Source organism: Onychostoma macrolepis, chromosome 14, assembly GCF_012432095.1.
Source record: "Onychostoma macrolepis isolate SWU-2019 chromosome 14, ASM1243209v1, whole genome shotgun sequence".
NCBI lineage: Eukaryota > Metazoa > Chordata > Actinopteri > Cypriniformes > Cyprinidae > Onychostoma > Onychostoma macrolepis.
Genome location: NC_081168.1, coordinates 3,875,680 through 3,997,575, shown reverse-complemented (window position 1 = coordinate 3,997,575; position 121,896 = coordinate 3,875,680). Strand labels below are relative to the sequence as shown.

Below are 121,896 nucleotides of genomic sequence, written 5' to 3'. Positions count from 1 at the left end.
TTAGTGTTCTCATCACATTTATTTACTTACTGAAACCTGGCCAGAACGAGACTCTCTGAGAAAAATACAGAGATTGACAGAGGTATACAGAAACTTGACTGGATGTGTCCGGCCTCTTAGCTTGTGCAATGCTGAACAGATCGACTCTGAAGGATTCTGGTATGTACTAAAGCTGCTTTTGTTTATACTGCATGTCAATGTAGGGACAATTATTCTGTAACCAAAAGTGTAAATTGTACTCTGTAAAATAAACTGCAAGTCAAATGCATCTTCTGTGTCTCCTCTATAGGTATTCTCATGCAATATAAGGGCTTCGCTTTACATGTTATTTAAGCAGACATTCCTATGATTCTTCGAGGACATTTAGACTAATGGTATTGTATAGCGGAATTCTAAGCACCAATTATCCAGCATGTTCTCTCACGGAGCAAGTAAACGGGAAGAATCCGAGAACCCGCTGGCCATTGGCTAACCTGACTTAAAATCATTAAGTGCAATTACAAACACCACCCTTCTGCGGCAGCAATTTGCACAGACATGCCTGATCAAGAAAAAAGGAGCTGCTTTTATGTTTGTCGACGTGCTGTTTTACACGTTGTCGTGTTACGGTGCTTTCCTTTGAGCAACAGAGATTCGGTGCTCATATGCAGTGCATTGTATATGCTGTATAATATGCAACAAAGAAAATATTACTCAGCATGATAGACCCACAGACACGAACAAATACATAAAGGTTTTGTCTGAATGCATTAGTTAATGAAAGAACTACAATAAAGTAAAATGAGCCTGTGTGGGTGGAAAAATAAAACACAAAAACTTTTACAGTCATGCTATTGCATACAGTCAAAGGCCTTTATCTGGTTATAACACAAAGAGTTCTGAACTAGTTTTGCTTCAGAAACCAGATTGTACTGCAAATACTGTGATGGCCCAACACAGTACAAAAAGTAAAATGCACTTAAACTCAAAAATGTAAATGTATTAATAGGTTAATATTTGTTTACATTTCTTTTGGTCCGGACTGAAAAAAAAAATGATACATTTAGTCCTGATTCACTTAGCATTCACAATGTCATTTTTAACAACACATCAAAAGAGACCAAAACTGAAGGCTTAAGGATACAGTCACAACCTGATTGGGCCACTTTTATGATGTATATTTTGCCAACTTACGAACATCCAAAACTGCTGTGCGCTGGGCTAAATGCATTTGTTGTATGTGTGTAAATATGGCGGTATTTTTACAAGCTGATAACTGACAAAGACCTTATAAAATGTGTCAAGGAGTCAAAACAGTGCTAGGAATTCTTCCATTGCACACTGCTGTAAGGAGAACTTGGTTTTGACGCCTGTACTGAACTGTAATAGGCAACATAGCTTCTATGACTAGAAGAACCAGGTGTGCTTGAGCATTTTGTCCATTTCATCTTGTGTCATCACATCCTGTTTATGGTTCATTTAGATGTATTTGGCCCACATTGCATGCATATTTCAGTCATCAGAGTTCATTTGGAAGTGGATCGAGGCTCACCTTTTCAGGGGTCTAGATCTGCTTGTCTGCTTGTTGTTAAAACATGCACATATTTATCCTTGTTGCAAGTGAATCGTATTTAGTCTGGATATTTTTTCACCTTTTGTAAATGGATTTCCAGGACAAGAGCATGACACGCAACCTGGCCAGTCTGCCTGATTTGGCTTGCTTCTAAATACTGTAGAGTTTGACTTGATGCCAGCGAATGATATGGGAAGCCATTAACAGTTGTTAAGGCTGTTTGCTGTCATGGAAACATTAATATGTTTATGTTATTTTGCATTAGCAATTGCATTTTTTCCCTGCCGCCTGCGACTCTTTCAGAACAGATTTGCAATCCACAGAACCAGAGATCTATGCATCTCTCTTTTCTAAATAATTATACAACGACTGAGATGCTATTGCATTCATTATGAGCTGTGACAAATCTCAGCCTCAGAATCTCAGAATCCTCTTCTCTGGTCGCTGTTGCAAACAAACATTTTTCAAAGAGAAGGAGGAAGGACTGTATGCCAAAAATGGCCTTTGGTCTAGACAGGTTTTATAAACATACCAAAAGTAATTGCTCCAATATGCTTGCCTGGAATGAGTTACACATTGTGAAGGGTCAGTTGGGTCCTTTCACAGACCTGGAGGAAGATGACGCAGTGATCAATGGAGAGTGTTTTGCATTTATGCCAGCAGGTGGCTGGGACAGAGTTAAAGCAGCAGATTTGATTCATTAAAGCCGTCTTTAGAATTAGGTATGTTTATTTTGGATCACCCCCTGATTTAAAACACCATGTGCATTTTTCCTCCTTGTTTAGGTAACCTGCTTATTGCTTAGTCTACTGTATACAGAGGCATTAGCCAGTTAAAATGTTTTATTAATGACTGGTCATTGGTTAAATCACCTTCTGTTAAGTCCAGCTCCAAAAGTATTTGGACTCTTATGGCACACTAAAAACTGAATGTCACTGCTAAAATATCAAGTGGTTTGTATTTAAGCAAAATATTGCATACTTTTCAAACTAAATATTTCAGAAAGATTTTTAGGGTTTGAATAATAAAACAGTAGAAATAATGGTCAAAATGTAGACAAAATGTATTGTGACACTTTGTGGTTGTCAAAAATTAGTAGATCATGTTCATTGTTAATGTGATGAAATTGTAGAAATATTTTTCACTCAGACATTGCTAGTAAATTTCACAATTAATCACTAAGTAACAAATTGATTAAACATTTTAAATGCAGTATTTCCTTCCAAAACATACATGATAATCTTTATTTACAGCTTTGAAAATCTTTTTTTTTCCTTTGTACTGTTTTCTTCACAGTAGCTTGATTCAAAATGTTCCAGATGTCTTATTCTTTCGATCCCTGATGTAGCTGTCAGTGGACAATCTCAGCATTATGACGTAAACAATAAAGAATAGATATAGCTGCCTATGTTTTTGGTATGACTGACAACATAAATGGCCTTGACAGTGGTCGCTGATTCGGGTTAAAGAGGTGCATTGACATTGTCTGTTACCATTATATCCAGTCATGCAGAATGAAGGGCAGCTTCACATATGATTTTCATGCTTTTCAGTTCACCCAGACCTTTGGACGGGCCACAGACAGACATGAAATGGACTGAGGCATGGCTGATGACAGCTGGGATGAAGCTCTTGTCCGCAGACACAAATACTCAGATGGTTCGCTTCATGCCCTCCAATCATCCATGGATGAGGAGGAAACTAGAAACAGTCTTCTCAGGGCTATCATTTACAGAGCCAAACACTGTTTGGTGCCAGTGCAGACAACAATAGGTAGTTTTACTCATCACTGTGACATAGACATTTAAAAAAAAAAAGGTGACAAAAATACAAAAGCACAAAATTATATTATAACGTATTATGTATGAAAGTAAATAGCACAGATCAGTAACTATAGCTAGTACAAGCATTGAATGAACCTTTATGACATGCATAGAAACTCCGTTTGCATGTCTCTAAGGTGTAATATTCAAATAAAAATTTGCATTTTCAAAATGTGTTTGAGAATTGCTGACTATGTCTTTTAAGCCTTACAAATTTGGAAGTCTTCATGAATTCATAGTCACATATGAAATAAAATACACTCTTCAACGTGGAAAAGGTGTTGTGAATGAATGTGCCCTAGCAGCTGTTGTTTTGTTTTTGTTATGCTAGGCTAATTCAATTTAAAAAGAAAATGCTGATGATATATAAAGGTGGACAGCATCAGTTCCAAGCAGTTGCCACCATTATGCAACTGTGTGTAGTGTTTTTACACAAACTCTGCACAAAATAACACTTACGCAGCTTTATTGGTGAAACTAGCATACAACATTTTATGTGCATTACATAACACTATTATCACCAATTTAAAAAAAGCTTTTTTAACATTTAATTATGAAGAAGAAAAAACATGAAAAAGGGTTCATTCGCAGGTTTACTTAATTATAGCTCTAAACACTCTTCTACTACAGATGATGTCCAGATTGTATCGATTTACTTGGTTACAAAAAGAAAGAGTTTGCTAAACTGAGTCTTTATTCATGAGCAAGAATCAGAGAGAACAAATTAAGTGATGCAATGATCTCCCCTGACAAGATTACTCCTAATAAACTTTTTAACTCAATTTGATCGCTTTTTCTCTGGCGATATGTAGACCGTGTGTCAAAACCTAGGGCGCTGCCTACCTAGGCAGCCTCGACTGCATTCAAACGATTAAAAAATGCTTTCTAGGTAGGCAACTCGCTCGGTTTGGAGACACAGCCACAGTTAATTCGTCGGCGGGCTCTGCATATCAATGAGGCGCTGGAGCGTGTGTTTATAGAAGCTCAGAGCTCGAGAGCAACTCTTCAGATTGAGAAGAGCGTGGCGTGCAGCGGATCACATACGACCTGACATTACAGAGACGCAGACGGGGTTATCATCACACTCGCACTGTTTGAGCATCTCGATTATTGGATTTGAGTGGCACAAACAAACCGGAGGCTGCTGGAGCTTCTCAACAAACTATTGGGGATGAATCGCTGTACGGCCGCTTTACTTTTGCTGGTTATCGCCGTTTATTCACTCAACACAGAGGGTGAGTGTGTATTATTTATTTATTTTTCAACATTCTATTTTTTTATGCATTGTTAAAGTGTCAGTCAATACAGAATTGGGCGTTTTCGCTATTTCGGTCTTTTCCGGAGTGCATGATTTTAGTAGCCTATAACAAATTTATGCTTCTGTTTTATCTCTGTTTTTAACTTTTCCCGCAGAACGCAGCAGCGCCTTTTGCTGGTGCAACTTGTCTAATATCTCCACTTGTCTCAGACAATCTAGTTCATTCTGCAAAACTTGGCCAGTGGTAGTAAATAGTGGCTCTTTGTGTTGCTGGATGAGTCTTGTTGGCTTGTGTCCTGAGAGGCTGTTTAGAGATGATGCTGAATGGAGCAGAGAAGATTGATGAGGGATCAGATGTAGGTCACGCGCCTTTCAGCAGCAGCTCACCTGCTGGAAGAGATCGAGGGAAAACAGCAAATGGCACTTTAATGAATCTCCACCACGCCAGTCTGCTGCGCTGTTTGTTGATTTTTGTGCAGCCTCGTTGTCGGTTCAGTTTTGAATGCGTTTGAAAGTTAGAAAATGCTGCCTGGAACATGCCAGAAAGCATCTCTGGAAGATATGGCCGTGTTATATTTAACCAAAAAAAGAAAAGAAAAGAAAAAGTAATGCCTGATTAGAATTTTCATTACCTTAATGCAAAAAGTAAACAAATAAATTCTCATTAATACAGCAGTCAAAGTTATTGTTTAGACACAATGTTACAAAACTATCTTGCATATTTACAGTACTTGTCCTTTACTGTTTTTTGACATGCATAAAGAATTAACAAATTACATTAATGCATGTTTTATTAAAGGAATGCATTTGTAAAAATGTGTACACATTCACATCGTCTTTTCATGTTTAGGCTCTGTTTTCTTTATGCAGCTGTAACTTCTTTCTATTTCTATCTTCTCTATTCAAATATAACTTTCTTTTTGAGGTTGGGTGCAACGTGAATCCGATATCTCTTGACAGTTTTTGTGAGATCTACTGCATGATTTTTCTTGAGACTAAACCATGCGTTTTATTCATTTCTTAGCATACAAGTGCAGATGCACGAGAAAAGGTCCGAAGATCCGGTACAAAGATGTACAAAAGCTGGAGATCAAGCCTAAACATCCGTACTGCCAAGAAAAGATGATATTGTGAGTTGCAAAAAATTTCCATCATCTTTGTTTTGCTCGTTTGGGTCTGTAAGTGTGTTTGGTGTTTATGATTTGCAGTAGGTTCTTTAACTGGATAACAACTCAATAATTAGCTACTTTGTGTATAATATATATTTATTAAGCAGCTAATATTTCCAGTAGGCTGTAATAGACTTGTCTTAAAGTAACAACAAAATAATAAACCATTTTTTAGGAGATGTTTGTTGATTTCCTCATTGCTGTAACTGCAGCTCATAAGTGTCGGCTAGATAAAACAGGTCCTTTAATCTTGAGGTGGTCAAGCATGGTGATCCAGCTCAATCCAGTTCACACCAGTTCAATCAGCTCTAGCCAGACTGGCAGGTAATGGCCAACAAATGCCTCATGGACTACGTAATGACCATAAATGACCATCTTAGATCGGCTATAAACCTTGTATAACCAGTTGCCAGCAGAAGCTGTTTTAACTGGATTTTCAATTAGGATCCGGATGACAATTTAGTGGCGCACTTAGAAGATGCTACAGTCAAAATGAAATTGAAATTGTTTAGCATGGTTATGTTGTGACAATGCATGAAGCCTGAAGAGTGTTTATGAAGCCTGTAAGATACAAACGTGTTTTCTATGGTGTGAAGCAAACTTGTGTTTGTGACAAGCATGTCTTTTTGATAGACATTTATTATACATTCTGTTCCACCTGCTGGCCGTTTTAGGTATTGCAGCATATTTACAGAGCTGGAGATATTTAAAATCGGTCTATAGTAAAGTTATGTCTTAAATTCAAACGGAAATTATGATCTTCGTTAGATAATTATTTGAGTGTTCAAAAGAAGTTTTAGTATTATATGCTTTATATAGAAATCTCATTGCATATGGACAGAGAGAGAGAGATCCGTCTGCAGTTTAGATCCAGAAATTGTGAAATGTGATGTGAAACTTATTGCTTGATTGATTTACAGCAATATTTGAAGCGCACAGATATTCTCGATTCAAGTTCTGTACCGGTGCAATCGATTGAAGACTATATAATATCCATAATATTTCAGCTAGTCGTTATACTTGTATAATTAAGAGTTAATGCAGAAATATATTTTATATAAGAATAAAAATAAAAAAAACATTTGTGGCTGTTTATCCTCAGAATGTTTGGTAAATAGTCCCTGGACGTTTAGCTCATTTGTGTGGATTTGCATTGGTGAGCACTTACCTCAGTGAAAAACAAACCCAGTGGACTCTGCTGAAAGTGTTCCTTCTCTTCAGTTTATGGCACTGGATTCGGAGTGTGAGTTTAACATTCTAGAAGCTTCTCCAGTCCCACAAGAGCTCCTGCTCTGTTTTAAGAGGCCAATCAAGAGTTTAGAGTCAACAAACATGTTCTTTTGGCTGCACAGGTGAATAATAAAGTGAAAATCAAAATAAAAGGCTATGCACTCTTGGTCAGTTTGCTTCAATGATTCCAGCGATGTGGTAAATATCTTCTTAATAGGCAAAATAAGCTGCGGTATTGAATTCTGCTTTGAATTTGTATTTGTGTACCAGTCGAGTCAGCAGAGCATTCTGCGGTCGTGATGATTCACCTCAGAATCACTCAGAAATAAAGTCCAGTAACCATTTGTCAGGATTTGTCCAATTTCTACCTTCTGCATATAATTTAAATGATCGTTTCAATCGAATCTTTAGTGCAAATCAATTATTATTTTTATGATTAATGACATGCATGAAATGTATTACACTGCTTATTGTTTGTGTTGCTTGAATGTTCTCCCCTTGTCTCATTCTGTTTACCCATTTTCTCCTCCCATCCACTCGTCCGTAATTTCTCCCATGTGTTTATAGTGTCACCATGGAGAATGTGTCCCGTTTCAAAGGTCAGGAGTATTGCCTGCACCCCAGACTCCAGAGCACTAAGAACCTTGTCAAGTGGTTCAAAATCTGGAAGGACAAACACAGGTAGCGTCCAGTAAACTTTCCCTGATCTTCTTGAGATTTCAAACATCGCTTCTACGTTAATAGATATAAACGACTGCCTGCCAGCACTGCGAACATAAAACCCAGGTCAAAACCCAAATGACTCATGTACTTTGACATATTTCCCAAGATAAATATTCAAGCGAAATTCTGTGAGAAAAAAGGGACCTAATATTTGGACATTCCAAGTGCCGTTATAGTTTGATTAAAGATTACAGAGATAAGCGTTTTCTATTACTGTAGATTAAAATGCTTTAATTTTGTGTACAATAACAATAATAAGAGTTTCTGTGCCTTAAAAGGTCTTCAGTTGGAGCAGAAAGAAAGTTTTCTTCAGTATTTTTGTTCTGTTTTCCATTACAAATATCTAAACATCGTTAAATCAACATGCAAATTAAAGATATTAAGTCTTGAACAAAATGTAGTGAGTTTACGCTTGAAACAAGAGCCAAACATCTGTCAGTGGGTATGAAACTAAACCAGCTGGCAGACATTTGCTCTTGTTTCAAACAAGCTCAATTAATTTTGATCAGTTGCTCAGAAAACCAGACTTTTTTTCATCTGATGTTATTTTTTTGCTTGTCATGTAAATGGATCTTGATTTTAGAATCTTCAGACACTTTCACTGAAAACCATGAGAAAAGTACTGAAGAAGAACTTTTTTTTTTTTTTTCATGTAATGACAAAACAGTTAAAGTTATTTCCATATTCTTGTGGCTGAGAGCAAAGGTGCTCCATTCAATGCTTTCCTTAAGTTTTCTGTACTTGGTCTTAAAATAATTTATATTCAGAAAAGCCCAAACCCCAAATAAGATGGAGAACATTAAAGGTGCACTCAGTTTTGTTGTTCTTAAAGTGTTTATTAAAAAGGAATTTAACAATACTCTTGAAAATGTATGAAATGTCATCATGAAATCAAAAATTGTTTGGAATATTGCAGTGTTTATTATAAAAATTAACCCATGCACATGTTTTTAATCAAAAACATTTCCCTCATCTGATAGATAAAATCTAGTCCTGCCTACTTTTTCTTTTTTTTTTTTGAGAAGTCATTTCACTAAAGTTATGTCACTTTTTACGAATTCTGTTTCATGCTGACTTTAAAGTCATGTGCACTAGAAGACTCGACACCACTAGGTGTCAGTATAAGCCCAAGCACAACAGACAAAAAAAAAAAAAAAAGCTTTAAAAAGCCCAATATTAAACCTCTCAAATATTTGTTTTTTGTCCCTTTGTAGGGTGTATGAGGCCTAATCGTTCTCCACTATGCACGAGGCTGAAAACATTGCGGGATGCGCTGCACCTACAGTGAACTGTGGAAGACCAGAGGACCAATTTTTTAAAGCATGACAAAGCATATATACCCAGATGAGCTTATCAAGCACACCAGTTATATTAATGTGGAATAATTTATAGTCATACAAAAATGTTTCTTATAAAATGTAATTATGAGCCAAATGCGCGGTTACGGCAGAGAATCAGCCTGTGAATCAGCACCATCTGTAAGAAGTGATCATTACATTTTTGCAACGTGTAATGTTTTCTGAAGCATCAGTTCTCGGTCTGATTCATTGTGTCGTGGTATATAAAGGGGTCCTGACACTTCTATTTGGATACCGTCTGGTTTGAAACTGCTGTGATATACTATCCACGAGTGTCAAAGTAGATCTTAGAGTTCTCACAGTACAAAAGAACAGAAATATCGAAGATGTGTACATAATATCTACAAAGACTTTGTGTTCTATGCCAACATTCAGCCGGTAAAAGGAGGCAAAGTGCTATTCCTCAAAATCATTTTCAAAATATTGTTTCTCATTGATCTGCCCAAAAGTGCCGGAGGAACTTTTTATTTTTTACTTATTCACTTGTTACTTTGAAATTTGGTACTTCATGGTGAAGTGAAAGAGACAAAGCTGCATTCAATAATATCAACCATTTAAATCATATCATACTCTATATTTACACATATACTTTGGTGGAAATGTACCGCCACACGACAAGCACATGAACTTTGGGGCCTGCGGTGGGCCATGTGTTTAAAATGAAGCTTTTTATTTAATATCGGCCCTCCTATCAGCACATTATGAACTACACGAGCCTCCTCTTTGAGGTGTGCAGGTTTTGTAAGCTATTGTTTTCATTTGTTTGATATGACTGTGTTTTTCTTTTTGGTAAATGGAATGTTTCTCGTCTCTTGTACATCAGATTGTATGTAAAAGCACACAGAATAGGTTCTTGTGTAGAGACCACCTCACCTAGTCTAGCTTGTTCAGAATTTATTAGTGAAGCCTATGTATTGTATCACAGAATTGTTGTTTTACTATTTAAATAATAAATCATAGAAATTTTTGTGTGTTTGGACTGACCCATCAAACACAACTTAAGTCCAAGGAGTGTAATCTTCAAACACGGCAATAAACATTTAAATAAATCACTGGGTGTGTCTGCTTTATATTGATTAATTGTTTTATTTGCATGTCAATTGTGTGATAATATGGTTTTGCATATAATGTAGTCACATTTTGGCAGTTTAGAATAGATGGCATAGATAAAGTTATTGTCCTGTGAAAAAAGGTTAACTTGACGAGCTCATGCTGAGATTAGTCTATAGGACATCAGGGTTATTATAGTAACTAAAATAAATAAAATATACAATGACTGTAATAAAAATTTAAACTTATTTTATTTCAACATTTCTCATTTTTATTTAGTTTAACTCAATAACTAAAGCTAAAACTGATATAAAGTTTATAAAAACTATTGTATAAAAAAAATAAATTAATAAAGACTACAAAACCATACAAAATTTGTACATAACAAAACATTATATATCATTATTTTTTTTAATAAAATCAAATCTCCTAAATCAAAGACATCCACTGCATTCATCTAATAAAACTCTTATCATAGAGTTTTATTACCATTCGTTGTTTTCTATGATATAGAGCAATTAGAAAACAAAAACAGACATCCTTTAGATGAACACTGTAAAAAAGAAAAATGTAAGAACACCCAAATGAATATTCAGTCAATAGATATAGATATACATGACTTAATTATATTATTAAAATAACCTTTGAAATAAAGTAAAACAGCTAAAAATCAAGATTAGAAAATGGATTTTCAAGAAAGTCAAGAATATGAAAACAGTTTGTTGAAAAAAACAAAAAATGTATTTGTGAGTCATACAAATTTATTGGTCATAAAGTGTATATGGTGATAAACATACAGATACTGAATCTTCTGGAAATTGTGGAATTTAGTTGTTTTAATTAGTTACAGTTACTTTAAGTATTTTAATATATTGCCACTAGTTTGTATGGATAAAGTTTTTATCATTGTAGCAGAAGTACCATATCAATCAATTATACAGTTTCTTCATTACAATTTAAAACAAGGGTATGATATATTGTTACTTTAAAAAAAAAAATTCTGTTCCGTTTTCCTCCCAAAAAACGGATTTACTGTTTAATAAACTGCATTTTTGCAGTCAATAGAAGGTATGCGTTTATACAGAAAATGATTTTACAAAAATAAACTCGCTATGAAAAATAGGTTACTCGCTGGAGTATAAGGTGTGACAACTTGCCCCGGTCTTGTCTACAGTATGCGATGCATGAATGGAATCAAACACTGGGTGGCGCTGCAGTTCCATGTAAAATAATATTCTCTTTTGGACAGAACAGCTTTAGGCTGTTTTGAATTGCATTACTTGAGTTTACTTTTTCTTTCGTTTTAAACAACAGTCTATTCATATATGACCTTGCAGTTCAGTGATGAAACACTATTAGAACTACTACTAAAAACATAACTGTGTTGCCTTACGTTAAAACTATGAAATCGAGACCATGACAGTTTTACCATCATGTATTTCTAATGAAAGTTTTATGCGTTTGAAAGCTTGAATGTTAAAGCAATGAGCATCTACTATAACATTTCTGTCTTTGCTCATGTTTGATCTAGGATGGCACCATGTGAAATGTAAATTATTTTTATGGAATATTCTGGAAAACAGAGTGTGTTGAGAAGAATGCTGAGAGAGAGAGAGAGAGAGATAAAGAGAGCGAGAGAGAGAGGGGCGGGGTCAGTGTGTTTTTGGCATCGCTGTGGGTGTGTAACTAACACTGTCTCCATTCCAAAGAATCAACTACTTACATTAAAACGGGCCATGCCAGCCCGACACTGTAGCTAGTCATCATTATTATTCATATCGCCTCCTTTGAACCAAGGACTACTGGAATAATTCCGTTTGCTGGTCGTTTATCGTCTGGTTTGACCTGGTAAGTGCGGATGGTATTGATGAAGAAGTGACTTTAGCGGATGCTAGCAGTCGCGTTAGCCAGCTGAGGGATCGCCTCACAGCGACTCATCCTGTATTTGCATCGAGCTATTGAGTTCCACTCTATTTTATTGTTGTATGATGGTTGTATTTTACACTTTACATGTTTAATTAATTTCTGCCTTCATGTAATGAGGATACAATGCGCGTGAAGTGGATTTCACGCTGTTTTTGTGCGTTGACTGGTGTGTGGCAGCGGGAATAGATGTTGACAGTGCTAAGCTATGATGCTAACAGGGTAGCGTAACGTTAGAAAGACGTTCGTTATTTAATTGTGATAATTATACATTTGGAGTGTTTTTCAGTGTTTGATGTACTTTGGTCAGGCGTGATGCACAAACAAAGATGCAGCAGCTTTTTGGTAGATTTCCTTCATTTGCAATTGTGCTTTTATTTATTTATTTTTTTATTCGAAAGGGTAAGATGCTTCTGCAAGTTAAGTGGAATTGTTGACAGCTGAAGGTTCAGTCTGTAACTGACAAAATCACTCCCTGTCTGTAAAAATAAATATATTCTCGCCTTATTGGTTTTGAGATGTTAAAAGTCTTCTGAAATAAAAGAGATTGCCTAGGTTCCTAAAATAGCTTCAGTTTGGTTTAATTGGGATGTGAAACTTGAATCCTGTATAGAGCTGTTTCTGGAACAGCAGCTGAGGGGGATTGTGCTGTTTAATAATAGATTAATTATTTAAATTATTTGACCTTTTTTATTTTAATTGTATAAACAAATGTTTTTTTAACGCTTCATTATTAATTCAATTATTATATATTTAGTTTTTATCAAGTATTAATTTTTTTTACTCGTTTAATTTAACTTTTTTTTTTTTTAGTTAGTAATTTGTTTTCTTTTTAAATATTTTTTCTGTACATTTCTTTCTGTTAATGTATTTTGTTTATTATTTATCTGTTCATTAAATTTTCATTATTTTTTATTTAAGTTTTAGTTTTAATTATTTGTGACCCTGCACCACAAAACCAGTCTTAAGTCGCTGGGGTGTATTTGTAGCAATAGCCAAAAATACACTGTATGGGTCAAAATTATCGATTTTTCTTTTATGCCAAAAATCATTAGGATATTAAGTAAAGATCATGTTCCATGAAGATATTTTGTAAATTTACTACTGTAAATATATCAAAACGTCATTTTTGATTAGTAATATGCATTGCTAAGAATTCATTTGGACAACTTTAAAGGCGATTTTCTCAATTTTTTTTTTTTTTTTGCACCCTCAGATTCTAGATTTTAGTTGTTTCTTGGCCAAACATTGTCCGATCCTAACAAACCATACATCAATGGAAAGCTTATTTATTCAGCTTTCAGATGATGTATAAATCTCAATTTCGAAAAATTGACACTTAAGACTGGTTTTGTGGTCCAAGGTCGCAATTATTAATTTATAAAAAATGTGCTCTATTTTTCTCTGAATATTCATACAGACCGCCTAGCACACCTTTGCGGCCGCTGGACCCCAGTTCAAAAACCCCTGGAATTGACTATATAGTGTGTACATTGTGATAAATAGCTGTTATTTGCCTTTGCCTGACCTTCAGCACGAAGCACTTTTCAATTGTGGTGTCTTTTACAACATCAGAAAGTTCAAGGATATTCATCAAATCCTGAAAAAGCCATGGAAATTTCTAGCTTTTATAGCATGTCAAATATATTTAGCCAGCTAGAAATGGCTCTTGTGAGTTTGAACACTATCTTGGATTTGTAAAATCATTTTCTAGTAATAACAAAAAACTGGAAAAGGCATGATGATAATATAAAAGAGAAGTTATAGAAATTCACGTAGTCTTGTGCTTAAAGACAATGCTAGATGGTGACCTTGTAAGCCAAATACATTTGCATGCATGCGAAGTCATTGACTGTTGTCCGCTCCTGTTGCTGTAGATTGTTGTGATAGCCGCTTGTTTTGTAATGCAGCAGGGCCAAGCAAAACCAAATGCATCAGATCTCCCAACGAGCCACAGACGGGATGCCTATCAAACTAGACAAACCCTTGCTTTCACACCAGCATGAAACCAGGCTGCTCAAAACAAAAGCGGGTACTAGGATAACTTGTAGCTATCGTTGGGTTTTTAGCTGCTATACGCATGGATATGACGATAAGGCCTTTAAAACCTGCTGAACGTGTCTTGTTCAGATTACAGATAAACCCAGCTGTCCTTGAGGAGATTTCAGCGCTGCTACTTGGCTCTTTTCTGTGACAGACTCTCTTTAGATTCATCCAACCGCCTGTCATGAAAACAGTTGGAGCACCATATGGGTTGAGAGCTAGATTACGGATAACTGCTTTCATTTGTAACGCCGGTTCTCTGTTGTAATAAATGTGCTCTAACAGTTCACTGTGCAAAATAGCAGAATCAACATGCTTGAAATCAGATCTTGAACACTGAACGGAGCGATTATTGCTGTGGTGAGCACAGTCATATGATGAGCTGCTTTGAATTTTTTTTTTTCAGATAACGAAACTGAAAGCTTTGAATTGGCTTCCTGTTGGTTCTGTTAAACGCTTACTCCACCCCAAAATGAAAATTTTCTCATTAAACACTTACCCCCATGTCGTTCCAAGCCCGTAAAAGCTTCGTTCATCTTCGGAGCACAATTTAAGATATTTTAGATGAAATCCAGGAGGCTTGTGACTGCCAAGTAATTAACACTGTCAAGGCACAGAAAAGTATGAAAAGCATCGTCAGGATAGACGAGAATACTTTTTGTACGCAAAGAAAATTTAAATAATAATTTTAAATGATACTATTAATTCAGCTGGAAAAAATGATTTTTTTTTTTTTAAGGTAAGTGGTTGCAAACAATTTATTTTAGCTACATTTAAATTTAAAAAATGTTTTTTTTAAATGTATTTTTCAACAATTCAGTCTCTCCGCATCACCGTAGCGCCATTTAGAGATTATCCACTGAACGCAAACTGCGTACACTCTTCTGTATCAGAGAGGAGACGAAATGTTGAAAAAAAAGTTATTCTTTTTATTTTCTTTGCGTACAAAAAGTATTCTCGTCGCATCATAAAATTCAGATTGAACCACTGATGGCAGATGGACTATCCTGACGATGCTTTTCATACTTTTCTGTGCCTTGACAGTGTTAATTACTTGGCATGAGACAGTCACAAGCCTCCTGGTTTTCATCTAAAATATATTAATTTGTGTTCCGAAGACGAACAAAGCTTTTATGGGTTTGGAACGACATGGGGTAAGTGATTAATGACACAATTTTCATTTTGGGATGGAGTAACGCTTTAAGAAAATGACTTTATTTCAGGTGGGATTCGTGGCCATAGAATTAGCTCAAACTGAAATCTCATTGCAATTCTGTGAGTGAATAAACCACTGAAGCTACATCAGCTGTTAGTCATCCTGAAGAAGCATTTGCATTTTGTAAATTAGCCTGATACTTATGTCCTATTTTTGTCAGATGGACCCCAGCTTTTAGTGGATGTTGCATAATAGTCATCCGCAGTGGTGTGCCCACCTCATTTGTCTTCCGGCTCAGTGTTACTCAATATTTGCAAATTTAGACAACAGAAAGCTTATTCGAATGGAAATCCCAGCGACAAACATTTGCGTTAGGCAAATCCTACACAAAACCTTTTCTCTGTGTGTTTGTCAGCGCATGCTCATGAAGCTTTACAATAAAAATACCACAGACATGCATTGAAAAAGGAACCTGAGTCATATCCAGAGACTAGAATATAATACTTGAAGATAGACTCTTCTGAGTTTACTTGGGGAAACCACATAGTAAATCTCTAGGATCAACCACACAGAGCAATGGCAAACAACACTTGGTTCATTCCGGTGATTTTAGTTTTGTTTTGGTAACGCATGTCCAGTAGAGACTTTAACACGTACAGCTTTTTTTCTGGAAAATAACTGGTAAATTCCATTTAGAGATCATGTATGAACAGGACCGTTTTTTAGAAAAAATGCAAAATCAGTGCTGTTGAATTGTCAGGGATAAAAATTTAACAGCAAAAAAATAATGCCTGTCACTCAGAAATCAAAATATTTTGTCAAATTTGACATCTGGGCAAATGGGGAAAGCGGCACAGCGTTTAAAGGTCATTTCACATTATTGATGTCACAGAGTTGACTGTATTTTAGTGCTGATGTGTGCATGTCGTCTGTTAAAGATGAAAGCCGCTGTATGTGTGAACCGCAGATACGATTATTAAAAAAGCTGTAGTTGCTAATTTTATCCCTTAAAATTCATTTTTGATCATCAAAATGACATTTAAATGTCTTTTCCAGTGAAAATAATTTATTTACGTGTAGCCTTTCAAAGCATTTGAGGTCCCCCGAGTATGCGTAAAAACCGAAGTATACTTTGGCCTTTACTCTACATCCTTACCTCATTTACTACAAAATCATAAATATGCAAAGTAGTCCTGACCCCACTCTATTACACCAGCTTGGACTACCTGCCCCACTTTTACTCGGTTAACTGAAGTAGTTAACGTTACAAAATGGCAAGTACCAATATCGGATTAATTCAGCTGGAAACAAATGATACTTTAAAAAAAAATTTTTTAGCTACATAAAAAAAATAAATAAAAAACTGTTGAAAGTTAGTCAACTAATTTTTTATTTTTATTTAAATGTAGCTAAAATACATTTATTGCAACCACTTACCTTGAAACAAATTAGTAAATTCAATGAATAATTTTTTTCAGTGTATATATGTTTGAAATAGAAACTGATTCTAAAGAGGAAAAGCAAATTATTCAGGGTCATCTGCAAGTCTATGTGTCAGAATGGTAATTGCTTTCTACGTGTAACAGTAATTAATATCATTAGCCTTTGGCTTGACTAAGTTACTGAACAAGTTATAATGTTTCCAATGTTAAACAAACCCTGTTCCCATTCACCACCTCAGACACCTTCCTTCCAAAAATCAACATCTTTAAGTAGAAATGCTTTACTAATGATATGAAAAGCCCCAGTGAATTGATTGGTTACATGTTTGTAACGGTAGGAAATAGCCTCAATTTTCAGACTTTTTTTTTTTGGCATTTTTGCCTTTATTATGAGAGGACAGCCTTGTGGTACATAATGCAACACCGTCTTCACGGTCTAAAGGGGTCTATATAGGCTAAATAGAGTCAGCAGATTCAAATAAATGCAAAAAAAGAGGACTCGTTGCAATTCAGTATGCAAACGTTTCAGTAGATCATCACTGCTGGTTCAAAACAAAGTTTGAATAAAAACTGTTTGTTATGAGTTTATATATATGGAGTCAGTATATGTGTCAGTCATGTGATTCATATTTAAATTAATAATAGGAAAATAATATCCTGTTATTATTCTTTTCAGACTGTCTTTTTTAAGATATATTTTTGGCATTTATTATATTTATTATGATATGTCAGCTCTGTCCTAAAGTGAAGTGGGAGAGAGAGGGGGCCCACAAGGCTATTGGCGCAGACTAATTTTCAGACTGTCTTAAATATACATAGTAGTTTTGAGGAGAAAATTCTTAGCAGCGGTGACGACTGATGAATCTGCACATGGTTTATCTTTAAACATATTAAAACACCAGATAGACATGTAAACGGCATAAAACCTGATGTTCAGAAAAGTCCGTTTTGACTGTAATTTACAGAGTTTGATGTGTGAAAGTTGCCACTGACTTCATTTGTGTCCTATAAATACTGCTGAATTTATACTGTATCTCTATGTCGCTTTAAGTAGTCTTTTAGGTCACGAGCAGCAAAGACAGACGTAGACGTAATGAAGTTGTTGTCTTAAGCAGTTAATCTGCGCTCTGACCCCTGCTGCTCTTTCTCCGGGTCCCTTCAGAACGTTGTCAGCAGCTGATTAGCTAAATTTGCGGTTTCTCTTGTTTCCATCCTAATGATGAGAGCTGCGTTCAGTGTTGCCAGGGACCACCGCACTGCTAGACTGGCATTTTACTTCACGCTTGAGCATCCAGTGCTTTAGTATTTGGAAATTTCCATTCCCTGCAGAGCTGAGTAGGAGACTCTTAATCAATAATGTCAAAGACAAGCTCAGGTTGTTCTTTTAAGTGATAGGACTCATCACTTGTGTGGCCTGCTGGATATTTATTAATAATTCATACTTGTCCTGCTTAATTAATTGATTTATTTGTGGATCGGATCTTTTCTTTGATGGTCAGGCTTGATGGCTTTTTTTTAAATCACATGACTGCTCTCCATCCAGCTTCTGCACAACATGGGAAACTTACACCCTGCTTAATGCAGGATATGAATGCATTTAACCTGCAGTTACACTTTTAATTTTTTTAAATAATTTCAAATATCAGTATTCAATGTTTTATGTTTACAGTATTAAAACATGATATATGCATGTGTAACTGCAGGTTAAATGCATTCATGTCCTGCAAACAGTACAAACAGTAATACTAATAAAATGGGAATAATACTAAACCTCTATTCAGATAGTTATTGTTTCTCATGTGGACTTCTGTAAAAATAAATTGATGAGTGATAAACTCATGCTTTCCGATGGTGATTTTATTTACATTGGAAGAGTGAGTTCTGTAATCCTACGAACCCGCTGCTCATAAGGTCAGTCATGTGACTCTTATTTAAATTAATAATAGGAAAATAATTTATATGAATATTTTAACTGGAAAATTGGCATGCTATGGTCAAATGGTTTTCTGTCTTGCATTTGATGTCAAAATGATGGATGTCATGTTAAAAAGTGGAAATTAGTAGAAATAAAGTAATGCAAACTCCTATTTGCATAAGGTAAACATTTGACTAAACTACTTGTACAACTGGTAAATGATTATTTGTGCATTCCCTAATTTATATAAACACAGATGAAAATTAAAAAAAAGATTGAAAACCATAATAATGGCCGATTTCAAAAGTTTACATGATTTTTGTTCTTTTTTTTTTCCCTAACAGCTCACACTCCAGGCACGGCTCGTCTATATAGGCATATTCATCCAAAACATAGACCTCTATATAAACTGAATCAATAATAAATTGTAAATGTATTTGTCGGATTTTCTGTACTATTTTAAGTCGTAAAGTAAGTAGTATATATTAAAATCCCGCGCATGGCTTTAGCAGGCATGCATACATGATACTAAGAGGGGCAGATGGTGCCTGAGACCTCTCGAGCTCAACAGCGCCCCACAATTTTGCAACGTCAATCTGTGGTGAAAAGGGGAACTGCAGCGCTCTGTAATTGAGAGCCATTGGGGCAGATTTGAGACTGCCAAACTTATTTTCACTTTAACGTTACCTTACGTGAACCTCGCTCCACCAAGACGATATCAATCCGCTTCAGCTATGTGTCTGCATCAGATCAGTAACTAGTTGGCAGTAACTAGTACAGCATTTTATGCATGTGACATTACTTCGAGCCTGTCGATCAACATTAGCGCGCCACACACAGGATAACGCAAGGACATCTCTGCCAAAATTTTGTGTTCAGAGATTAGAATATAAAGTTTACAAAATAATCTGCCCCACCTAATATAATTCTAGTAAACAATTCCCCACATTTCAATTATAAAAGGGTCCATCTTTAAAGTGCATGCACATTAACTCAAAGCTTATGGATTTATCCCCTCTTGTAAACTCAGAGATGTGGATTTGAACAGCAGTTAAATTACCAATTTTACCAAAACAGCAGGTCATTTGGCCAGGAACTTTTACGCAAGTAGTGGGAGAAAAACACAGACATTCTGGATTTGAACGGCAGTAAAATCACTGTGTAGCCCCTGCAGATGTTTAATGAAATGAAAAACTCAATTACTGGTAAAATCTAACAATTTTTTAGCCGATGTCTAACAACAGACATTATTTAGACATTATTCACCTGGTGCAAAATTTAGTCACGTGAGTGATTTACTCGTAGTGTAAAGGTTTGCGGTGAATTAATTACATACAATTATGAGGGACAAAAATACAAAGTAGAGACATTTCAGTTCAGTGTTGCCTCGTGAGACTGTAAAATTTAATATCAAGGTTTTTTACTACTAGTGCCATAAAGTTATATCAGAATTGAAGTGTTGCATTCAGCCCAGTTCCCCTGATTGCCTGTTGTTACCTGATTACCAGATACCACCTACAATAGTGCTTTGCCTAAATTACAGGAAGAATGCTCAGATCTAGTTTTAACCTTGAGCTCCTCCTAATTGCATATCTTTTTAAAGATGTCCCTAAAGATAGCCGCAGTTATTAATTAATCATTGGCGTTTGAGATTTAGTTTGTGTGCTGTCAGTGGGCTGATAATCTCCTTGTTAGGTTGTCTTCAGGACACTGTTGTTCCAGGGAATGTTCTGGAATTTTTGCAGCCTCTCTTTGTGTATCTATCGCATGCTTTTCTGTGACTGCATCTACAAACTTACCAAGTAACCAGTAACCATAGCAAGACAACTTAGCTTTGCAAACATCATGTCACCAAGGAGATGCGGAGAGATTTGCCTGCAGAAAATTCCAGCATCGTCCCTTTATGTGTTCTCCAGAGCTCTGAGGAATGAGCCAAGGTCATACTGTGCTCCCTGCTAACTGTCTCAGCACTGAGCTGCTTTTAGCTTCTCAAACAATGGCGAACATTGTGAGTGAAAGGTCATCGTGCATGATATGTGGGCTTAGAAGCATATCTACTCTCAATTGTCTGCAGATTATAACATCTGCTGTTAGGGGTCAGTTCGCACATCGTTCCTATTTGTTTTCGGGACATTTTGTTCCTGTTCCTCATGGTGTCGGGTAGTTAGTCGTGCCTTAAAGAGGTCTGTAATTTGGCACAGTTCTCTTAACATCTTAAAAAGTCATTTGTGTAAATGATAGTATAGGTAATGGAGTAGATCTAATGAACTGTAACACTGTGTACACATTTCAGAGAAAAGGTCCATCCTGGAAGACTGATTTTTTTTTTAACCTAAAATAGAGGGGATTGAGGTACACTGCCATTCAGAAAGAAAGAGGGGGAAAAAAGAAAAAACATTTGTGATGTTTTCAGAAGATTTCTATTTGAGTTCTTTTGAACTTACTATTCATCAAAGAATCCTGGGGGAAAAAATGCATCAGTTTTCACAAAAATATTAAGCAGCTTAACAACGTTGATAATAATCAGAAATGTTTCTTGAGTAGCAAATGAGGATATTTGAATTATTTCTGAAGGATCATATAACACTAAAGACTGGAGTAATGGTGCTGAAAATTCAGCTTTGCATCACAGAAATAAATTACATTTTTACAAAATATTCTAATAGAAAACGGTTATTCTAAATTGTAATAATATTTCACAATATTGCTCTTTTTACTGAATTTTTTGATCAAATAAATGCAGCTTTGGTGAGCATAAGAGACGTCCTTAAAAAACATGAACTAATCTTACAACCCCAAACTTTTAAACAGTAGGTTTGTCATGTTTTTGGAATTCTAATTTCCTTGTTTAGAGTGTTGGAACACTTTTATTAACATTCCTTTTCCAAGAAAAATGAAAGTGAAGCATCAAGGCTTTCAGTTGCATGATTGGAAACCTTGTTTGGATTAAAATTCCACTTAGTATTAAATGTGGTTCATGTGATGCCATATGGAGCAGGGTGAGCAGATTGCCTGCCGTTTTTCTTCCTAATTGAGATTTAAACTTCGCCAGATATGGTTTTCAGACCACAGATGTTCATAAGTGGATAAGTGGTTTGTAAATTTGCCCCAGCTAATATTTAATCAGAAAGATTATTATCTGTTTTGATGCATTTGCTAATGCTGCTATTCTTTGTGTGTGTTTTATTTTCTCCAGCTTAACCACTAAAGTCCTGAACAGGATTTGCGGTCTGTCAATGAGGAACTACAGGCTCATCTTCTGCCATAACCTGAAGCAACCATAGATGAACAATTCGTTTGCTACTAGTGAGTGGAGCAGGAGATAAAGTGAACTTCTGGGTATTTGTACAACAAGGTAAGCTCTGCTGTGACGAAAAAATCAATTCATATTGCAATCATACTAGCTGAGATAAGATGCGTGAGACCAGCTGGTGTTGTCATGAAGACATCAAGTTCAGATTGTGTGTACATTTCTGATCATGCCGAACGCTAATCAGATGCAGTCGCAGAGTTTTTCCTTAACGTGAGCAGCTTGTTCGCTGTGTTTGTGTTGTTTGTGTTGGAATTTGCATGTTGAAGGAGAATCGCAGCCACCTGCTACCATCAACCAAATCGGCGTGCCGCATCTGATGGCTGTACGATCTTTGCACATGACAGTCGTTCCACTTATTTCAGCTCTCCTCATCTCCACGCTCGCACACGATAAGAACTGCTGCTTATCGTGGAGGTCCCACTCCAATTTTCAGCTTGTTTTGTTCTTGTTGTCCGAAGTTTGTTGTTTGAGCTCGCGCCCCACCCATGATAGCGTGTTTGTACTGGGAGGTGACGAGCCAGCCGGCCGATGTGACCTTGTTCTGGGCATCTCTGTGTGCAGACGGACTGAAGCAGCTAGGCTGTGGAGGCGATGAGGAAGAGCCTCAATACTTCCCTCAGCGACTCCCTTAGCACGGCCAGAGTGTTCGGGATCCCCCTGGAGGAGGTGCAGCACAGCGGACAGCCAGGACATGAGGTCCCCCTGCTGGTCAGGAGCATCGTCGAGTATATTGAAGAGCATGGTGAGTCGGGGGGGATACCTGGTGATTCATGGTACTTTCTTTCTAGCCTTTATTCGTCGTCAGTGATAGCAGCATCACAGTTACTGAAATAACTCCAGGGATAGAAATGAAGACCAGAAAGTGTATATTTATCACTTGCATCATGGTTTTATGAGTTTTCCAATCCATTCAGGCAAATGAAAATATTACATATACACATGCATACATATATCAAAATGTATTCAAGAATATATCAAAGTTAAAACATTGTCATCGAAGAATGTAAGCTTGCTCACTTTACTTTTTTTTTTTTATACGTACAGTAGTCAGATAGTTGGAGTTTGTTGTGGTTTTCAAATACCATGCTGTTGTGATTTATTGTGTTTATTTATTTTTAACAGTCACTTTAATTTAGTTGGTTTGTGTATCAAATATACATTCCCATCCAAAAGTTTGGGGTCAGTAAAATTGTTTTTACTATTCAGCAAGGATGCATTAAATTGATCAAGTGCCAGTAAAGACATTTAAAATGTTACAAAATATTTCAGACAAATGCTTTTCTATTCATCAAAGAATTCTGAAAATAAAATCATGTTTTCCGCAAAAAATATTAGCATAAAGTTCAGCATAAAACCAAATCAGCATATTAAAATTATTTCTAAAGGATCTTGTTACACTGAAGACTGGAGTAATGATGCTGAAAATATATTTAAAAATATGTAATATATTAAAATATATTAGAAATATATTTTAAATTGTAATAGTATTTCACAATATTACAGTTTTTACTTGATCAAATTAATTTATTGAGCAAAAGCGATTAATTTTTAAAAGATATTAGAAAAAAAAATCTTACTGACCCCAAACTTTGGAAGGTTGTGTAATTAGTATGATGTGATGTCATAATAATTGTGTTTATATGCCTTCAAAACCCCCCAAAGGCCCAATCCTATTTCTACCCCTTAGCCCTTCCCCTTTCCCCTACCCCTTCGTTTTGCGCGTTCACGTGAAGGGGTAGGGGTGTCTCGATTCTCTTTTGGTTGGAGGGGTAGGGGTAAGGGGAAGGGCCAGATAGCCCTTCAAACGAAGATTTTTCGGGACCACACTACAAACGAAGAGGTATGAATCATCTCAGCGTAAACCGGCTGCAGCTGCAACATGGCTGCCCAAGCGAACAAAAAGACACATAAATGTAAGCATTATTGGCATTAATAAAGATTTTAATGAAAAATAATCATTTGTTTTATGTTACATTCAATCGTGAGTTCATATTTACGGTCATGTTATTCAAAGAAATGTTTGCAAAAAAATCGCTAAAGTTTCCTAACGTCGTATCATTACTGACTGCACGATAGTGCCACAACATATTTTTAATATATGTCTGATCAGGGCGATAACCACCATAGACATTGAGGGGCTAGTTCCCCCAATAATTAGAAATCGCTAAACCTTTTTCTCAAATATTGAGAGAGAGAGGAGTGTACAGGCGTCTGTGCGTTTCTTTTTACAATGAGTGAGTTTAACATTACTGTTTTTGAAGTATTTAAACTGTTATGAATAAAAGTCGTGGGGCAGCGTTGACAAGTTTCTTTGCTCTTGGATGTGAGCTACGCGATCTCCGATGTCTGCGTGTCAGTAAGCAGCGCATTAATATAGAACTGTAATTAAAGTCTCTAATGCACACCAATAGGTATGTGTATTGTAGGAGCTAGACGATGTATGATCATGTGTGACGGTATAGTAGTGGTGTCCCAAATCTTAGGGGAATATTTTCACCCCTACCCCTTGACACTCTGTTTCAAGGGACAAGGGGAAGGGGTATAAAATAGAATTGGATTGGGCCAAAGTCTTTACTCTCAAATATGCAGCAAGGTTCTGTAACATGAGTATATAGCGGTTACATAAATAGTTAAAATATTTTTGTATTTCTCAAAGTAGCACAGCATGCAGAGCATGACATTTTCATCTGATAAAGCCAAAAATGTTGTTTGGTTTGATTGTACGATTGGAGTGGCTTCCCTGTACTCCCACATCAAAGATGTACTTCCTTTATTGTACAACATCACAGAGTTAAAAGCGAAAATAAGAAAGTTTTTCGGGCCAAGACTTGCTCAAATACCACTGTATCAAGTGCAGCAAGTTTTCTCACCTACTAATTAACTGCCGCATATAGAGATGTAAATGCAGAGTCCTTCACATTTGACTCTTTTTCAGTTACTAGTATCAGCAAATTGCTGAACTTTTCACTCTCACATCCAGCAGACTGTGAGAATATTTTTAATTTCTCTTTAAAGAGATGAGGACTGCAGCACAGGCAGGATGTTGAAACTAAGTTGGCAGGGCTGTTAAGTTCTTTAAAGGGCTTTAGCTGCCGCTGTTGTCTCCAAACACCAGCTCTTCCTCTCGGAGTTTAGCACACTGGCGTTTCTCCTCCACCGTTTCATACGGAAGGATGTTTTTGTACTGAAGCTAATTTAGACATAACAGCGAGCGATGCTGTGGCTTCCCCTCATGCAGTGCAGTCTTATATACACACACAGAGCACCAGGAATGGGAACCGAGACAGACCGGCTAATGCTGATTTGCCAACTGAGCTTTTAGGAAGCTTCTGATCTGATCTGGCAGAAATCTAGAGTTTATTTTAAAAGCGCTTCAGTCAAGAACCCAGACATAAAAATATCCATTATTGGTTTTATTCTCAACATTTGAGTTGAAGAATGTAAACTTGTTCCATCATGAAATTAAAATATGCCACAATAATTTTTTTAAAATCGGCAAGTCTGTTTCATTATCTCATAGATGTCAGACCGAGAGAACGTAGCTGATGTTATCACACTAACAGATCTGACTAAAGGGATTACGAGTTTAACAAGCAACTGCTCCGCTTAGTCAGCAGCTCTGTGCAATGATTCAGCGATTAGAGTCTCTTCGGTGAGATGTTTATACGTTATTCTGGATGTAGGTTTGTCTAAGTGAGCTGTGTGTTTGTGTTTTGTAGGAGGGCTGCACCTGGGTCTATTTCTAGTGAATGGGAACGCAGAACGCGTGGAATGGCTCAGGCAGCGCTACGACAGTGGCGTTGAAGTCAAACTGGAGAAGGAGGCCGACCTGGCATCCGCCGTCAGCCTGCTACGCCTCTTCCTGCAGGAGCTCCCCGAGCCAGTCATCCCTGCAGGCTTACAGGCGCAAATAATGCAGCTCTATCAAGGTGGGTGAAGCTTTCACGCTGCCCTCTTCTGTTATCCTACCAGCTGTCCGAATTAGCTTAAAGAGATAATTCACCCAAAATGAAAATGTCCCCATAATTTACTCACCCTCAAGCCATCCTAGGTGTATCCAGATGAATCCAATCAGAATTATATAAAAAAATGTCCTGACTCTTCCATGCTTTGTAATGGCAGTGAATGGGGGTCAAGATTTTTAAAGCCCAAAAAGTGCATCCATCCATCATAAAAAGTGCTCCACACGGGACCAGGGGGTTGTGAGAAGCGACGAACGTGGAAGCGAAGAGAAGAGAGCAAAACGAATTAAAGAAAAAAGAAAAATGTCAGAGGATTTTGATATAAGCCAAGAGGAGACTGGTTTTCCTTTGCTGTAAACAAAACTTGGTTCTGGTGAGACTAGCATATTCTCTCGGTTACGCTACGCCTACATCCTTCGTCATCCGCTGGAACGCCACTCTCTCGTGAACACTCGTAAGACAGTTAGCGGAAGCTAGAGATTACAGTTTATAAAGTTTTAAATATGGATATTATTCTTACACATTGATTCATCACAGAAGACCTTTATTAAGCCTCTGGAGCCGTGTGGAGCGCTTTTTATGATGGATGAACACACTTTTTTTGTGCTTCAAAATCTCAGCAACCCATTCACTGCCATTATAAAGCTTGGAATAGCCAAAACATTTTTTAATATAACTCGGATTGTATTTGTCTGAAAGAAGAAAGTTATATACACCTAGGATGGCTCGAGTAAATCATGAGTTAAATATCATTTTTGGGTGAACTATCCCTTTAAGTTGAATCTCTTTGCATTAAAATGCTTGTTTTACCTTCTGGAATGTTCTGGCAACTTGACAGACTTGTAATATGATTGCATCATCAAAGCACGGCCATAGTCTTTCACACCTTTACATCAGCCAGCTCACCTCATGTCATAATAACTGCACGTCCCTCTGAACTTCCTCCTTGTTCTGACCGCTGGTTTGTTTGCTCTCCTTTAGACTACAGCAGTGAGGAAGAGCTGGGCAGAAACATGAAGTACTTCCTTCAACAGCTGCCTCAGGTCAATTACAGCTTGCTCCGCTTCCTCTGCCGATTTCTGTCCGGTGTGGCGTCTCTTCAGGAGGAGAGCTGGAGCATAGGAGCTCTCGCTGCCGTCTTCGGGCCAGACATTTTCCAGTAAGATGCTTTTATAGTTTCTGATAATTCATATTAGCTATTTTGCTTGCAGAAGAAAATCATGTTGGAAGAGCGTACAGTCATTTTTTCCAGTGTAAGACCGTTTAGACTGGTATATGCCCACACAGAATCTTCAGTTTCGAATGTGTGGGAAAATCTTAAATATGGTCAAATGATAAACAGAGCTAAGATTAATTCAAAGGGCAGGGTAGATGATGTTGAAGTTGACTGTCAAATCAATTGTGTGGAGATCCGTGAAAAAAATGAATGCTAAAATGTAGGCCATAATTTCTGCAGCATTAGGTTCACACAAAATGCGTCTAAAAACCCGAGATGCAGTGCTCAGGAATGGTTTTTAAAAAAGCACAGTGCAGAATGCCTCCTCTGCCGTGTTGCCGTCAAATAAAACCGTTGCCATGCCAACTTGCTACTATAGCTCATACAGCTTGCCCCGCCTCCGGGGTCTTCTGATTGGTCCACTGTTTTGGAGCTGACGTTGATGAGTGACGCTGTGTGTTAAAGTTGAAATTCTTTGTCTTTAAAAATGTGGCGCTCACGTGTGAGATGCTGCAAAAGACGCGAATGCAATGGTTATACACATCCACCTAGCGTTTGCATAGAAAAACAATGGAAAAATAGCACATTGGAATGGAAAAACACGTTCTGTGTGAACAGACCCTTAAGGTCCTTGCACACTGATTCTGAAATTTTCGTATAGGGTTTTTTTTTTTTTTTTGTATTCGTCATCCTTTCCTATCAAAATGCTTGCTACGCATGCGAAAACACAGAAAATCGAACCTGGTCCGAATTTTTTTCTGATGGACGAAAGTTTCGGAGGCAGTGTGTAAATGTGATTGACACAACGTGAGGTTGTATTTATTTTTTAACGTGCGACAATTTCTGGACGAGAATTTCAGACTCTGTGTGCAAAGACCTTTAGTCTCACTGAACGGAATAGCAAAAACTGTTTTTAAAACTGATTCCCAAACACTTGTTTCCTGTTTGCCATTGTTAAATCGGACAGACAGTGTTGCCCCAAACTCACTCGAAGTCCAGATGGTTGGATTCTCAAACAAACAGAGCAATATTTTGATTATTTTGCACTAAAAAGTCAGCATTTACACAGTTGAGGAAATCCTGATTCCTGTCTATGTTCTGCAGTTTAGACACAGATGTGGAGGATCTGAGAGAGCAGGAGTCGGTCAGCCGTATTCTGGCAGAACTGCTGGAGAACCAGGAGGAGTTCTTTGACTCGGACGACGATGACATTTCCAACACCAATGACTACAGCTCCATTAATGACCAGGTGAACTTTCTTTCCTATGTGCTTCAGCAATGCTATTATTGACATTAGTTCTGCTCATCTGTATGCACACAAGATATTGTGAAACTGATGCTATTTATTCAAAGCCCAAAAAAGTTAATGACAAGGATTCACCATTCAATCAGCCACTGATCTCCACCAGATGATATTATAAATCGCTGCATGCACCACACAATACACGGACATTTATAATGAATGAGCTTTGTCTCAGTGCTCTGCATATGACAGCAGCCACGGAAGGATTCAGATGTTTACAGCCTGTTTATTATGAAAACAAATGACATGCATATAAATTGTAGCATGTCCATTTTCAAATGTAATTATAGTAATTCGGCTGAAGGGCTGTCCAATTAGAGATAAAAACAAAAATGCAAACAGATGCAGAAGTGAATTAAACAACAAATACATTAGTGATGGTAAATCTGAATATACTTACTAGAAATATGTTGTACATGCAGTATGTTTATCCTGGGGTAACATCACTGAGAAGTTTTGTAAATGCATTATTAAAAGTGGTTTGTGACAACTTAACCCAAGCCCTAAAGAGTAAACAAATCGCATATGCTAATAATTATTTATTAGTATTGGATAAAGTGTGATCATTGCTAATATCTCACAGAGTGAGAACAGAATATTACCATAAATGTTGACGTTTCACAAAATGACATTGTAAACTGATGATAAAAAAAAAGCTGTTTAGTTTCAATTAGTTTCAACTTGTAACACTTTTAAAATTCATATATATTCATATTCATCATATTTCCTGATCAGTGCACAGCTAATTCTTAGTGCAGCGTTTACAAATGCTTTAGGGGAAGTTGTACATTTGTTTTCTAGATCAATAGGCTTAGTGTAAGTCGGTATTAGCTTTGTTCCTCATGAAATACTTGCCCAAACCTTGCAAATGCGATATTGCGATTTGAGTTTTAAAAGGCGATTATATACTTACGCTCTGTGTTTGCTTTAAAGCTTTTAAAATGTGTGCCGTTTGCCTCAGTTCCAGGTGGAGGCAGCGCTTTTACACAAGCAGATGTGAAACACAGAAAAAGGAAAAGCAGTGTTAGAAGGTTATTATGTCTGCAGTGTTATGTAATAGACTGAAATCCATCCAAAGGCGTTGTCTCCTGCGTTCGGTGTGTCTGTGAGTGTTTGCAGACTGCAGGTTCTCTCACAGTCATTTGTCTTCTTTGAAAGTGCAGATTGTTTTAAATCTCATTTGTATGACACTCACATCCTTTTAAGGAGCTTGAGATTTCTTGCCTCACCAGACTTTACATATCTGCTTTCTTCATATGCACATGAAATGGTTAATAATGGGCTGTAAATTCTCTCCAAGAGACTTCTCCTTCTCACTCAAGTCGGACTGGCAAAAAAAGAGGAAACAGCCCTTTTGTACACAGACAATACTAAACCACAGTTATATAACCGAGTGATGTAAGTTTGGTTTGGTCTCCAGGGACATCTCGTTTTCATAACAGGCAGAATTTTACAGACCTGGGAAAGGTTAATCTAAAAGACATAACTTGGAGAGCTGCCTTGCTGTCTAATCTCTACATAGAAAGCTGCCTTTTCGGTTAACACCTTAGCCATCGTTAAACTGCTCAAATGACTGATTTGAAAAGCTTTACATAGACTTAACTCACAACTGATTCCAATAGAGAACAGACAGAAATGAGTTGGCAGTTCATCGTTTTGGGGGGTTTTGAATGTGTTTTTGGCTAAATGCCTGACGTAGGGTCTGTAGTTAACACAAGCTTAAGATATTTTTACATTTTATTCTATGACGTATGAAGATTTTAATGGTGGACAAAACTTGTAAGAATCATTAACGTTTGTTAAGGGAAATGACTTCTGTACTGTAACTTCCAGGTTGGCCTACGAAATAGATCATCACTGCAGCATTTAATAGTATTCACATGCATTATGTAAAATAGTACAGGTGCGGTCACATAGCAAAATTTCAGCTGAATTTCAGTAATTTTGTGGGGGAAAAAAGGTCCATTTGTCTGTTGTCAATAGAATAGCGATTATATAAACTACAGTTCACACAGACGTCACTTTCAAACCAAGCAGTTACTGGTCAGCGCTGGGAATTTGTGTGGCCAACTTGAAGCTGGTGCCAAATCTGAGTGTGGAAATCTTCCAGCCTCACATGAACCTCATTCCGGACCAGGCCTTCACATTGATGATGCCTTAAAATGCACACTATGTATGAAGTTCATTAGGTTTTGGACCAGAGCTGTAGTTGGGCCCGGTGAAATGTTTTAATATTTTTCCCAAATTCCATTCTGTCTGTCTATCTATCTATCTATCTATCCAAATTCCATTTTTTTTTTTTTTTTCCCCCATTTCAATTTTTCTGGACTCTTATTAAAGGGTTAAATTAAATTGTATTAATCAAAAAGCATATCTAATTCAATAAAATAACGACGCTTATCCAATTTAACATCAATTTATTAAAAGTTTTATTGTTACCAAATTCTGTGTTTAAGTATGTCTAATTATTTGAATGCATAAAAACAAAATTTATTAAAATTAATTTTTATAATAATAGGGCCCTATGAAATTTTTATTTATTTATTTTTCAGAAATTCTGTGTTGTGTATTTAAATCTTTTCTGGTTATCAAATGAAGCCATTAAAATATAAATTAAATTTAATGTTTTATCAAATGAAAATTAAACTCTTTAATTTTTTGACAAACAAAAAATTAAAATTAAAACATGGAAGAAATGTTGTGTGATTATTCCTTAAAAAAATAAAGTTGTTATAGATTTAATTGTGCTGACCTGCTTTTGGTTCATTCATCCAAAATTTGATGAATTTGCTCCGCATTATACAGAAAATTCCATTTTTATGATTGGATTCCGCCATTCCATCTGCATTTTTATAGGGCCATTCTCTAGTCTGCTTGTAGCAGATCCACAGCCTCCCTTAAAAGATAGGTCAGGTTGAAAGAGATATTGGCTTCAGTGGGTTCCACTGCAGACATACTTGGACATTACAGGGTCCTGTCTACTGAAGGTCCTCCGTACTGTAAGAGACAGCCTAAGAAACAGAAAGGACAGAAACAAATGTAAGCAGCGTGGGGAAGGTCCTGGGTGACCTATCTGGATCCAGGCCAGTGCTCAAGGAGCTGGCATATGCTGAAATGAATATGGGCATAAATCTCAGATTTATTTCTAAGCGTGTCCCGCTCGAGAGACTCTCCCAAACACTCATCATATGCCTCACCCAGGGCTCATTGAGATGAGATGGAGCTGACTTGTGTAATTGTTTGGCCCATGTCAAAGCTGGTGTGATTTAACATTGAATAAAGCATTCTGGCTTGGCAGGGTTTATTACATAAGTGCCTAAGATTAAGTCATTTTGATAATAGCATATTACTAAGAGACTGGACTTGGGACAGAGGTGGACGATGTTCTGTCCATATAAGGATGCACAGCTTGTTATGAGCAGCCCTGACTGGTGACCGTGCCCTGATCTCCCTAGCAACACTTGCTGTTGTGTATTTATCATTCAAACTCTGGTGACTGTAAAAAGGTTGTGTCCTTTTGTTCTTCAAATTCCTGTTTCTGCCCTGAAATGTTCAGACCTGTTGTGGCCAGACACAGAAATGAAACAGGTCACCGTGCAACGCTGCAGATCTTTGCACACACAGTTGCTGAGCCTGTTTTTCTGTTCCTCAGAGGCTGTGAGATGAGTTCTTCATTCGTGTGGGCTGTTTTTCCTTTTTGGTTTGTGTGTGTGGTTGACAGCGTTTTTACTAATTAATGAAGAGCGCCTTTAATTAGAGTCTCAGTCAGCTCTCTGCTGTTGGTTTTTGTATGCAGATGTTGTTGTATAATCTGGAGGCTGCACATTAACAAAGCCTCTGAGGCCAAACAAAGGCTGAGTTTCTGCGTGCTTCAGCTTCTTGGAGGTATTAAAACATCATGGATGAAGCTGTGAGGATGTTTTGCCCGCCCTGGCTGCAGTGTCTGTGCTTAAGACTATGTGGTCGTGTTTTGAAAGCAGTAGTAGTTCACAATAATGAAACCTGTGAGAGGCAGGGGTCATTTACTTCACATCTGCAAGTTTTACTTTGTTGATTTTATTATAACACCTCAGTCCATTGAGACATCGAAAAACAATTCTACATCAGTATTATTTTTAGTTATAATAAACACAATTAATAGTAATAATTGTATTAGTATTTTGTAGTTTTATAATAATATTATTATTATTGAGTTTTAAGAAATAGAATAATGATCATACATACTACTACTACTAATAATAATAATAAAGTTTATTGTCATTGGCGTTATTAGTACAATAATAATTTTATTAGTGTTTTGTAATTTTATTATTATTATTACATTAGACATTGAATAATAATAATACATACTACTACTACTAATAATAATAATAATAATTATTGTTTTAGGCGTTATTATTAGTTATAATAAACACAATTAATAATAATTGTATTGATGTACATTTTGCATCATTATGTACATTAACTTTTATGCTTTTGGCACCTTTATCCAAAATCAGTTTTACCCAAAGTGACTCAGAATGCATTAAAGTTATACTTTTATGCTAGATCTTTACGTAGATGCGCATTTTGAGCTGTGCTGTTGCTGAATAATTACACTGCATAGTTTTGGTGTAATTGCATTATCTTCCTGCAAAAAGCAGATCAAATCAAATGGCGAGGTCCCTAAGGATGCCCACCTCTCGCAGATGTGCAATATAACACACTTGTTTGGAGAAATATAGTGTGAAAGGCAGGTAGGATGAAAGATCCTAAAATAAAATGGCTTAAAATTGCAGAATCGGGGGCTTTAGTGTCCAAACGATAAATGAGTGAACTGTGGCTGGAAGCATATAGAAATGTGTGAAAATGCAGTCATCCTCCAAGCTGTTGGGCACGCTGCATGTGACTCATATCTGCACGGTCGCTCAACAGCAGCCCCGCTCGACCAATCAGATGTGGAGGGAAATGGTTGCTATGGCAACATGGCAGCGATACCGCAGCAGATGCAAGGTGCATTTGATGGTGTGATTGTGCCAAAGTTTGTCTGATATTAAATACTGTCAGATAGATTTACACACGGATGTGCAGCCTTGAACGCTGTGTGCCATGCTTTGAATTCCTCTGACTGTTAGCACATATTTCATCAAAACCTATTTTTCACAAGACTCTAGTGTTACGTAACTCCTTCAAGTCTTCAGGAAAACCACACTAGTGATAAACGCATGCTCTCAGATATACAGCGGTGGCCAAAATGATCAGAACACTAGTATTTTCACCAACTAAAAAAGGTTTTAAGTCAGTTATTTCTATCTTTTGCTTTAGAAATATCAGTTTACATTTCCAAACATTCATTTTGACATTAATTGTAATAATCCAGCGAGGTTTTTGTCTGATAACAGCCAGTGCTCCACACAGAGATCTGATCTGATCATCATCAGTCTGTCTGGAAGGACATGAAGAAACAGAACAAACTGAGACAGACTCAATCCAGAAGCAGGGCTCCAAATTAACTTTTTTACTTGGTAGCACTGGTGCTCCCAACTTTAAAAAGTCACCATCCTAACCCTCGCCAAAGAGGAGCTCGCTCTCTGTGTTTAACCAAACTCAGATTAATTTAGGTGGTTTATGAAAGACATCCGTCAGTGTTTCTTTTCATTTTCTCTCTTCTTCAGCCCTTTGCATTTCCTGCGGTAGTTAGCACCCTGACAGTGGAAAGCAGTGACTGAGTGATTGACAGCTAATATTAACCAGTCTAAAATCTGCATTAAATTTAAGAACGTGAAGATGAAGTTATGTAACGTTTGATAGAATGGCAGACCGGTCTCCGTATCAGCACACAGAAGGCACGTAACTCTGAACGTTTTTAGAGAAATGAAAACAGGTCGCACTACAACAATTATATGCACTCGCACATGCTCCCAAATATATTTTGAGGTTGCACAGATTAAATTATAGGAGCATATGCGACCAGAATGGTCGCAATTTCGAGCCTTGCGAAGAACTGTGACGTCTCCAAGATGCATTTTTACACAAGTGCCTAAAATTTTGAACAGTGCTGTTGCTTTGCAGGTAGCTTTCTTGTAGCATCGTGGAGACGTTGTCACAGTTCTTCTGGATTGAGTCTGGCTCAGTTTGTTCTGTTTCTTCATGTCACTCCAGACAGACTGATGATGATCAGATCAGATCTCTGTGTGGAGCACCGGCTGTTATCAGACAAAAACCTCACTGGATTATTACAATTAATGGCAAAATGAATGTTTGGAAAAGATAGAAATAACTGACTTAAAACCATGTTGTAGCTGCTGAAAATACTAGTGTTCTAATCATTTTGGCCTCCACTTAGATAAGATATGACTTAAAATTATTTAATGCACCATAATTGAATTGTCTAATATTACATTTAAAATATTACAATTGTTAAAATTTATTTGAATTACATGCTTAAAATAGATAAAATAATCATTTTAATGATGATCCATGGCAGCATTAGTTAACATCCTGTGGTTATCACCAACGTACGTGTGATGTCAAGAGTCAGCGGTTGCACTCACAGCATGCGTGCGATCATGTTTGCAGGCGTGCAAATTAGACTCCCTGCTGATAATCGGCATAGGTGTGGGGCGCTGCTCAATGCCTGGATCTCATAGGGGTGTAAGAAGTTGACATGTAATGTAATACTAATGATGAATTAGACATAAATGCTGCTGAAGTGGTGTCAGCGGGCTTATGGTATTCACATTTCCCTCTCTCTCTCACCCCTGCAGATCTCCGAGCTCCTGGAAGAAGAGAAGTTGGAGGCTTGTGAGGAGCTCCCGCGGGACGGCGAGGACGGTCCCTCCTCCCTTTCCCCTCAACATGCCCATGTCGCCCCCTCCTCCAGGTAAAAGCAGTTTTAGAAACATCTTCATCTGGGATCTGTCTAGTCTGAGGCATCTCCCTGTGCAATTTAATATGAGCTTGTGTGTGTGTGTGTATATTTAAAGGTACAGTAACTCAAGTTACCTTTACATAACCTCACATCTGTGCCACTTACCACATGCTGACATGGTTTTCCACCAGCTCTTGATATGAATAATTTGATTGTGTTAACGCAACAAAAATGTGGGTTCGATAAGATTTTTTTTTTTAAAGAAAGTAATTCATCAAAAGTGACAGCAAATACAATTACAATGTTGCAAAGGATTGCCATTTCAAATGCATTCTATTCTTTTGAACTTTCTATACATCAAAGAATTCTGAAATAAATGTATCCAGTCTTCCTTGCTAATATTAAGCAGTACAACTGTTTCCAACATTGAAGATAATAAATTACATTTTATCAAATAAATTCAAATAGAAAAGTTATTAAATTGTAATAATAGTTTGTTGATCAAATAAATGTAGCCTTGGTGAGCATAAGAGACTTTTCAAAAACATTTCAAAATTCTACTGAAATTGAGTGTTCATTTACTAAAAGTTATGATGCTACAAAATGTATGATTAGTCTGACAGTTTTTAGTTTCAATTGATTAGTACATTTGGTTTGTACAGGCATAGGCATGTTTTTAGCTTTTGCAGCGTGGGAAAGTCCAGTTAATTTTAGTGAAACAGACAGTTCATGTAAACAAAATATTTATATAATTTAGAATGATATAAGTTTGGCAGTATTCCAGTATTTCTGGTTATTTGCTGTGGATTTATCTGTCCAAGTTTAATGCTGTGCCCTAAATGGGAGTTGACCTACATGAATTAACAATTAAAGAATTAAATGAACAATGCTTTTTGTGCCAGAAAAATATGCCTCAGGTCCAAATAATAAATTGCATGATCGAATAGTATGTAGTTTAAAAAATGCATTTTAAAAAAAATACATATTTTCCCCTTAAGTAGCTACTTTTTTGTTTGCATGTTGCAGTTTAGCTAATTACTTTCCCTAAAGAGTAGCTTGATTATAGTTTGAAAATATGAGTAGCTTTTAGCTTTCTCAACACTGGTGTCTCTGATCCTCATCTGCCCGCTGCGTTGAGACCCATAACTGACCTATCATCCGTCTGAGCCGTGATCTCTCTTGGCTTTTGTTCCTCTGAAGTCGATCAGGACACGCTTTCAGAGGGTGACTTCAAACTCCAGCGTCCTAAATGTCAGATGGCCTTGCCTTGATGCCATGTTATAAAGCTAGCACTTCAGAGCCATACCAAGTCAATGAGTCTGTCATCTTTTTTTGTGTGTGGCTGTTTTTATAGACATGCTCTAGATTTTAAGTTTGGTATGTAAGGGTGTGGAGAGTATGATTAATGGCTGTCGTTAACCTGTAGCTCTTCCCATGAGGCATCGGGCGGTCTGCCGAGAGGTGTCTGGTAAGGTAACACAAAATGGATTGGTAGCATGTTTCTGTCTGACACCAGCTAAATTGGATAGGTGTTTTGGATTGAGACTAAATGCGAAACGTTTGTGACTCAAATCAGTGATGATAAGGTAGCGGTGTTTGGACAGTCGCTCCGTGTTTAAGGTGATTAAATGCTTCAACCTTTAATCCTAATAAACAGGCGGCCATGAGAGTTGGCATGTGTCAAAACAACATTGAGAAATACTTGCTGAAGCAAGACCGATTTATATTCTTGCATTCTTTCCAAAATTAATTTATTTGTTTGGCTCTGTTGCTGTCATTGGTTTTGTTCCATTAAAACCGCTCCCTTCTAAGGGTTCTCAGAAGTGAATTATTTATAACATTCATAGGCATTGCATCATGGAAATAGCATACAAGGAGCTTTATTCACTATTGATTTTTGATTTTGACATTTGACGTTGCTTTTGTAACAATTTGACACTTGAGTGTTACAAAATACATACCCACACCAAAAAATTTTATGCTCACCAAGATTGCATTAATTTAATCAAAAATGCAGTAAAATTCTGAAATATTATTATAATTTTAAATAACTGCTCTCTATTTTACAATGTAATTTATTCCAGTGATCAGAGCTGAATTTTCAGCATCATTACTCCAGTCTTCAGTGTCACATGATCCTTCAGAAATCACTGTAATATGTTGTTTTGCTTCTCAAGAAACACTTATTATTAGCAGTGTTGTTTCTTATTATTCTTTTATTATTCTTATTCATTTCTTATTATCAGCAAAAATTGTTGTGCTGCTTAATATTTTTGTGGAAACCCAAGATATATTTTTCAGGATTCTTTGATGAATAGAAATTTCAAAAGAACAGTAATTAGTAGAAAATACATTTTTATAATATTTTTGTTATAGAGAAGTTTTTGTATAATTATAAATGTATTTACTGTCACTTTTGATCAATGTGTCGTTGCTAAATAAAATGATTAAAAAAAAAAAAAAATCTCACTGACCCCAAATTTTTGAACAGTAGTGTATATTTGTAGTCAGCTTGTTGCAATGCATTCTGACTTTGCTTTTTTTGTGAAAGATACATGCTCTGCTGACTTAGAATTTAAACAAAAATAGGTCTTAAAAGGCAGCATAATTGTACTGCCTATCTTTTAAAAGTCTTTGTGTCAGGAGAACACATGTGTTGTATGCTGTAAAATGCTGTCTTGGTAGGTTTCGGAACAGAAATGTAGTTTGCATTTGTGTTGCATAAACACTGTTCCCCACCTAAACAAGTTCAGACCATCTTCTGTGCGAGGCGAAGCTCCAGACGGCCTGTCTGTTTAGGATCTTACATACACTTTGCTAATCCTACCCACTTTGAAGTGTTTAGTCTCTGCACGAACCGCTTCGGATGGCAGCTGCTGCAGTAAGTCCAAGTCAGACACAAGCAAACACCATGATCAGCAGGGAAATGGGTGGAGCAAAGCTGCTAATGAATACGAGCGCATCCAAACGCTCTGGGTCTAATAAGCTGTTCATCAGTGCCAGGCTTTTAAAAGATTCGCCCATGGCTCTTTTCAGCACAAAAGCGTTTGGACATTTTTCCAGCATTTCTTTCCACTAGTTTTAGCACATATATGAAAACATTTGGACATTGTTTTTTCTTCCAAATCACCTTGTATAAAAGGCTCAATATGGCCGGTCTTGGGTATTGCATTATTTGATGATTTGGTGATTTATTTCTTATGCAAAGATGATAGCCAAGCATTACAATGGCCGTTTAAGTTGAAGCTTTAAAGGAAAGGCTGCAGCAAACCCACTCATTTCATTGAAAATGGCCTGTTTGGGTGCAAAAAAAAACGTTTAAAAGTATGTCATGACCCATTTAATGCCAAGAAGGCTTTCACATCGTTAACCTCCTTAAGGACATGGGCCATGTCACGACAGAGGCGTACAGGAGCATTGTTATTTTTTGATGCTGTGATGCTATCTTTAATGGCCTGTCATAAACAGCAGTAACAGATAGCATTTTATAGCTTTTATGATATGTTACGAGGCATTTTTGCTGTGTCAGGATAGCAAATAATTAATGATTAACTTCAGAGAGTGCAATTTGCTCCAAACAATGTGCTATAAGTACTTTCCGGCCTGTATTTTCAGTTTCAAATGATATAGTCAGCATGTTTTGTAAAATTGCTTTATTGTTGTATAATTTGGCATGCTTCTCAAATAATCAGTGAAGAACAGGTTATCCAACAGTCAAGTGTGTTTACAGATGATAAAATTAGGAAAAAGGTCAAAGCGTCTTGATTTGGTGGCGTCTTGAGGAAGAGCAGCAAGACTTGTTTATGTCGGAGTCCTGCAGTGATTATACTTGCCCCCATTGTGCCCCAGTGGAATCTGAAAGGGTGTCGCACATAAAGCTAAATATAAGCGCTGCAATGTATCCTTCGCCAGCTATGGAAAATACTTTCACACAGCCCTAAAATAAGCGTCAGTAGATTGGTGTTCTTGAGACATGTTGTTCAAGCTTTGGAACGTGTGAACAGTTCTTGACAGCATTGGGCTATAGGTGGAAGAGTCAGTTACTTTCACACTGCCTAAAGACTGCCTACACAGCTTTACATTATAGATGGAGCGGCCATCATAGTTGACATTTTCTGTTGAAAATTGGAGTTTTGTGGCTTTAGTCCATGTCCAAGTCTTTGTATCAAAAACCTCTGATTTGGCGTGTATATGAAAAAAAAAATAATAATAATAGAAACTGACACTAGAACAGTGTCCAAAGTGACTTGCTGTGCATTCAAGTTGTGCGTGTAGTATGTTCATTCCCTGGGAATCGAACCTGTGACCTTGGTCCTTGTGTTGCTAATGCTGTAATCTATCAGTTGAGCAAAAGTAACAAAAACTATCCCACTGGAGCACAATGGAGATTGCTCATTGGTTGGCCTTTGTGGGATTCAAACCTACAACCTTTTGGTTTCAAGCTTAGATCTTCAATCATTATGGCACACTACAGTTAGAGGACTGTGGTATATTGGGGCATTGTAGACGTTGGGACCTCCTGAAAAAGATCTGTGTCAACACATTTGAGAGTCTTCCCTCTGTATCAAGTCTCCTAATTTTCCCATGCACTCTTGTACTGAGCCATCAAAACAAGTGCAGTGTTTACTCAATGTGAACTCTTGGCCTATATGGTCAGCCATACATGGAAAGTGTAATAACTCATTTCCACTCCTCTTTTTAAGCGTTACCGCAGGCATCCAGCAAAATTTATTGGGTTTCACCCTTCTTTCGACATCCTACCACCTGAGCATGTCAAGCAGCAGGCATAACACGCTGGGAAATTTGATACTCGCTGTGACCAAGCTATCAGAGTACATGCCATGAGAATAACGTCTGTATGACTCTGCCATCATCTGTATCTCTCTTGTTTAATGGGGTTTCTTATTCTCATATTATCTCATCAAAATTACATTGGGAATGACAACTGGGTCATTTCACTGGTTGCTGAAGTGGAAACTTCTTATTTTGTTTCCAGTTAACTGATACACTTGCTCATCCTTAGAACTCTAGGAAGTGTGACATGTACTCCATCTGGCCGAGACCAGTGTCTGACCGGTCCGGGAGTGTTAGTTGACACTGTGCTGCTTAGTGTGCTCTATTGAATCAGCAAAACCGAGTTTAGCCTCAAAAATGAAACAAATGCTTATTTAATAAAAATAAATAAATAAATTAAATAAAATAAAAAATGTACTTAATCAATACTCAAGTAAACAATTAGTTGCATATAAACATTTAAATTACACATAAGGCAGTTTTATGTCAACTTTTTCATTACATAATTAACCCTAAAAAGGGCAAGACCATAAAGAGAAACCAGAAAATTAATTAATTGGTATTTTCCATCTTATTAGGATGTAATTATAAAAATAAAAAAAACAGTACTTTTATTTTTGTATTTTAATGTTTGTATTCCCCAGGATACAAAAAACATTTAGGGTTAGTTTTGTTATAAAATTGATACAATCTGAAAGAAGCTCAGATTTCTTTCATGTAAAAAGTGAAATGGCCAAATGTTTTCAGTTCAGTTTGATTTACAATGAATTAAAAGCTCAAAAAAAAGACACAGTCTCAAAAAAATCCATAAAAAGTGATATACATTACTTGAATGCTATTTCAAGTCTTCTGAAGCCAGATGATGGTGTTGTGTGAGAAACCGACCAAAATGTAAGCTGAATGTGAGCAGAACAGCAGAAGCATTGAGTTTTGAATGATGACAGAATTTCAATTTTTGGCTGAACTATCCATTTAAGATGGTATCTGTGGCTGTATTCATGTATTTACGCGTGATTTCATCAGTCAGTGATTCCCTTAACTGTAAACGGTAGTGCTGTAAGGGGTGAAGACTGTCTGTTGTTTGGACAGTAACAGGGTTATATAAATGTCTAACAGGTGTTTGAGTTGAAGGGAGGGAGTGCCCTGTTTCTGTGTGTGTGTGTATGGAGAGACGATTGGCCCAGAGCACTAGCGACGAGGCTGCGTCAGACGGCCGTGTATTTAAGCGAGGGTCCAGCGTTTCCACTGCAGCACTTTTTTAGCAGAGTGCTGTGTCCCACACACAGGCAGACAGCACATACAGGACTCCGCAGAATGAGTGCCGGCAGCCTGTGTTTGCTCTTTGACCTGCTCATACAGACTTTAGCACCACAAAGTGCCCAGTCGGGATAACCATACGCCCAACGTGAACCACCAGAACGGCTCATCGACGAGAATCAATCCGAACAACATGGCTTGTCAAGTCCTTCTCCACAGGTAATGTTTCAGAGGAGAAAATCTCTAGACATTCAGTGGAAAATAAGCTGTGGATGTTGCGAGAGAGGCTGCCGTTCTGGGTGAAACTGGATTGATTTGTTCCCGTCAGACTGTCTTGTTTATTGGTTTTCGACCAAGGCTGCATGTGACATTCAGATGAGATGGCTCACTGCCTCTCAGATCGCATGACGGAAAGCCCTGCTAACTCGCGTAACACTGCTGATGAGTTGAAATAGGATTATTTGGAGAATCGAGCAGAATTGTGAAACTGATGAATCACAGCATGATAAAGCATTTCATTCACAACCAATGAGTGCCGTGTGTGTGTGTTTTGGCCACTCATGCTGATAAGATAAAGTGCAGAGTCAGAGGAAGTCGTCTGTGTGTAATCCTCTTAAAGCCTCAGCTGATCTCATTGCGAAACAACGCATTACTCTTAGCTCCGTCCACTCTTTATTTCTGGCTGCTTGATTATTCACAGTTTAGCCCTGTGAAAATATTTTTAAGGACAGCATGAAGCATGTTAGGCTGTGATTACTATTGGCTAATACAATTTTGTATGGTTATGTCATCAAAAGAAAAAAAATCTGTTTAAAGGCACAGAGAGTTAATACATGTTGGCTCCGTTTACAGCTAGCATTAGCATGCGTTTTCATTAAAGCAGTGTGTTGTATCAGGGTTTCTAAAAAGTTCTTAAATCAGAACAGAAAGTCTTACCCCTGGTTTACAGACAAGGCTTAAGCCTAGTCCCAGACTAAAATGTAAAATGTTTTAACTGAAAGAAAACTGATCTTAAAATATATCAGTGCCTTTGTTTTGTCTCAAGATGCACCCCAGTAATATTTTGAACTATGGCCTTAGTTTAAGCCCTGTCTGTGAAACCAGGCCTTAAATTCATAATGTCATGATTGGGCATTAATTTCTGCATGCATTTCTAGTACAAATATCTAAACTGCCTTAAATGAAAATTAAGATATTTGAAGTCTTGTTTCTAAAAAACATTTAACAAAATTGATTTCAAACAAATACATTTCTGTCAATGAGCTATGAAAACATGTTTTCACCTTGAATTAAATACATTTTATGTGCCCATTGGCAGATATTAAATCACTTAATTTGAATCCATTTCTAAGTAAAATTTTCTTGCTTCTTGATTTTATAAATCTTTAGACATTTGCACTAGAAAACAAGTGTGATCAGAAGACACACAGTACAGTGAAAGTTATTTCCATATTCTAGTCAATTGAAAAGTAATGGAGATCTATGGGAAGTTGTATTGCCGAACTGTTGCTAATACAACGCCTTTTCTACTACCAGGACATTTACATTTTAGAGAACATGTTGACGTATTGGGTTCCCTTCCATTTGGTCCTTAAATTATTTAGCTAGATTACATTTTACATGCTTGTTTGTCTGATTTCTCTTCCTAAAGAGAGCTATAAAATGTTTCTCTCCTTTTCTTCTCTTATAATCCCTTTAGTAAGGGTTCAGTAATCAAAGGGAATGCAGGAAACCTGTAAATGATGGAAATATTTTAATTAACACAAGCTCTTATGTAATATGTCAGTGACAAGTTCATTTTTGCGTGACTAAGTGCAATTGGATCTCCATCCAGTTACACTGGAAACCCATAGTAAAGAAAGATTATGAAACAAACTACATTTTATTTAATTAAATTAAATCATTAGTTATCAACCATAAATATTTTCCGTCAGTATCAGCCAAACTGACTCTATATCATGCATCTGTATTTTTAATGTTTCTCAGGCTGAATCAATGATTCACAGAGTTCAGGTGAGGTCTTGCAGAAGAAATGAATGGAAGGATGTTACAGAAGGTTCTTTAATAAAGTGCTTCATGCTGAGTAATGCACGGTCAGTGTGAATGCATTACTGTAACTGATCTCTGCTACGGCCTCCAGAGCTCTGTGTGGGCAAGATACTGAGTGTCTTAAACAAGGCTCGTTTTGTTCTCCCTTGCGATATCGAGCGATGCACTTTTCAGTGCTGACTAGCACAAAAAAACATTTTTTTGAACATTTTTCAAGAAGTGCTTCTCTAGTCCAGTTGTCCCAGCAGCCGTTTGCTTTCTCCATGACACTTCCTCTTTTAATAGCAATGCTATTTTTAAATAGGCAATGCCATTTCAATGTGCCATAGATCTACATTAAGTTAAGTGAGATGATAAATGCAGTCTGATGAAATAATTTTTTTTAGTCTATTCTATTGTGGCTTTGTGGCCTCATATAATTGTACAGAGAAACATAGAAGCTTACATGAGCACTGAGAAATTTGTATTATTTAGTATTAATCATTTTTTCTTAGTGTAAAGAACATTTTGAAGAACCCTTTTCTACCGTAAAGAACCTTTTGTGGAATGCAAAGATGTCTTGGATATTAAAGGTTCTTCATGATTTAGAATGAAGCATTAGCTGGTCGTGTGATTTATATCTTATTTGTTGTGAGTGAACACTGTAATTTATTTAAAATATCATTCATTCTTTTAGGGGCGGAAAATGTAATGGGAAAAGTTACTTGGTATACTTTTAACGTGAAGTTAAGATTTTTCCAAATTAAAACTGACAGATTTATCAAAAAAAGTGAACTGGTCTGATTTTGTGGTCGTTTCTTTTTATAAATACTCACATCCTAGAAATCAGGAAATCATTTGACGTTCTGACCTTGTAGTCTAGCACTAGACTCTAGTTTGTAGTTTCTAGAAAGTGTCAGATGTCAGGATTTTCCCTTTTCATGGGATGACATGGACACAAGCCTTCCTAGCGGCCTAGAGAGCTCAAGGGGTCAAGACATTGTACCATAGACGCCGAATGCACCGCTGCCGCCGAATAACATGGGACCTTGCGCTTGTCCTGTTTCTGTATATGCGTGTGTGTGTTTGTGTGCTGATGTGGCCCTGCCTGTGAGCACCTGCTGTATCAGTCAAGGTCTTATTTGTTCCTTTCCCAGAACCTGACACGGGTGCTAACAAGTATCAGGCAGCTAGTGTTATGTAAGCAAGCGTTCCTAGCATGTCTGAATTTGTCACCCTGCCCCCAATTCATCTCCGGTGCCCACTTCCTGACACTCCTGACGTTTCCTGTGACCTTTACAGGAAATGATAAACTATGTTTTTCTACAGTCTACGTGACTTGTGAAATGTACACTAAATGAGACGTCTTTTCCCCGAAGACACATGCGATGATTGTATAAGGATGCAGGGTAGGAAAAATCATACAGTTAATATAATCATCCTAATATTTCCTTCCATTTCCTTTCTTTCCAGTTCGCACATTTCTTCCATCAGCATTCTTCCAGGATCTGCCGCGTAAGTATCTACTTCTTTTTTTTTTTAAAAAACAGTTCAGTGGCAACCATATATGTATGTGTAAATAATTCATATGTTTTATTCTTAGAAGTCTCATCTAGAATCATTTGGTTTGCTCTGAGTCTTGTTTGTTTGCTATCGACATGAACAGCATACAAGGCCTATTTGAAGTTCATTTCTCTGACGTTAATTTGGACCATATGCAATTATGCTCTGGCCTAAATCAGATTTGTTGACTCAGACGGCCACAGTATGCAATAAACAGCCCTTTTAGGTGGACAGAAGGCAAAATGTAGCTGAACAAATGTGATTATGGTCTTAAAAGCAGATAACTAGGGCATGCCGTCTTGCCGACAGAGAGACCGTCTGGACTTTGTGATTTAGAATTGAAAATGGAATTCCACCAAATTGCTATATGTTGCTGAGATTCCACTAATTGTGTTCATAATGAAAGAAACCCACCGGCAAATAGAGGGTTAAGCTTGTCTGGATTTTATTTATTTAATATGATAGAACTAAGAAAATGTAGCATGTAGATTAATTGGTTAGAAAGAGTATGGCTCACTGAAGAACATTCAGCTCTAATGAAAAAATTACATCTGCAGCGTATTGTGGCAGCAGGAAGAATATTATCCCATTTTGAAATGGCCTCGGAGCAGAAAATGCATTAAAGTATCTGTAACCAAACTGCAGCTTCAGGCAAAATTAGTGCATCTGGCTATGAAATTCTGCAACACTTAGGTGCACAGCACAAACAACACCATCCTCTATTGATTTATTGCTGGAATTTTGGCACACACAGAGGCAGTGTGACATAACGAGCCTTTTGGCCCAAATGGGCATGTGGATGTTGGTTAGGAAGGCATGCTGGGGGTCCATTATTCTTATAACTTCAACATAGCTAGAGCCTCAGTGCAGGACACTTCAGAGACTTGGGTGTTGTAATACTGAAGGTCTAGTGCGCTCAAAACACTTCTATTTTGAGACACAAGAATCTGTGATGCTCAGAATGGAGGGTTATTTGTTAGAACTTTGAGCTTGCGCTGAAAACTCCTTGGCTGACCTTCTTAAAAAGGTCGAACTGTGATTAAATATGGGTACTGTGTGTTCTGGCCTCAATGGAAAGCTTTTTTTTTATATGCAGTTGTGTCAGACGCCTTGAATGTGTTTATTTGCAGTATAATCCAGAGGACCATCCGTGCTGCAGTTGAACAGCACTTGTTGGACTTACAGACGTCTATTGACAAGGAGCTCGGCAGCTATGAGAGTCAAGTGTTGGACTCCCAGCCCTTTCAGGGGTGAGTTTGACAATACACACAGCACATGCCGACGCTGAACCTGCTGTTTATTTGCTTGTAGTTGAAATTTGAACATTAATATTTGGTGTAAATGTGAATCTATATGTATTTTTCTCTACAGAAAAAGCCCTATTCAGAAGACAGCAGGGCCTGAGGACCATGAAGATGTGCAGTCTGAATCTGAGGCAGAGACTGAGACTCTCCCGGAGGTTACAGAGGAGGGCCTGCCGTCAGAAAATAACGAGGTAAACAATTAGAGGGTTAAGCTTGTCTGGATTTTATTTGATACGACAGAACTAAGAAAGTCAGAGGAACAGCGATTAGACCAGTAATTCTCAACCTAGCTGAAGCTAAAAAAAAATAAAATCTATTAGAATTCACCCCCTCTGCAACTTTTAGTTTGCTTTGGAGATCCAGAATTCTCACAGCCTAGGAAAACCTGAATATATGATGTAGCCGAATTTTAAAAGTGTTATAGATGTGGAAAAAGTCATGCAAACTAATAAAATCTTTAAAAAAAAAAAAAAAGCCATGTGCATTTTTCATGAATACTTATGTTAAGCTCTGAAATATTTTATTGGACAGAAATTGCAAGTAAGAAAAAATAAATAAATCCGTATCCTTAGTCCTTATTCTGTAAAACACAAACGACTGGAAGAGTCATGTAGATTAATTGGTTAAAAAGAGTATTGCTCCCTGAAGAACATTTCTGGAATCCTGATATTTAATTATTTTAATTCAATTTATTTTAGAATGCACATAGATTAAAATAAGTTTTGGGCAAGGGAGGCTTTGAATATTGTTGTGGACAGTGGAGTCAGAAAGGTAAAGAACCACTGCATTAGATCATTTCTGTAGTCCTTGAGCATATTTAGTCTCAATGCTATCAGCAAGGTCTGTAATACCTCCTCCTCAGCAGAGTGAGAAACAAGGGCCTTCCTGTCAGATAAACAGCGGGCACAAGCGATCTTCCCCCGTTTAACACCGTGCCGGAGCGAACAAAACATTTCAGATAAAGCACTTTCCTCAAGTAGCTAATTAAGTAATGAGATGAAGCTGGTTCTGAAGAACCGTCAGCAGAGCTGATGATAAAGGTTTGCGTCTCTTGACTGTGAGGTGTAATAAAATGACGAGCGTGTCTGGGGTCTCTGGGATTAACAGTCTCTTTGGGAGGCTTCTCTTCCCTCCACGTGCATAAAGTTCTTGTGGCCTGGCCACGGGTTAGGAACATATGAACTGGGTCACCTTCTTTTAATAGCCATCACTGAGGAATGACAGCGCCACCTGGTCAACGCAAACACTCCCTCCCTCAGAGAGCCAACCCATTCCTCAATGTTATCAGCTCCTGACCTTGAGACGCTGTCATCAGTAAACACACACAAAGGCCTTGATGAGTTTGAGTGTTCAGAACATTTGGCATTGTGCAATGCCAAAACGTATTATCTTTTTCACTTGTAAACCTGTCAGTACAGTCAGTGGTAATTACTCTCCTTTTCCCCGCAGGAATCTCAAGGTTCTCAGCTCAGCAGCCCTGTCACGGAAGAAAGCTCTGGGATGGACCTTGACACGGAGACTCTCATAGACGCTGAGAATCTCAGCACGGAAAGGTTAGATTGGAAACGTTGAGATGCGATCACAATTAAGAGTTTAATTTTTTAGAGGCGAAATCAAATCATTTCAATAGAAATCCATGCATCTGGAATTGTGCCACTCATAATTTCCTCATGCAGGTTTCTCTGAAAAATCATCTTTCGGCCTACATGAATGCAAATGCTTCTCTAGCTACTTTCAATATCATGTTGTTGCATTTAAAAAGTATGCATTGTACGGTCATAATTAATTACGGTCACACTTTAAAGTCCAATTCTCATGAACTACCGTATTGACCCGACTATAAGACGACCCCCCTTTTTCCAGATGTACCTTTTGGAAAAAGGCTTTTTGAAAACCAAATCTTGTTTGTTTGTTTTCTCTCTGTAAAACACTTTTTTTCTTAAATTATTTTCATATTGCATATTTTTCATATTTTGAAAGTATGGTAAATACTTGTAAAATGTACCAACAATGACATTGAAAAATATACACTTTTTGATATACCATAAAAATAACAGGTAGCCCATCTGAACTGTATAACATTTAGGCTATCCATCTCATAGTAGCCTACCAAAATTGTATTAACAGTAGAAGTGAAATCTTATTGTAGTCTTCAAATCTGGGTACTGTCTTGTGTTTTAAAATCACTTGCAGAGGAAGTTTGGTCCCATCGGGCTAACATGACAGTCACGACTCGTGCCGCTGTAAGCTTTTCTTTTTCTTTTGTTTTCACTCGCGATCTTTACAACACGCATTACATTACATATTTCATGGCACACTCGTTTTAAGCGTGTATGGCGCCACCTATTGTTGTGGGTGTATTACTGACATGTCAAAAGTCTAGACCCTGAATATAAGACGACCGCGTTTTTTCAGATGTATTTCCAAGAAAAAAAACATTGTCTTATATTCGGGTCAATACGGAATGACTTTTGCCTCAATCTCATAATTTGCTGCTTTATTAATAGTAAAGTAGTTGTTAAGTTTAGGCATTGGGTAGGATTAGGGCTGAAGAATAGTCATGCAGAATATGTGCTTTATACGAACAGCCACTATGTTAATAATAGGTATGATATTAAGCAACTAGTTAATAGTGAGAATTGAGCCCTATACTAAAGTATTACCACAAATCTTTTATAGTCATTTTACAGGTTAACTACTTTCATGATTTAGTGAATGCAATAGCACACACTACTCAATCTGACATGCCTGAATAATATTTTTAGTGGCACGATGGGCATTTGAATAGCACAGACATTTTACCCCCTTGAACACTGGCACGCAAGAACGCACATTGAGTATGTATAGTGGAACCTCACGCTTGAATGCACTGGCCAGGCATTCATGTCTGTGTTTGTGTGCTCACGTGGAGTATATTTCTGGACTTCAGCTGCTTTGCAGCCCATTAGTGAAAGAAAACACTCTTCTAATGATTTTGAAAGCTTCCAAAAATAACATTTTACAAGGAACATACAAAATTGTTCTGTTCTTTTAATGGAAAATAATAATAGAAATCTCTAGCTAGAAATAGCTTGTAAACTTTAAATTGTGTTCTTGTAAAAACTTTTGTAAGCCTGTTACACCTTGCATCGGATAAGCGAGCGTCCTAGATTCCAGAGTCACGGTCTGTTAGCTTGTATAGTATGTGTGGGTGTGACTTGTGAAGTTTCAATACGCGTAAACTTTTGCCATCCTGCCTGAATTCTCTTTGCTTGTTTTACACCCTTATTAATAGACTAAATATGACTAGGTTTTTTTCCAAGCAAGGTATTTAAAGAGCTCTATAATTGACATGCGTGAAGGGAACAGATCACATAGTTGCCATCACCTCACTGTAGAGTTCATAGTCATTTGTTTCCATCTTCACACAGACTGGAGAACTACCCAGACTATGAGCAGATGGACCAGGCTGATGTTATCACCCCTGTGAGTATTTTTGAATAGCACCAGGATTCTGTCTGTTTTTCTGTGCTGAAGCGTCTAATCAAAGCTCTTCAATGATTCGCAGGAGCCCGGAGACTGTGATTTGAATGCTAATAATGAGTCCACAGAGCTAGACAGCAGCCCTCAGTCTTTGACCGGAAGCATTTTCTCAGACAGTGAACAAGAAGGTAACTATTTCTGTTATTTCTCTATAAAAGATAAGTTGCACTGTATTAACTGCTTATGTGAACAAAAAAATTGTCCCTATACAAAATAGTATAAATGAACAGTTAATATATGAATAATATGAAAAAAACACTAATATTGTTAGCTTTATTAAAAAAAATGTAAACATTAACCAGTTGCATAAGCTTAGGGCAGCATCGGTGTAACTGACTGAAGTGGGGAAACTTTTTTGAAATCAGTCATTATTTTTGCAGTCCAATTTGGTACAAATTGTGGTGAAGATAACACGCACTTCACCTTTGAGCTCATGTAAGACTGATGGGATGTGTTTTGTGTATTTATACATTGGCTGAATGTTAACAGTGCGCTTGAATTTGAAACTCGAGTTTGTGAATTTAATAGATCACAGTGCTATAAATATGGAAGGTAAACAGTTATTCATAAACCACCAACATACACATTTCTGCTTTCTCATGTATGTGAATCATAAATATGGTTCATGTGGTCTGAGTGAATGCTAGTTATGACTCATTTGTATTTCAGCCATAGATCCACAGCATTGTGTGTGTGTGTGTGTGTGTGTGTGTGTGTGTGTGTGTGAAAGGATCATAGCTCACTGCACTCTTCTGTGCTATCTCTCTCTCTCTCTCTCCGCCCATGCCTGGTCAGCATCATGCCCCATCAATTTCCCACCCATTGACTTCACATGTATGCACCTGCAGAGAGAAGGGAGCGGTAAGTAGCATCTCCACAGCCCTCCCCTCAGCTCGTCAATCGCCCGCTGCTGCTCTCAAGCTGTTTTCACTCATTTCAAACCTGAGTTTGGCTCCTCCCCTTCCCTTTTCCCCTTCCCACACGGCAACCTTCTCACAGTACTTTTATTTTTTTTTTTATTTTTTTTTTTTTTCCTACCAAAACTGCACCCAGAACAACACTTGTTGATGCTCTTGTTGCTTGAGAGGTGATTTCTTAAAAAGACAAGTACCATTAAGGAGGTCCAAATGGAATCTTTTGGGCCTTTTTTGCATTTTTCCACCTTGATTTAAGGGAAAATCTGTGGAATTTTGCAGTAGGGATTTAAATATGGAAATGCATGTTGAACAGAAGTAAGAGTATTAAGTTTAATGTATTAAATAACCCAAAATATTTAATATACATGCATGACTATGAGGAATGTTGTGAATCAGTGTTCCCATTGCTCTGAAAATCTGCAGAACTTTCTGGGGGCTCAGATTCCATGTAGAATTAAATTATATTATACTAAGTGTGCTTGTACAAAAGCAGTTTACTTCTGCAAAATTAGGTTGAATTGCTTTCATACAAATGACCAGCTCCAACAATAACTATAACTGTAAAGTTTTAGTAATTGTCGTTTTCACTACAGCTTTAATGATAACAACAGAGGAAGAATATTGTTGGAATCACTTTCAGAAGAATTTTTTTTTTAAAGTAAAACCGATCAGAACACACCCCACTTTAAAGAGCTTAAGCATTCAAACCAGCAGGAGACAACAAAATTGCAGTGGTGCGCTTATAATAAACAGAACGTTATTATCCATTGATGTGGATAATAACACAATGCGATTAATCGTTTTGCAGTTATTATGAATTCACTATACCCCAGATGCCCATTTTCTAGCAGAATCTAGCATTCACGCCAACCAAATTCAGTTCTGACGTCAAATGGACTCTTAAAATCTCAGGTGAGAAAACGCCTTGAGTTTGAGTTCGCCCCCCTGAGACTCTGACTAACCCTTCGGCTCCTCACATGCACCCAGTTGGTCCTGCTGTCTCCCACTATTTACCATCTGCCATCAGCAAATGCATCAGCTTTCTCCTAATCAACCACCATGTCAGACATCTAGGCAGTGCAAATTTGATCGTTTAAGTTTCCATAGCAGGCCCCAGTCCAGTGCATTCTCTGCCCTCTCGGGTCGGGTCAACGTGACTTCTGCTCCGAGCATGATTCCCTGCATCGAGCATGATAAACAATTGCTGTTGTCATTGCTGATGTAGCAGCTCTTTAAATACTCTGGCTCCAGAATGTATGTGTGTGAATGTTTGCCTGAGTGGATGACATTCAACTGTGCACTCTTACCCAGAAGCTTCACCTACCGAATAACACAGTGCTCGTCTATTTCCACGAAGCGTTCTGAGGAAGTCTTGGATTTTGTGTGCTGTCTGGCTCGCTCCACATGTTTCAGAGCAGCTCTGATTTCTGCGCACCTGTTTAGACTTTGGGTTAATAGCACAAAGCGACCCAGGCCTGTTGTGAACTTCTAACTCTGTGTGGAAGTGTATGCGATTGAACTGTTGAGTTATGCTGATGATATTTAATGGCAGTGCTTGTGTCTGTGTGTCTTTTTCAGACCCTGTACCAGTGTTCATGTCATGGCAAGAGGAGACCGAATCAGGGGAGGCCCAGCTGTCCCCGCTGGCGGGCCGCATGGTGCCGCTGCCTCTAGAAGACGATACTCAGCCGCTGCTAGCCCGACGCTTCCTGGAATTTGGCCACAGTCAGCGGTTCTTGCAGCAGGACCACGATGCTACATCCTCCACCAAAGCTTTGTCCTGTGGAAGGTGAGCAGAGAGACCACAGACACTTATGAATACTCAGATACACTGACAGCCAAACTCACGCTCGTGTCACATCTCTCACAGGCCTCGCCGTGCTTCCCTCAATTCCAAAGACAGCCTGAAGGGCGACAACGTCTCCCACCAGCTCACTAAGAAACTCCAGAACCTCAAGAAGAAGATCAAGCAGTTTGAGGAACAGTTTGAAAAAGAGAGAAACTACAAGGTTAGAATGATATACACTAGTGCTCAAAAGTATATGCTTTTGAAGTGGTCTCTTCCAAAGCTGCATTTATTCGAATTTAAAATACAGCAATATTGTGAAATATTATTGCAATTTAAAATAACTCCCTTCTATTTAAATATAGTGTAAAATGTAATTTATTCCTGTGATCAAAGCTGCATTTTCAGCATCATTACTCTAGTTTTCAGTGTCACATGATCCTTCAGAAATCATTCTGATATGCTGATTTGCTGCTGAAGAAACATTAATTATTATTATCAATGTTAAAAACAGTTTTTCTCAGGATTATTTGATGAATAGAGCAGCATTTAGCTGAAATAGAAAGCTTTTGTAACATAAAGTCTTTAATGTTACTTTTGATCAATTTAATGCATCCCAGCTGAATAAAGGTATTCTTTAATTTATTTCCCCAAAAAAAGAATGTTTTTGCTGACCCCAGACTTTTGAACAAAATAGTGTATGATGTTACAAAAGCTTTCTATTTTAGATAAATGCTGTTCTTTTGAACTGTCTATTCATCAAAAAATGCTGAAAAATTTGTACACAACTGTTTTCAACATTGATAATTATCATAGATGTTTCTTGAGCAGCAAATCAGCATATTAGAATGATTTCTGAAGGATCATGTGACACTGAAGACTGGAGTAATGCAGTTCAATGAATTGCATTTTAACATGCATTCAAATAGAAAAGTTCTTTTAAATTGTAAAAATATTTCACAATATTTTGTACTGTATTTTGGATCAAATAAATGGAGCCTTGGTAAGCAGAAGAGACTACTCGAAAAACATAAAAAAAATCGTGCTGTTCTAAATCTTCTGACCTGTAGCACATGCATTAATAATTTCAGAAATGATCGGTTAAGTTGATATTTGTGTTTCGTTTGTAGCCGTCTCACGCTGATAAGGCAGCTGATCCAAAGGTGCTGAAGTGGATGACTGATCTGACCAAAATCCGCAAGCAGCTCAAAGGTAAGAGTGGCTGTGTGGGCCGGGGGGGGCGGCGATATGGGTGTGGAGTTTCTGATAGTCAGTGTCATGTGTTATTGGGCGGTTTTGGTCCAGGCCTGCTCCCCTGTCCTCTGTGGGAGAAGTGCACCTTACACTGCATGTCTGTAGAGGCTCTGGGGCTCTCTCTCATGGGACCACCCTCATACTCTACTGGAGAGCCCTCTGCTCACTGTGTTTGGCCCCCCACACTTCCCATCATCCATTTCCATTTGATGCCCCCCATCAGAGGTGCACTGTCGTATAAAGTCTCTCTTTCTTTTTAACTAAATCCACTCGGACGGCCCGCATCGGCAGGACGACAGCACCTCTTACCCAAAGGTTCCCTGAGGCACCAGGCCGTGCTTCAATCATACAGACGCCACTCGTCCTCTTCCTCCGTCCCGAACACACCCCATTTTACACTGTCACGCCCCCTCAATGCCTCTAGACAGGCGCCCCACTTCTGTAAGTACTCTTAAGCAGCAGTAAGTAGACTTGAGTTTGACACTCTCTGCTCTCCTCTCTCTCTAAATTTCTCTGACCGCGGTCTCGCAGACGCTTTCCCGCTACGGGACGCTCTCAGCCACGTGTCTCAGCTTCTTTAATCATCTAAAGTGTATGTTTATGAGGAATTTCATATCAGGTTCAAGGGCTCACAGGCTGTTCTCAGTCGCCGAGCCTGTGTTTCCAAAATGCTTCTTTGGCCCTCTTATAGTGTACTTTGTGAGGTTGTCAGTGCGCTACTGATGGACTTTTTCGTAGTTTGTGGTGATGCTGAGTGAGGTCGTTCACTGGCCTTGTATTTCTTTCGGTTAGTGTTAGGGCTGCACGATAAATCACAATAAAATCGCAATCACGATTAAGCAAAAGCTACGATTGTCATGCGCATATTGTCAGTGAAGCATGGTTCTGTGATCAGTAGTAAATCTCTATCCGAAGGCCAGAGAAACTCCAGAAGAAATCCAGGAAATCCCTATAGCAGTAGCTAAATAAACAGAAGATTTAAATGCTTTCATTGATTCAGCTTGACTAATAAACACACAACTACGACAATATATGATTTATCGGAATTCTTATTATAATTTTCATTATAATAAAGTATATGATAATACAATGCCTTTATCACTGCTTAGAATACTATGAAATATGTTGCGCGCCTTATTGTGTGTAAGAAGCCACATCATCTCACAGAAGGATTTATATCAAACACTCGACTGACGTTATGAAGCAAGTTTGGAGTAAAAACATGTTATTAAATATGGTATTTTCTAGAGGTCGACCGATTCATTGCCACAACTATCGGTTATCGGCAAAAATCCATGCCGATAGTTTTCAGGTTTGCAACCGTTGCTGGAGTGGCTGAGAAGGGTCCGCTGGCATTATACAGTACGAGAGCGGCCTCTAGAGGCGGAAATCACTGACAGCACGTGTTGTTTATTTTGACACGTGACACTGCACGCTGCACAGAGCGGGAAACTCCAGACGCGCATTTAAATGCAGCCGACAGAAAAGCCTGCCGCGGAACAGAACGCCATTCACATAGTTTTCTATTAAATTACATTATATTTGTCCCAAATCGTTGTGAATGTATAATGACTTCACCCTAGGCTATAAATTATGTATTGTGCATTTTTCAGTAAAACTTTTGTCTTTCTGTGGCTCTAATAAAGTCTGTATGCTTCATGTAGAGAGCTGTAATAGATCGCGCTCTCTCTTTCCACTTGCTCTGTTTTTTTTAAACACCGAACTTCAAACTCATTTATGCCACATTGTTCATTCTTGAAGCAAACTTATGTCCGTTTGGTGATTTAAATAAATTGTTTTAGACCGCCACTTGATCTGAACGCAAAGCGCCTGGTGTGTGTGTGTGTGTGCGTGTGTGTGATACCTCTGAGTTCTCCTAGACGCAGCGTTGCGCGACTAACTTTTTTTTTTTTTTGATTAGATAATTATCAAGTGTTAAAAAATAGAAGCAAATAAAGTGTGTGAGTACACATACAATATCCATATGTATGTAATTTTAATGCTATGGCCTTGTGTAGATATTTAAACATGGCCATCTTTAAGCATGACTGTTGAAATTAAATGGTAACATTTAACAATAAAAGTCCATTCGTAGCATTAATGAAAACTGTAGAAGTATTGTTCCTTGTTAGTGTTTTCATTTCAACATTTACTATTAGCTACTAATAGGCTATATTTTTACATTTTAAAGTTTCTTCTTTTAACATTAGCAAATTATGAAATAACTTTAATGATCAATATAGTAAATAATATTAATATTTTTTATTCATTTACAAAGTATGGTTCAGTACTGTTGCTGCTTTTTTTTTTTTTTTAAATAGTAAAGCACTAGCTCTCTTTCAGTATCCATTTTGAAAACTATCGGTTGATTAATCGGTATCGGCCAGTGTGGTCCAACCCAGCTATCGGTATCGGTAAAATCCACTATCGGTCGACCTCTAGTATTTTCACGTGCTTTCAGATGGAGCAGCATTTAATATACAAAGACATAGTTCATTGAGAAGCTACGCAAACAGCTTTCATAATTGATTTCATAAATGCGCAATTACATTAAAAAAATGTTTTTCGTAGCTTGCCAGTGAACTACGGTTCTGTGTAGTAAATGCTGCTCCATCTGAAAGCACATGATTTACTGCTGATTACAGACCCGGCTTTACTGACAAGATGCACATGACAATCGCGTTCGATTAATCGTGCAGCCCTAGTTAGTGTGGTCAACTCCATCCTAAATGCTACCAGCAAACCTTCTGGCTCCTAATTTGGTCTTTTTTGTCTCTCTCACCCAGATGCCAAACACAAGGCTGAGAGTGAGCTGACTCCACAGACGCGTCCACGCAGCAACACACTGCCCAAGAGCTTTGGATCCACGCTGGATCAGTCGGCTCACGAGGACCCCGTGGAGAGTGAGGCACGGGGTCACCGGCCCTTACGAGAAGAGACACTGGAGCTCATTCAACACTGCATCCAAACCAAAAGAGCCGAGGATGGCTGGCCAGAGGACGTCAGAGTGAGTTCCAGCTTCTTAAACTTTAATCAGCAGCTTTGATGTATTTCGAATTCATCTCAAAATTTCTCAGGCAGATAGATTTGTGCCATCTACATTACATGACTTTTGCACAGATTTTTGACCTGATTTACAGTCTGGATGAGTCGACGCTAGTTGTGGAAAGTCAGAGCTAGTCTTCAGATTTTGGGCTGCCGGTGTTGACAAATTTCACCAAAAATCGAATAGTGTGTAATGGGCACAGACTTTTTTTTGCCTCAGACTATGATTCCATGCAGTTCAAGCATATCAAATGTGTAATTATTTAGGCTGATTTCAGAACACATTGTTATCATTCATCATGTGTCTTCTAGTAATGAGGCATACACTGCCGTTCAAAAGTTTGCAATCAGTAAGATTTTTTATGTTTTATAAAGAAGTCTCTCATGCTCATCAAGGCTGCATTTATTTGATCAAAAATACAGAAAAAACAGTAATATTGTGAAAAATTATTGCAATTTAAAATAACGGTTTTCTATTTTAAAATACTTTAAAATGTAATTTGTTCCCGTGATGCAAAGTTGAATTTTCATCAGCCATTACTCTAGTCTTCAGCGTCACATGAACCTTCAGAAATCATTCTAAAATGCTGATTTATTATTATTATTATTATCAATGTTGGAAACAGTTGTGCTGCTTAATATTTTTTTGGAACCTGTGAGATATATATATATATATATATATATATATATAATATTTTATTTTATTTTTTTTCAGAATTCTTTGAATAAAAAGAAAAGCATTTATTCAAATATTTTTCATTTTCTATTAAAAAATAGAAAACATTTTACATTGTAATTATATTTCACAATATTTATTTTGATCAAATAAATGCAGCCTTGATGAGCATAAGAGACTTTTAAAATCTTACTGATCGCAAACTTTTGAACTGCACGGGTTTGTTGTGATCAAAACATCCTAAAAGTCTGTTATTGTTATCATCAGTCATTCAGTGTATGTTGCCCAGTTTTTCTCTATTACCATTTAAGGCAAGCTTTTTTTGACATCTAGTATTTTAATATCTGTTCAGATATTAAAAGTCATGTAGTTTATCCAACCATAACATCTAATTTGAGAATTTAATTTGTTGCTCTATACAGAAAATGACCAAGGAGCAGCTTGCCAGTGAGAAAACAGTCCTGCAGAAGAATCTTCTGTACTATGAGGGACTTCATGGGCGCCCCGTAGGTGTCTCTCTCTCTCTCACACACACACACACAAACTTTTCCCATGAATGCAGTGCTCTGACAAACGTGTCCTCCTGCAGGTGACCCGAGAGGAGCGCTTGATTGTGAAACCCTTGTATGACAGATATCGGCTGGTCAAGCAGATGCTCACCCGTGTCAGCATCACCCCTATCATAGTAAGACACCCTGTTCCTCTTTTTTCCACACCCTCATTAGCCTTTTGGATATTTGGTGTTATGAATAATACATAATTAATGTTTGCAATCTGAAACCAAGTCTAGAGTTTATAATTAATGCATATTCTAAGAATGATATTGAAAGTGGCTGAAATATGATAGGATTGTGAAATGAAAGCTGACACCGCTTTGTAGAGCTGAAATAGGATCTAGGTTTTAGGATTTTATGGTACGCTGGCTAGACATTTAGCACAGAAGAAGCAGAATAACCGGGCTCTCCTCTCTCGCACAGGCTTCTCCCTCCAGCAAACGGCGCAATCAGATGCTACAACCCATCATCGAGGGCGAAACTGCCCACTTCTGTGGTGAGATCGAAGAAGAGGAGGAGGAGGAGGGCAGAGGCCAGCAGGAAAATGTAGAGATGCAGAGCGAGGGCTCAGAAATCATCATGGACTCAGTAGCCCAGCCCAGCTCCCAGCAGCCCACTCAGGAGAACATCCTCAGCTCTGGGAAGCTCAATCTCGATCTGCGTCTGTCCAGTTCCAACGCCTCCTCAATGTGAGTGTGGACCAGAAAATCAAAATTGACATTGAAGCTAGAGCTGTACGAGTAATTGTTAAAAGATCGCGACACCCACAAGATTCAGACACCCACATTATCTATTTTCTAAATGATAACAATTCGCCTGCATCTGTTAAACCTTTGAAAAAGTCATACCAGAACATTCAAATCTGCGTTCGCACTGCTGCTTGCACAGAAAGCAGACAGTTACCATGTTTAGCAGCTTCTTTTCAACTACACAGAATTATTTCTGTCTTGCAGTCATTCATGTTATGACTGAAATACTGGGATTAAAGTTTATAGTTCGGATATAAACACTGATGTCTATGGTAGTCATCTTTTAAAAGTAATTGGCGCATCAAGTGTCGATTGCAACGTTTTGCCACTAGGTGGCAACAAGACCCTGTTAAAAAATGTATTTGTCATTGAATCATTCATTCAAGAGATTCCTTCAAAAACGCTGATTCATCCAGTAATGAAACAAGTGAAGTATTTATGAGTGAGTCATTGAATCATTCATTCAAACCACTTTTTCATAATTTTAATATAAAAAAATTGGTGCATTAAATATATCATATATTAAAATGTTTAATAATTCATTCAAATTAATTAAACGCTTTTAAATAGACTGCAGCAATTAATATTTTTTCACACATTATTTTGTTTAATTCGGAATCGTGGGAGAATCGTGATCTCTATTTGAGACAAAAAAATTGTGATTCTCAATTTATCCAGAATCGTGCAGCTGTACCTCAAGATGAGTTCATCGTAACTGATTTGGGTGAAATGTAGCATTGCATCACTTGCTCAGCAATGGATGCTCTGCAGTGAATGGGTGCCGTCAGAATGAGAGTCCAAACAGCTGATAAAAACATCACAATAATCCACACCACTCCAGTTAACATCTTGTGAAGTAACAAGCTGACAAGTGATGTTTTTAACTTCAAACTGTTGTTTCTGGCCAAAATACAAGTCCTCTACCCATAATACTGCTTTCTCCAGTGAAAAAGCCATCTGGTCTGAATCTGGAGAGAAATCTGAAAACAATTATGTGGGTGGATTTTGATGCCAGAGGACAACAGGGAATGGATTATTGTGATGTTTTTTATCAGCTGTTTGTACTCTCATTCTGACGGCACCCATTCACTGCAGAGCATCCATTGCTGAGCAAGTGATGCAATGCTACATTTCTCCAAATCTGATGAAGAAACAAACCCATCTACATCTTGGATGGCTTGACGGTGAATACAAATATTTTCAGCAAATTTGCATTCTTGGGTGGACTATTCCTTTAAATCTGAAGCCATGTTGAAGGCCTCAGTCTGGAATTACCCAGCAGGTCTTGGGTTTACAGTGTGACCTACATTGGCAGAGACCTCGATTTCTACACCTTGATTTATGTGCATGCGTGTCCTGCAGTTTATCAGGTAGGAGCAGCAATTGGCTCATGCTCTCATCATATGAGGTCTATTAATAGAGCTTGGCAGAGACTTGGACATCTGCAGGAGTCAGTGGCCTGAATGTCTCGAGCTGGATCAAGCCGTAATCCTGCATGAAGGAAAACAACTGCACAAGCAGCCAGATCTAAGTCTAGTGTACTGTATCGGGTGCCGCTGAGATCCATGTCACCTTGTTTCTAACTTTTACCGACCCGAGTTAACCTCAGAGCCGTTCAAAGCGGGCTTAGGAGTGTTTTGAGTACACAGTTTCCTGTTCCTATAGCATCTGGAGAGTTACAGCTCCATATATGGAAACCAGCAATTTAACACCACCTGTATCCCACAGGCCCGAGCTCCTGGAACAGCTGTGGAAGGCCAGAGCGGAGAAGAAGAAACTGAGGAGGACCATCAAAGAGTTTGAAGAAGAATTCTATCAACAGAATGGCAGGTAGGCCTCCCACGCTCATTTCATCCGAACATACAGGACATGTTTTTGAGAGTCAGCGGTGGGCCATATACCAGTTTTGATAAACCAGTAGAAATGTATGTTTTCAAGCAGGGAACATGAGGTACTTGTTCCAAAGCACAGAATTGTCCAGCCTGCTAAGCTTCGCCGCCTTATTATTGTCTGTATCGTACTTTTCTACTTGTGCCTTTTTTTTTTAGATGTCGTCAGATTGAGTGAATTAATATAGAAATGAAGCCCAAAGATTGTTATAGATAGATAGGCTGCCGTTCAAATTTAAAATAAGTTTTCTATATTGAAATACTTCAAATCCAATATATTTCTGTGATCAAAGTTGAATTTTCAGCATCATTACTCCAGTCTTCAGTGTCACATGATCCTTCAGAAATCACTGTAATATGTTGATTTATTATCAGTTTTTGCAGCTTAATATTTTTTGGAACCTGTGATACTTTTTCAGGATTCTTTGTTAAATAAAAAGTTAAAAAGAACAGCATTTATTCAAAATAGAAATCCTTTGTAACAATATACACGACCGTTCAAGAGTTTAAGGTACTTTTTTGGAAAGAAATTATTACTTTTATTTGGCAAGGATGTGTTAAATTGGTAAAAAGTGCTAGAAAAGATTTCTATTTTGAATAAATGCTGTTCTTTTTAACTTTTTATTCATCAAATAATCCTGAAAAAAATCACAGGTTCCAAAACAAATATTTAGCAGCACAACTGTTTTCAACATTGAGGATAATTGCGTAGCAAATCATATAAAGAAATGAATACCTCTATTCAGGACTTTTATTCAAATTGATTAAAAGTGACAATGCAACACATTTATAATGTTACAAAGATTCAAATTTCAAGTAAATGATGTATTTTTGAACATTCTATTCATTAAAAAACCTGGAAAAAAAATGTATCGGTTTCCACAACAATATGAAACAGCACATTTGTTTTAGCTTCAAAAATAATAAATGTTTTTTGAGCAGCAAATCAGCATATTAGAATGATTTCTGGAGGATCTGAAGGACAATATTACTGTATTGCTATCACTTTCGATCAAATGTTCTGATTGAAGTCGTTTTGCTTGTATTGTTTTGATTTGAAACAGCATTGTAAAACAGAAAGCAGGAGTTTTTTGTACATCTTTAACACACTGGCTTGTCGTGCAGTTTTCTTGTTGATATGTTGCACAAGTCTGGGTAATCAGACACTGCGTGATAAGAGCCTCCTGTGACATTGTACCAGACAAATGTTACAGTCGCTACTGTAAACACGTAGTACACTTGACCCTCCGCCAGATTCTGTTCGGTTCATTGTTAAACAACTGACATTGATCAGCTGTTAAGTAACCGATAACTTGATGCTATGTAATGCACCTGACATGCCCAGCGGTTAAAAAGTAACCAGAGTTCTACGTAAATGCATCATGTTTTATCTTCACCATATCAACATTGCTCTCAAACACAGTGTTTTTATTTCCCCCACAGGAATGTTCAGAAGGAAGACCGCTTGCCTATGATGGACGAATACAAAGAGTACAAGCGCATTAAAGCCAAACTGCGGCTTCTGGAGGTCCTCATTAGCAAGCAGGATTCATCCAAGTCCATCTAAAATTGTCCCGTTTGCATCAGACATGGCCTGCGCCATCTCAAAAACCCATTCTGACTGTAGTCCATAAACGTCCACCGCAGTCCCTCCTCACTCAACCGCGGGAGAAGAAGAAGAAACGCCTGTACTCCATCATCCAAGAAATGACCTACAGGAAGAGTTTGATATTCAGACTTTTGTCTTTCTTTTCCACATTGACAAGCTTTCTCATACTGAGAATCATGCTGCGTTGAGTTTCGCATCAGTTCTGCGTATATATATATATGTACATGGACATCAAGCACTGAACTCTTCCTCAGACTACACAGATGGTCATCATATTTCAACACCCGAATCATACTCCTCCTCTCTCTAATTCATAAGGGTCTTCATGCTCTCAGAGGGTGTGATTTGGGTTCTGTGTATGTATACTTGTACAGATCTATACTATTCTGTATGTAGGCTTAAATATTTCAATGTTTTTCTTGATTGAGATGTATCAGTGAATTATCGAGTGCGATTTTTCGCGCCGTTACAAATCAGAGGACTCTTGTATCAAGCTGGTGCTCTCTTTGTTTTTTTGTAATGAGACTTGGATCATCTGATCGGACTGACAAAAGCTACTCCAGCTGGACTGTCACAAACTCTTCCTGATTCATATGTAAATGACACATAGCTGTATGTCTGCGTTCACATCTATATGCATCTGACTAACAGACGATGTAACGAAAGTGAATATATATATATATATATAATATATATATATGCCAAACTGACATGTTAGATCGCAGTGGTACATAGTAGATAATTTCTGACACTATATAGAGTTTTTGTTTGTTTGTTTTTTTGGTACGTTAATGTGTCCTTATTGGTTTTTCTCACCTCTAGACTCTTGGTTTGCCAGTGTGCACACATTCAACATTCAACTTCAGTCTGAAAGCATCCGCTCATGACCAATAATGCTATTAGATCAAAGAACGTGATAATTAGATGACCTTGTGCTTCTGATAACCCTGACTCCTGATGTGTGACCTACATGCTGTCATAATCATGTGTCATGTGACTTCAGGGCACAGGATGAGGTTTCCTGCACTTTGCAGCATGTCATGTGATCTGTGTCACGGTCACTTTACAGCTGCCAGCTCATATCGTAACAGTAGCAGCTTTAACGTGCTGCAGGCATTGAGCTCAACTGATAATAAAGTCTTATCGAAGAGATAGTGAAGGAAGGATGCAAGGATTGAGAGGAACTACTGGTCAAGTTTTTTATTTTGGCGAATGCACAGAAGGGATGTGTTCGTGACCGATGAAGGAGGTGATGGAGATTATTTGCACAGCATTCTGGGAATGCAGTATGTTTCGTTTGTTCCAGTTGTTTCTCGTTTATTCAAGCACTACTTGCGCGCGAAGGCGGCGAGTGCAGGTTGTTATCGGACGTGTTCTGGCACATCTATCACTGTGTGGTGTCGTCCTTTTTTATGACCATTATTTTGTACTCTGGTTTTTTATCGTCTCACTTTCCACAGTTCATCTTAATGGCGTGATTTCCTCTGTGTTAGTGAAGCACCTGCTTTGTCCTGTTTTGTAAAAGCTTGTCAGTAGTAGGTTTGCATGGCAGAAATTTGTATTTCTATTTTTGTGCCATGAAAATGAAGCAATAAATTGGCATTGGGGCCCGTATCAGTGGAATGAAAGCCCTCCTGTATCCAGTATGTGCATTTTCAATAAATAGCTTGTGAGTATTATTACCTGTTGTGGTCATGCCTTTTTGTACCTGTAGGAGTGCTCCAAAATCAACTAAAAATATATAACATGAAGAAGTCTATAAAAAGGGTCCATTGTCCATGGATGTGGCTAGAAGGGATACAGCTATGGGTGGAAACTAACAATAAATTAATTTGTTTTACCTATTAGATTGTGTTTTTAAAAAACCTACTCCTTACAATAATGCAAAAACAATTATTGTTGCACAGTGTGACAAAAACTATGCTATGTTGATGTGCGCATGCCCAGTAGCTGCAGCTGTATCCCTTCTAGCCTTAACCATTGTCTATTGTCAATAGTGCAGATGTATGACGCACAGCTCACACAGAAGTCACTTTCAGAGCAAGATCAATGCAGCGAGTCTGTGTGACCGCATTGTGAAATCTGTGTGGGACATCTTTTGTCCTCACAAAATTCCTGATGGCTGGATTCCTGCTGCAAAAGATGGACTGCGTCTGTGGTAAACGTTGCTTGATTTTGCAAACTGGTGTTTATTTTTGCATTAATTTAAATTAATGTTTTATATTTTTTACTGAACTAAAGCTTAAAAATACCATATGTTTGCATATATTTAGAAAACATGCTAATTTCACATACTTGTTTATCTGAAAAACAATGCTACAGCCAGTTATTTGACTTTGCATTCAGTGTCGGAATGTCTGTTTTTGTTTTGGTCTGTGTGACTCCGCCCACTTCCAGTTTATCCAATGGTATTTCCACAGCCCGGGTTGCAAGTTGGTGCAAAACCCAGCGTTCTGCCATGGAAGCCAAAAAACTAACTGGGTCAGAGATCTACCCGACCTAAAAAGCCTCGGCATCCATCTAAATTTCTCTATGACCAGAGGAATATTAAAACACTGATAAATCACCTCATCAATTTACAGTCTGAAGCTCATCGCCTTGCATAATCATTTGCGCTCGTTCCTGGTCCATGTCCTCAATCTGGCAACCCGAGCATCGAGTCTAAGGAGGAGGAGGAGGCGGGAGAAACAACTCTCCTTGGTATTTTGAATGGACTTCAGTGGCTGTTAACTGCTAGCTGTCAATATTACCTACACCTTTAATTTATTAATTAGTTTTACCTTGTACTGCACTTTAGGTGTGTCCCTTATATACTTATATATATATATATGCCATTTTGTAGTAATATGAGAACTACCCATATTATGCACTTAAATCTAGGACAGGCAATGTTTTTGTTATAGTGGCTGAAAGTCTCTGATAGTAATCAAATTATATTAAAGTCATCTGTGGAAGCTTCAGGACCATAAAATGTTTGTCCAATCATTACATTGCACCCAAATGCAGTGATAGGATGTCCTACCTGCCTGTCAAATAGCAGCCAATAGCGAGAGTTTGGGGGCGTGGCTGCTCCTTGTTTAGTGTTGAGGGGGTGGGGCAAAATAAATTCCGATTTCGTTACAGAAGTGCAAAACTTGAAGATTTGTCAAAATACACAGATACAGACAATGAGGTAAAACATCATTATTGGCCGTGTTTTTAGACGATGTAGGAGTTTCATGGAATGATCTCTGGATTACAGGTAAAGTTAATAATGTTGTAAATAATGTTCAGTTTCTTGCACAGACCGATTGTTTCGCATCATAAGAACTCAATATATCGTCAGGAGCCACGGGTATTAATTTTGTCTTCACTGATATGCTTTTTTATTCTCAAACCCGGGCAGCTGCTGACTTGAATTTTATTAATCACCAAGGACCACAGTTTCAGCTAAAAATAGTAATTGCTGTTCTACTGAAGAAGAAAAGTCACCTACATCTTGGATGGCCTGAGGGTGAGTAAATTAACAGCATATTTTCATTTTTGGGTGGACCTTTTAACTGCCACCGGTGTCACTAAAAACAATATAACTATAACTGTTATGTAACACCAGAAAAGCCTTAAAAAAACATTAATCGGGAAAAAAAGGAAGTTTGTAATGTTGGACACTTAATGCATTTAGCTGTCACAGCTTTCCTTTTATCAGACTTAAATACTGCATAAACTTATAAAGTCCATACACTAGACTAGACTGAGTACATAGTGCATAGCATAAGTGCATAATAGTGTATGGTATGTAATTTGGGACAGTGTTTGTTATTCTTCTAGTTTACCAGTAGTGGCTAATGAAACACAAGTCTGGCACATTCACTGAATAAGTCATCTAAATATACGCTATAGGCTTAAAATCTGCTTGGTCAAAATTTGAAGTTAATGCAAATCTGTAATCACGTGTTTAAGATCATTTTCACTTTCATTTTGGCAATGCATGACCGACTGCTGCCCTCCAGTGACAGTTCAGTTCATAGACTGGCAGTCACAACACACAGCAATCAAATTCTCTTAACAAAGCTTAATTTATTAATACATTTTGTTTAGAAATACATAAATACCTTGTTCACAAACCACATTCGTGCATAATCCATAGATGATGCCCTGCACTGGAATGTCATAGTTTTAGAGTTGTGGATCATGATGTGTAAAGACATCAAATGTAATGGCAGTAGTTACACCAGGCATAGCACAAAATAAACTCTGAGTAACTGGGAACAGCAAAAACCTTAAAAGCAATGTTTTACTGCATAGTATGACTTTCAGATCAGTATATATCCAAATTAAAAAGAAAGTAGGTCATGAATGAGAATGTGATATGTGAGCTGGGAATGTTGAGTGTTTTGTTAATAATTCATATTTGTTACCAACTAAATTCGTTTTCTTTTCACAATGATCAGTATTGTAAACAGGAATGGTCTACAGTGAAGCTTTACAGATCCTATAACAATGAGAAAGCTTAATATTTTTAAATAAAAATAAAACAGTCTTTCAAAGTCCAGTTCTGTTGAACTACAGATGCAAATTACCCAGTCAAGTGCACTTGACATGAACCTGTGCTATCTTGGTGTTTACCTCCGACTGAAACAGTACCAGCTCTACTGAATAAGATGAACAGTGCAATTTTACCAAAAAGACACCAAGCCAGTGCTATTTCAGTGACCGCATCTATAGAGAGAGTTATCGTGATCAAAGAAAGACTCCGTGTGTCCAACATGGACGATTGCACACCAAACTGCATCATGAAGAGTGCTTGTGTACAAGTAACTAACATACAGTATTATGAGTTACATTTGGCACATTAACTGGTATGGTCACATTTACTGTTGTTCATCAAATTTCCACAAGCGAATTCCAGTCATTTCAATAGGAATCAATGTGCTCTTCGCAATGGATTCAAGTTGAAATTTCAAGCTGAAATGTGACCATACCTTTACCCTGTGAGATTTATATGATCGGTTCTCGCAGTTTAACATCCTCAATACTATATGGCACGAAAGCAGCTGGTTAAAACAACTTATGGGCTTGTTCCCATAATACTTTTCACATGAACATAAAGTAACCCTGTAACCAAACCAACAGAAGTTAGTGATATCCAGTCCTGATCCGCTTTAAAGGGCGTGATATGCATTAGTGTTAGCCCGGAGAAACAGTTTTGACATCAGATCGACTGTTCCTGCGATGCGAGTGTTTGTTCAGAGCGTTGTCAGTCAGTAGTAAAGCAGGCAGAGAGGCCTCTGTTGGCACAATCTTCACCTGCATCAGCTCATCATGTAGGCATCACATACGTACTCTGTCCTAGCAGATTATACACGAGGTCTCATTTAATACACACTATACTGGGCGACCTCACAGCCTCTCTGTTAATAACAGGGCTAAATGGCACTTTCTGGAGACTGGAAGAGGTCAGGGTTTAGTGTGTGTGTGTGTGTGTGTGTGTGTGTGTGTGTTTCTGAGGCAGCCAGGCTTTGAGATGGAGAGCTTCGAGCACCTGTCTTAAATCACCGTCTGTCTGTCATAGCTCAGCCCTCGACAGGTGCGAAGAGACCTGCTGCCCAAAACTTTTTGTCATAATGACTTGTCAATAACTGACACCCCTGGAACAAACAAGAGAGTGGTTTAGTTTAGTTTTAGTTGATGAGTTGAATATGGAGGTTGTGAGGGTGAAGCAGACCTGCGTAGCTGCGTCCATTGCTCATGTTGGTGGGAATGAGACTCCATTTATCGGCAGCAGGGTCGTAGTACTCCACAGAGGACAGGTTGCACGAGCCATCGTCTCCTCCAATCACATACAGTAAACCGTTTATGGCACACACTCCTAGAGACAAACACACTTAACTCAGTTCTCCCTTTATAAACAATGATTTTAAAGGTCTTGAAACAGATCCAGTGTTTGACATTCATAACAGGAACCCCTGTGAACATATTGTTTTCATATATACAGCTGTGCTCATAAGATTACATACCCCTTGCAGAATATGAAAATATGTTAATGATTTTAACTAAATAAGAGGGATCGTGAAAATTGCATGTTATTTTTATTTAGTACTGTCCTGAATAAGCTATTTAACATATACTCCACAAGACAAAATAACTGAATTCATAAAAAATGACCCCGTTCAAAAGTTTACATACCCTTGAATCTTAATAAACCGTGTTGTTTCCTGGATGATCCACGACTGTTTTTATATTTTGTGATAGCGTAGTTGTTCATGAGTCCCTTGTTGGTCCTGAGCAGTTCAACTGCCTGCTGTTCTTCAGAAAAATCCCCCAGCTCCTGCACATTCTTCGGTTTTCCAGCATCTTCTGCATATTTGAACCCTTTCCAACAGTGACTATGATTTTGATATCCATCTTTTCACACCAAGGGCAATTGAGGGACTCATACACAGCTATTACAAAAGTTGGAAACATTTACTGATGCTCAAGAAGGCAACACAATGCATTAAGAGCCGGGGGATGTAAACGTTTGAACAGGATGTTCAATTTTCTTATTTTTTTCAAAGATCATATTTTTTTCATTTGATACTGCACTAAGCTACACAAATACTTAAATGTTTCCAAGAAGACAAAATAAGTACAATTTATCCTGATCATCCAATTCAAAAGGTTTACACCCCCCAGCTCTTAATGCATTGTGCTGCCTTCTTGAGCATCAGTAAATGTTTTCACCTTATATAATAGCTATGTATGAGTCCCCCAATTGTCCTTCATGTGAAAAGGTTGATATCAAAATCATACAGCCACTGTTGGAAAGGGTTCAAATAGGCAGAAAATGATGGAAAACCAAAGAATGTGCAGGAGCTGGGGGGTTTTTCTGAAGAACAGCAGGCAGTTGAACTGCTCAGGACCAACAAAGGGACTCATGAACAACCATCATCACAAAACAGAAAGACAGTCATGGATCATCCAGGAAACGACACACAGTATTAAGATTCAAGGGTATGTAAACTTTTGAGCATGGTCATTTTTATAAATTCAGTTATTATTGGAATACATAAACATCTGTTATGTGAAACAGCTCATTCAGGACAGTATTAAACAATAACATGCAATTTTCATGATCCCTCTTCTTTGTTAAAATTAGTAACATTTTGCATATTCTGCAAGGGGCATGTAAATGTATGAGCACAACTGTGTGTGTGTGTGTGTGTGTATATATATATATATATATATATACACACACACACACACACACACACACACACACACACACTTGATTTCTTTAGCCCTTATAATGCATTCAGGTCATTTTGAACTTGGAAGAGATTCCTAAAAAAAAATGTGTCTAGACTATCAAAATAGATTTTTAAACAGCTATAATCATTTAAAAATATTTATATAGAAATCATGCATTCAATTTTGACCTAGATGTCAATGGCAACTTTACACATGGTATTTCTCAGAGATCTTAAGAGTTAGATTTGCCTCAAAAATACTTTCCTATATCTCACAAACACTTCTAGAACTTTTTTTTAATAAACATGAATATAAATGTAAACAGACAAATAAACTATATCAAATTAACTACTGTCCAAAGCAGGGTAAAGCAAAACACCAATGACCAAATTGACAAATAAAATGTTTGAAGGAGGAAAAGTCCATTCTGCTGCCACCTACTGATCAACCACTGCAGCATGAAAATTTTTTCATTATAAATGTTCCCTTTAATGCAAGTAAAATTAATATATATATATTTTTTAAACATTCTAAAGTAATATTTATGTTGCTTTGATGTTATTTTGTTAGAAAATTAAAATTTAGGTTTGATAAATTTGGACTGTTTTTAAGCAGTCATGAGTTATATGTAAAGAATTTAACTTAACTGATTAATTTTATACTGCTAATTCTATGATAGGTTCATATAACAATATATTAAAATTAAAAATCTCATGAATATTTATTAAAAAAATATATTTTTTTTTGCATCACACTGGTTTATTTATAATTTTAAAAAATTACTTAATTATTAAAAAGTAGTATGCAGTAGTTATAAAACTGCAGCATGCATAACTTTGAAATGTTTCACATTCACTCTTTAATGAGAAGTTATTTATCAGATATAATATGGTTTGTGTTGACCCCATGGCTGTTTTAACCTTATGTTTCACTGGGTCAAAACTGACCCAGAATAGTCTGCTGTTTTATGCATTATGAAGTTGGACTACAGTGGAAAATCTTGTTTTCAATTATTTGTCCTCCTAAAATGTTAATTAGTCTCACCTGCGTTCCTTCGGCACATGTTCATGTCACACACCTGTCTCCAGGAATTAGTGGCAGGATCATAGACCTCCACACTCTTCCTCACCAGAGGCCCGTCATGTCCACCTGCAGCATACAGCTGTCCACTGAGCACTCCGACACCTGTACAAACACACAATCACAGCACAGCCAGTGAATACATGGAGATCGCAACTGTAATAATCAGCAGAATATGCATATTCAAATCATGTCCAAAAAGGAACTAACCAGCTCCACTGCGTCTAGTGCTCATGTCCGCCACATAGCACCACTTATTACTGACCGGGTTATACTCCTCTACAGTACTCAAACACTGCCGGGACGCTCCGTCATAACCTCCAACAGCATAAAGCTTTCCTGTACAAGCATCAGACACACTATGTGAAATCAATACACAAACAATCTGCATGAGCTAACACAGCTGCACAGTTTAAATACGTAACAACAACAGCTAAAAGGTGAAATATTGTTCACTATTGTAAAAATCATGCCACCTAAAACCTTTTATTGTTGCATGCCCAATTTCATGAACATGTTTGCACTTGAATCTCAATACGATGAACAGATTGATCAACACACATGAACTCAAAATGCTCACCGTCGACCATTCCCACCCCAACACTGCTGCGCCTGGTGTTCATGGGAGCCACAAACATCCACTCATTAGCCTTGGGGTTGTACGCCTCCACTGACGACAGACCTACCGAGAGACATTCATCAACCAAATGCCAAAACGTCAGTCAAACAGGGCTAATGATGACGCTGCTTGTGCACGTGCTTAAACCAGGCAGAGTCATCTGTAAACATACACTACACTACTGTTCAAAAATGTGGGGTCGGTGCGATTTATTTTATTTATTTAGTCTCTTGTTCACCAAAGCCGCATTTACTTGTTTAAAATGTACAGTAAAAATACAAATATTTTGTCAAGATGTAATCTATTCCTGTGATCAAAGCTGAATTACTCCAGTCTTCAGTGTCACATGATCCTTCAGAAATCATACTAATATGCTGATTTACTGCTCAAGAAACATTTCTTAATATTATCAATGTTGAAAACAGTTGAGCTGCTTCAGATTTTTGTGCAAAATGTGATGTTTTTTGTTTTTTTTTGTCAGAATTCCTTGATAAATAGAAAGTTCAAAAGAACAGCATTTATTTGAAACGGAAATCTTTAGTGACATCAAATGGGTAGATTACTTACAAATTGTAGTCTGTTACTGATTACAGATTACATGAAAACTCTATTCAGTAACGTAATCTAGATTACTCATTTTAGGTAATGTAACCTGACTACTTTTAGATTACTGTATTTTTATCAAACTTACTGTTAAACATACCATATTGATATAAAAAAGCAAAAGAAAGAATGTATTCAGTTCATTGATATCAACATCATAAAATGCATTAAGCTTTACATTACAGCAGGTCTTATATTAAGTTCTATTATTGATCATCAGACAGCAACAAACTCCAACACGCGTTTGGCCAATTACCTGACTATCTATTTACCATAACAAAGAAATCGAGAATATAAGAATCAACCGTTACTGAAGGTGATTGGACATGATGATAACTGTGTTTCACAGCTGTACATCACCAGTGTTCAGTAACTTGTAGAATTATTTGTTTCATACATGGTCTAATTGATTGAGAATTTATTTTTGGACCCAAATTCGGAAGCATGGTTTGCAAATTTATTTACACAACATTTGTGAATATATTCAAAGCTAAACGGTATGATAGACAGTAGGATTTTTAGAAAGAAAAATTAAGAGAGAAAAAAGAAGAATTAGGATAAAAAGAATTATGAATAATTTACTAATCATGTGATTTTGTAATGCATAAAAAGTAACTGTTATCTGATTATGAGCATTTTAAAATTAAATGAGCATCTAAATTTTTGGTATCCGATTACCTAATCCAGATTAAATGTAATCAGTTACTACCCAGCACTGACTGTCATTTCAGATTAATGCATTTTTGCTAAATAAAAGTTTTTGGGGTTTTTTTCTAAATAAATCGTACTGATCCCAAATTTTTGAATGAATAAATCCTGAAATAAATTTTTCAAAGGTATACCTGTACTCCCGTCAAAGCCCCCGACAGCGTACAGCAGGTCCCCCAGTACAGCTGCTCCTAAAGTGCTGCGGCGCTCTTGCATGCTGGGAACAGAGCTCCACTGGTCCTTCAGCCCATCGTACACATCCACCGTCCGCACGCGCAGGGAGCCGTTAAATCCCCCCACCGCATACACCTTACCGGCCATGTACACCACACCTACATGACACGCACGGAGAGGGTAAGACCAAGAGAAAAACCCATTTAGAGATGAGGGACAGAACAGAGAACAACCTGCTCGACAGCGTCTGGAGGGTAAGTCGGCCACCTGGTACCAGCGGTCCTCTTGAAAGTCATAGCACTCCACGCTGCGGATGGCTTTAGGTGCCTGACCCCCTACGACCATCATCACCTGTCAGATTCACAACAAAAATCAATCTATCTGAGTCAATAAATTCATCCAGGTCTTCAGACTGTGACTAAGATGGTAAAAAGTTTTGAAGCGGATGCTTGCATGTCAGGCTTCAATAAACTGAATACAATATGTTGTCTTCTATGAGGAAAGATCTGATCACTTTAATAGCCTGACCGTTAATCTTGAAAGTGTTTACCATTAAACATTCATTTCAGTGTGATATTTTGAAATTACAAGGAAATGAATGTTGTTTATAAGAGAATTTTGGTTTTATTGTTTTTTATTTCATTTGTATGGTATCCGCAAACTATGATCGACTGTTATAAAGCTGAAAGCCATGAGATAATCAGATATAATAATAAACATATTTAAATCAGTGTTTTTGATAATCAGGGACCATATTCACAAAACATCTTAAGGATAAAAGTAGCTCCTAACTTGCCGATTTAGGAGAAACTCTTAAAAATAATGTTTGTGTCAATCATAATCTTAGGAGTATTTCACAAAGCATTTTAGCACTAAAACCAGCTCCTAAATCTGTGAAAAGTAAAAGGACTCCCAAGTCACTAAGACCAAATCACAAACCATCCTAAAATGGCTGTTGCTGGCAAACTGACTCGGAACGTACACATTTTGAAAACATTTCACGATCATTTCCCTTTAATTCAATTATGTCTGTCTTTTCATGTACAAGTTGGGCTAGAAGTAACAGCTGTCCTTGCGTCCAGTTTGGTTTTCTTTTACGTTTGCACAACGTGTTACTATCAGCCATGATTACTCTAGTAGTCTGTTAATTAAACGGCTGCTTATATCCAGGGAAGTCACTCTGCATCTATATTTGCAGCTATTTTGAACATACAAGCAAGCATGTCTTGTGAGTTACTGTTTGAATCAGACTTGGTGAATCATTCAGAAAACTAGTGATAATAAATAACTAGTAAGTGCACCCAAACTTGACCAGTACTGTAAGTTTGAAGTGAATATATTAATACCTTCGGCAGACTGACTGGTGTGCGTGGTCTGGTTCTGTCAGTCTTTATAAGGTGCCGCTGGTCTGCAGGTAAAAGGTGGTACTTCATCGCCTCAATGAGAAAGTCCTTACAAGTGTTGTTGTTTTTTATTAAGGGCTCCTCCTCTACAATCTGTACAAATACACATATAAATCTTAAAAATAATGCTTGAATAAAATCACAAAAGTAAATACAGAGAAATCGCTAGTGATGTAACGATTCACTCAACTCGATGTGATACTGATTTCACAATACGATTTTCTCACGATTTTTTAACAGAATGAAATTTAGGACAAATTATTAATGAGAAGGTGTCCTTTTATTATTTCTCAGACAAAATGCAGCACATTTCTTTGTGAAACTGATATATGTCAAATAAAACTAAACTGAAATTTTAAAACAAATCCCAAATCAAATCAATAAATAATACAAATAAAACAAATCTCTTCATATAAACAAACTAAGACTTTGTCTGTGCTCTTTCCATTTAAAATTAGAGGCAACCACTGCATTTTAAAGAGATAGTTCACCCAAAAATGAAAATCCTGTCGTTAATTACTCACCCTTATGTCGTTCCAAACCCGACATGGTTACCACTGTAAACAAAGCAGCGCTGCACTTATGAAAAGAAAATAGCATCTAATGCTGCGTCCCAGTTTGCCTACTTATACTATGCCCTAAAAGTATGTTCTCATTTTGTGAAGAAAAAGTATACCTTTGAGTCTGTATCAGAATAGTAGGCAAGCTTGGTACATAGCGTCTTTAATGGATGCTCTGTTGCTTAGTTACGTGCATCCTGTCACCATTTAAACTGCACTATCAATCAATCAACTTTTCAAAGTTAACATTATCCATATTTCGTTTAATTTCCTACCGTATTGCCGAGAACTCTCTTCATATGTTTGCATGATGCATTTAAAAGTTAATGACCAACCGTATCATTATAAAAGTTCACAGTGTTGCTGCAGATGAAATATAACGCGGATAACATTAAATAAATATTGAAAAGGGTGATTCCGATTTAAAACGTTCTAAGTCCACACTAGTGTTTTCAAACGTTTTCCAAAAGTTTCTCATCCACATTGAAACATCAGAAAACGTTAAATTTGCTTTATTGCGCATACATAAAGCCTCAAAAAAGCTCACTGACATGATACAGACGGAATAGACATGATATATTTTCATGCAATTCTTCTATCAGGATCATTTTATTTAGAAAAATATCTCACCACTCACTCATGATTTTGTCTGACCTAAAACGCAACTGCCCTCATGTTTTGCCGCAAACAGTAATCGTGAGTAAATTTTCTGTCATCTTTGCAGGACTGTGATATGAAGACTGTACAAAGTAACACATCTGTAGAAATAGTGTGAAAGTGAATAGCACATAACAGGCACAATACCGGTATAAACATAAATATCTATTGGCAGTGTTGGGCAGTAGCGTTGCTACAAGTAGTGACGCTAGTAGTTTAACCAAAGACTATAGAGACTTTGGTTTAACTACATTTCTCAGTAGCATGGTGGTAGCATCGCTGCTTTCTGAATCAAATAGCTTTTCAGTAGCTAAGCTCTTTTTTTGATCAAGACAGTAGAGTCAACAAAAGCTAACGTTACATTATCCAAAGAAAACATTCTGAAACTCGAATATAACAGCTACGGATCACTGATCCTGGATCAGTAAGTGACGCCACAGACATTAAACCTCGTAATGCCATTGGCTCCTCAAACTGTCAGTCAAACCTCATTATTCCTCCCGCCTCTCTCGTCAATGAAGTGCGAGTTTAGAGCATCTCAGCTTGTTTGCTGTCTGAAGGTAAATAAAGAACTGTTGATTGAATAAGTACAGCGTTTTCTTTACTCAAAAAACTGGGCAAAACGGGACACGAGTAAAAAAAATAAATAAATAAAAAAAAAAAATTCTCTGGTCAAAAGCTTCGTATTTGAACTTGATTTTGGTGAAATGTTTATATTAATAGGCTATCTAATGACACATGTAACGATGCAAATAAATGTAGCCTGTCTGTAGGCCTATACATCTATATGGTAACACTATACAATACAATTTCATTAATGTTAGCTAATGTATTATCTAACATGAGCATACATAAATACATTCATTACAGTATTACATTAAAATACATTTATTACAATATTTATTAATTTTTGTTAATGTTAGTTAATGAAAATACAGTCGTTCATTGGTAGTTCACAGTGCACATAACAAATGTTAACAAACAACTTTTGATTTTAATAATGCGTTAGTAAATGTTGAAATTAACATTAAGATAAATGCTGCAGAAGTATTGTTCATTCTTAGTTCATGTTAACTACACTAGCTTACTAATGTTAACTACTGACCCTCATTGTGAAGTGTTACCATTTATATAAATGTATCTGTATACAATAAAGCCACAATACCAACTACCAATAGGAGGTTTCCAGCAGAAATTTTTATTTTGCCTATGTCACAATTTGAGGTCAATCCGGCCCTGTATTTGATACGGATTATGTTGCCAAATTGGTTTGGAACAGTTGTTGAATAAACAATTAAACTGAACATGCCTGTCTATCTGCTTGACTGACAGTTTTATTGATCACTGAGAGAGCATTGACTTGGTATGATGTTGGTTCAATAGAATTTTTTTTTTTTTTTTTTTAAATAGCTTGGATGTAGTAAACTACTATTGCCATGTTGCTGTAGCTTACATTTCCCAGGGCTGTAGCTTTAGTGTAGTAAAGCTTCATTTAAAGAAGAGTAACTGTTAGCTTAGCTCACTACATTTTCCAAGTAGCTTGCCCAACACTGTCTATTGGTACAATGTGTCACATTACTAAACATGCATCATCGTTTTTGAACGTATCCGTTTTCACAGTCCACACTATAACGCGAAAACGTCGTTTTCAAGTTTATTTGCTTTGGAGAGCGTTTTCAAAAAGCTTCGTTTTCCTGGACAAAAATGCTGTCTCAGTGTGGACGGAAAGCCAAAACGGAGAGAAAAAGATGCGTTTTCAAACGAAAACATATTAGTGTGGACAAGGCCTAAACTTGTCTGAAAACAGTCAGTTCCCCTCAGAGACACATTCATATAAACCCAACCTTATCACGATTCGTTTAACATCTCAACCGACTCGAATCGTCACATTTATATCAATTTTCAACCAGCTTTGGTGTGCATCATTATATCCCTAGGACTCGCTATGAAATTGTACGCAGTCATACCTGAACCAGGTAATCTCTGGACAGCAGCGGCAGTCGAACATGTTCCATGAGTTTAGGCATGTGCTCAAGACGGGCCTCTTTATCGTGCTTTATCCAGGCGATCATGGCTTCAAACACCTGGGGGTGTAAACGACAAGAACAGAGTCTATTATAAATATTATATGAATGCAGCTCACACCCACAGCAGACCAGGCCGCCATCCTCCACTGCCTGTGTGTCGCTGCTCAGATGACACTGAAGCATCTGACAGCTGCCATCAAGTGGGTGTGTGAGCGCAGACTGGAGACACAAGTTACTCGTAAGCAGACAGCAGCTAATGCAGTGTGACTGACAGATGGCTTGTCTCCTTCAGCATCACACCAGCATGTACATGTGAAAACCAACCATCAACCGTCTGCTCTCTACAAATCACACAAGGCTGAGCTAAAAACAGGCTCTGTGATAGGGCTGTCAAAATGGCTGAAAAACTAAACTCGAATTTTGTACTTAAATATTATCAATATTCGAATTATATTCGAATTTAAGAGGCATAATTTTTTTGAACCTTAAACCGCATAAACACATTGCATTACACCAAATACACAAAATAATGTTCTTTTTAGCAACGTCATACGACCCCTTTAAAATAATGCCTATAAACCATATATTATTAATTAAGTTGCTTGACAAAACCGATAACCAATCACAAAGAGTACTTTTCTATGAGATGAAACATATGAAACATTCTATGAAACATGAGATGCAGTGGGATGGGGGAAACGCCAATTTTTTTTTTTTTTTATGTTTTTTTTAAAAGTTGAACTTACAAATTTTACATGGCTTTCTAAACATGCCGCTCTCTTGTGAGAGACGTGAGTGCAACGGTGATAGATGTCTCTATAGAAAATGCGATAAATATGCATTATGTGTGAACGGCTTGGTTTCAGTTTTGCCATAAACAAGATTTTCTCCTCCTTGATGTTCTCTTTTTCCACAATATTTTGAATGAACAACGTAGCAGCGCCACATCTGGTGGTTTAAACTGGATAGGCTAAAAAAAGCATTAAAATGCAATGACACCTACAGTGCCCTCCAAAAGTATTGGAACAGTGAAGACAAAATTGCTCTGTTGGCTGTGGAGTCAAAACATTTGCAAATATGATGAAAAGATGAATATGAGACAAAACTACAGAATGTCACATTTTATTATTAGCCGTTTCATACATACATGTTTTTATTCAGGTTTTACCAAATAAAAAGACTAGCACTTTTAGAGTTCATCCCACTCATTGATGTGAGCATAAGTATTGGGACAGTTGAACATAAGGCAGATATAAAAGATTAAAAGCTATTATTTAGTTGCAGATCCCTTGCGCACAATCGGAGCAGTGAGTCTGGGACCCATAGACATCACCAGACTCTTCATCTCATCCTTTGAAATACTTTTCCCAGCCTTTAATGCAGCCAATTCCAATTGTTACTTGTTTTGGGGAGTTTCTGCCATTACTCTCCTCTTCAGCTGCTGAAATTCATGTTCAGTCGGATTTAAATCTGGAGATTGACTTGGTGCAATCTAAGACTTTCCATTTCTTTGCCCTTATAAATTCCTTGACTGAACTGGCAGGGTGTTTTGGGTCATTGTCCTGATGCAATATGAAGCACTTCCCAATGAATCTGGTGGCATTTTCTTGAATATTGGTAGGCAAGATGGTTTTGTACCCTTCCAAATTCATTCTGCTACTGTCATCATACATTAAGTCATCAGTAAAGTTGAGAGGGCCTGTTTCAGAGGCAGCCATGCGTGCCCATGCCATGACGCCACCTCCACCATGCTTTACAGATGAGGCTGTATGCTTGGGATCATTTGTAGTTCCGTTTTTTTCTCCACATTGTTGCTTTCCCATCACTTCGATAAAGGTTTATCTTTGTCTCATCGGTCCAAAAACACAGTTCCAAAACTCTTCTGGCTCACCTTTGTGCTTTTTTGCAAACTCTAATATTGCCTTTCTATTTATGGTGCTGGTCAGAGGTTTGTATCTTGCTGTGTAGCATCTGTAATTCTGTGTCAGTCTCCTGAGGACAGTAGATTGTCAGAGCACCCCAGCTTTCTGGAAGTTGTTGGTGATTTTACAGACACGTCTTTTAGGATTCATTTTCACAGCTTTTATGATTTGTCTGTCATCAACTACTATTGTTTTCTCAGCCGATCAGGTCATTGTTGGTTGCTGGTGTCGCTGGTGGTTTCCAAACTCTTGATTTCTCCATGCCCTTTGTTTTTGCTAGAGCTCTAATTGACTTCCTCTTTTCTTTTAGCATCCAAATTGCTTGCTTTTCTCTCAAAGTCAGTTCCCTCGTCTTCATCCCGGTTTGTGTGTGTCATCATCGAATGCAAGATTCAGAATGCAGAAGTAATGGATATAACTGATACGACACATTCCCTGCTTTTAATATCTGAAGAATTAATGCAACAGGACACAGATGATCACTTAGAAAGATCTGCGAGGCAGCTGTTCCAATACTTATGCTCACATCAGATAGAGGTAGAAAACTTTAAAAGTGCTGAACTTCTTAGCTGGTAAAACATCTATGTGTTGAATCACCCAATAATAAAATGTGACATTCTGTAGTTTTGTCTCATATTCATCTTTTAATCATATTTGTAAATGTCTTGAATCCACAGCCAACAGAGCAATTTTGTCTTTACTGTTCCAATACTTTTGAAGGGCACTGTACATCGTCATCGCTTCTTGTGTGCCACTAATAAGGCTGCCTGACGCACACCTAAAATTCGAATGCAACGTTTTTGAAACCGAGAAGCACAATGGAGAATATACAACTGGGACAATAAACTTGGTAGTGTTACCTTCTCTTCAGTGGACACGGTCAGTTTGTCACTGGAGATCAGACTGCACACCTGCTGCAAGGAGAGGGCCATGAACTCCTCACTCACCATGACATCTGTGAAGTGCTGCTCTGCTTGAAACAAGCGAACTGTCAAAAAACTGTATCTTGGCATAAAAATACATCTTGGTGGGTTGCTTAAACAGCTAGCTTTTTCCCATCCCGCAATGACTCAAGAAAGAAGAGAGCTTACCGGCGTAAGCGTGGGCCTGGCTGAGCAGTCCTGTGCAGGCATGAAGGTCAGCGAACGCTCGGATGCCCAGGCAGTTGGTGGGATGAAGCTGCGTCTGCAGGAAGTCGCAGCAAACCTGTCGAACATCCATCAACTGCAGCAGGCTGGCAGCTGGGAGCAACACCTGGACACAGCAGGAACAACACAAAGAGATGAAAACTCATCAAGTAACCAGGCAGGAAGCCTGCAGACTGGATTCATGATGACTAACCAGTATAGGTTATGTAATAACTAGGTTTTTTTTTTTTAATATAGCAACAGAATTGTGCATTCTCAAACAATATAATACATATACATACACTACCAATCAAAAAGATCTTTTAATGTTTCTGAAAGAAGTCTCTTACACTCACCAAGAATGCATTTATTTGATTAAAAATACAGTAAAAACAGTAATATTGTGCAACAGGGCCTATTACAATTTAAAATAACTGTTTTCTGTTGAAATATATTATTTACATTTTTTAAAAATATATTTTTATATATTATTTTCAATATATATATGTAATTTATTCCTGTGATCAAAGGTGAATTTTCAGCATCAGTACTTCAGTCTTCAGTGCCAAATGATCCTTCAGAAATCAATCTAATGAGCTGAATTGCCGCTCAAGAAACATTTCATCATTCATTATCAATGTTGAAAACAGTGCTGCTTAACATTTTTGTGGAAACCATGAAACTTTTTTCCCCCCCTGGATTCTTTCATTATTAGTAAGTTCAAAAGAACAGCATTTATTAGAAATAGAAATCTTTTGAAACATGTAAAATGCCTTTACTGTTACTTTGGATCAATATAATGCATTCTTGATTAATGATAATTTCTTCAACAAAATAAAAAATCTTACTGACCTATTCCTTACTAATTCATCTTTTTTACCAGTGATGATTCAGTAAGGAATCCAAAATTAATTACACTTCACTTTACATATTATTATCGTTCATCATTTTAAATAAAACATTATTTTAATAGAGACTGAATTATTAATAGATCATTGTGAAAGCTATTGTCACCACTTCAACTGTTATACTAAATTAATATTATTAAGTAAAATTATGAATTAGGAACATAAATGAATTTAACCCAGCATTAGCTACTTAGCATACAAGTGAAAGTCTCAGGGAAAAACAAGACTAATATAGAAAAGCGCATCTGCACATTTTAGCTCAATGGTCACTTTCTTCCTAGAAAAGGAATGAAAAAGGCCTATAGAGAAATTTAACATAGGGTGAATCACTGCACTGAATGGCATTGTTAAAATCCCCAAGGACCAACTAAGCCATAAACAGCCGCTACCCCCACCAGAGCATCTGCCCATCCTATCCAGATGAAAACTAGGCCACTTCACGCTGCTCCTGCATAAATGAAATGAAGCTTCTCTGATCATCTGTTCTCCACCGCTGTATTCTGTACATCCAAACAAAAGCCCCACATACAAACAATAGAGCTGCAACACAAAGGGCAAAGTGCACATCACAGAAAACTTCCTCTCCCGCTCTGCGTGTTTCCTCTGTTAATAATGAGAGGAAATACCCTGCCTCTCAGCACTCATAACAGAGTGCCAGATCTCCAGAGCCAGGGAGCGCAAACAGCCTTAAGAGCTAGTCATTAGTTATATTTGAAACAATAGTCTTCAAAGGTATGTTACCTGAACATTATCCTCAGACACTTCGATCTCGGCAGTGTAAATATAATCCACCAGCTTCAAGAGCGTCTGTCCATCAACATCCCTGATCTCCACATGGTGAGCCTTGCTTTCACTCATGTCACCTGGACACATCAAGCACAACACAGAATCAGACACACAAACTGTTAAAATGAGGCTTAAAAATGGAAGAATGAACATCATGTAATTAGATGGTCTATCCTCACTAAAGTTCACCAAAACTAAAAATTCTGTCATTTACTCGCCCTCATGTTGTTCCAAACCTGTTTTACTTTCTGTGGAGCATAGAAGATATTTTGAAAATTACAGGGAAATTTTTTAAAAAAAAATACAATTTTATATATATATATATATTTTTTTTTTTTTTTTTTTTTTTTGTCTTTGGGCAACAAAACTGTTTGGTCACCAACATTCTCATTCTTCAAAATATCTTCTTTTGTGTTTTCAGTTTGGAACGACATGACAGAATTTTCATTTTTTTAATTGAAAGTCATAATTATAGGTCTAAATGAGGAACACGTGGCTCCCATCAGTGTAAGAAAAGCATTAGGATGTGATGTAGTACCTGTGAACATGGCGCAGAAGTAAGGACTGCAGGATGCTAAAACTACTCTGTGTGCTGGTACCTCCACTTCACCCGCCACCAGCAGAACGTCACAAAGCATCCTCCGACTGTGATTAGAAAGAAAAAATAAAGACATAGACGAGTAGTGTTTTCCCAAAAGTATTGTAAGCCCACAGAGATCATAGAAACCATTGGTGTCAACAAATCTCTATGATCTAGACAGTCTTCCGATGCTTCTGGAGAACACAGGCCAGAAATATCTTGTGGACAAGCAGACACACTAACACAGTTAATAATTAACTTCAGGTCAAGTCAGATTTAGTTGTACGGTGCTTTTCACAATACACATTGTTCCAAAGTACCGTTACAGAAAATCATGATTTTTTTTATATTTATAATATCTTAATATTTTCATGCCATATAATTGCATTAAGAAAATCGCATTAAATCAAGCAGCTGAGAAATGCTTCATAGTACATATCACCCTATGTAAGTATACTGCATGTATGCGGATAAAGTTGGATATATACTTATATTTCCAACTTTATATAAAGACCTGGCTGATATTGTTACTTTTTGCAACAAATTATTTAATTTCTATAAAAAATCCATCCTGTGTCTACCTGAATAACAAGCTGCTGAATAAGTTGCATTAGTTTACCAACCTTCTCAAGTCATTCATGAGCCGAAAGGCTTTGCTCATGTGTGTGTGACTGAAGGTGTGCAGCCCTGGGTCTTTGGCATCGTCCTGTGAGTCCAAACTAGGCAGAGGACAAGGGACTCCAAATCTAATGAATAAGTCAAACAGATCTTTGCAACTAACATGTTTAATAACAAATGTGTTTATTAAAAACATCTTCAATGTACTACCAAAGTCAATCCCTTGCTCTCAACACACATTAACGTATACTACTTTTGCATGACAGTTATTCGCCTACAATTTTGATTGTACTGGATGAAGTCGTCAGTTTACAGACCACATCAGTGGATAGGGAATCAGTTTCTGCAGGAGACGATTAGCACTAGATTATTTTGAATGGCTCATGAACTGCTTGCCTGCTAATCCAGCATTATTTCACACATTTACGACGGTGTTTACGATCATTTATATATGTATGTAACACTTAAACGTGAAGTATGATATTAACATGTTAAAATACAGAGACTTTAAGTGAATACACAACAGACCGCTAGCAATTTAGCCGCTACAAATAGTACTAATAGCAAGTCAGAATGCGTTCTCTAGTTAGTTTTACGGTTTAAATGACACCTTTATCCACTACTAGTCACGTCGGTTTCCTCTTTACCAAAAAAAATAAATAAATAACATGTTAGTTAACTGCATCTTTTTCTCCCTCACAACACTTACCCGTCACAGTCCATGGTTTGAGCAGATCGCGCTAGGCAGACGGCTAAAGTTAGCTTGCTACATCATTTTCTGTAGATTTTATGTCTCAGGCATTCCGTTTATTGACGTTTGCGTTCGTTTAAAGCCTCCAGTCGAGTGCTGAACGTTTTCATCAGGCTGTTTCGTGCTCGGTGCTGTCTCTCATGAGATGGCAGGGGTTGTTTACGTTACCTGACTGGTTAGCAGCTCGCAGCTATCGCTGGGCTCACTGACTTTTACACCCAAGAACGTCGTAACGGTCCTCCATCATCAGCGCGTCGCTTGGCAACAGCGATACAATCGCTTCAAGATCTCCAAGGTCGCTCTTCAGAGCACAACCACAGCACTAACATGCTTCTGTGGCCCTTATCAGCTATATGAAAGTTAATCATTTATTGTGTAAACGTTACTCATTGTTTATTCTTTCCATCCTGTGTAACACCACTTGATGCATTCAAACATTAATAACAGACTCAAAAGTTATCCAGTTAATTTCTTTTATTTAAATTCATCAGACATTCAATGCCATGTTTATTCTTGTTCATGTGCACAAGTACAATGTGCGCTTTTCCATTATGCATTTGATTCAACTCCAGTCAAAGGAACCGAATGCAGGCGCCCTCCACGTACCATTATCATGGCATCATCTTGGCACCAGGTCTGTAAAAACAAACAGAAGACACATTTTGCAGCGACGCGAGCATAATAGATGCCAAGCAGAAACATGTTTGTTGCAGTGTTCGGCCTCTTAAGCTGACAAGATCAAAATCTCAGTGATAAGGCCCACAAGACAACCATGATGCTTTAACCAAGGTAAACTTAAAAGGAGTGTGCAATTAGGGTTGCACGATTGACAAAATTCATAATTCTTAATTATTCCCTTGAAATAGTAATTGCGATTAATAGATTCATTAATAATTAAATACGATTATAGCAATTTACATGAAATGATGTTTTGAATGGCATTATGCCATTGTTTGAAGCAACTACATATAATAAACAAGCTGAAAATACTAACTGAAATACTATTAAGCCTCAAATGTCAACTATACATTGGGATCGGTTTATTCTTTAAATAAAAAGCAATGGTATTATGGTGTTAAACTAAATTAAAACAATGGAAAAACCCTTAAGATTACCTATAGAAAAAAAAAAAAAAAACAACTTAAGCACCTAGAATCGAGTGTTTTAGTGTGTTTAAATTGTGTTTTAGTGATTTGAAATCAAAAAGACATTCATTTTCAGGGCTTAATGTACAAAATCTTACCATGGGTATCCTGCCTCTCGGAGGTCCACAGGAATCTGGCACATGCGTTCATATGCAAACTCTGCTAGAACGCAAAGATGGAGAAAAGGAAATTGGTGTGACTTACTGTATAACACTGATTTAAAAAAAAAAAAAAAAACACAACACTTGCTTACCAAACTCACTGGAGTTCTTTCTTCATCTTTCAGAGCAACTGGATTCACAGCCGCAGCAGAGGTTCATCAAGCGGCCGCGCTTAGAAGTGAGATTTTATTTAAATCCTTCCATTGCGTTCTCTCTGTGGAAAAAGAAGACAGATGCAGATGCATGTAAGCGTCAAGTCAACAAGCGGTGTCCTGAAACATGTCTAGCTACACAACCCCTTCAGATTTACACACTGTGCCTTTAAGAAGGGTCTATGTAGGAGGTGTGCTTTGAAAATGACAGCACTTTTGAAAAGGCCAATGCCAAGAGGTTGTACAGTTGCATCTTCACTAGTCTCACTCAATTATCAACAAAATCCACTGTCCTCTTAGACTGCCAGAAATGTAGGACAAAACACGAGCAAAACACCGAGATGAGGAGGGGAGGGGGATTGATAAGATGTTAAGTAAATAACTGAAAGCACAAACCTTGCTTAATATATGCTGATCTCCTTTGCATTTGATGTCATTAATATCTGGAACTAATGCATCAAGTATACAGGAACTATAAGCTCCGTTCTCCGGTTTGACCTTAAACTGAAAATCGGCTAAAATATTGGATTAAGACATAACTACATAGACCACAATCACCACAGCGGCACACACATTGAACTACAGAGCATGTTCTAATTTCCACTTTTCCTCTATGTTACATGGTCACCGCCAGTTAACGCTATTCACAGCTAGAATTTAGGCAATGCTGAAATAAAGTTGCATGCACGCTTTACTTTACGTTAACGACTCACAAATACCTGATTTCGTTCCAGGTGGATCCGAAGTATGTTAAAGACACACCCGATGTAATGTCTGGTGTATAAAGCATTTCTACAAACCTGGAAACCTGGTGCGTTTATCCTATGGATTTTCAGCTGGGTTTCTACATCTCTGGAGTAGCCCTGGAGAATCCAATGACGTAGTAGTGGACACAGCTAAGGTATAGATCCGTCTTATTTGATCACTAAAAGTATTGGAACAAAGCTCTAAACATATTTTAAGAATAAAGACAACATATGGTTGGGAAAATATTGACATCCCCACATGTCTGATGCAAAGAAATGTCATTAATATGGAGCACTAGAGCCAATGCCTGATAAATGGCAAAGGGTGGCCTCCAATATTAGTCTTACCTAGATTGAAAAGACAGAATCGCTACACGGGCCTCATATGCGACCCAATAAATCTCAACTGGCCATAAACCATAATGGCTACGGAATAATGACTTTTATTAACAGAAATACATACAGTTCAGTTGTATCTGAAATAAACAATATTCAATAGGTTATTCCGTTGAAGCAGTAATACAATGAGACAAGAGCATTTAAGTCCTTTACTAAATGATTAAACGGTAGAAAAACAACTCAAATCGGTCTTCAGAGTCCCGACGAAAAGGTTCGTTGTAACACCAATGACAATATTTTCATAATGTGCTTGAACTATTTAACAAATGACACTAATTGGGAGGAGACACACGTTAGTCACTATATTAATGGATGTTGAGGGCTGTTTTAGTGAGCCTGAACATTTGAGGCTGAAGCTAGTTCTTTAACTTGCTACGTTTTTGAGACGCCAAAGAAATTTCTGTTTATTCCAACACGTTTCTTATGTTAGGACGAACAGCTTCTAGTTGCCATCGAGCCTAATTAAAGAAAAGTTCAATCTTTCGTTGGTTGGCGGCAGACTCTGCAGCAAATTGAGTTCAACAGTGCCAGTCCACTTTTTCAGCTGCCTTGATTTTCTGGAGTATTTTTCCCATTCATTTTTAACAAGTAGTTAGAGTTATAATTAATTCAATCAGCTATGCGTTTGATTTGAAGCGCAAAAAAAAAAAAAATTGAAACAAAACAGGTAAAAGTACTGCAATCCCAAGAAGCATTGCGAATGATAGATTAAACTATTGATTTAAAGGTGTGGAGTGTGTATACAGAAACAAATTTGTTTATTGCGAAATAAGCAAATATATACAAATTATCATATCATGCGTCATGCTTCATGGGACTGGGTCGGCGCTAACATGTTTTATTTAAGATGATTTGAAGAATCATGGTTAATTTCAATATAATTGCAAAATGAGTTGAAATAATGCCCACTGACGGCTTCAATAAACGTATAACATCAATTAACCTCATAGCTCACAGTAGGTCTTTCCTTATGAAGAAAATGAATGGGATTTTTACTTCAGGTACGGTTGCACACAACAGATCACGTGATATGCAAATCATGCCTGCTGCCAGCCAATGAATTTTTAAATCTCTACAGGGGTTCACTGCGATTGGCTCTCAATCAAAACCAGATTTAAATGTAGGGCTACAAAACGATTAATGGCATTCAAAATAAAAGTGTGTTTACGTACTGTGTGTGTGTACTTTGTATATTTATTATGGATATATAAATACACACTCATATGTATATATTTTGAAAAACATTTGTGTATATATATATTTATACTTTATATTTTATAAAGTATATTTTATATATATAAATCTAACATTTTCCTTAATATATACATGCATGTGTGCATTTATATATACACATAATAAATATACACAGTACACAATGTAAACAAACTTATTTTGCATGCGATTAATCGTTTTGCAGCCCTATAAATGTATTGAAAATAAAACACACAATAAAAATACAATACATATACTAAAAGGAGGAAAAAACACATGCCTACACTAATTAACAAGCAAAAATACTACCCTTAACTTAATCCCAAAGCACAAAAAAAACGTGAGTAACAGTTTCGCGAACAGGTAGCCTGCCCCGGACACCACTGGCCAGTCTTATAATAAGTAGAGATCCAGAGAAGTAGTCCTATGTCTTGCTGAAAAAAAACAAAAAAACTCCCTAGTACTTCAGGGAAGAGAGCAAAAGGATGTGTAGTAGTAGCAGTAACAGCTGTGAGATGTTGAGTAAAGTCGGAAAGGTGAGCCCTACCTATGATCTGCTAGGCTGGATAAAGTTGTGAACTCCTGAATGGAGCTTGAGTGTTTCAGTCAATGCCATGCCACATTAAGGTGGCTCAATCTGGCTACTTAGCTGAAGATAATGTGTGGTCAAAACTGTGATGTGGGCTGGGGAAGGAGCTGCTCTTAATTTGTGACCTAATATACGCTCCTAATACGAGCCTCCGTAACCCCCCCTGCCGTAACCACCACCACCACCTCCTCGGGAGTAAGGAGCGTTGCTTCTGCCCGAGTAATTACCTTTCATTGGGCCATAGCCAGAGGACTGCTGGCCATAGCCGCTGCCAAAGTCATTGTAGCCGTTACCACCGCCGTAGCCCTCCATTTGGTCCCCGTAGCCTCCCCCATACCCGCCACCGTATCCGCCTCCGTAGCCTCCGCTGTAGCCGTCATTGCCTCCATAGCCGCCGCCGCCGCCGCCGTAGTTACCGTATCCGCTGCCGCGCCCGCCGTAGCCGTTCTGCGGTCTTCCCATCCCCCTTCCGCCGCGGCCACCACGGCCACCGCGACTACCGGCGGCCTGCATCTCCTGCTTGGTCAGGGCTTTCTTCACCTCCACTTTATGCCCGTTAATAACGTGGTACTTCAGCACCACGGCTTTATCGGCCGAGTCGTTGTCCTCAAAATACACGAAGCCGAAGCCCCGCTTCTTGCCGGTCTCTTTGTCCGTGATCACCTCCGCCTTCTCCACCGCGCCGAACTGGGAGAAGCAGTCGCGGAGGTGATCCTCTTCGATATCGTCTTTAAGCCCGCCGATGAATATCTTCTTCACCTTCGCGAGGGCCTCGGGTTTGCCCGCGTCTTCCCGGGCCACGGCCCGCTTCAGCTCGACGTTGTTGCCATCCAGAATGTGCGGTCGGGCCGCCATGGCCGAGTCCGCCTCCTCGGGGCTCGAGTAGGTCACGAAACCGAAACAACGCGAGCGCTTTAGCTGCTGGTTCTGTACAACCACGCAATCCGTGAGAGTTCCGTATTGCTCGAAATGATTTCGCAGCCCATCGTCGGTGGTCTGGACGTTGAGGCCACCGACAAACAGTTTGCACAGTTGATTTTCCATTTGGGCCGTCATCTTCGCAACCTAATCTCTGCTGGGTTGATGTAAAATGGCGGTGAAATATAAATGGCGGCGGCGGTGCGGACGGATGATGTCATGTAAACGTAACCACGCCCACCGCAGTGTGAGATCAACGGGTTCAGTGTTGCCAAGTCCTCTGTTTTCCCGCGAAATTGGGCTACTTCTTACATTAAAAAATGTATAGTAAGTACTATAGTGTTTTTGAACCATATACTCTAATTTGTTGTGGTAATTTTATAGTTGCTGTGGTAATATAACAACTATAATAATATAAACAAATACTTTACCCAATACTGTACTAAGTTTTCTACAACTATAGGGTATATTAGTATACAGTACACTACAGTTTATTGTAGTTAAAACTAAAGTATACTACAGTATTTATTACAGTTTATCAGTTCACAATTGTTAATGAATGCTACAGCATACTGTAGTGTTGTAAATACTATAATATATACAGTATAATACTTTACTATAGTATGGTTCAAAACACTATAGTATTTCTTCATGTAGGTGTTGCCGTTGTTTGTTTTTCATGTCAACGGGACTTTGTGATCAGTGCCAAAAACCTGAGAATGTAGAACATGTTTTTGTGTATTATTGCACAAAATATGAAATTTAATGGATGATCTCGGTGGAAGACATGGCGGATTAACTGGACGTGGATTAAAGAAATAGGCTACTGGAATGCAGTAGGAGCTAAATATTTTATTAGTTTTTTGACTAAAACAGGACTAATATCAAGAATATGAAAAAATAAGATGTTGTATATGGGAAGTAACTAGATCCTGAAGATGGTGGTAATGCAACACCAAGGATGCAAGCTGCTGTTAAAACCAAAAATGCTGTTTTTCATGTCCGCGGGTTGAAGCGACCCCAATAATGTCATTTAACATGATAATTCTGCAATATGAATTTTACCAGAGGAACCTCGCCAAAAAAAACGTGTATTTAACCCCCCGAAACGCCATTGGGCTAGTTTGGCGGATTTTTGTTGCGAAAACCTGGCAACCCTGGGTTTAATTTATTTTGAGTACTTTAGTACTATCATTTGTATTTAGGTAATATGTGACCCTGAACCACAAAACAATACATTGTATGGGTCAAAATTATCGATTTTTCTTTTATGCCAAAAATCTTTAGGTTATTAGGTAAAGTTAATCATGTTCTGTGAAGATGTTTTGTAAATTTCCTACCGTATATATATCAATATTTGATTAGTAACATGTATTGAACTTAATTTGGACAACTTTAAAGGCGATTTTCTCAATATTTAGATTTTTAGCACCCGCAGATTCAAGCTTTTCAATCCTATCCTAACAAACCATACATCGATGGAAAGCTTATATTTGTTTATTTCAGATAATGTATAAATCTCGATTTCAAAAAGCTGACTCTTATGACTGGTTTTGTGATCCAGGGTCACATACATTTTGTACAGTTTTTCAGAAACTTTAGTCTGGTTAGCTTTCATCTGCTGTGACGGATCAAACATTTTCTCCTCTGAAGAAACGAGTACGTAGCGTTCGTTGAAAAGGACATCTAGTGCGCATGCGCAGTGAAGACAACAACAGCCCACTACAGCAAAACAATGGCGACTGCCGTGGAGAATATCGTTAAAGTGTGAGTACATGTAGTTTTTAAACTCTTTGAATGAATATGCCTGTGATATTCTCAATTTGTGGCTGATTCGGGACGGTTTTATTGTCAACAGTAAAGCTGAAGTATTGGGGTGCCGTTTGGTTGGCTAATAATGAAAATCTGCACCTCGTTCATTCATCGTTTTCTGACATCAAAGCGCTACATACAGCCATGTGTGTTTTTTTTAAATCAGCTGCACTAACCAGTCACTAGTTCTTTTACCTCGTTGTTGTGTTTTCTTGTCCAACTTTTTCAAGAAAAAAAAAATTGTGTATAGTATTGCCGTTCCTTTTTTTAAACTGGCAAAAAATATTACACCTCATTGGGGTCCATTGATGTCCATTGTGTTCATATGTGACCCTGGACCACAAAACCAGTCATAAGGGTCCATTTTTGGAAATTGATATTTATACATCTAAAAGCTGAATAAATAAGCTTTCCATTGATGTATGGTTTGTTAGGATAGGACAATATTTGGCTGAGATACAACTATTTGAAAATCTGGAATCTGAGGGTGCTAAACAATCAAATATTGAGAAAATCGCCTTTAAAGTTGTACAAATGAAGTTCTTATCCATGCATATTACTAATCAAAAATTAAGTTTTGATATATTTACAGTAGGAAATTTACAAAATATCATCATGGAACATGATCTTTACTTAATGTCCTAATGAATTTTGGTGTAAAAGAAAAATCAATAATTTTGACCCATACAATGTATTATTGGCTTTTGCTACAAATATACACGTGCTACTTATGACTGCTTTTGTGCTCCAGGGTCACATACCAGCACGTTGTGATGCACCAAATGTAATAGTGAAAAATCCCCTGCTATTTTCTCAAGACTATGATTTAACTTCTCAAATGTGAATATGTTTACTAACGGCAAATCTAAATCACATGCTTTGAATTAACTTGTATTTGATGTTATTGTGTATGTGTGTGTGTGGACTGAAGGCTTGGAGAGCAGTACTATAAAGATGCTTTGGAGCAGTGTCACAGTTATAACGCCCGGCTGTGTGCCGAGCGGAGCATCCTCATGCCCTTCCTGGACTCCCAGACTGGAGTCGCTCAAAGCAACTGCTACATTTGGATGGAGAAGAGACACAGGAGTGCAGGTTCAGCATCAGCCCAATACACTTATTCCATTCTCAATCCGTCCTGCTGGTGCTAACATATGATTTCTATTTAAGGTACCGCACCGGGACAGCTGTACACATATCCTGCTCGGCGCTGGAGGAAGAAGAGAAGAGCTCACCCACCAGAAGACCCTGCTCTGGTTTTTCCTCCACTCAAAGCAGGTATATGTTATAATATAGCCTGTTTGTAATGCTTAACATCATTTATTTCTTGCAGTGATTGTCTTTACTTGTTCTTGTGTTTAAATCTATAACACAATTTTTGATACACGAATTTCTAAAGCCTATGAAACCCTGTTTTTTACACAATCTACTACATTTTATATAGTAAATGTATTAATAACTTATATATTATTAGTAATATTTTTAGATGAACACTTACTGGATTGAAGCAACGTGCATTTTTTTTTTTTAATTAGAAAAATCATGTTAAAATGTGAGCACCATATAAGATGCATCATGTTCATCTCTCAATCATGACTTTATTGCATTGCGTTACATTTTTGATAATGAAAACTACAGTGCTTTGATCATAAAACTGAGCATTTAAATATCCTACTAAAACATTTTTGTGAGGTATAAATTGAAAACTGATATTTATATGCATTTTATGTAAGTAGTGCTGTTATAAATATCTCACTGATTTACATTACAAGCTCAAAATTAATTTTTTATCTAATCTCCATATTCTTCTACATTTTACTATATGAGCCAAAAAAGCTGGTGTGTCAAATGTGATACTCAACATAAACACATATGAGACCCTGGAGCACAAAAGCAGTCATAAGCAGCACAGGTATAATTGTAGCAATAGCCAACAATACATTGTATGGGTCAAAATTATCTATTTTTCTTTTATGCCAAAAATAATTAGGATATTAATTAAAGATCATGTTCCATGAAGATATTTTGTACATTTCCAACTGTTAATATATCAAAACTTTTAGTTGCTAAGAACTTAATTTGCATAACTTTAAAGGCGATTTTCTCAATATTTAGATTTTTTGCACCTTCGGATTCCAGATTTTCAAATAGTTGTATCTCAGCCAAATATTGTCCGATCCTAACAAACCATACATCAATGGAAAGCTTATTTATCAGCTTTCAGATGACGTATAAATCTCAATTTCAAAACATTTACCGTTATGACTGGATTTGTGGTCCAGGATCACATATGCAAACTTTTTTTTAAGGTTAAATAAACTGTTGCATTTAAAAAAAAATAATAATAAATTAAAAAAAAAAATTCAGACTTTATAGGGTTAATAAATATAAACAATATAGATTGAGATATTTAAGTCAGAGAAAATATTTAAAATTAGATTGCAAATCCTAACCAAATGATTTAAAACTGCATCTTTTTAAAGCTGAGCTGGAACTGAACCTGAAAAAAGATGTGTTGGGTCCGTTGGATGGGAGCAGTCTGGAAGCCTTGCTGAAAGGAGAGCCGATGGATAAAAAAGTCTCCACGGAGCTCAGACCGCCTGAGGAAGAAGCCAGTCTGACCGAGATCACTGGAACCAGTGCGGCCAGCAGCCACAGCAGCTCCACACGCTTTAGGAAGGTATAAAGCAGAGCTTTTCAATGTGGCTTTTTATGTACTGCACATAATTGATGGATCTTCCTGTACGAATACATAGCCTGATCGTTTCCTGTCGTTCTCAGAGAATCCTTGAGCCGGAAGACTACTTGGATGATCTGGATGATGAAGATTTTGAGGAGGAGACTCCAAAAAGACGAGGAAAAGGAAAGTCTAAGGTAACATGCCTAGTCTGCTGTTGCTTAATTAATTGAATATTGATACAGTGTTAAAGGGATAGTTCACCCAAAAATGAAAAATCTGTCATTAATTACTCACCCTCATGTCGTTCCAAACCCGTAAGACCTTCATTCATCTTCGGAACACAAATTAAGATATTTTTGATGCATCCCGTGAGCTCTCGCATAGACAGCAAGTATCCTTACACAATCAAGGCTCAGAAACGTAGCAAGGACATCATTAAAATAATCCATTTGACATCAGGGGTTCAACCATAATTTTACGAAGCTACGAGAATACTTTTTATGCGCAAAGAAAACAAAAATAATGACTTTATTCGACAATTCGTCTCCTCTGCGTCACCCTATAATGCTATACTCTCCAAAATGGTGCTATAGGGTGACGCAGAGGAGACGAATTGTCGAATAAAGTCATTATTTTAGTTTTCTTTGCGCACAAAAAGTATTCTCGTAGCTTCATAAAATTATGGTTGAACCCCTGATGTCAAATGGATTATTTTAATGATGTCCTTGCTACGTTTCTGAGCCTTGATTGTGTAAGGATACTTGCTGTCTATGCAGGATCAGAGAGCTCACGGGATGCATCAAAAATATCTTAATTTGTGTTCCGAAGATGAACGAAGGTTTTACGGGTTTGAACGACATGTAATTAATGACAGAATTTTCATTTTTGGGTGAACTAACCCTTTAAGCGTTTATTATCTCCTGATGTTCTTGGTCATGCGATGTCCTGGAGGAATAGTTTTATGAAAATGTCATTTTAATCTGCCAGGGTCGAGGAGTTGGAAATGGAAAAAAGAAAATGGAAGCTGCTGCAGCTGCCCAGGAAGATCGAGACAAACCGTATGCTTGTGACAGTGAGTCATGTTATTTTGAGTGATTGTTGTTTTAAAAAGTTATTCTTTTGTAGCATTATGGCTATTTATTGCCTGGATCATTTTATAACAATTAGAATTCTGTTTTAAGCAACATTCAGTTAAATTGGATGTTTTTATTATGCTAAACTATGGTTCACTACTATTCAAAAGTTTGGGGTCAGTCATTTTTTGTTTTGTTTTTTTCAAGTAACAGTAAGCGTTATAATTTCAGTTTTAAATGCTGTTCTTGAACTTTTTAATCATTAAAGAATCCTGAAAAAATGTGTCACGGTTTAACAAAAACATTAAGCAGCACAATTGTTTTTAGCAAGAAGAAATGGTTATAAGCAGCAAATCAGCATATTAAAATGATTTCTGAAGGATCGTGTGACACTGAAGACTGGAGTAATAAATTCAGCTTTGCATCACAGAAATAAATCACATTTTACAATATATTTAATATATAAATCATAATAATATTTCACAATATTACTGTGTTTGTTGAAATAATTGCAGCCTTGGTGAGAAGAAGAAACTTGTTGCAGTAAACCCAATTTGAGCAATCATCTTATTGTGCTTGTGGTTTTGATTTCAGGAGAGGGAGCTTTAGTACATTGAAAACCTTTGTTGAAACAGCGCTGAAAGTCCTGTTCACACTGCTGTTTTAATTTGAAACCTTTTCTGTTTATTAGTCTGTGGGAAACGCTATAAAAACAGACCAGGTTTGAGTTACCACTACACTCACTCTCACCTGGCTGATGAAGAGGGAGAAGACAAAGAAGAACCTGAGATGCACACACCTGCACCACAAGAGGAACCCAAGAGTGAGTTCATTCATGACACATCATTTATATGGTTGTTCATGATCAATTTATAGGATTTAACGAGTACGAGATGTACTGTTCTTCATGTTTGAACCACACCCTTTATACAATATTTAAGAGTTAGATATTGTTAGATCCTTGTTTCTTAAGGATATTGTATATGGCATTACAAATATTTGTAACTTTTGTTACGACCACATTGATTGCAGCCTCGATTTGGATATTCCTGCCAGTCAAAACATTAATGAAAGCGGATTCATCTGATCCACTGTTTTAATTACAGCCCCTAAGAAAGGACCAAATGGCCTGGCGTTACCCAATGACTATTGTGACTTCTGCCTGGGCGACTCTAACATGAACCAGAAAACTGGCCAGTCTGAGGAACTGGTGTCCTGCTCTGACTGTGGACGTTCAGGTGCGACACAGAGACACACAACAAGCTCTAAACCTCCACGTTGAGATGCACATAATTGGCCCTTTTCTCTCCTTAGGACATCCTTCGTGCCTGCAGTTCACTGCCGTGATGATGGCAGCTGTGAAGACTTACCGCTGGCAGTGCATTGAGTGCAAGTGCTGCAATGTTTGTGGCACATCTGAGAATGACGTGAGTCTCCTCACATGATCAGTCAAACACGCAAAACCGGTGTTGGGGAAAGTTACTTTAAAGCCTGGTTTCACAGACGGGGCTTAGGTTAAACCAAGATTAGGCAATAGTTCAATTAGGACATTTAAGTAGTTTTTATGAACATGCCTTAGAAAAAACAATACTGGTGTGTGTCTTGAGATAAAACAAAGGCACCGACGCATTTTAAAGGGGTCATATGATGCTAAAAAGACAGTTAATAATGTCCTTAATTTTACCATCAGTTCAAGCCTAAAAGGGGAACAGAGTTGCGTGACATACACGGTGATGATGCTCGTATGTATTTGCACGCAAGCAAATAAGAAAAGTTAAGCTGACTCCACTGTGATGTGACCTTGTCTCTCTCTCACACACACACACACACACACACACACACACACACACACAAACAACGCGTTACTCTACACTGCGCAAAACTCCACATTTGAACAGTCAATAGCAAATACTTAAACTAATAACAAAACATACTTACAGTCACTGATTCAGAAGCGTCAGATTGTCTGAGCAAAGTCGGAATTGACCCTTTTATTATTATTTTATTTTAAAAAATGTAGCCTTTGTGCACAGCCAGCCTTGTACTCTCCTAGGTTCACGAAACTGTCATCCATAAAATGCGTTGCACAAATTCAAACATTTGGGTTGTGCTGTTCTGGTGTAAACAAATCTTAACAATGATTCCTAAATGCATCTACTTCCGGAAGGCCAAATAAAGTGTTTTGCTTTCGCACAGAAACACACAGCGTCTCCCCGACATGACTGCATCAACACTAACTGATGTTACCGAAACCACGCCTTCTTTCTTTGCGTGCACATTTGGGCGGCATTACGCAAATATTTCCACATCGTGACGAAGACATGTGGGGGCGTGTATGAATGAGGCGTGTTTGTAACTCTGCAGATCGTATACATGCACAAACAGCTACATATAACACACTAAAGAAAAGGAAAACAAGAAATCGCATCATATGACCCCTTTAAGATCAGTTAAAGCAAGTTTCTTTCAGTTGAAACGGCTCAGACTTACATATTAGTCTGGGACTAGGCTTAAGCCTTGTTTGTGAAACCGGGGGTTAAAGTAATGCATTACAGTATTGCGTTACTCCCTAAAAAGCTAACTAATTATGTTACTTAGTTCTTGTGGATAATAGTAATGCGTTACGTTACTTTTGCGGTACTTTTTAAATCAGGGCTGGACTTACTTGTTTGTTTTTAATATAAAAAGTTCTATTTCTGGCAAAAGCCCTTTCACACCAAAAGTTAAATGAATAAGTCTGAAGGAAATGTGGATTCACATCCATACAGTAGAGGGCACCGCTCAAACAAACCTTTCAGCTGTGCTGCCGTTCTGAATTGCATGAAGAATATGAAGCAGGAGAATAAAATCCAACACTCTTCAGTAAAAAAAATAAAAAATCAATTATTATTTATCTGGTCATTTTTGCTTATTAGTATGGTTGAATTGGATTATCGAAGGTCAACAGCAAAGGCATTGGTTAATAAAATAGGATTAAACACAGCATATTTGTTGTCTAACATTTAATTATTGCAGGTTTGTGTCATATTTTTCATTGCATTTCACTGATTTTATTAGTTTTGTGCAAGTGATAAGTTACTCACATGCATGTTCACATTTTACACACAACGCCTCTGCGCTTACTCCCGATTTCTCTCAACATGGAGACTGGAGAGCTGCCAGTCAATAAATGGGAAAACGATTTGAAAACGTAACTTTAATATTTTCTTGTAAATTGAAAAGTAATGTTACTTTACTAGTTACTTGAGAAAAGTAATCTGATTACATAACTCCTGCTATTTGTAATGCGTTACCCCCAACACTTCACAAAACCGTCTGTCAATGTGTTTAAATCTTCTTCCGCAGGACCAGCTTCTGTTCTGTGATGACTGTGATCGAGGATACCACATGTACTGCCTCAGCCCTCCCATGTCAGACCCTCCAGAAGGTACGAGCTATCGCTTTTATCATCGTTTACTCCGTCTCTTGACGTTCCAGACTCATACCACTTTTTCTTTTCTTCCATTAAATGCAAAAAGAGAGACATTTTCAAGAAAGTTTGCACCTTCCATTCCAAAATTGTTTCTGGAATAGATTTATCCACTGTTTTCTATTCTTTTCTTTTTTCTTTATAGATTGGTAGAACTTTCTTACTTTAATCTCGCTGTGACTACATGATATGAAAGCTTACTTCCTTTTAAACTTCCTTTGTATTCATTGATTATTATCAGCATCTGTTATCTCTTCATGTAGTACAGAGTGGTGCTCAAAACCATTTTGGACAACAGAACAAGCCAGTTTCACCCTTTAAGCTAATTAACGGACTTTATAGAACTAAGTTATTCGTTTTATATACTTTAGATCTCAGAACAAATGTCAGTGTCCATATTGTATGTTTTAGGTACAAAAACTTTATTGTAGGAAACTTGTCCAAAGCGTAAGCTAATCAACATTTGTCGGTCGTAAGCTATTGGACATGCAGGATCACTGAATGAAACAAAACAAATTAAATGAAAGGTAATAATCACATATGGCTTTATTTAAATATTTCAGTGTGACATACCATGACACCCGGTTATATGTACATGCCAAGGTCAATATGAATCGATTCATTGAACAACCCATCCAAAAAAACAGGTTTGTGGAGATGAATCGGACTTCCCGTCGATATTAGAGGCCAAGAGGTGAATTAATGATTAGCTCTATGAACCGAAAAGGCTATTAAAGAGGATTTGCCTTTGAGGGAATCAATTCTCGATTCCCAAAACCTTGGAATTAAGGAATCCATTCTTTTTAGAAGTCTATCAATCTCCAAGAATTTCACAAAAAAACACCATTTAGAACACATAAAAGTGGTCCATGTGTTTGTATATGCACACACACACACAAATCACATATTTCATGACTGCTACCAACAGAGTAAAAAAAAACTGCACAGAAATTTACTTTAGTACTATATCTCTGAGATCCATAAAGCAGCAAGTCATCCACATGTGAAATAATATGCATAATGAGAGGATTGATTTTTTTTTGATAGCATTTTGCTTTTAACATCAGCATTTTTTATTAAAGTTAATATAATTATAATTTAAGAATATATAAATATAATGTGCCATGATAAGTTGTTTTATAACCCTTGTGTTGTGCTGAAAATCCAAACTAATTTGGTGTAAAAATTGCATGTAAATTTCTATTATCAATCACCAAATCTTGGATTCAATATTATCAACTGGTTTTATTTCAGTTCGCACAGGTTTCTGTTTTTTTTTTTTTTTGTAACTGATTGGTTGTAGACCTCAGTGATCTGAGCTCATGCACCTCAGTTCATGAGTGAAAAAAAAAATTATTTTGGATAATGTTCATGGAAAAGCAGAGGTGCATAAGCTCAGATCAGTGAGGCCTATGATCAATCAGTGTACAAAACCTGCGCTAATTTAAAGAAACAAGCTGATAGAAAAAAAACTGAATCCGATATTTGGTAAAAATACAGCATAAAGAAAATCCCCAAAAAGATTTTTTTTTCAGAGTTGGATGTTGTTTATACCCTGTGTGAGCAAAGTAAGTTTTATTCCAGTGCGATAACATTAACTAGCGTTTTGGGAAAAAGAAAACCTCTCTGTCAAAATGACCGGAACACAACATTGGGGTTAAGTTTTGTGTGCTGTAATCCAAGTCTTGTGATGCAGTGCAATAGCATTGCATGAGGAACAGACCGAACAAATAAAGATCTCATCTAGATCTTCAAACTTATTTTGTGAAGCCACATCTTCGACACCAAAACGATTTCACAAGTTTAAGTTAGTAGTAGTTATAGTTATGTGTTTGCCACTGATTAATATTTGGCTTTAATCTCGTTTCTAGGAAGCTGGAGTTGCCACCTGTGTCTGGCTCTTCTGAAGGACAAGGCCTCCATTTATCAGAGCCAAAACCCTGCGATGGAGTGATAATGAAAACAGTCTAGCTTGAAGAATGCAATCCATTAGAAACGCATTCAGATGGTCGTGAAACAGCGGAAAGAGAAATCATTGGCCCTAACGTAGCCATTGTTTTTGGTTTTTATTTCACTATGACTGTTACACACATCACAAGCAGTGTTTGAAATGAAAGAGTGCATAAAGGAAAGGTTTGAGATGGATCAAATACGCTTCATGCATTATGAGCAGCATTTCCACATTCCTTGATGTTAGGGCCAGTGGTTCAGATGATTAAGCACCTGTTTATGCATTGCCAAATTTTTTTTTTTTCATCTTTATTATTCACTCAAGATTCATTTGTTTACATAGAGCAAACATATGGCTTAATCCTTCAAGGATTTTATGGATTTAAATATTCATTTGTACAAGAAGTGTATCTGTTTATCTTTGTCGTAAATGATTATTTCTTGTAAGTCGTTCTTTCAGGAAGTAATTGTGCCAAGGTCCAGATTCAAAAACCAGAAGATGGTGCTTTTTTTTTTTTTTTTTAATTGTTTTTTGTTTCTTCATTTTCTGGATTCACTCATTTTAATTCCACAAAAACACTCTCATGAGGCGGGTTATCTTTCGTAGCAGAATTTTGTATGTGATATAACCAATATCTATTATTGTTGACTAACCATATTGAATTATCGTGAGTACTGTATCGTTTTGTATTTGTTTTTGGTATATCATGTCAGTTTGTATTTGGTATTAAATGTAAATGCTGTATTTTTCTGTCTTTTTTTATTTACATTTTTCATATTGGCCTTTCCATAATAAACATACGTGTAACAGATATATTAATCTTAATAATGTGTATTTTTTTATGAATGCTAACAGCAAAGTAAATAAAGGCTGCAATGAAGTTTACCATAGTACTATAACTCTGAGACCCAGTAAAATGTATACATATGAAATAATAGACATGAGGTAAGAGATGTTTTTTTTAAATATAGTTTTTAACATCAAGATTTTAGATTAAAATGTATATAATTACAATTTAAGAGCTTTTGTAATGCAGTATGAATTTTATTTTTTTATACATAATTCTCACGACTGTTACTAATTTCATGTCTGCAGCTCTAGTACAAAGTTTGTATGTTAACCCTCTGGTGTTGCTCACCTGATGGTCAAATTTGTTTTCAATGAAATAAATGTACAGTATCTTTTTTTTCCCCCAATATTTTTCTTTATTTTTTAGAACGGAGCAATAGAACAGAACTTTAAAAAAAAACAAGCAAACAACAACAAAAAAACAACCCTATATACCAGTCAGACCTTTACAAAAACAAAAGTACAATTCTTCAGCAGGAGTGTTCTCCACAAAGGTTAGAAAAGGTTGACAAGTAAACAATCTGTTTTTTGACCCTTTCATTTAACATCGGAGCTGTTCCAATTGTATGTTATACATAACATCTTTAATCCAGTGTCTGTATGTTGGAGGCGAAAAGTCTTTCCATTTATATAAAATGAACCTCCTGGTTAGACCTGAACAAAAAGCAATAACATCAGACTGGGATCTGCTTAGATTATAGTCTTGAGTAACATCTCCAAATATTGCTGTCAGCATGGTTGGAACCAAACATTTTAGAAAAGGTCTTGAAAACTGAATCCCAATATTCTATTAATTTCAGACATGACCATATGAGCTTGCTTACATCGGTCACATATAGGGTTCACATCACTTTTAATCTTTGCCAGTCTGTCCTTAGACCAACGAAGACGATGTATAATTTTAAACTGAACAATCGTCTGTCTAATTTGGTCCTCCATTTCTTTTTCCCATTTTTGTTTTAAAGTTTCTAAAGTAGCCAGATTAAGTAGATTAAGTAGTCCATAGATTTTGCTAATGGATTGTTTTTCTCCACACCTATGTTCGAGAAGAGAATCAATGAGAGATCGATGAGGACAACAGGGGAAACAGTTTGAATTCGATGATACAAAGCTTCTAAGTTGTAAATACATATAAAAGTGTGTATTAGGAAAAGCAAATCTCTGGACTAATTGTTCAGAGGAGGCAAATGTGTCATACAAATACAAATCTTACAATGACCTAATACCATTTTTTGACCATAAATCAAATGCTGCATCTGTCGTAGATGGAGTAAATATGTGGTTCTGCGCTACAGGTGAGGCAAGCGGGAGATCATTAAGTGCCAAATGACGTCTAAACTGGTACCAAATTTTGATAGAATGTAACACAACTGGGGGAGAGTGTAAAGTTAGATAAAGGATGTGCCAATGGCAGCTTAGAACATAATACTGAGGGTTGTATTGAATAGATGGTTTCTCTATCTCTGCCCAGCTGGCTGATGTCTCATCTTCCTCCAGCAAGTATAAAATTGCCCTAATATTCGCCGACCAGTAATAAAACAGAAAATTTGGAGGGGCAAGACCTCTTAAACTGTAGGGTCTTTGTAATGTTTTATCCATTACCCTAGGATGCTTTTTATTCCAAATAAAACTTATAATTTGAGCATTTAAATTACGCAAGAAAGATTGATATTGAGAAATATTGGTAAACATTGGAAAAAATATAAAAACTTGGCAAAACAGTCATCTTAATGGTTAATCCTTCCACCCAGGGAGAGATGCAAGGACTCTTTCTAAATCCTCCTTCAAATTGTCTACTATATTATAATTTTATAATGTTTTGTGCTTTTATTGTAGTAAATTATATTTATGGAATAGTTGTGATCCATTTATTAACCACTGAGCGTAGACCTGAAAATGAATTGCTTAAATGCTTTGGAGCACAGACTTAAGTTTGGTCTCTTTTTAAATAAGACACTTGGCAAATTATAGCTGAAGTGAAGAAAAAAAGAAAAAGTTTAAAAAGTGAAACTAAAAAGTTTTTTTTGTGTTCACGTAACAAGTGCCAAAACCTTTACCAAGTCTTGTACCATTCTGATGAAGTAAAAAATAATAATAATAAACGACGTAAGATTTTTGACCAAACATCACCAGAGGATTAAAGGGTTTATGCATGATAAACACATACCCAGATGCTACATTTTATATTCTGAATGTGTCAAGTAAAGCAATTAAAATTTAAGAACTGCTACATGCCCTGCAAAGATTTCACAAACAGCTGGTCTGAACTTCATACATTTGAAGCACAACTTTGATGTCTAGGATCTTTTCAAGCCTTGGCATCATCATAAAGATCAGTATTTGTCACTGATATATCATGAAGAGAAAACCCAACATCGTGATGTAATCAGCCGTTCCCAGTCGGGGCCCATCTGATCCCCTTCCTATGCTCCTTCCACCTGCAGAGCAGCAGCGCCCTGAACGTGACCCGGAAGTGCTTGTTACAGAGCGCGTAGCAGAGGGGGTTGACCGTGCTGTTGACGTAGCAGAGCCAGTATCCCAGCTGCCACAGGCCCTCAGGAACGCAGTCGTCACAGAAAGTGGACACCAGGACCATGATGTTGTAGGGGGTCCATGTTACAATGAAAGCCAGGAGAATGGCACTGAGGGTCCGGGCTGCTTTCTTCTCCCTGATCAGACACGAGGTCCGGGCTTTGCGGCCCTGCTGGCCCTGCTGGTCCGCGGTCAGCGATCGAGCCGGAGCTTGAGCAGAACTCATGGTTGTGGGATTCATAGGGGAACTGAGTGAATTCTGACTTCCCGACTCACAGCTCCTCTTGGTGGCGTTACACTCACTGACCGCAGTTTTATCCATCCGAACGAGTGGAATGTATTTGCTATTGTCGTCCGTGTCTGTGTCCATCTGTGGATGGCTGTATGTGGTATACGAGCTGGACATCTCGTCTCTTTCCCTTCGTTTCTTCCACCACGCTGCTGTCCGGTGGGTGATGATTGGACAGATGGTCCTGTGTGTCTTCTTGTGCTGGTTCTGATCCGTTTGTGGTCTGACATCTTCAACGGTGCAAGAATTGCTTTGACATGATCTCTGGGAGACATATATTATATGACAAAAAAATGTAAACATCTTTGTTCTTTCATCAGTATATAAATATCAAGTATTAGTTGACTTCAATTTGACTGATTTTAAGCTTATTTAATAACCCTATGAAATCCAAAGGAGTAGTTTGTTTCTTGTAGTCTAAAGCTCCCTATGCACTATATAGTGCACTATATCCAAAATGATGATTTTATATGTATTTTTGTCCAATAAAAAGTCTCTAGAAGGATAAATTCTAATTTATAAAAAATGACCCTGTTCAAAAATGTACATACGCTTGATTCTTAATACTGTGTTTTTACCTGAATGATCCACAGCTGTGTTTTTGTTTATTGATAGTTGTTCATAAGTCCCTTGTTTGTCCTGAACAGTTAAACTGCCTGCTGTTCTTCAAAAAAAGTCCTTCAGGTCCCACAAATTTGTTGGTTTTCCAGCATTTTTGTGTATTTGAACCCTTTCCAACAATGACTGTATGATTTTGAGACAACTGAGGGACTCATACGCAACTATTACAGAAGGTTCAAACGCTCATTGATGGAAAAACCATGCATTCAACTTTTTGAATTTGAAGATCAGGGTAAATTTAACTTATTTTGTCTTCTGGGAAACACGTAAGTATCTTCCGTAGCTTCTGAAGGGCAGTACTAAATGAAAAAATATGATATTTAGGCAAAATAAGAAAAATGTAAACATCTTCATTCTGTTCAAAAGTTTTCACCCCCCGGCTCTTAATGCATCATTTTCAAAATCATACAGTCATTGTTGTAAAGGGTTCAAATTCACAAAAAAATAATTTGTGGGACCTGAAGGACTTTTCTGAAGAACAGCAGGCAGTTTAACTGTTCAGGACAAACAAGGGACTTATGAACAACTATCACTAAACAAAAAAACACAGCTGTGGATCATTCAGGTAACAACACAGTATTAAGAATCAAGGGGGTGTAAACTTTTGAACGGGGTCATTTTTTATAAATCCAACTATTATTTTCTCTTGTGGACTATAATGTAAACGTGAAATATCTTATTCAGGTCAGTACTAAAACAATAACATGCATTTTGTATGATCCCTCTTATTCTGGCAAAATAATTAACATTTTGCAGATTCTGCAAGGTGTATGTAAATTTTGATTTCAACTGTAAAAACAAAAGTAAAGTCAAAATATCAATAAAGACGGTACATAAACAATACTAAAATAACACTAGCTCTCACTAGCAATAGCATGTAGCACATCATCTGTCTTTCAGGTTGCACTAATGCTTGTAACTTTCTTGGGAAAAATAGTTTTTACGTTTGTTTTCTTTTTATGGTAAATGTAGTTTCCCCCCCATTCTTTATGTAATCCTGGTAGCTAAAACAAATTTTTCCAAAAGTTTGGATCCTCTGAGAAGTGGTCATTTTAGAAGAGAAAATAATCAGTAAGTATTAGCATAGATATTTTAAATTCTGTGATGTTTTGTGTGATTAGGTATTATGATAACATTATAAAACTTTAGCTCTTTATATTCATCCTGTTGCAGTATGTTCCAGTCTTGGTAGTATTGTTTTCCCCACAATCAAAGTCTCAAAAATGACAGGCAGGGAAATAAAACAAGATATCATGTCCACAAATCAAGATTTTTGTCCCGTTTATCCCGTGCATGCAATTATTTGTTCCCTTGTTTTAGGTAAATCATGGCCAGCGAATTATTACACAATGGCCACAATTTAACAAAAATGAACTAAACTAAAACCAATTACTAAAAATTAACCACAAATTAATAAGCTGTTGGAAGGAATTTTATTGCTAATTTTATTTGGAGATTATTATATTATGTATAGTGCTGTCAGTCAAGATGCATTAACTGCATAAAAAAATTCATTTTGACAGCCCCAATTTGTTTTTTTGTTTTTTTAGGAAGAACCATTTTTGGTTCCCTAAAGAACCTTTCAGTGAACAGTTCTTAATAGAACCATTTCTTTCCTAGTATAAAGAACACTGTAAATCTAAAAACATTTTTTCCACTATAAAGAACATAGGTTCTTCATGGAACCATTGATGTTAACAAAGAACTTTTTTAAAACCTAAAATGTAAAATAATAGACGAGCCCACTTGAAACCCACCTGAGATGCATTTCCCGTGCGTCCTCCCTGTGAAGCGATGAGTCCAGCGAGCTGCTGAGAGCGTTTCTCTGTCACGCGGTACACCCCCCAGTACAACGCCACCATCACGCTCACCGGCAGGTAAAACGCAGCGATGGCTGTCCCGAATGTGATCACAGGCTGAGACAGGAACTGCACTGAACACTCTCCTTCTGGAACAGTCCGTTCACCCACTATATACTGCCAGAACAAAATAGCTGGAGCCCAAAGCACAAACGAGACGGTCCACGCTAAACTAATCAGCACTGCCGCTCTTCTGGGCGTTCTAGTGGCCCGATAGGTCAGAGGTCGCATGACAGAGAGATAGCGGTCCACGCTGATGGCCAGCAGGTTCATAACAGAGGCATTGCTTGCCACATAATCCACAGTCAACCACACATCACAGGCTAGGTTTCCTAAAGTCCACTGGCCGATCAGGATGTAGGTAGTGTAGAGGTTCATTGAGATGGCGCCCAAAATGAAGTCGGCCACAGCCAAGCTCAGGAGGAAGTAGTTGCTCACTGTCCTCAGAAGAGGGTTGACTCGAAAAGAGATCATGACCAGGACGTTGCCTATGATGGTGATGATGGAGAGCGGGATGGTTATGAGAGTGATCATGGCCATCCTCCAGGTGACGGGACCAGAAACCGCCACATCTGTCCCGTTGATTAAACTAGAGAGATTCAGTGTGAATGAGGTGCCGTTCATCATGGACTGAAGATGGCAGGGTAGATGAGATTATCTTTGTGCTTTAAAACTCCAGTGCATGCATCATATCGCATCCTTTAAGGGATTCCTGATGTTTGATCATTCTGCGTAGACAAAAAAAAAGACATATGTGACCCTGGACCACAAAACCAGTCATAAGGGTTACTGAGCTGAATAAATAATCTTTCCATTGATGTATGGTTTGTTAGGATCGGACAATATTTGGCTGAGATACAACTATTTGAAAATCTGGAATCTGAGGGTGCAAAAAAATCTAAATATTGAGAAAATCTCCTTTAAAGTTGTCCAAGTGAAGTTCTTAGCAATGCATATTACAAATCAAAAATTAAGTTTTGATATATTTACCGAAGGAAACTTACAAAATATCTTCATGGAACATGATCTTTACTTAATATCCTAATGATTTTTGGCATAAAAGAAAAATCGATCATTTTGACCCATACAGTGTACTGTTGGCTATTGCTACAAATATACCCCAGCGACTTATGACTGGTTTTGTGCTCCAGAGTCACATATCATATAGGTTTTATGAATATACTGGATGTTTAATTCATACAAACTCTCAATTAAAAAGTGTTTTGAAAGTTAACACACAAAGTGGGGGGAAAAAAGAAAAGAAATAATCATAGTTGTTGTTGTTTTTTTTTAAAACATTACTTAATATCATACATTTTTTTGGAAGTCACACCATGACATTTTTCAACATAAGCTAACCTTTACTTCTCACAAAAATGTTGATTTCTGCAATGCAGAAAAGGCAGATGGAATCGCAGACTCCAGTCATAAACACGTAATTTATTGTATAACGCGGAATGTCACGGAATTTGTCAAATCTTGGATGAATAAATCAAAAGTAGGTCAGTACACTTTAAATGAAATGACGATATTGCTGTGAATATTAAACCACAAAAAGATTAATTCAAATATGAATCCTGCGTGTTCTGTCTCTGTGTGAATGAATGGCACAGACGCGCAGTGTTTTCTGCGTCTGCCATCTCACTATATGAGGACATAAACACATTAATTTTAACTCCAGAGCTGCTCTGAGAGTCACTTTATGAGCATTTTACTGTTTCTTTTGAGAAACACTGTCCTTATTTCACATACACACAGAAACTGAAGGTCTTCAAGGCAACCCGTCAAAATAAAAGTTCGGTTTAGCTTGAAGAAATTGTGACAGAGTGTACATCACAATATTTCTTCCATGTTTTAATTTTTACAGTATGTTTAATTACCATCAAAATGAAAATACACAACATTTCACAGGGCCCCATTATTGCAAGCAAATTAATCAATTAGGCTAAGTTGTTTTTATGAATTCAATTATTATCAAATTTAATTAAGCCATTAAAATGGAACCAAATTAAAAAGGTGAACACAGAATTTGTTATAATTAAACAGAATTTGAGAAAAAAATAAAATGGATTTCATAAGGCTGTAAAATGTAATTTTTCTTAAACTTTTAATAAATTGCTGTAACATTGTAAAAGTTTCATGATTTAAATTAATTACAATGGATTTGACTTTTTTTTTACTTTTCTGAATGTTTCTCTATGTTGGTTAGACTTGGTTGACAACATAAAAAAATAATAATAAAATTAAGAATTAATTTTTGTCTTCTTTTCTACATTCTGATTTCAGATATTTCAACTTGACATTTGAAGCCTTTATTTTATCAATGTGTGTTTACTTTATGATTACAAACTAAAATACTGTGACTTTTTATCTTGGTGATGATGACTGTAGAGAAACTATATAAGCCATGACCCTTAATAAGAACAGTGAACTCTGATTAGTACAAAAGTCAGGGAGTATTTGTTCATGTTAGCCTGTTTATTGATGGCCAGCCTGAAACACACGCTAGCCAGCGCTGCAAAGTCAACACCGTCATCCTGAAATCAACCCTTCATGTATATTTAATTTACTTGTGCTGTAGCAACTCAAGGCATAACACTGTATGTCTCTACGTATCGCAAACACTGTACGGTCACTGTGTATTAAAGCATCTGTTAAATGCCAGAGTAAATTTGTTGTTATATAATCGTAAATGTTATATAACAATGTAACCTCACAGGAGTCAGTCTGTTAAAGCTAGAAATAAAGTGAATAAATGTAAAAGAGTACGACTTCTAGGGTTACTATAGGACACTATTAATATAGTTACTAATGTATATAAAAAAAGACTTTAAGTACTTGACAAACATCACTTTCTAGTCCACGGATGCAGATCCTTCTTCTGAATGGCATCGTTAATCCCGTTAGACAGGTTCCTCTGTATGAAAAACCATCACTCACTAAATGAGGAACATGGAGATCAGTGAAACAAATGTGGGAAACGGGTCAGTGCAGACCACTAACGTCAACAAATACCATTATTATTTATTTGTACTAGAATGACAGATTACATTATTAAAGATTTTCAAATAAATGTAAAGATTAGAAAGCTATAGTCTGAAGCCTCAATCTATTTTAGCCATTGCAAGCATACAATTACTCTTATTGCAACAACTTTATATTTAAAAGCTCATTGTGGCCCTGTTTTGATCCCATACACACTTCAGTCAAATTCATGGGGAAACAAATGTGAATAAGTCCCTCTAAGCACCACTAATTATTTCAACAAAGGAACACACAGTGTCAAGAAAGGGTCAAGGACAAAAAGATTGGTCATTTCCCTGTGATCAGAAGGTGAAATCAACAGTATATTGCATCTTAAGATGGGGACGACCAGAGCTGTACATTTCAGCAGTGCTGCGTAGATTTCTTACAAATTGCAATCTGTTACTGATTACAAAATTGTAGTCAGTAATGTAATCTAGATTACTCATTTTAGGTTATGTTTTCTGACTACTTTTAGATTACTTCTGACCCAATTTGTTTAACCTATAGATTTGAATGGAATTATTGTTATAAAAAGCAAAGAGATTCTTTGTCATCAACATCATGAAATGCATTAAACATTATACATCACTCCAGGGTTTCCCAAACTGGGCTAAATGAAAGAACTGCAGAGTTGATGAAAAGATCATATCAAATATAAATGTAAAACTAAAGTACATAAATTTACATCTAAATAATTTTATTTGTTCACCTGCATGTTAATGTGACCATTAATCGAGATCAGAGAACTGTAAATGTGAATTTGTTGAATTATTAAAATATTAACATGGTCTAGTTGACCGAGAGGTGCTTTTGTCCTTAAATTCAGAGGCATGGATCACAAATGAATTTACATGACATTTACGTAGCCATATATTGTGAATTTTCAAAGCTAAATGAAATGACACACAGTAGAATTTTTAAGAAAGGGAAATTTAAAAGAGAAAAAAGAATCAATAAAATACATATAAATCATTTACTGCCAATGTGTGAATAATTTGTAATCATGTAATCCATCAAAAGTAACTGTAATCCAATTATGAGCATTTTGTAATATAACCAAATTACAAGTATACTAATTTTTTGGAACCTGATTACGTAATCCAGACTAAATGTAAATAGTTACCCAGCACTGGTTTTGAGTCAAATCTCCAAAGTATGTTTTGCAGTTATTTTGCATGTTTTAAGCTAAGAAAATTTTTTTCTCTCTCTCTGAACTAAAATTCCAGGATAATTATATCAGACATAGTCAATTATATAATTAAGGCAGATTTCAATTGGTTGAGATGTGGTCTCAAAGTCGTCAAGATGGGGCAAGTCCTCATATTTTAATGTTATAAGGTTACAATTTATTAATAACAATTTATTAATAACACAATAGTTTTATTTATTTAACAATACAATAGCCAAAATAATAGTTTTATTTATTTATGTTTATTTATTAATCATAAAACAATTAAAGTAGCCTAAATAAATGTAGCTTACCTTACACAGTAAATCAAATGTTAATGTCAAATTCATGTTACTTCAAGTACCTATAAATCACATCTTGCCTAGAATGACTATTTTCTTTCATTAACAACTTTAACTGCATTTTTCGCTGAACAGTTTCCATTTAATCAAAATTTCAAGGGGTTTATACAGCTAACATTTTTTTTTTTTTTTTTTGTAATGTTCAAAATGCATAAAGAAAAGCTGACCTGCTGTAGAGATCCTCTCAGATCTGTTGTCTCCAGCGCACCTGTAACGCAAATATTCAGAGAGCTCACAATCAAACAAACTCAAACTCTGAAGCTGACACTCCTCACTCCCAAAACTAACGCCAGATCCCACCTACCGTCTCATGCGTGACTGCTTCAAAACAAGGCATGCAAACCTTGTTTTTTTGTTTTTTATATACTGGGAATTTGGGCTATATGAAAAGTTAATCCGTTAACCGTCTCGATAATTAAAATTGATGGAGCCACTTTCTGTCCAGTGGGCAGATTTCATCATCTTTGCTCACTTGCCTCCAGCAGAGGGCGCTAAACAACAAGAAAAGTCGCCCCGTCACTCTTGGCAGCCTAGTTTATTTCAGTTCACTGATTCTTGTCTAATCTTTAGCAGGCCAACTTGTTATCGTTTCTGAATTGACAGCATAGCTGTTTTGTCAACCTAAGAATGGCCTTAAAAACATTTGATCATACTTTATTAATTTTTGGTAAGGGGTAAGAGAATTTTCTTTTTCGGAGTGTCTATTTAGCTACACTAAGTGGAAATAGCCCGCCTTGTTGGCAAAGGCTATTTACATTAACTCCACCCACTAGCGTGTGATTGGGAGTGTCAACAACACTACAAAAGCCGCATGTTAAATGTCAGCTTTAGAGGCGCATTAGATGGTAAGGCGCGTGATCTTTGACGCGATCGACCCGAGTTCGAAACCGCCTTTTGCCGAACTTTTTTTTCTCCCTTTTCAAATATCGCATCGGAAAGGCATTTATTTTCAATAAAAATGAAGGAAATAATCAAAAAATGGAAAATAAAGTATCGGGTAGGGTTAGGGTAGGTGTAGGGAGGGCTTTATTGTCCCAATAAAGTGGCATCCATTTAATAGTTTAATTCGAATTAAAACTATAATTTACACTCAATACGTTATTATTGTGTACTGTTTTATAATGTAGGCTACTACAATACTGAAGTGCAGATAATTGCCACTATTTGCAATAAATAGTATAAATAGCAGAAAATCTTGCTATTTTAACATAGTGTAAATAGAATCTATAGCTATTTGCACTTAGTGCAAATAAGCTGCCTTTATTTTTACCCTTACAAAAATAAATAAATAAATAAATAAATAAATAAATAAATAAATAAATAAATAAATAAAATAAATTTAACAAAGAAAATAAAAATGAAAATAATTATTACATTTATAATTATAATTCTTAGGTTCCCCCCAGAAAGTTAGCAATGAAAGAAGAGTGTGGCATGGGCATGGGATGTGTAAAGAAAATAAAGAAAAATCAAAGGAAAAAAAGAAAAAAAAGAAAAGAAAAGATAATAATATAATAATATACGATACAAGCAGTATATAGATCAAAGACGACCATATCAGTCACTGATCAGTCCACCATACATAGATCTCTCTCACACACACACAAAATAAATAAATAAATAAATAAAATAAATAAAACAAAATAGAATGAATGAATGAATGAATGGCATCAGGTTTCAGTTTAACATCCTTTACAGTCTATGGTTAACACACACACACACACACACACACACACAAATTTAGTCCTCAGACGATAACTAAACAGGCACTGAGCGAATAAGGAGTGTCGCGACTTTTATTGTGAAATTGGTAGAGAGTGTGCTTCCGGAAGTCATCAGTGTTCAGTCATCAGACTGCAGCGATGGCATCTTCTGCAGATGTACACGTCCGAATATGTGAACAAGAAATCATCAAGTATGATTTAGAAATAAAAGCTTTGGTTCAGGTATGAATGTTTTATTATTCATATTTATAAAACATAAACATTATGATTAGTGTTGTTTTAGGGAAAGTATTAAAAAAAAATTAGAAATGCTGATGAAATGAATGAATTACAAGGACAATAAAAAGCTAATAAGTGACGAATGGCATTTTAATGTTATTATGGTAAATGAAAAATGTCATTGTTGTTAGTGCCATGTTAAATTATAATTTTTATGTGTTTTGCTAAATATTCTTCTCCTGTAACTAACTGTACATATTGTTCCATATAATGTTTCCAAACATTGCAGGATGTCAGAGAATGCACAGGACCACAAAGCAAACTGACAGATTTAAATTTACAAGTAAAAGAAAAATTTTGCAATCTTAGACAACGTATTCAGGTGAGAAACAACGTGTGCACATTTGCTGATTATTAAGCAAATTCGAAACTTAAGAAAAATATTATAACATTTTTAAACAGGATCTTGAGCAAATGGGAAAGGAACAGGACAAAGAGTCTGACAAGCTGACCCTACTCAATAAAGCAGAAGGACATCGGAAACAGATGCTTAGGTAATGACGAAGTGCTTCAGTTGTGTTCTTCTCAGATTTAATGCATTTTATAGAGTAATGCTCAGTTTGCATTATTCAAGTGGAAGGAGGAGTGTATTCGGTCTCAAATGAAGAGTGTTCTTCTTCAGTAATCAGACGGCTTGGAGGAAGGCCAATCTCGCCTGTAAACTCTCCATTGATAAGCTGGAGAAGGAGGATTTATTAAATTCAGAGGACATGTCGATAAGACACAGGTGAGTTTGAAAGCAGCATTTCTTCACTGAACGATGTTTTTAATGCTACTTCTGATGACCTGAGTTAATTCTCTGTGCGTTTGATCAGAAAGATGACCAAAGAAAGCCTCGCTCAGACCTCCAGTGGCATAACAGAGAGTCTGATGAGCATCAGCCGGATGATGGCACAGCAGGTTCAGCAGAGCGAGGAGACCATGAGCACATTAGGTGGGCATGCCGCAAGTTTTCCATGTTATCCATGTCTGCATGCTGGGAAACTAATGGTGTATCGTTTGCTCCACTCCTGTAGCGACGTCTTCCAGGACAGTGCATGAAACTAATGAAGAGTTTAAAGCCATGACAGGAACTATACAGCTGGGCAGAAAGCTGATCATTAAATACAATCGACGGGAACTGACAGACAAGCTGCTTATTTTCCTCGCTCTCGCGCTCTTCCTGGCTACGGTCTTGTACATCCTGAAGAAAAGACTTTTTCCTTTCTTTTAAATACAGACCAAAGTGTGAGCAATGAATATGATGCATAAATGATAAAAGAAGAGCACCTACAAGCCGTAAAAACTTTTTGCTTTCCTTGTGAAACTGTTGATCATGTCATGACAATATATATATATATATATATATATATATGACAAGTCAAAATATATACAGTATATGATAAAGTCATGTGATGTGTTACTGTTGACTGACCAAACTATGAAAACTTGTGTTATCATTTTGTAGGTGTCATACGTTATTTTTTATACCATAACACTTTTTGCGCTTAACTATAATGCTTCATATATATATATATATATATATATATATATATATATATGATAATGGTATTATTAAGAGTACAATAAAGAGTAATTTTGTAAAGTTAGACCTGTTACGGCAAAAATCTTGCAAAAGAAGTGAATTATGAATAAAATGTCTTCATTTTAAAATGTTTTACAGTGTAAACTGATGATTATTTCTTATGAGAAACCTGGAATTACTCATTTTGTATCATGGGTTTTTAATTAGTGATGCAGCTAAAAAAAAAGTATCTAATTGAGTCTTGTATATCAAAGTTTTATAGTTTGGAAAGCCTGAAAGTAATGTATTCACACACAGTCAAAATAGTTTATGAATATGAATTTCCATCTATTTTGTTCAAAACAATTTTATGTGCACTGCTGTTCAAAAGTTATATTCTCTATACACTGTAAAAAAGAAAAAAAAGTTGAGCCAATGTAAAATTTTAAGGCAACCAGCTTCAGCAGATTTTTGAGTTTGCTCAAAATTTTGAGTTGCCTTAAAATTTTAAGTTGGCTCAACTTTTTTTTTTTTTTTTTTTACAGTGTAGGAGAAAAAGTAAGTCACTTCTGCTCACCAAGGCTGCAAAAAATTCAGTAAAAACAGTACTATTGTGAAATATGAAAAACTGTTTTTTGCTGAATACGTTAAAATGTAATTTATTATATTATGTGGTGGCAAAGCCAAAAAAAATTTCAGCATCATTACTCCAGTCTTAAGTGTCACATGATCCTTCAGAAATCATTTTAATATACTGAGTTGAAAAAAGTTGTGCTGGAAATGTTTTTTTTTTTTTTTTGTATTTATTAACTTATTTATATTTTTGATGAATAGAAAGTGAAAACATAAATGTCTTTACTGGCTCTTTTGATCAATTTAATGTGACCTTGCTGAATAAAAGCATTAATTACCAACTCAAGTTGTGTGTTTTGCTCTGCATTGCATCAATTTAATTTCTCATTTGTATTACATACAGTTAAATCTAATTCAAGGTTTATTTTTATGAAAACTACTTTTGTAATGCACTTTTTAGGATAAGCCTTCATGGTTGAACCGTCAGTGTTGCCACCAGCCCTCAGTTTTTCAGTTTCATGCCTCCAGCTGAACTAGATGCTGGAGGCTGTCACATGGACACCTACAGTATGACAGGCAATTTAGGTGAGTTAAACTCACATCCCGGGCAGCAGTGAAGCAGCAGCTGTTATGCAGGGCAGGACAGAACCGGAGTATCGCAGGGGGAAAAGCTCAGAAAAGCTATGGCCATAATCAGAGCTCCGCTGATAAAGAGGCATGCGACCCTGTCTTTCCTCCGATAAGACCCGGAAAAGCTGATTATTCCATCCCTGGTCTCTTTCTCGCTCTCTCTCTCTCTCATTCTCCTTCCATTGTGGCCGGAGGACAAGGTCTGTTATTTTTAGAGATGTGCGCCCATGTTATCTGACTTGTTCTTTTCAACGCCTCTGAAGAGTGGGCCACTATTGTAACTGTGTGACCTTTCTCTTTACCTCTCAGTGGCCCCGTATTTGACTCGAAATGACAATCATTTCCACAGTAAGCTTGCTATTGTAATATATATTTCAGCTGAAGGTGGATGCTGGTTCAGATGTAGGCAGATGCGGTGGAGAGGGGGAATTGTGTTTACTGATATGTGTGGAGAGGCCAGAGAGATGCCCGAGGACAATCTATTACTCATTTTAAGTGGCAGCAAATGTGGATCTCCTTCCCTCCTCCATCCAAGTCTTTGCATGTGCAGCCATGCACCCTTACCTCTCTATGTCAAGCAAATTGTGCCATTCTGCACACTAAGCAGAGCACTTTTGTGTTGTCAATCAAGTGTGACATCAACCTTTGCAAGAATAGCATACAAAAATGTTTAAATGGTCTAGGTTGGAGCATCTGTTGCTATCGACAAAAAGCATTTTGCTGTTAGAGAGTTTAGTTTTAACATTAATCTCAGCTGGACGTTTTATTCTGACGGCCTGTCAAATCAAATCACATGATACAGAAATAATAAATGCCCTCTGAAGTAGGCCTATTTGCAATTTGGGATTGTTTCTACAGGTTTACAGCGCAAGAATTAACCTCGGTTCAAGCCCTCGCTGAAACGTCTTTATTAAATATCAGGCTATATTTATTTTTTATATTTTTATTTGATTTATACGAAGTCACAGTAAAGTATAGGCTATATCTCAGGTTAACCTTCGGTAAAAACCCCGAAAATGTTCAAACTTGCAAAATCGTGTTTACCAAAGATAAAGGTTAAAAGTTTGGGGGTAAAAAACAAAACAAAACAAAACAAAACAAAACAAAAAAAAAATAGATGAAGCCGTGCTTTTTTTATATATATATATATATAGGCCTATATTAAGAGTAAAAATAAGGAATAGGGATTAGAATTGTTAAGAAAAAGTTGGATTCAGTAAATATAGCCTAATAACAATAGCCTAATGATAATAATAATAATAGTGTTTATCAATTTGTAATTCGTAAATACGAATTTAGCCTAGTTTTTTAATTAGGCTAAGTCAAATATCAATTATTATTGTTTATGCTAATATTTAAATCGTTATTCACAAACCAAATAATAACTGCATAGGCTACATTCTTGAAAAGCCTTTATTATTTTCTTTTAAAATGTTTACATAGACTTACACAAGCAAATGAATAAAAACACCTTAATTCGAGCCGTATGCGGTACTTTCTGGATATGCACACAAATAATGTTTCTTAACAATCATTGTTGCCCTTTATTGGTTACAGTTTTGGTCTGTTAATTTTTATAAAAATGAGACTGGCCTTGAAAAGAGAAAGAAAGAAAGAAACATCTTTCGAGTTTTATAAAGGCCTCATAATACATCTGGTGAAAATTATAAATAATCTACCTATTTCACGTGCGGTTTATCTCTCATAATTTAACTCAAGTGCAAGCAAATTATTCAGACAGGTTTTTAAAGAAAACGATGCATATAGCTTTAAAGTTATTAAAGAATGAACGTAAAGATATTAAAGCATAAGAATGAACGTATCTTGCATCTGACAGAGCAAAAACCATCCCGGCCCGCATTCTGTCTATTCAAATAGCAATCATCAATTATGAAAATATTATTTGAATATAAATGTCCATACATGCAATTAAAGTTCTTTTGGGGTTTTTTTCACCAAGCTCGGATGCCGTGTAGTGAAGGAACCCCGCTGCTGGACTGAAACGGAGCCTGCACGTTATTTAGATCTCCAACTCCAAAGTTGATGTAGTTGCTGTTGGACTGTGAGGGCTGGATGGAGGACATGCTCGACGGATAGTTGCATGAGTAGTTCGTGTTGCCCGGACTCGGGAAGTTACTAAACGCTGGGTAGCTGTTGTAGGTGAAATGATTGATCCCCACATTGTAAGAGGTGTTGTATGTGGACGCGTCGCCCAGGCACGGTTTTCCATCCCGAACCAAAACCGGCACCGAGATGCGTCTCGGAGGAGCGATGCCCACCATCTCCAGGGTCTGGTCCTGACGCTGCCTCTTGCACTTATAGCGTCTGTTCTGGAACCAGATCTTGACCTGTGTGGAGGTGAGTTTGAGCACGCTGGCTAGATGATCTCTCTCAGGTGCGGAGAGGTATTTCTGCTGTTTGAAGCGTCGCTCGAGCTCGTACACCTGCGCTTGAGAGAACAGAACACGAGGCTTCCTCCTTTTCCTCTGTTTGGGTCGATCCGCATCATCCAGCTTCAGATCTTCACTTGGATCTTCCTGAGAACAGCTGGTGTCTGAAAACGGATGATTTATTTCATTGATAGAATTTAACGGGACACACATCGTCAATATAATAACACTTACGTTTTTATCCATTCATTCCATTTAGAAATTAAACAATTTAATTTATACCTTTTTTATTGATATGGACTAATAAGTGACCTTTTCGCTGCAGGTTGTAAACTCTTGGAGGTTTTTGAACCTCTTGGATTTTACTTAAAATGTTTAAAACATAATTTAAAACTTTTAAAATGTAATTTAAAACATTTAAAATTTCAGTGAGTTGAATTTTATGCACTGGTGCCGTTTTATTTATTATAGGCTACGTTCTTAAAAATAAAGGTTCCAAATGGAGTTTTCGCAGCGATGACATAAAATAACTATTTTAAATTCCATAAAGAACTTTTTTTGAACAGTTCTTAAAATAACTTTTTTTTTTTTTTTGCCCTATAAGTGCGAGGCACATTTTATTCCGAAGAAGGATCGGTGGGTGTTAAAGTTTCTCTATGGAACCAAAGATGTCAATTTAAAAAACACACACACACACACACACACACACACTATTTTTAAGAGTGCACATAGCCTAGTGATTTGTAAACGAACTTTTCTGGCGAAAAAACGGCAGTTTTATTACTAAAAAGCGGCATAAAAATTACGATTACACTTATCTAATTAGTTTCATAATCAATCTACACACGTGTTTTTTTTTTTTATTATTATTTTATCTCAATATTATGAGTTGGGCATTTTTCAGCCGAGTTTTTAATTCTAATCATGAAACGCATCTTTAGTTTCCAATAAATGTCCGACTCTTGTGAACGCTCACCTTTTTTCTCTTTGTCTTCAAACGTGTCATCCGTCTTTGCGTCTTTAACATAGTCCATTTCTAGGAAATTCTTCCCATAAAAGGCAGCAGCACCGAAGTTCAGAGAGCTGTTTTTGTTGCCTTTGTCGTCCTGAAGGTCTTCGCTGAAGAGAGAGGCTCCGGATGGCATTTCCATGAACTGCTCTTGTTTGAAAGTGGACAGCATGCAGGATGAGGTCGGAATAAGGGCACTGTCCAGCCGCTGAGACATGTCCAGAGAGACCAAGTCCTCCTGATTCTGCTCCAGGTTCAATATGTCCCGCACTGAGAAAGGAGTGGAAGTCATCTGGCTGGAGAACATTGCCATGGAATGATGGTCCTCTTGGGCGACCCGGTTGGCATTTATCAGGGTCGTTTAATGAATACGGTTGAACTTTTGTGTTTAGAGGTAGCCTATAAACCCACGTTCATGTTTCTAATAGAGCCCTCATAACACACTTTTGGGGTGTAAGGAGTGACTGCATGCTGTAATGAGGCAGGGGGCGGGGCTAAACATTTCAGAGCTTGCCATTGGCCAAATGACGCATAATATTAAAATGACTTGTGAGAGTTCCATACAAGTCCATGCATAAGATATAATATCCACCAATTATAGCAACTTTACTAACACCAACGAACATGGCTGTTATCCATATTATTGTTATTTTGTTTATCGTTCGCTTGGTGTTGCCTGTTTTTATTAGTTGCAATGCTGCAATTCAAGTCAACGCTTTTTTATCAAGTGAAGTCTGTCAGCTCTGAGAGAGATGGATTTAAATCATCCCTTTAAATTATAGCCTTCCTACGAGGCTGCAAATGTCCCTTTTAGCTGGAACTGGCACTGAGCGCAAAAGTGCGCACTCGGTTTGTTTGTTTTCCTCTTAATTGCTTAATCCAGAGGAAACTATACGGGCCAGAGAAGAGTTTTCTCCAAGGGATCAGACAGTGCCATTGCTGGAACCTGAAACCTGCAATGACAAACCCAACTGTCTACCACTGAAAGATTCTGGTGCCACTGGGTTTGTTATCAAGACGTGATAACAGATGACAACAAACCAGAAACCCACCCACGCCGAACAGCCGCAGCAGAGGAGCAACACATGGCAATTCATATAAAATATAGACCTGCTGTGTGGCGGAAATTATAGATATTGGGCAACAAGAACACTTAGACATCTGTGACTGATAGTTTGGTAATGCACTATGCCAGGTACGGACATCTCCTATATATTTTTAATAAATTTGTAAATAGATATACATATATAAACACACACACACACACTGTAAAAAGTGATAAGTTGACTTAACTTAAAAAAATTGAGGAAACCCGTTGCCTTAAAATTATTAAGTAAATAATATATATTTTTTTAAAGTTGAGTGAACTTGACAATTCACTTAATAATTTTTTTAAATTACGTAATAATTTTAAGGCAATTGGGTTTCCTCAATTTTTTAAGTAAAGTCAACTTATCATTTTTACACACACACACATATATATATATATATATATATATATATATATATATATATATATATATATATCAAATATTTTTATATTTTGCTTGCATTTTCTATTTAGACGATGCATTTAGACAACAGACAATAGCTACAGTAGACAATTTTAGACAATAGCCAACAGAAATTCTAGTTTCTTTATTTTCTCATTTATGTTAATTAGCTCTAGCCTATAATTAAAAGTGTTTACTTCACATTTTTATTCATCTGTATTTATTTTAGGCTCGTTTTGGACATCTGTGATCATTCGGTAATACCTTACACTATTCACGTTACTCAGCCTATCGGTTTCTGTAATTCATTTTTAGAGATTCATCAATAAAAATAATAATAATAATAAACTAATATTACAAGCTCCTTAAAGCAATTAGTCCTACATATTAAGTAGGCCAGCTAGTAATATCTGTTAAAAGTGTAATTACGCTGCAATAAAAATAATCCAGTTTTTTTGTTTTTTGGCAGCAGCATTGGACAGTGGTGCCGTTCCTCTAGATATTAGTCATCGTTTGCATGCTTGTGCAGAGGAGACAGACAGTATTATCGTTTATTTTATCTCTAACGGTTAATGCTGCAGAGTAAATGGTGCTCGTGTCTGCACTAGAGCTTCATGTTTATAGTTTTGGAGAAAATCAGTGCGTCTGAGTCTCAGACAGGCGTTTCTGATAAATGAACGAGAGCACTTTTCTCTATGAGCGAATCAACACTCCCTTATCCATCGCTGCAATAATTGGTGAAATAAAGTAAACTGACTCCGCAGCTTATGGAAACTGCTTTATATCACGGTGATTTATGAAGCATCTCCTCCACCGAGCGCCACTGCAGTTAATGACAGTCTTCATGACGGATGGAGCTCAAACCGTGCAAATGTTTCTGGGAGTTTACTACGGTTTTCTGAGACAGAGCTCATATCGAATAATTCGTCTTGGTTGATGCATTTCTGAAATAAATATTATGACAGACTACACGGTCGAGAGAAGGAGAGCCACAAACTCCCACAAAGCAACTGCATCTGCAGGTTTGTCTTTCAACAGCGCATTTGGAGCAGATAAAGAGTTGGATAACGTTCTTGAAAACTTCCTGTAGGCCGACCTGTTTAGGAAATGATGGGGCAGAGGGGTGAGATGGGTGTTATCTAAATGAGTCTGCTGCAGTGATGAAACCACAGACCTCTTCATCCCTGTCAATCACTTCCAAATTTAACACCTCCTGAAGGAAGCTCGTGCACGAGACCTGCTGCGTGGGGATTTCTAATGGACTTAATTTAACACATGCTTCAACTAAATATGACCTGTGCTAAATGTCAAGACAAAA

The 121,896-nt window shown here is 37.2% G+C and overlaps 8 protein-coding genes across 19 annotated transcripts; 4 read left to right on the top strand and 4 right to left on the bottom strand.

Moving 5' to 3' along the window:
• Window positions 1–4,328: 4,328 nt before the first annotated feature.
• Window positions 4,329–9,980, top strand: cxcl14 (chemokine (C-X-C motif) ligand 14). The gene is made up of 4 exons (XM_058797082.1): window positions 4,329–4,610; window positions 5,658–5,763; window positions 7,600–7,713; window positions 8,970–9,980. Exons 1-4 carry the CDS (start codon window positions 4,547–4,549, stop codon window positions 8,983–8,985), a joined length of 300 nt encoding a protein of 99 aa, XP_058653065.1. The 5' UTR covers window positions 4,329–4,546; the 3' UTR covers window positions 8,986–9,980.
• Window positions 9,981–11,830: 1,850 nt separating this feature from the next.
• On the top strand, window positions 11,831–63,915 carry fam13b (family with sequence similarity 13 member B). 5 transcript variants are annotated; one of them, XM_058797511.1, is made up of 24 exons: window positions 11,831–12,011; window positions 21,839–21,997; window positions 22,517–22,697; window positions 25,675–25,884; window positions 26,899–27,076; window positions 28,238–28,382; window positions 35,183–35,298; window positions 44,839–44,880; window positions 46,059–46,178; window positions 46,300–46,423; window positions 47,682–47,785; window positions 49,643–49,697; window positions 49,780–49,882; window positions 50,550–50,615; window positions 52,250–52,460; window positions 52,542–52,680; window positions 53,588–53,669; window positions 54,003–54,152; window positions 56,498–56,718; window positions 57,855–57,938; window positions 58,022–58,117; window positions 58,410–58,675; window positions 60,464–60,565; window positions 62,068–63,915. In XM_058797511.1, exons 3-24 carry the CDS (start codon window positions 22,547–22,549, stop codon window positions 62,189–62,191), a joined length of 2,889 nt encoding a protein of 962 aa, XP_058653494.1. In that variant the 5' UTR covers window positions 11,831–12,011; window positions 21,839–21,997; window positions 22,517–22,546; the 3' UTR covers window positions 62,192–63,915. The 5 variants fall into 5 exon arrangements, with proteins under 5 accessions (XP_058653494.1, XP_058653496.1, XP_058653497.1 ...); XM_058797512.1 differs by lacking the exon at window positions 11,831–12,011 and adding an exon at window positions 21,717–21,735; XM_058797513.1 differs by lacking the exon at window positions 50,550–50,615.
• Window positions 63,916–66,295: 2,380 nt separating this feature from the next.
• Window positions 66,296–84,260, bottom strand: klhl3 (kelch-like family member 3). Of its 4 annotated transcripts, XM_058797587.1 has the most exons (15): window positions 83,924–84,247; window positions 83,220–83,342; window positions 82,555–82,661; window positions 81,972–82,093; window positions 80,287–80,449; window positions 80,056–80,165; window positions 77,214–77,330; window positions 73,973–74,122; window positions 72,860–72,977; window positions 72,587–72,784; window positions 71,103–71,204; window positions 70,733–70,861; window positions 70,487–70,627; window positions 67,938–68,081; window positions 66,296–67,860 (listed from the first exon to the last, which is right to left on the bottom strand). In XM_058797587.1, exons 1-15 carry the CDS (start codon window positions 83,935–83,937, stop codon window positions 67,832–67,834), a joined length of 1,767 nt encoding a protein of 588 aa, XP_058653570.1. In that variant the 5' UTR covers window positions 83,938–84,247; the 3' UTR covers window positions 66,296–67,831. The 4 variants fall into 4 exon arrangements, with proteins under 4 accessions (XP_058653570.1, XP_058653568.1, XP_058653569.1 ...); XM_058797585.1 differs by having other exon boundaries at window positions 72,587–72,977; window positions 83,924–84,260; XM_058797586.1 differs by lacking the exon at window positions 66,296–67,860 and having other exon boundaries at window positions 67,894–68,081; window positions 83,924–84,254.
• A 161-nt stretch (window positions 84,261–84,421) lies between these two features.
• On the bottom strand, window positions 84,422–89,491 carry hnrnpa0a (heterogeneous nuclear ribonucleoprotein A0a). Of its 3 annotated transcripts, none has more exons than XM_058797592.1 (4): window positions 88,597–89,491; window positions 85,364–85,485; window positions 85,209–85,272; window positions 84,422–84,601 (listed from the first exon to the last, which is right to left on the bottom strand). In XM_058797592.1, the coding sequence occupies exons 1-2, from the start codon at window positions 89,423–89,425 to the stop codon at window positions 85,430–85,432; spliced, it is 885 nt and encodes a 294-aa protein (XP_058653575.1). In that variant the 5' UTR covers window positions 89,426–89,491; the 3' UTR covers window positions 84,422–84,601; window positions 85,209–85,272; window positions 85,364–85,429. The 3 variants fall into 3 exon arrangements, with proteins under 3 accessions (XP_058653575.1, XP_058653574.1, XP_058653572.1); XM_058797591.1 differs by having other exon boundaries at window positions 85,209–85,269; XM_058797589.1 differs by having other exon boundaries at window positions 85,209–85,269; window positions 85,364–89,490.
• Window positions 89,492–89,962: 471 nt separating this feature from the next.
• Window positions 89,963–100,845, top strand: dpf2l (D4, zinc and double PHD fingers family 2, like). The gene is made up of 11 exons (XM_058798585.1): window positions 89,963–91,054; window positions 92,031–92,191; window positions 92,267–92,374; window positions 93,580–93,776; window positions 93,878–93,970; window positions 94,764–94,848; window positions 95,541–95,672; window positions 95,956–96,087; window positions 96,164–96,276; window positions 98,195–98,276; window positions 100,190–100,845. Exons 1-11 carry the CDS (start codon window positions 91,023–91,025, stop codon window positions 100,270–100,272), a joined length of 1,218 nt encoding a protein of 405 aa, XP_058654568.1. The 5' UTR covers window positions 89,963–91,022; the 3' UTR covers window positions 100,273–100,845.
• A 374-nt stretch (window positions 100,846–101,219) lies between these two features.
• On the bottom strand, window positions 101,220–111,543 carry chrm1a (cholinergic receptor, muscarinic 1a). 3 transcript variants are annotated; one of them, XM_058798584.1, is made up of 5 exons: window positions 111,281–111,543; window positions 111,144–111,184; window positions 109,258–109,358; window positions 106,318–107,147; window positions 101,220–104,203 (listed from the first exon to the last, which is right to left on the bottom strand). In XM_058798584.1, the coding sequence occupies exons 4-5, from the start codon at window positions 107,044–107,046 to the stop codon at window positions 103,505–103,507; spliced, it is 1,428 nt and encodes a 475-aa protein (XP_058654567.1). In that variant the 5' UTR covers window positions 107,047–107,147; window positions 109,258–109,358; window positions 111,144–111,184; window positions 111,281–111,543; the 3' UTR covers window positions 101,220–103,504. The 3 variants fall into 3 exon arrangements, with proteins under 3 accessions (XP_058654567.1, XP_058654566.1, XP_058654565.1); XM_058798583.1 differs by having other exon boundaries at window positions 109,272–109,358; XM_058798582.1 differs by lacking the exon at window positions 109,258–109,358.
• Window positions 111,544–112,817: 1,274 nt separating this feature from the next.
• Window positions 112,818–115,835, top strand: bnip1a (BCL2 interacting protein 1a). Its single transcript, XM_058798216.1, has 6 exons — window positions 112,818–112,922; window positions 113,209–113,301; window positions 113,382–113,473; window positions 113,602–113,706; window positions 113,795–113,913; window positions 113,996–115,835. The coding sequence occupies exons 1-6, from the start codon at window positions 112,839–112,841 to the stop codon at window positions 114,190–114,192; spliced, it is 690 nt and encodes a 229-aa protein (XP_058654199.1). The 5' UTR covers window positions 112,818–112,838; the 3' UTR covers window positions 114,193–115,835.
• A 1,239-nt stretch (window positions 115,836–117,074) lies between these two features.
• Window positions 117,075–119,546, bottom strand: nkx2.5 (NK2 homeobox 5). Its single transcript, XM_058798268.1, has 2 exons — window positions 119,053–119,546; window positions 117,075–118,240 (listed from the first exon to the last, which is right to left on the bottom strand). Exons 1-2 carry the CDS (start codon window positions 119,396–119,398, stop codon window positions 117,639–117,641), a joined length of 948 nt encoding a protein of 315 aa, XP_058654251.1. The 5' UTR covers window positions 119,399–119,546; the 3' UTR covers window positions 117,075–117,638.
• Window positions 119,547–121,896: the final 2,350 nt, after the last annotated feature.

Bases quoted from the DNA above. Each gene is read 5' to 3' on its own strand.
- cxcl14 (XM_058797082.1), top strand. From the start codon at position 4,547: ATGAATCGCTGTACGGCCGCTTTACTTTTGCTGGTTATCGCCGTTTAT. The intron at 4,611-5,657 runs GTGAGTGTGTAT...TTCATTTCTTAG, and splicing joins TTATTCACTCAACACAGAGG to CATACAAGTGCAGATGCACG. The intron at 5,764-7,599 runs GTGAGTTGCAAA...ATGTGTTTATAG, and splicing joins TGCCAAGAAAAGATGATATT to TGTCACCATGGAGAATGTGT.
- fam13b (XM_058797511.1), top strand. From the start codon at position 22,547: ATGAGGAAGAGCCTCAATACTTCCCTCAGCGACTCCCTTAGCACGGCC. The intron at 56,719-57,854 runs GTGAGTTCCAGC...TGCTCTATACAG, and splicing joins GCTGGCCAGAGGACGTCAGA to AAAATGACCAAGGAGCAGCT. The intron at 58,676-60,463 runs GTGAGTGTGGAC...TGTATCCCACAG, and splicing joins AGTTCCAACGCCTCCTCAAT to GCCCGAGCTCCTGGAACAGC.
- klhl3 (XM_058797585.1), bottom strand. The intron at 80,450-81,971 runs GTAACATACCTT...TGCTGTGTCCAG, and splicing joins TGTCTGAGGATAATGTTCAG to GTGTTGCTCCCAGCTGCCAG. The intron at 67,861-67,937 runs GTCTGCTTCACC...TGTTTGTTCCAG, and splicing joins CAATGGACGCAGCTACGCAG to GGGTGTCAGTTATTGACAAG.
- hnrnpa0a (XM_058797589.1), bottom strand. From the start codon at position 89,425: ATGACGGCCCAAATGGAAAATCAACTGTGCAAACTGTTTGTCGGTGGC.
- dpf2l (XM_058798585.1), top strand. From the start codon at position 91,023: ATGGCGACTGCCGTGGAGAATATCGTTAAAGT. The intron at 91,055-92,030 runs GTGAGTACATGT...TGTGGACTGAAG, and splicing joins GTGGAGAATATCGTTAAAGT to GCTTGGAGAGCAGTACTATA. The intron at 93,777-93,877 runs GTATAAAGCAGA...TGTCGTTCTCAG, and splicing joins GCTCCACACGCTTTAGGAAG to AGAATCCTTGAGCCGGAAGA.
- chrm1a (XM_058798584.1), bottom strand. From the start codon at position 107,046: ATGATGAACGGCACCTCATTCACACTGAATCTCTCTAGTTTAATCAAC. The intron at 104,204-106,317 runs GTGGGTTTCAAG...TATGTCTCCCAG, and splicing joins GCACGGGAAATGCATCTCAG to AGATCATGTCAAAGCAATTC.
- bnip1a (XM_058798216.1), top strand. From the start codon at position 112,839: ATGGCATCTTCTGCAGATGTACACGTCCGAATATGTGAACAAGAAATC. The intron at 113,302-113,381 runs GTGAGAAACAAC...ATTTTTAAACAG, and splicing joins ATCTTAGACAACGTATTCAG to GATCTTGAGCAAATGGGAAA. The intron at 113,707-113,794 runs GTGAGTTTGAAA...GCGTTTGATCAG, and splicing joins GACATGTCGATAAGACACAG to AAAGATGACCAAAGAAAGCC.
- nkx2.5 (XM_058798268.1), bottom strand. From the start codon at position 119,398: ATGGCAATGTTCTCCAGCCAGATGACTTCCACTCCTTTCTCAGTGCGG. The intron at 118,241-119,052 runs GTGAGCGTTCAC...ATCCGTTTTCAG, and splicing joins TGAAGACAAAGAGAAAAAAG to ACACCAGCTGTTCTCAGGAA.